The sequence below is a fragment of the Lepisosteus platostomus genome, chromosome 9 (assembly GCF_059453375.1).
Source record: "Lepisosteus platostomus isolate fLepPlt1 chromosome 9, fLepPlt1.hap1, whole genome shotgun sequence".
Lineage (NCBI taxonomy): Eukaryota > Metazoa > Chordata > Actinopteri > Semionotiformes > Lepisosteidae > Lepisosteus > Lepisosteus platostomus.
This window is the reverse complement of record NC_142619.1, coordinates 35,879,658-35,994,486: the sequence shown is the minus strand read 5'-3', so window position 1 is coordinate 35,994,486 and position 114,829 is coordinate 35,879,658. Positions and strand designations below refer to the sequence as shown.

At 35.4% G+C, this 114,829-nt stretch overlaps 1 protein-coding gene across 5 annotated transcripts; it reads left to right on the top strand.

The window, feature by feature from the left end:
* Positions 1–608: 608 nt before the first annotated feature.
* cntn1b (contactin 1b) lies at positions 609–109,962 on the top strand. Of its 5 annotated transcripts, none has more exons than XM_088644838.1 (24): positions 609–759; positions 42,899–43,091; positions 61,182–61,314; positions 67,621–67,747; positions 69,086–69,264; positions 70,283–70,378; positions 70,998–71,204; positions 71,775–71,874; positions 72,789–72,970; positions 74,319–74,443; positions 75,206–75,326; positions 77,692–77,842; positions 78,699–78,826; positions 79,629–79,804; positions 84,232–84,352; positions 92,225–92,383; positions 93,938–94,087; positions 96,028–96,098; positions 97,083–97,317; positions 99,579–99,682; positions 100,223–100,412; positions 100,964–101,076; positions 101,359–101,515; positions 107,646–109,962. In XM_088644838.1, the coding sequence occupies exons 3-24, from the start codon at positions 61,260–61,262 to the stop codon at positions 107,720–107,722; spliced, it is 3,024 nt and encodes a 1,007-aa protein (XP_088500964.1). In that variant the 5' UTR covers positions 609–759; positions 42,899–43,091; positions 61,182–61,259; the 3' UTR covers positions 107,723–109,962. The 5 variants fall into 5 exon arrangements, with proteins under 5 accessions (XP_088500964.1, XP_088500962.1, XP_088500961.1 ...); XM_088644836.1 differs by lacking the exon at positions 42,899–43,091 and adding an exon at positions 2,274–2,365; XM_088644835.1 differs by lacking the exon at positions 42,899–43,091 and having other exon boundaries at positions 610–759.
* Positions 109,963–114,829: the final 4,867 nt, after the last annotated feature.

The following is a 114,829-nucleotide window of genomic DNA, read 5'->3' as shown; positions in this document are numbered from 1 at the left end:
AGATCATATTCAATGGCTGTACTGATGGTCGCACTGACTTAACATTCCCCAGATGTTAGCGCTAAATCTATGTTATATATTATAGACGTATATACAGTGAGAGACACTTGAAATTAAACAAATGTTAGTTCCATTCTTAGTGTCAGACTGTGAAAATAATCTTCAGGCTTGCTCACTTAATCAGGCTGCATTCAAGGTGTTCTTTGAGATTCTGACATTTATAAGGAAACAGTAAGTATATGTCTGCATGTCTGTCAGCAAGGCCATGTAACAACAATCTACTTCAGCACCACCACCACTAATAATAATAATAATAATAATAATAATAATAATAATAATAATAATAATAATAATAATAATAATAATAATAATAATAATTCAGGTATATTATGTCAGGGACACTGTTAATTGTTTTTAATTGTTTTAAACTGTCTCTACAGTCTTCGTTCATGCTTTCAACACAGAGCTGCAAAAGACTGCCACGATTTTTGACTCAGCTCTTCAAACGTTTGACTGCGGACCTACTGCAGCTATCACTGGCATCTCTGCTCAGATGTGTTCATACTAATAGGTTTCAGTGGCGTCGCATTCGTCCAATAGCAGCCACATGAGCGCCGCTCCACCACCACCACCACGGCGTCTGTCATCATCTAGTATCCAATAGAAGAATCTGTCTGTCGGGCTTGTTTGTCTAGCGGTGCGGTGCTGACCCAGGTGTGTTTTGCAGAGATTTCACGGACAGACGGTCCACAAGATCAGGTAAGAAAACGGAAACATGAAAATAAAATTGAACTCAGGTTGTTATTGTCACGGCGGCAGTCAGTCTCCTTATTAATATGTAATGCATAAACCTGTCAGTTGGGTTACCGCAATGCAGACCGTGCATTACAACAGCTGTCCGTACCTCCTTTCACTTGGCATTCATAGACTCGTTTGCACTGGAAAAAAATAAATGATTCATATTTAAATGTTTTAAAGTAAAATTGTACTGACGTAACATTTCTCTCAAGACACATATGCGCGCATATGTTGAGATTTTTTTACATACAGTACATACACCTTGCTTGCACTAACACTAGTTTAGCTTTTTTGCTTTTACCGCTGTAAAAATCTGCATTTCAGCTGGATAGGCTTCTCTACTTGTATTTGAAAAAAGAAGCAGTTTCCACAATTACACCTATCCAAGATTCATTGTAATCGTGTAGAAGGGGAAAACGGCGAAAACAAACAGGCTGTGTGAGTCTAGAACCTATTCCATTCCCCCTGCAAAAAGCTAACGAAATGCAATGAATAATTTTTTTTCGCATGTTAGAATAAACCGTAAATATCTCATGGTCATGTGATTTTAAATGAGATTACTGTGATTTTTTAAGTGCCATGGTGAATGCCAGTTTCAGACAAAAAGGTCGAATACGAGGATGCATGCGAGTGGACTGTAAACGCTTTAAATTGCCGTCTTCTCCGTTTCTGGTGCTAAAGGATGAAGAGGACAGACTTACTGTTAAGTAGTAAAGGCTGTAGAATGTCAATGGGCGTGGCTGTCTAGGAAGCGGTGGAGGCTTTTGGTTCTCCTAGCCTCTCAGCCGTGAGATATCAACGGATTCATCTGCATTTAGATAACAGCCCTGGTATAATGAAGAAAATTATACCCGTTGCTGTTAAAATAATTGCAATCTGCACACTTTTAAATGTACGAATTCATCTCGTGTTTCATATTTCTTGAGTCCTCAGATAACATCATTTGCACTGTCACACTGCGCTTTGACTAGGATGCTAAGCAAACTCTCCTTGACATGACTGTCCCCTACTATATTTCAAAACAGTATAGCAGAATATTTGCATCTGCTGACCACATAATAATCCTAAATAAAATACTTTGATAAAGAGTATGGATGCCAGTATTGTATGGATGCCAGTAAGCAAAAATATTTTATGTAATGTTCTGGTCTTTTCAATAACTATAAGTATTGTTACGTAAAAATTATATGGCCTATATACAGTATCAAGCATATTTTATTTACTTTTGAACAGAGCTGCACCTCATAACATTTATTAAGTCAATCTAAGCTTTCCATTTATGTACTGTAGCTTCAGTTTGTGAACTGAGGCTTCAGTATGGTTTAGTGTGGGCATTCTGTCCAATCATCATTAGTTTAGGCCAGGGTTTCCTACAAATCTTGGTTTCATAAATTATATTTCCTAGCTTTACAAATGAAATAGATGTTGGTGAATATTTGGGTTGTACAATAAACCCATGTTTTCCATCTAATTAGGGTGTGCTGTTGTGAAAGAGAGACCACATCTGAATTAAGACCTTTGTAATGCTTCTGGAGATGGAGCAGTGTTGTGGAATCTAGCACTGCTGGTAAGTGCTGTGAGACCTGTTTGAGTCTCCGATGCCTGTCTGTGCAGAGTTTACATGGTCTTCTTTTGTTCACTTGGATTTCCACTGGTTCTTCCTCTTGAGAATGTGCATGTTAGATTTGATGGTCTACTCTAAATACAGTAGTATCCCCAGGACAGTATCCACCATCAGAAGGCGTTTGATCTCCACCAACTCATTACCCAACCATATGCTCCTCTCCCTTTCACCCTGTTTGTTTTGTGTGGAATTAGACAGAGTATACTGAAAGGGTTTTCTCGTCCTTTCTTCTGTCATCTTGTAGGAATGTTTATGGTCTTGCAAAACTACCAAATGTGCTTTAGAAAACCAGTTGTATGGTTTGTTATTTTGTCTATGTCAGAGAGTACTTGTAATAGATTTTCTTTTAAAAAATAATAGATTATTCAATTTGCACTCTTGGGGAATCTATGGATAAGACAGCTCACGTGCACTGATCTCTGTGAGGAATCAGCATAACTACAAATTCCTGCTGGACAGGAATATTTTAGTGCAGAAATCAAACTGCAGTGGGTTAACAAGCTTGCACTTTCCTTTATAAGATGAATAACAGCAAGCACTCAGTTTAGGAAAAACAGTGCTAAGGTTTAAGGATGGACATGAAACAGCCAAATTGTGAGTGCAACAATGATATAAGATCATGTGTCATCCGATTGTTCATCAGATTCAGGTTTAATCTTTTTGAAAAAAACTTTCTAAGATGGTAAATTGCAATTTTAGAAGAAACAACATGGATTTACTAGGATTATTCACTGTGAAATAAACTTTAATAAAAAAATTAGAAACTTCACCACTAAGATTCTGAAAATTAGATACCTTAGTGGAAAGAGGAAGGCTCACATTCTCTTGTGTCCCATCTTGTAACTGACTTAAGAGCTTCTGTGGGAGGCAATCATCTAGTGCTATATTTGTGATTATTCGATAATCTAGTGAATTATGAATATAGAAGAAAATGTGACATTTGAGTGGAAAAGAACATTTTTATCATGAAGAACCTTTTTGTAAAATAATTTTGGTGCAATGCAAAGTTGAGCTGAGAATGAGATGTTTTTAGTTTTATTACTTGCCTAAAGGATGGCTAAGACTGTTAGCAGGACCTTTATTAAGTAATCTGAAGAACTGAATTATACTTACAATATTTTCTCTGTGATATTTTTGAGAAAATTTCTAGTGTCATTATTTTGAAGTATGAGGCCTATTGTAAAAGCTTGGTAATACATTAGCTTTAAGCCAAGTGTCTGTGTAATAGTTCATTATACACAGTTCATTGTCCATAGTACCCTATAGACTTGGACCTTAAGATGAACTGTTAATGCCAATTATCTTTCTTGCATGGGTTTCTGTACTGGAAAATTGGACATCAATCTTTATTAAGAGACTTTACATAAATAATGAGAAAATCTATAATGTTATCCTTTGTGTTTTAGAAGTAGTTACTCTAAGTGGTTTCGAATTCTGGATGTAACAAGGATGACTTTTAAAAGGACAAATCATTTTGGGAAATGTAGGCTTCAGTTACTTGAATTTTTTAAAATGGTATACTGGCTAAGTGTGTCTATAGTGTCAGATTTACCATCAAAGAGACTGTTTTAAAATATGACATTATGCAGCTTTTTGAAGTACACATTATACAAATACAAATTTTCCAAATGTGGCTTCGGGGGCATTTTTGCCATTTGAAATTTTATGGTATTTAATTCCTTCTGTTTATGAATTTTTAATTTCCTATTACTTCCCATTCATACCTAGTCATTACATAAAAAGTTCCTGAACCCAGTCCCCTTCTGTCTATGAGGAGAGGATGGGGAATTAGTTCAATATTACATAAGTCTCCTTGGTCAAGGCTTTAACAGTGGTGTTTCAAACAGTGTGTACTGATCACCATCTTACTATATACTTCCTAATGTTCAGCATTACAGAGGCACTGGAAAAACCTTGGTGTTTACTGTATGATCAGTATGTTAGAAGAAAACCCAAGAGAATGTCCGTAAGAAAACTACAAAAGTCACATAATTCATTGTATAAGAAGTCCTAACAACAACAAGCAGATGCCCCAAAAATGCACTGAAAAGATAATTAAAACTTTGTTGTGTGTTATGTGTCTCTACAAGATGACCGATAGCTTAATTAATATACGTTATGTACGCGTGCATCATAGGATCTTGTCATGAAATCATTTGTGTACTATGTATGTGAAATTCTTCCATCTGAAATTATTTGTGCAGACCTCTTAAAAACTATTCTAGTTGAAATGTCTGAGAACTGTTTGAGTGGAATTTGATGGAGAGGTATGCCAGAGGATCTATAATACACGTTTCAGCGTGGGCTAGGATGATTCAGTTCCTCTGCCCACTGCCTGGCAATCAGCTTCAGCATGGATTTTTTGTAGTTGTGCCAGAATTATTAATGTGACAAATACAATTTTAAGTGAAAAAAGCAACAGAAAGCTCTCAAAATACAGTTTACTGTAAATGCATAAAATATTTATAACGAGTTTGTAAAAAATATTTTTATTCAAATTTATCAAAATGTTTTATGTAATTTATTAAAAATACTTTATTAATGACAGCAAATTTAATGTACAGTATATAACATGAGGGAGTGTATTATTTGCTTTTTATTCCAGTAGGGGTTTTCTATGGTTTAGTTCTGTATTAAATCGGAGATCTTGCACCCATCAAGACTGATGAGATGTATTCTAAGAATAAAATACAGCCTGCTATAAACAATGAACAGCAACTTAAATCCAGAATTGTTTTTACAGTAAAACCAGGAAATTATTATAAATACAATACATAATTATTTTGCCCACTAGATCTAATGTTATCAGAAGTAAACTTTAAATTAAGTTTAAAAAGATACATTGCAGTTACTACTGTTTTTTTCACTTTGAACTCAAATAATCAGTACTCATACAAAACATGACTGATACATAACATTCTTAAATATTTGATTTTTAATAACATTAATTCAGTTCTACCCTCTTTGTTCAATTAAACATACTGTATTAGTAGTGTTGAACCACTTTATTTTGAAGTGGTAAAAGTTGGCCCATTTACTGATAGGTGCCTCTTGTTGCTCTGGTGTTTTTTTTAGGGTAAATGGCCACTGAAATATCTAAATCATCAAATATGACAGTTTTTTCATCACTCATGCTTTCGTGCGTTATATTTAGGTTGGGAAATGGAGATTCATTCAACAGTGCTGACTCCGCAAAAGTCTGCAATTCAAGACAGCCATTTGTGAAACTACATACTGTACAGTATTTCAGTTCACTACTGTTAGACTAACTTACAAAACTAATTATTGTATACAGCCTATAATGTGTATTTCCACTTTTAGAAGGTACAGATTATGTTGTTGTGCCCTTCTCAGTCATTAGGGAGGAAATTGTATTCTTGTAGTCTTATTGTATTATTAACACTTGGAAAGATTCAATGTGAACTATAGATGTCACTTTATATTATTCTGTCTGCTGTTTGTTTTGGGATTAGGACTAATAATATAATATAGAATGCATTTGCCATTGTTTTCTGTCTTTATTTAATTAGTTTTGTAGTAGAAAGTGATGGACTGTATTGCATATTCTAATGCTTTTAGGGCATGCATGGCAGAAGATTTTGTGCACCATCTGCTTGAAAAAATAACTACTAAAATAATGAGCATCATCTCAGAAAGTCTTGCTTTGACAAAAGAGGGTTATGTTTTGGTTCATAAGCATTTCAATCTCTTATTTGAGATATTGTTGTGTATGGTGGCTACGTGAGTTCTCAATCTGGCCAAAATGTCAGTTTTACTTATTTTGCCAGGTGCTTATCCTACTTCCCTTCAGCCCTATTCATTTTCACCGCAGTGTCCACATATTTCACTTTTTTTGATACTAGTGGCAGTTGTTAATGACACGCATGTTGCTTCTTGCTGTGTCAATGCTGTGAATATAATGAAAGGTAAAATCTGCAAATCTTATATACAGATGAGAATCAATTTTTGTTATTACAGAGGAGATAGAATTTCAAATTAATTTATTAATAAGATGACTTCAGTTTTAAGACGTAAGAGAACATTATGGTATATAAATATTTCAGCACTCATATTAACAGTAATCATTAATTAAGATTATGAAGAGAAAAAATTTCTATAGGATTTTAAATTTATGTGTGTATAATGTGTGTTATTTTAAATTTGTAACATTGGATTTAGATTTAAAATATGAGTTTATAGTATGGAATAAAGGGAGTTTCAGAACTGGGCAGAAATATGGGGCTTTTTATTATTCATTTCTTAATTGCTTTTAATGCACTGGTATGTTAATTCGGCGCAAAAAGGTAATGTAAAGGCAGCACATGAAGTCAATGCAGATTGTACTGTGTAAGAAAGAATACTCAGTGGAATTACTGATGGTTAAATGTACAAAGACAGCTACATGCATTTGACCGTTGTAAAGAAAGTGATAATTCTCTCATGGTACCTCAATACAGTTAATTCTGTGTTCAGATAGGAGTTTAACGTAAATGCACGTTTGAAATATACTTTGTTTCATACATTAATAGAAAGCAGCAGTCAGTGATTTCACTGAACCAACTAATCCATCTAGAGAGATTATTGTCAAGAATGGCTGCCATTTTGATGCCCTTATTATGAAGTGAATGATATCAGAATGCTGCAGATATGGATTCAGAAGTAGAATTATTTTGTTAAGAGTTAATTCTTAACTCTGCTGATTTATTTTTTATATGATTGAATTTGCCAGTCTCTGTGATTTGGAGGGGGGGGGGGGGGTTCACAAAGTCATTCTACTTATATACCGTATAAACCTTAGGAAGATTTTTGAATTTGCACTTGCAAAATCCACGTTGTTTACTGTGCTGACTCAACACGACCAACTATACAAATTCAATAACAATAACAATTCAATAACAACAGAACCTAAACAGTATGTTCAAGAGTTGGACATTTTGGTAAAGAAATCAGAATATGTGATCTAAATTAGTGATACTTCAGCAATTATTTACAAGCTGTGCTTTTAATTCTGCTGTTTTCAAAAAAAAATACTAAGAAGACCTGAAAAGATGCTATTATATTTATAATGTATATTAATGTCATACATTATTATTTGATGTATTGGGCTGAAATTAGCCTGGGTTGAAATTGTTACTGAGAGTATTTTTTAGCAAATTAGCTACAGTAGATGTGTCTAGAGTTTACAAATTTATTTCAGTGTAATGTGCTTAAAAACATTTGGAAATGCCAATCAGATTTCAAAATGGGAAGCTTCTTTTTGTATCCATATTTTTCTACCCTACATAAAAATTAATTAAGTTCTGAGATTTAAGGCATGTCGTGAAAGAGATTTAATTCTATACCTTCCTCACAGAGATCTGCTATACAGTACCTCTCTTGGGGGCATGTAGAAGGTGCCCCAATCCAGAATTGAATACAGGAACCAAGTGCTAAGTACAACTCCAATCTTCTGCCTCTATTGATGTCATTTAACCTTTCTTCCATAATAAGCACTTTCAAAGATAAATCCACATTTTCATCATAATGATTTTGTGTTCGTTGATCATCAGTGTTGCACTAAAAAGGTCTCCTATTCGTTTTTATTGTTTATAAGGTGCTGAAAAATATTGCTTGGCAAGTGTCTGAGTGTAGACAGAGGTATGGTGGGGTCAATGGCCTGAATGGGCGTCTGTAAAGTCTGAACAAGGGCTAAAGCAGTTCAGAGTCTTTCTTCTGCTTATAATGATCCAAATTATGAGAAAGTTATCAGTGATTTTAGATCAAACCAGATAATGAGTTCAGATGAAAAGAGTAAAAATGTATTGTTTTACATTTGTATGTATGTGTTTTATGTAAAACAACTTTCTTTGGCAATCACAATAAATTAAACAAATTGGTTGATGGGGGTGAATATGGATTATGAAGATTGTGTGACAAATGAACTGGTTCAGTACAGTAGATTTTTGTTTTTGCCAATAGTCTAGATCTTTAGAAGCTTTTTTGTTCCATCTATGCCCTTTGCACTTTTAACTGTTCGATTTTCTCAGTGTTATACAGGATTCCCAAATGCACACACCCACCTGCTAGAACTACAGCAATATGTGAAATTATATGTGTGTATGTGAAATAGGCCTTTTCCGATAAATAAATGTAAAATAACAGCCTTCTAGTAAATTGATAAATATAGCAATGTGCAATGTTTAGCTATAGTTTATATTTTTAAATACTGAGACATAAAGCATAATGTGTTGGATTGTATATCTGTATTTTTAATGCTGCATAAAAAGGAACAAAATGAAACTAAAATGTAAAAATATTGAAACAAAAGGGTTTTGGATTCACAAATTGAAATAACATGAATAAAATGAACTGGGATTATGACATGCAAATGTAGACCTTCATATTTATGGTTATTATTGTCTTGCTTTAATTTATAATAGGTTGAATTTGAGTATTATCTTTTTAAGGCATAAATTAAATTTGTCTCAATACTTATAATAGAAATAGAAATAGAGCTTTTGGCAGTAGACAAAGGATCAGCTGGTTTGGAAAAAGTAAACTTATTTGCATTTGATAATGAAGACTGTTAATTATGATTGGCGTTTCAAACTAGCGATTATAAGATTTTCCTTCCCTGTGTAATGCTTGTTTACCAATGGTCACATAATTTGCCATTATACTTCTCAAGTAATTGGAATTGAGAGCCTTGTACCGTAGCAGCACCTTTTGCTTTAATTAAGGCCATTTTTCTGAGGACATGAGGTGAAAAAGATATAAATATGGACAAGCTGTGATAGTGAAATATTTATAGATGTTTCAGTCCCCAAGCCAACTGAAAATGAAATAACAAAATCACTCGTGCACACCACATCTTTGAAGCTTTCATTGTATTTTCCCAGATCAAATTTGATTCCTTTTAAAGCTAGCGAAATGAGGGTATTTGGAAATTCTTGTCACTTTATGACCATTATGAAGCATATGAATTGTGCTTTGGAAAGAGAGTCGTATCAAACTCAGTGGCTCATTTTATTGAAGGTGCAATAAATCAAAATTTGTTTTTAATTGCTTGTTGGCTTGTTTTTAATTCCATCTTGTTTACTAGTTTTATTTTTATTCAATTATATTTTTAATTATAAAGGCACTTGTTCTTCATTACATGTTAGCCAGTCTCCTTTATCTCCTTATACCTGATAGAGCTCTTTATTATTAGTCTTGTTTCTTTTTCATGTGCAAAAAGAACAAGAATAAAAGTTCAGATGTGAAATCTTAGATTATGTGTTTAACAAATGTATTTGTTGTATTTTGTATAGACATAATCATGTTTTTTTTCCATAATGTCAGGATTACTCCAGATTGGTATCTTTGATAATACTGGTACTGTATATGTTCATTATATTTTGAAATATTATCTGTAAAACAAGTTTGTTATTTTAGAACCTGTAAATTGCAAACAGGAATCTTGAGTTGTGATAGTTTGTACCTATTGTTCTTCTATGTTTGCTGGAGTAAAACATCTCCTGCTGAATATCTTGTTTTCCTCAAGCTTTGTAACATCCTCTCAGTAACTTCAGAGGGTTATTCAGATGGAGTGGAGGTTGAGCCCCAGGGGATTCTCTTATCAGTCCTGTACAGTAAGCATTAGAATGTTGTTCCGCTCTTCTTTTCAATTCCTCATGCTGCTGCTGATTACCTGCATATAATAACGTAACCCTGTCCATGCCTGGATAGATGCCCATCCAAACCCCCATCCTCCACCACCCCTTTTTTCTTTTTTTAAAGCAAATAAATACAAAACTTGTTTGGGAAAGTAGATGCGTGGTGTGTTATTTTGAAAAAAATACAAATCTCGTGGTGTCTTCTGCACATTTATTTTAGTTTCTATATAATCTTATGTTCACCTAGATCGTATAGGAAGATCAGTCAAGAGGATATAATTCAGATAAATGTGCAATTTTCTGTTACTGCTTGAGTTTGGTTGCAATTTCTAAATGCCAATGGCAATCAGATTATGGATGGTGCCAATGCACTTGTTAGTCACACAGCATTTAGTTTCAAATACAGCTGTAAATTTGTCATGAGAAAAAAACACTGCTGGCCCCCACAAACTTGGTTCCCTTTTTTTCAATCAAACATTTTAACTCTGAAGTCAATAGCAATGTCTGTCTTTCACAATATTCTTTACATGCTAGGAGAATGTGTGAAAAATTAGTAAACATTGTATATCTACTGTAAGATGACCAGGGGAAGGGTCATCCAGGACAGGTATTTCAGGAACGACCTGCTCAATATACTTGACTTAGACCTGAGCAAGATGGCCGCCAAGAGAAACCAGCTGACCCGCAGATGGAAAGGGCTTATTCCGAAAAACAATGAGACACAGGTGAGTCTCGTCAGAAAACAAAATACATATGCCCCGGAAACAGTGAACCAGCGCGGAAGCCAGTAGGTGAATGCATTTTGGAGGAGAGAGTGGAATCAGCTTAGTGTTTGTGTGGGTTGAAGAATAATGGATTAATGGAAAAAATAAAGGATTTCGATTTACGGTTGGTGATTTAGATACGACGCGGATTTGTGGTACTTTACGAATTTTGGAACTCGGATTGAATAAGAATTGAGAGAACGGATTGCAGACTGGCTTAGAAGACGAACGGACTGGAGAAACTGAGAAAAACTCCATGGAAATTAAAGAAGAGAAGTGTGATGTGAGTACTTTTGTCTCAGTTACATAAACCATTACCCTGGAGACACCACAATTGGTGGAGGATGCGGGCAGCCGCTGATCAGGATTGAGAATTGTGGAAATAAAAGGTTGATTTTTTTTCTCTCGGTTTGTGTGTGAGGTCTTGCTAAGAAAAATGGAACAATTGATACAACAATTATCCCAAGCCACCCTAACCCAATTCCAGGCTTTAAAAGGACACCAAGAAGCTATACAGGCACAGCAGGAGGCTAATAAAATTCAAACTGAGACTAATCAACGAATTATAGAGGAACATAATTTGGTGAGAGAGGAATTGCAAAGATTAGGAGAGGAAATTAGACAGTCCTCAGTAACAGGGAGAGATCCCAGTAAGATAGAAGAAATTGGGCTTCAAAAGATGACAGAGCTAGATGATCTGGAAGCATATTTAATAACATTTGAAAGAACAGCTGCCAGGAATGCATGGCCCAGATAGCAATGTGCAGGGAGAGGGGCACCTTATTTAATTGGGGAAGCCCAACAAGCCTATTATGATTTAAAAGAAGAGGATACTGAGAACTATGAAACTCTAAAAAAGGAGATCTTGGCGAGATTAGGGGTAACAACGGCAATACGAGCGGTCCGGTTCCATAACTGCAGGTATCAAATGGACAAGCCCACTAGATCTCAAATGTTTGACCTTGTACATCTGGCGAAGAAATGGCTTCAGCCAGAAGAACTAAACTTGGGGCAAGTGGTAGAGAGAGTGGTGTTGGATCACTTTGTGGAGTCTGCCTGTTCACTTGAAAAGAAAAGTGAGTGATGGGGATCCCCAGACATTAGACAGTTGATTTAGTGAACAGACAACATGCCATTGAAGCCTTGATTAAGGAAGAAAGAGGGGAATTTCGAAAAGGGGAGAGGAGAAACCCCAAGAGTTTGGGGAATGAAAGTCAATAAAGTACAGTGATTATCGAGGTCAACCACTAGTCAAGAAATCTCTTCAGGAAAGGCCGGTTCAAATGCCCCGACCATGGAGAGAAACCCGTAGATGCTTCAACTGTCATGAAGAGAGACATTTAGCCAGCCATTTTCCCAACTTGTGTGAATCTAGACAAGTGGACAGCAGAGAGGAAGCAAAGTGTAACTACCTCACGGCAGGCATACCCTCCTGTGAGGAAAAACATGTCGAGGCCTTGTTAGACTCTGGAAGTATGAATCCCTGGTGACCTCTACAGCACTACCTGAAGACACCAAGATCAGGCAAGCATAAGCGATCCCTATTACTTGTATTCATGGGGAAACTAAGGTATATCCGTCTGCAAAAATTCCCATTTCTACAGAAATAGGAACATACTGTATAGTTTGACTGTAGGGGTGGTTGAACAATTGCCTCACCCTGTGATGTTGGGACTAGACTGTCCCCACTTTCTCCAACTTTGGAATACTGTCCAGTCTGCTAAGCAAAGTCCACTCCCATGTCCTGAAGACTCGGATGACAACACAGATGAAGAAGGCTCCGAACTTGGAGATTAATTCTTAAATATGGATTTACCAGACTGGGAGCCACCAGAACATTGAGGGAGGTTTGGGACGACCCATTTGGAAGATGGAAATTTGAGAAATGCATGGGGTCTCAAATGGGGAAAAATTGAGAGAATGTTGTGTAATGATATGAGTGCCCTGAGTTACCCTTATTTCATGGTGAAAAACAATCTCTATCAGGTGCAGAAGAGGGATCAAGAAGAAGTGCAGCAACTCCTTATTACCAGAGCCTACCAAGTGAAACTCCTCAACTTGGCCCATAGCCACCTCCTGTGAGGACACCTGGGGGTGAAGAAAACAGTCGAGAGACTGCTTTCTCGATTTTTCTGGCCAGGAATATACAAGGCCATCGAGAGGAATTGTCGGGAATGAGGTAGTGTCAGAAACCTGCCCCTCAACCTTATTATAAGAATTCTTTGATTTCCTTCCCCATCATAGAAACTCCATTTGAGCAGATTGGGATGGACTTAGTGGGACCACTGATTAAAACCACAAAGGGACATCAGTATATACTGGTAATAGTGGACTATACCACAAGATACCCTGAAGCCATTCCTCTGAGAGCGGCTACAGCCATAAACATAGCTAGAGAGCTAGTGCAAATTTTCTCTTGAGTGGGAATTCCTAAGGAGATCTTAACCGATCAAGGAACTCCTTTTATGTCAAAAGTCATGCAAGACCTAAGTAAGCTTTTGGGTATTCATCAAATCAAAACCTCGGTATATCACCCACAAACAGACAGACTAGTGGAGCGCTTTAATAAGACCCTGAAAAGCATGCTGAGGAAGGCCATGCAAAAGGGTATTAAACCTTTCCCCCGGAGACACCACACTACATATTTCATTCATAAACTCTACTTCTGTAAACTAAGATCTGTCATTTTTTGTTGTTTCACGTTTTTTTTAGAAATACTGTAGGTTTTAAAAATATTAAAGATTGATAAAAAATCTCGACTAAAATCTTTCTAAAGAATTTTTACAAAGGCACAAGATTCACATCACATCAGTCAACAATAGTTGCATGAGATAGGGGTAGTACCCATGGGGAGAAAAATTACTAATGTAGTTCCCATATGAAGGATAACAAAAAATAAACAAGTGCATATCGACATATACAGTACATCTGCCAACAAGTAAGTCAACATGGATTTAGAAAAGGTAGATCTTGCCTGTCCAACTTGGTAGAGTTCTTTGAACAAACAGCAACAGTAATAGATAAACACAGAACATTATGTTATGGTATATTTAGATTTAAAGAATGCTTTTTACTAAAATTCTCAAAAAAAATCTCTCATATTGCAGGCAGTAGGTGTTCAGGGTAATATGTGTCTTTGAATAGAGAATTGGTCAATACTTAGAAAATGGAGTACAGACAAAGGGGGGATATTCAGATTGGGGTGATTAATTATTGGAGTACCGCAGGGATCTGTACTAGGACCATTGCTCTTATTAGTTTACATCATTGATCTTGAGTCTGGTATTATTATTAAAGTATCAAATAATAGCATTATTAGTAACAACTATAGAAGCTTAAAAGGGTTATTTACATAGATAAAACATAAGACTGGACAAATCCAGCAGCCATATCACCCTGCAACTCACAACTGGCAACCCACTGAAGCTAAGCAGGTGTGAGCCTGGTCAGTACCTGGATGGGAGACCTCCTGGGAAAAACTAAGGTTGCTGCTGGAAGAGGTGTTAGTGGGGCCAGCAGGGGGTGCTCACCCTGTGGTCCATGTGGGTCCTAATGCCCCAGTATAGTGATGGGGACACTATACTGTAAAACAGGCGCCGTCCTTCGGATGAGACGTAAAACCGAGGTCCTGACTCTCTGTGGTCATTAAAAAATCCCAGGGTGCTTCTCGAAAAGAGTAGGGGTGTAACCCCGGCGTCCTGGACAAATTTCCAATTGGCCCTTACCAATCATGGCCTCCTAATAATCCCCTTCTATGAATTGGCTACATTACTCTGCTCTCCTCCCCACTGATAGCTGATGTGTGGTGAGCGTTCTGGCGCACTATGGCTGCCGTCGCATCATCCAGGTGGATGCTGCACATTGGTGGTGGTGGAGGGGAGTCCCCATTACCTGTAAAGCGCTTTGAGTGGAGTGTCCAGAAAAGCGCTATATAAGTGTAAGCAATTATTATTATTATTAAATACCTGACAGGTGATGTTTAAAGTGGGCTATTAAAAGGTTTTTTTTCTAAACTATATAATTTATTTTTTTTAATATTTAAATATACAAATGAAAATACTGATCTAGAAGAAGCTATATTTGAAAAATAATTTTAAGTTGGATATATTGATATAATAATTATTTACATCCTCTAGACAATATGGAGAAGCAATAAAAAAGCACAAAATGTTAGTAAATAGTTAACATTGTAGAATTTTAATGGAAAACTGATATTAGAATTGTATAATGCATTAGTGAGGTATAGTGAGGTATATTGCATATATGTTTAGAATATTGTGTACAATTATGGTCACAATGTTATACTAAAAATTGCTGCTCTGGGATCAGTCCACAGACGATCAGATACTTTCTAGGTCTTGAGAGTTTAAAGCTGGAAAGTACCATAAATTGTCATTTGTAATTGTGTATTTTTTTCTTTATTGTTGTTGTCATTCTGTAAAGCGCTTTGAGAAGCCACCTTTAAAGGCGCTATATAAAATAAAGAATGCAGTGTATATGGATACTATATCAAATGTAATCTATGTTATAACAGTGCACTTGTGAAATCCTCCAGCATTTGAGACTATATACTTTAAGGATCTCAGGTGTAACTAAGTTTAGTTGCAAGCTCTGCTTGTTGATGCTATAAGCTGTTGCTGAACTGGCTCCACAGTACTACAGTAGGGGTTGGATATACACTGACAAGAGTTCAGATCTTTTAGATAAATCAGGCTTGTAGAAAAAAACAGATATATAAATACTAGGAACTCTGTTATTAAAGATAGAGAGGTCTGTTTCTGTATATATTTACTGTTTAATATATATTTTTTTATTTTACTTTAAAACTTCAGATGCCTAAATATTGTAAACAGCTCGAAACATTCGAGCTGAGAAACATTCACATTACTGCAGGTGATTTTGCCTCATTAGTATGAAGAGGTGTACTTCATTATGTTAATATGGCTATTTAACATATTATGTTATCAAATAAAACATACTTGCAATGTGTCTGAGTTAAATTTGAAGAAAAAACAGAATGAGTCAGTAGCATGGAAGCACAAGAAAGAGAAATGACATAACTCTGTAAGTTGCAAAGCAATATATCATCAAGTACCCTCTCTTCCATATGGTGGTTAGCAGTCATCATTCTGACACCTGTTTACCATTGGACATCTAAGGCTGCTTTGAAGAAACAGTGGTGTGCTACTGATTCAAGGTTTATATTGAACATTTAATAATCTCCAAGTTTATATGACCCTCAGTATTTATTTTAATGAAAATACGAGACAAAGTAAGTGTCAGGGAATATTAATGAGGACCCTATGCAGAAAAACCAGGACAAACTCCAGAGGTGTAGTCGATGTAACAGTCCGAGGTCCGAAAGCTGAAGGTAAACAAACCGGTGCAAAAGTACAAAATCAGAAGCGGAGCCGTAAGCCGTGAGGAAGCCAAGAGTCGAAGCCAGAATGATAACCAAAGTACCAAAACAAAACCAGGAGACGTAGTCGGAGAACAAACCAGGGTCAGGAAGCCAAAAACCAAGAAGTAATAAATTGCGAGAAATCGAGGTAGTTATAACCAGGAAAAACCTAATACTGAGCATAGGGGAGAGTGTGAAGCAGCATCAAATAGGCTGGGGAAAAGGGCTATTTGGGAACCGTGCTGGAATGCGAGATGGCATGACGAGTCCTCTGGGGGCGTGGCATAACAGTAAAATTCTAACTCATCTGACAGTTACTGGATTACAAAACAAAACATTTAAAAAATCTGACTGAATTAACATTTTAATAAGGATTATTTCCAAGAATTTTGTTAGAAATATTTGTTAGTTCTTTACTATTGTTATACCACCTTATACCACCCTGAATATAATCGAAATGTACAGTAAATGCAATAATAATTGAAGCTAAATATTGTAATGAATGGGTTAAGTTTGTATGGGAAGCATTTATATTTTAGAGTGAGCAATCTTGAAAAAGGAACATGGTGTTGAATTACTAGTGTTGTTGGAAGTTCTGCACCCCAGGTTATTGAGGTCCCATTTCTTTTGTTAAATGCCATTTTGCATCTTTGATCTCCAGTAGGCGTTTTCCCAAGATAAAATATGGTGATGTCAGCTGTCTATGTGACCTCTTTCATAAAACCATGTTTACTTATTAGGATGTTGTACACAAAGATTAAACTTTTTCTTTTGTTGCTTCAGCAGTAATGTAGCATAACCCTTACTTTAAAAAAAACAAGTTGAACAATTCTCTCATTCGGAGCAAGTTTTCTTATTTGTTTTTTAACCTTTAATTTGCCCCAGGCTGCTATATTATCACTATGTTATTTGAACTGTATTCTTTGTGTGAATACAGGTATATACAGTAAGTATAAAACTTCAATACATTTCAAGGCTAATGATTGTTTTAAAGCCATAGAGAAGCAAATGGCTTCCCAGCACCATGGCCCAAGGAAGGATATGAGCTTCAAAACGGCAAAACCCATTGGTCAACAGGGGAGAGCACATGGATAAGCCAGCACACCCAGTGCCCTGGATCAAAGGGGTCTGGCTTTAGGCCATAAAAGAGTCAGAAATGCTGTCTAACAGGTTGAACAGGGAGAGTGAACCCCATGGCCAGAATAAGACACCAGGCTTCCCGGAGTGCTGGCTGGAGGAGGAGAGTGATCCTAAGGCCACAGAACCAGTAGGCTCCCTAACATTCCTGCTGTGCTGGCAGGTTCCTTAGTATCTCAGCAGGAGTCAGAAAGCAAATTCTGAATCAGGATCATTTGAAAATCTGATGCACGATCACACCTCTAGTGAGGACATGGGCTTCTCTTTTGAAAGGAAGAAATTCACCAAGAGCAGATAAAAACCTTAGTGAAGAAGGTGAAAAGGAGACTAATGGGCAAGGATCTACACCTGCAACCTGGCAATGTCATCAGATGTGCGGTCCCAGCATTTCCCCCCACTGTTGGACTGTAACTTTGTGCAGCACATATGGGTCCTGAAGATACCATTCAGGCCAGGGGGAAGCCTGCTAGTTTTTATATAACTCACTATTTACAGCTGTTTACAGAAAATCAAAGGGATATTTTCTCAGTGCATAAAATATAATGCATCTGAAATATTAAAGAGATTACAACAACAGATACATGAAATGCAACCCTGAAATAAATCAAAACTTAGACACACCACCTGTTAATCACAAGCTTTAAAACCATTACAGATGCAGTAGATGTGTTTCTGTGGATTCTTTCAAGAAACAGCTGTGTGGGTTCCTTGGGTCAGCTAGCGACAAACAAGCTGGACGGGCTGAATGGCCTCCTCTTGTTTGTAACATTTCTTATGTTCTTTGTTTCTGATTGTATACTTGACAGGAAAATCTAAATAGCTCAGTAATGTAATTAAATTTCTTTGTGAAAAAAACTAAGATGCAGTACAGATACTAGGCTGCCACCTAACTATAATTTTAAGTGTGTCACAAAAAACAATAAAGGATATTAAATGAAATGTAAATAAACCTTCTCTAACTTGTTAATTTTTTGTCAACTCAATTTTTAGAGTACAGTATCTGGTATGGCACCTTTAATAATCTGAAAATATAAAGTGAAACACTATTTCCATGTACACACAAAAGTTTAGATTTAAATCTACAATGTACAGTAAATCTATACATATATAAATATACCTAAAATATTAATGGAATGAAATAATGATGTTTCAATTAAATGAAAACTTAAAAAAATGATAACTTTTCATTAAAATGTGTTTTAATTAAATCACTCATAAACCAGTCCTCAACTCCTTTTTAAAATGTAAAAATAACTCAAAAACAGTACAGTATGTCTGCTTATTGTTTACTTCTAACTGAAGCATGTTTAAAGCTGAAACATAAATCTAAGATGATCATTGATAGCAACTATATCCAAAACATGAAACATGCCAATTACAGCTGAATGTTTGCCCATTGACACCTTAATACCACAGATAAGTAATATAATTCTTATAGCCATATAACAAGGTTTATGTTCTGTCAGATTTCACTGCTAGAGCAGGTAGCAATGACAAAGCACTTTTTATTTAAATCTTTGAATGATATTTCAGATATTTCTGATAGCACACAAATTAATATAGAATATATAAATTTCTCAATTTGTCAAAACTAGCATCTTAAAATACATGGCTTTGTGATTAGATTATTGAGAATGAGTAAGACGTGACTGTGGCTTTGCATTGATGACCCTGTGTCCTTTTTAAAACCATACGGCCAGTCACCCTTTGAGGGTTTAAAAATGCATAAACAGGATGAGTGTAATGGCCGTGCAGGTCACATCTTAAGGCATTTTGAAACATGGAGGAAATCCAAATTAAAAGAATAGCTGAGCTTTCAGGAAGCTTTATGCATTTAGAGCATCCTGTTCCTCCTGTCTTGCACCCGACAGCTAAATTGTTTGTGGATCAATAGCTTCCATTCCAATCGCTCCACAGATGAGTGAAGTGCATTTAAACTGAGAAATCACATTACAAGAGACAGAGGCTCGTAAACATTTCTAAAACACAAACAGCTTTCATTTTAAAGATGTAAAAGAAATATCCAGAGGCACCAGGCTTTTTCCACAGGGAAACATGTAATTTAATATCCATTCATGTTTTTCTTAATATTATTCAATTTGCAGATTTAACCAGTTGAGGTTATGAATGGCAGTTCAGCTGTCATTTGGTCACCAGTAAATGTATTCATGTTTATTTAAAGATGTTGAAATGAAGTTTCAGTTATTATATGCCTATTAATACTGCACCAAAAAGGTACTGTAACAAAACAATACTATGTTAAGTTTATATTGTTAAATAAGTTGGATTCTCTGTTTGAATTGATCAATACACAGTTGTCAAGATGTACTTGCTAGTACTCAGCCAATACTTGTATGTTGTGAGTAAACCTAAAAATGAGATCTGTTATGTTTTTCTGTATACTTTTGGACCACCTTAACTGGTATAAGGAATGTATGGTGGTATTACAATAGTAAGTATGATTTCTCCATGACCTTCAGGCTCTTTGTAACATAAAGAAACATTTTTAATGTGTAGTTTTATTTTTTGATACATGAAAGATTTGCTGAACAGTCTCCTTTATTAAACATTATTTTGTAATAATTGGTGTGCAGTAATTACACAAAAAACTTGTTTTTTATTTTTATATTTATATGGGTTTACTATATATTGTAATCTATATATAAATACTGTATAAAATATTTTATGTTTTATATTGGTTTTATTTTGCATACATCAGCAAAAACTGCAAAGAAAATTCCAAAAATAAATTATACTGAAATATACGACCTTCAATCTTCACTTCATGACAAACCTAAATTGATTCAAGTGCACTAAATTATTTGACAGATCATACAGTTAGTGAACACCAGTCATCATTCACATGTTTAGGAGTTCTCAGTCATGTTTATTTTTCCACAAGAACTGGTTATTGTTAGAGATCTTATTGAAAATCCCAGTACAGATATCACTCCCCAAATACTTTTGGAGAGTACTTTTTAACTTCTGTTTTCTCACACCCAAAGAAGGCTCCAAAGCCATTGTGTTTCTTTTCTTCTGTTTTCAGCATGGAAACCTTACTTGTTCCTTTGCAGCCTATACATGTACATGCTGACACAGATACCTACTTGAACTACTTTTAATTTCTATGATTTCTTGGGATTCTTTAGTTTGGAGTGGTCAAAGATTGGCATACAGTACAGTATGTATTAAAACTGCATAAATTCAAGAGAGGCCATGACAAAGTTGTGGTATAAATGGCAGTTTGGGCCAGTTGATGGTATCAATTGGTTATTTGTTTTGTTTAATCAAGAGGCATTCTAGCCTGTCTCTGCTATTGGTTATTTCTTAGATGGGCATGTATCCATGGACCATGCTCCCCCAGCTTATACTGCCTGTGTAACACAAATGACAAATGAAATTACAGTGGTCAAAGCAATCCATGTTTGATATTATGATACTGTAGGTCATTTTCCAAACCTTAACCATCAACATAGGATTTTAACATAGTTCTTTATCTTTTTGATCAGAGTTCTATAGCTTCTACAGTAGTCCACAGAATTGTATTATCTTGGAAATATATCATTTCATTTATCATTACATTTAATGCCATACAATAAAGAATTATTATTACGATGCTTTCACTCCTTACTGCTAATGTTTTGTTGCTTTTTCTTATTCAGTTTTAATGTTAGTCTGTTTGTTAAGTATTCTGTGGCTTGAGACTAGGCTTGATTCAGAACCACAATTAGATACCTCTAAATGAAACATAGAGTTGTGCATATACATTATATCAAAGTTATACCAATAAAATAGGAATTTACAGATGTAGTTGACACAGTATATTAATTTTATTTGTGATTATAGCCTCATATGTATTAATTTGAAGGTTTATTTAATATAAAATCTGCTCAGGTCTTCATACACTAAATGTTATAAATATTAATAGCAAAAGTTGATTCTTATTCCTATAATATATTCATTGGTTCAGACTGGAAAGGGAAAGGCAATGGCACACTGTGCTGCAGAGTGGACAGATGGAGGGACTGGGCTTAGGTTGAAACAAGGGTGTGAAGACCTACTGTGACAGAGAAAGACAAGGGGAATGTATGATGTAATGCAGTTTATGCCAGTATGAATAATGGACTCAAGCAAAAACAATTGAGCTACACAAAGGCAGACTCATATACTTAGGTGGTCAGTATACTGTAGGAAACTATAGTAGGTGTTGTTGAACAAATGACAAATTAAATATAAGAACCTACCTTACCCTTTACTTTAATTAAAGGTACACTGATTTTAATGGCTATCCATGAAGAGAGGGCTGAGGGCCACTACAAACCAATAAAAAGACAGGATAGTTCTTTCTGCTGACATTTTTAATCACTGGAGCTGCAAACAATATGGATTTAGTAATCAGTTTAAAACCTGTCTTTCAATTCAAGTTATATTTTTCAGACTTTGCAGTGATTTACAATGTTAGTCATTAAATGAAGTTATTGCAGTTTACTCTAATGGGATTATTTAATTTGTAGTAGGAAGTTTGTGATAATAGTTTATCTCTTAGCCTTAACCATATTGTGGAAATAGGAAGTGCTTTGTTTTTTCACATAAATAGGGAATAAATAATGGCAAACCCAAAGCATTTCTTAGTGAGATCGTGATGTTCTGCTTCATTCTTTGCAGGCTGTTGTTTGTGTTCCTGCCTAACCCAGGCTTGACAGAAAATCTCTTTTGAACGAAGCATTGATGTAGGGCATTAGCATTCAGCCTGTAGTGCACAGCATACAGGTTGGTTTCTAGTTTCGTGTTACAGCATTTTCAGTAGGTCAGCTGAAAGGCCAAGACACTCTTTCAGCATACAAAATGAGTGGGGACAAAAGAGAAAAACAAATCTCAGAAATTAGTGTTGTTTATTATGCCTGTTAGCTGCAGAGCCATGTAAATCTATTTCTTAAGATGCAATTAATCGTATTTTTTCAGACTTCTTGTATTCTACTATATAGTTTTTATTTCAAAATAAAAGCCACAGGAATGGCTTTGCATAGAGCAACATTCATACAGTACCTGTAAATTGAGTCTCAGAATTTATTATAATTTATTTTCAGGTTTTTTAAATGGCTTGAAGGAAAAAATCTGTTAAAAGCTGTACAAGTAAAAATGACAAAATATTACTTTTTCATGGGATAGTAATAGCTTTTACAATTGCATTTACAACTTCTGCATGTTCACTGGAGCTACTCACAAAGTGTTAATAAAAAAAATAATAAAAGTGTTAATAAATTATTACTTGATGATATACTCTAGTAATTATATGTCTGTCAACAAACACCAAAGTTCATTTTTCATACTTCAAATGAAATACCCCTCAATATTTATGGAATTCATTTTTTGTTACTCCAATTAAACTTGATCTTTTCAATGTCAGGAAATACAAGGCATAGAAATTTAAAACACATGAAATATTTGATGTGTTAGTAATAATTAAGATTCTTAATGCAAACGATAAAATACATGTAAGTCATTTAAAATATTGATGCTGTGTGACATGCCATGTTATGTTAGAGAGAACAAATAATTTCTGATATGTTTTTTAAGACAAATTGTGTGTCTTTAGAAAACCTTTAGTTCGGAATTAATGTAAATACTGTATGTCAGAATAATAGAAAAGTGAGGATGATGGATGAAGCAAATCCTTAGTACATTCCTAAATAGTTTTTTTCAATCTGATTTGAAAGATCAATAGGTGTAGGAATACCTTACAGCAAATAAGATACTCCCTCATAATTTTGAAACTTGTGATATTCATTAATTATTTGGGTATAGTAAATTGCATAGGAACGTACATATGTAACATTGCAGAAATTTCAAAATTCTTGTATTTAAAATTTTTGAAAGAAATGGGATCCTGTTTCCTACTCCCTGTTTTCAAAATTTCAAGGACATTAGTAAACATGTTTGATCCAAAGGTCCTCCAAATTGACAGCATTAAAAAAAATAGATGTGGCATAAGCTCAGCGTTATCTTTGTGGCATCTGTGATATTCCAGGACTTTGGCTGATGAGTATTTTTTCAGATCTATTGCCTTTAAATCATATGGGACTAATGAATTATGCAGGCAGATTTCTGAAGACTCAAGAGCTGGATCACTTTTATTTTGTTCTGCATACTATCAGTGGCAGCATAGCTCATAGCATTACTAAAGGGAATAAATATTTTCCCTTAATAAAATACAAAGTAATGTCAGTAATGTGACTAATATTCAATGGAGAAATCTCAAAATGTTTAAGATGCTAATTAATAAATATCTAATTGCTGCCTTATACATTAGCCATATGCCAGAATTTAATTCATTTGCATTAAATGTTAGCTGCCGGTAGCTTTCTCTGGACCCTGCTGAATATATTTGCACAATCAATTTATATTTGACTTAAAATTAAGTAGTCTGTCTACCCATATCATATTACAATAACATTTATTTATAAACTTTATAAGAATCTTAACAATCACAGATCAATGCTTATGGTCAATATTTAAATTTATTATATCTCTTACATGAGCCTCTTTTCAGTTTATCAGATCCAAAACAAAATTCGATATTTTTATTTATTAAATCCTGCAACAAAATATATATTTTGAAACTCACTTCAAAATAAACATTCAATCAACAGAGACTACATATAATATATGTCATTGCTAGACCTGAGTAGAGAGTAGCGGAAGGAATGAGTTTCTTTGAATATTGAAGCACACTGCAATAACGGTGCCAGCTTTGATGCAGGTCCTGCTGCGCAGTGTGATGTCAGGGGAGAGTGCCTGGCTATACAGTACAGAATCAGAAACACCCACTGAGACAGACGTACCCACACACCTATCAAATGAGCATTAATATTATCAGTGAAAAACAAACAGCAGTGACCACTTGAACAGTATGTTCCCAGAATGACCTAAATCCCTGAATCCTTTTTTTCTTACGAGTAAAGTGTTCTGTCTTTTCATTACTGAGAATAATGTTCAGAATCGGACTTCCAGACAATTTGATCTTTTCATTCAAATATACAGTATTACCCAAGTGCGGTTGTTGTGGCTTTAGGGTTTTTAATTCAAATCATGCTTTGGTATGTTGTGGTGTAGCTGTGGTTGTTTCCGAAACCCTACAGCTTGTAAAATATTTAAATCCCTAATTAAGTGCAGATGGAAGTGCAGGCGGTTAGTTTTATTAGTATGATGTGGATTCTAACGTGAAAATGCAATGTACTTGAAAAGAATAAGAAACTATTGTGTGAATCAATAATCTTTTCAGTAGTCCACTCATAATTAGTAATAGAGCCATACTGAAAGCATGTCACATCTGGTTGCTTGTAGTCTCATGGGAAGTTATCAAATGGGATTTTAGGCTCTTCAGTGCTTTGTTAGCTACATCAAGACAATAGGAGCATGCCCACTGATTCTTTTTCAGCACCCAAGCACAGCTCACTGTCTATGCAAAGCTCCCCCCATATTGGTAGAAAAAAACATATCATAACAAAGAGTAAAATGAATGTGATATAGGGATTATTAAGAAGGCTAGTGTCCATCTAACTAGTTTTAAGGCACAATAAATGTCAAGATTGTCCTACAACAACGTTGATGGTTAGTATATTTGTACAATTAAAATTTTAAGACGGGACTCTGTTATTATATTTTGGTTCCTAAGTTTATTTATGGTTTTGCAACTTTAGTTTTATTATAATTTTTTAGAATTTGTTTATTTGTGGCTAAGGATCTGCGCCTGTGGCTAGAAGGTTGCCGGTTCAAATCCCACAGCCGGCAGAGGAATCCTACTCCGTTGGGCTCCTAAGCAAGGCCCTTAACCCCAACTGCTCCAGGGGCGCCGTACAATGGCAGACCCTGCGCTCTGACCCCAGGCTCTCTCCTTATCTGTGTGTCTCATGGAGAGCAAGCTGGGGTATGCGAAAAGATAATTCCTAATGCAAGAAATTGTAAGGGTTAATAAAGTGATGTTAGTTAGTTATGAAGTAAGGGCAGTATTTTTACATGAGATGATAGAACATGAATTTGAAAGCTCTATGTTTTTTTGGTTATTAATAACTTTAATATTTTTTTTCTTGAGTGGAAGATTACAGCTGTGCTACATACAGTACCTTTGCCATTTTGTAATTGTATCAATGGTTGCAGATTATAATTATTCACATACAATCTGTGTAACACTGAATTGCAAGACAATACTGGAAACCTTTTCATTTCTGAAATTGGTAGAAATTTGTATTTTTCATTTCACAGATGGGACCCGCAACAGTTCTTTTTTTTAACACTCAAGGCAGGGGGTTATTATCACTGTAAACTGATGCGTTACTGGTACACAGATGGTTTTTCACATTTACAATCACATTAGATCATAACCTTTTTTCTTTTTTGCTACCAATTTCAATGAAATATCAGGCTACAGAAGCTTGATATTTCTTTGTGAAATACTAGTTTCCGCCTTTTAGGTGGAAAAAAAGGTTAAGGTTTTAGGTTTAACCCTGCTCTGGGTTTAGGAATCATATTAAAATTAAAAATGAATAAAAATCAGCCAAAAATAAGTGTATGTTTTAAACAGAAAGTATTTTCAACGTAATTCACCACTCATTTTGTGGAAGGTATTTTAAAAGTCTGATACAAATGTGGATGTTCAGGTGTGTTTTTTATTGCTCGAGACATGGTTCTCAAGCCAAATGTAAAATGGCAGCAATCATGTTACTGTGTGTTTGCTTTGGGATGGTTGATTTTACTGGAGTATACCTCTTTCCATCCAACATGATATAAATGAGGGAAATGCTTCTGAAAATGAAAGGGGCAAGGGTCTGATATACTGTACAAATTGTAACATTTTTTCAGGAAAATGCCAGTAAAGGTGCTTTAAAAGCAGAAGGGACATTAACATGAGAGAATGACATTGGGAAATCCATGTGACATCTGGTTAGAGATTATTGAAAGTGTTAAGCTGCTTTAATAAAACTGTATAAAACTGTGGCTTGTAACCACCTTATGTACAGTATGCTTGTTTAATACATTGTTATACCGATCACAAGCAATTTACTTTTTATGTCATTAATGACATACTGTATTTTGTCATTAACTGGGAACAATGTCAAGTAGTACTGTTTCAGCATTTACTGTACATATGAAATTTGATACTTAACCTGGAGGAATAAAATGAAACTGCCCAACCCAGCTACTTACAGATCACAATGGCTGAACTGCAGCAGAGATTTAAACAGAGGACTGTCGAGATCTGGGTCAGTTCCCTCCTACACATGTTTCCAGGGCTGTCATAATGAGCCATATGAAATACATTTCAGGTTGAAGGAAAAACCTTTGGGAGGTGTTCTTTAAATGTTTAGCCCACTGTATTACAGTATATATTTGCTTATAAATTGCTTTTCCAACTGTTAAAGCTAATTTAAGAAAAGAACATAACAAGTGTAAATTCAATGGGGAAGCACAATCAAAGATACTGTTCTCTGCTTCTTGACTTGTAACTAAAAAAATATTCACTTGTCAAGATGTTTTTATTCTGTCGAGAAACCAATGCATAATTGTGGATAAGGGGAAATCCTGGGACGTTTTGTGATACTAGAGAAGTATGTTGGCTTATGATTTTATATTTTTCAGTGAAGTAGTTTTGACAGTAACAGTTCCATGACAATAGTTGCAGAAGGTACTGTATGTAATTGCTAACATGATCAATGTCATTCTATTTCATGACAAAATCCTTTTGATGGAGCAGGGCTATGGAATTTATAATACACAAACATGCAGTATTTTATGTTGAATTAACATTTAACCTTAGAAAAAATAATTTTAAAGCAAATTCACTTTCGTAAAACTGTACAGTAATTCTAGAACAACATCAGTGTTTAGTGTAATATTAAAAATGTTAAAACTTCACAAAAGGCAAAATGGAATATATGAAAATAGTTTTTTAAACTTCATAACCTTAGTCAGTGGATTATCAATTTCCCAATTACTACGGAAATGAATTATTCATGAAAACAGTTGGTAAAACCTTTGTATTTCCATCTCTGAAATGCAAAGTAATGTTTGTGTAACCCAAAACACTTTGAAAACTTGTACAGAATTTTTTTGTACAGAAACCTTAACTTTCATGTAAAACAAGTGAATTATCCCAGTGATCTGAAGCTTAAACAGAACCATCTGTGTAGCTGTTTTTATGATGATGTGAGAAAACTTTGATTAAAGACAGTAAAAACATCCTATACTGTATAATGCAAGAATGTGTTAATACATTTAGAATCATTTTGATAGCAATATTTTAATTGTAATTGTCAGTTTTACTTTGTTTTAAATCAATACATGAGTTTAACATGACCATGTTGCTTAGTCACACATTTGATTCTTGCTGCATACTGTACAAAGTTAAAAGAAACAAGAGTCATCTTACATAATTCAGGTCAGAGAATGACAAAAATATTTGATGGAGTTTTTCTATATCATTTTGTTTTCGAGGTTAAGAAATTTGATAGTTTTATGGTTCCTTTACAATTCAATGTAGGATGTTTTGTATCAGGTCTTAAGAATTGAACCTGTAAATGGTGTTCAATTACAATGTTTTGTTTTAGGTAAATAGGTTCCTGTAAACTTTTTAAAAAAATGCTTTTGCGAGCTTTTGATTTTGTACTGTTATGTGTAATGGTAATTTTACACGTAGAAAAGACAATGGTGTGTGAGATTTAATGACATTGTAATGATGACAGTGAAAGTGAAATATGCAGGGCAAATATAGGAGCAACAGAACACAGAAGTGTATTGGGCAGTGGGCTTCTACCCTTGATTTGGAAAGCCCCAGTTTTTATCACTAAAATCCTTCCAAATCATCTGTTTCTAAAGATTAGAGATAATTGTTAATTATCAGGCAAAAAAATAAAATTAAGGGAATTTCAGTCTTTGTGATCTGAAGGATACTCAGGTTTTAATTCCAATTATTCTCTAAATCATCGAATTTAATACATTTTCTTAATTAATTATAATAAAAGTGTTCCAGATGTTCAGAAATACAGTAGATTATCTGGACATCTTGAGTTCACAAATAAAGGTGCCTGCCTGATCTCGATGATTCAAGCTTCACAGTTTCAAGACTGAATTGTGTCACTGACAGACTGTGGCTGAGATTCTCTATGTGACAATGCCCAGTTGGCTGTTATATGTATTGCCAAAGGCAGGATTGGAATTAGCCAGAGAGAGAAACAGAAGCCCCTGTGATTTCCTGGGCACCTGCAGGCTTGTGGCTCTGTCAGTTAAAGATGTGCCTCTCCTCCAATAGGCACTAAATATCCTATAGGAGGCTCAATAGCCTGTTACATGATGGAATCTCTCCCCATTTCCTCATTCTCCCCATATGTGTTTGAATCAAAGATAATTGAAAAGAATTATTCAAAATGAAATTGATCATTTAATGGTAACCCATATGACATTATGTATAGCAACTTTTCATTATTTTTACTGTAAGTCTGAAGAGAGGATTGTTCAGGGTTAAGAGCATTTAGAGTCCAGCTATACAGCTGAGTTAGGCCAAACATGTGAAATGATCCAAAGACAAGTTTTCGACTTTTGTTTGAACAACTAAACTAATCACTTAAACATCACAGCAACAATGAAAAATAAAGGAGATAACAAAAACACATTGGCAATGGAGCCTTTGTCATGCTTGTTGACTTTATTTTTTTATTTCTTTTTGCTTACCAGCTAGGTATTACTGCAATCTCCCTTGTACCTTTGCATTTCACGTGCTAATGCAGTTCCCCACTCTGACCTCTAACAAAAAACTGTGGCTGCTAATGTAACAGGCTATCTCTTAAGACCCATTATTTCCAGCATAGTCATCAGACTGCTTTCAGCTGCCAATATCTGATAAAGGCTCCTCTTCAATTCTTACATTATGACTCATGGTCACTAGGAATCATGACTGCACTTTCTATATCAACATGGGGATAACCCTTTGGATAATGCTTTGTACTGTATGTGAAGGGGGTACTTTCTGACTAATGTTGTTTCTGTGTTACATTTAGCACAAGAAGATCATGTGAATTAAGGGTAAAACAAAGGTTTATTGTGTTTGTATATTAATATAACTTTCATGCTGTCTTGATGATTAGAACTGCATACTGTTCTAGGAGTTCTGTGAATTTAATGGGACAATTTATTAATTGTAACAGTAAATTACGAGGTGGTTCTTTATGGCTATTAGGAATCAATCGTCAGAACAATCAGCAATACATAAATGGGTTCAAATACACAAAATACTTTTATTACTACATAAAATTGTGCATATGAAAACATTTACCAGTCTGCCTGGATACAGATGGCAGATCATATTGTATACTGTATATACATGTATAGTATATAATCATGAAGAGATACAAAACAAGGAATATGCATTTAGTATACCATTATCTTTTTATTCAGTCTCATTAATACCAAATCTACATTAGATACTCATAAATAAAAGCAATACTTATATTAATTAAATTGATATCAACCTGTGTTGAGATACAATTGAATTCTCGATCGGCAATATAGAATACTGAGTTTACTTATTCAGATATGGATTTATATCTCCCACGCGGACAGCAAAAGATCAGCCAACAGACTCTGTCAAAGCAGTATCCAATCCATCCTTCCTTCCTTGTCCTTCCTTGGCTCGCAGCCATCCAGTTCTTGTGTAGGCTGGAGTTGCGCGGAGAAAGAGCATTCGTCTGTCAGCTGCGCTGGACCGGGGTTTACTCTCCACTGACCATGCTAGTTAGCGTTGAGCATAACTAGGAAACTCTGTGCACAGGGGGTGACTGCATCGGTCAAAGCAAACTTGTTTTTTGCGTCCGGTGTAGCGACTACTTCGGGATAAAAGTATCCAGTTGTCGACAAAGTCCCATCCGTATGCTCCATTGATCAGGCGGGTGTCCACAGTGCTCTTGCTAGCAGCTCATGAGGTCCTTGCTGCAGGCTTGACCTCGGGCAGAATTCTGTCTGTTTGTATTTACATACGGGCTTCCTCTTGCTTGGCGCATAGAACAAAGTTGGAAATCCCACACTCAGACAACAGTGCTGGCAGTCATGTGATTAAGTCAGAGAAAGTGGACGGAAGAGCAGCCTCTGACCTCTGTGTGCCTTTTTAACTGGAGAACGGTTGGTGATTGGTCAAAAGTTTGCCGAGCAGGTGAGTTTACACGCCCTGCAGGTTCCTGATTGGTTGTGCGCACTAAATAGAGTAACATCCTTCAAGTTGTATGTACATATGGTCATCACTAACAGTCTATGCCATAGTCTGTGCCATGCCATTTTTATGCTTACAGATTATACATTCCCTAGTTTTATACTTTCTAATGATGGCTTTCTGTTCTGTAGTGTTTAATTATCTATTGGGTATAGCTAAAGGGTTAAAAAAAGAAAAATGTTATACATTATATGGACAATTATTTAGTTGTAAAATCCCTGCCCACTCTGTAATTGCTCACTTTTTTAAAGGATGGTATTAGGTCTCCACATGTATTTGTACTTTCTCAATTACAGTTATTGGATTCTCCTGCTTTTAATTCACTAAACAGACATCCTTATAGTGATTACTTATGACATAACGAAAAGTAGGATACTCAAAATTGTAATACCGAAACCAAAATCTCCAAGGCATAAATAACTTTTTTATTTTATTAATTTAATTTGTTTTCCTTGTTATCACTGGTAATGATTTATCTTTCCAGTCTGAAAAAGAAATTTGAGGATGCTATTAATTTAAGGCTCTGCTTCCAATTTTCTTGTTATGCTGTCTTATGTTCCATCTTCCTCAGCTAAGGAGTAAATAAGCTAAGTTCTCTGTAATAATGAAAGGACAGTATAAACACATAAAATGATTAAATTTTATTCTCTGTTATTGTTTTGTTCTACATTATACAGCTCTGTTGTATAATTGTAGTTACAGTATACTAAAACGAAAAAATTCAAATTGCAAGAAAAATTAATTGGTTTGGAAAAATGGTCGACTTTTTTGAAAGTTCAACAAATTTTAGGCATCTGTAGGAAATACTGTACCTGTTCAAAAATAAATGTTTCCATTAACTAATAAGAAGCAATTCTTATACTTCTTATTAGTTAATGGAAACATGTAAGTAAGATACTATAAAGAATCTGTAAAATTACTGTCAAATCTTTCATATATAATTCATGAAACAGACATGTAGTAGAAACGGAAGAAACTCCATTAATTTTTCTTTAAATTGTATTTAAATTTCTTTGAACATCATTTTGTGTATAATTTTCTGACATATTTAATTTAGGTGCATTTAAAACATTAAATGAGCATAAACAGTTCATGTAATTCACATGAAAGCAAAGTTATAAATGTATACTACATTTTTAAGGAACTGGTTACTATAAATTAAATAATTCAAGTAATCAGATTTGCAAAACTTGATTTCATAAAATGAAAAGGACATTCTGTCAGGATGTTCCCTTTGTAATTTTATCAATGTGAAGAACATTTAGTTCTTAGCCTAGTAAAATGAGTAACAGTTGTACTGTAGTACTGTAGTTGTATCCTGACAACTCAGAATCCCTGTTGTTTGTTTCAGGTTTATCAGAACACTCATACCAAGAGTAGCTCCTGAACAGCATACAGCTATAGTATACAGTTGCAGAGGCAAGTCCCTGTACAATTCTTGTTGAGAAACAGCATTAATGTAGTGTTGTTTTTTAACTTACAAGTCTCTTTTAGACTTAAAATATATTTCCACCAGTAGCAGAATTTGTGTTAATCAAAAAAAAAACTGAGAACATTAGTAGATGTATGAATTGAAACATTTTTTCTATTGATACAATTCTTTGTATGAACGTGACCAAAACAGCCAACAATGTAACAGAAAGAAAATTGAAAATTGAATCAGATGTAGCAGTTCAGTAGGCATATACATTTTCTGTTTTTCATTAGTCATATTTGTTTTCTGGGCCCTGGCCAATCTGTCACATTCCCATTTAACAGCTTGTTGTGATCAGCAGCACTGCCCCCTGTTTCTTCTGGTAAAAGCAGTCTGGCAAGAGGAACAGTACCTAGAACAAGAAGGCAGTGTCTGGCCATCTGCACAAAGCATAGTGTTTACTGGTGATCCTCTGGGGAGGGCCAGTAGAAAGCAAATCCATTTTCATGGTCCTACAGTAGACCTAGATCTTCCATCCAGCTTTCATGTAACAGGGGATCTTCCATCTTACAGGTTTGATACAATTGAAATATTTCTGAATATGATCAGGTATACTAACAGTGTATATCCTTATGTACATACAGTATAAGATGATGTTTGATGATAAAAAGTGCAGTGTGAAGTATGAGTCTTACATTTGTTATTGTATTTAAATGGCAGCTGTTTAACAATCTATAAGCATGGAGGTAAGAATTGTTGTACACATGCACAGTTGTCTTTGTATTTTAAGTTCTTATGAAATGCCTGTGACTGTATGTTTTTGATGCAACAAAATTAATATAGCTGATGTTGCTCCATTAGGATTTTGCCTTGCATCTGTCCCATATGCATATGCAGTATACTGTATGTTACCTTAAATGAAATTATACCTGTAGCCTCTATACAGTACAATATGTACTCTACAGAATTCAGCTGGTTGAGTTCTGAATCCTGAATCAAAATAATTTTTGTGTGTTGGCTCCCTTTGTGATATAGGGCTTATTTTAAAAAAATGTACTGTTGAATTAGAACGACAGAAGCATGTGGTACTCTGACTTCATCCTGTCTCAGAGACTTACCTGCTTTTGTTCCATGTGTTTGTTATTTAATTGCATACTTGCTGTTTCTTAGTCCTCAGTTTGAAATCAACAGCTGTGATGAATGAGGTTAGCACCATTTTACGCATGTTTTTGGGAATGTCTAAATTTGGTTATGTTTTTGGAGAGAGGTTTCTTCCTCTGCTTTATCCACTGTTCTAAAGAAGAATATAGTTCGCCATCTCTGAGTAATTCTACAAATTGCTCATTTTGATCCTGACCCATAACAGTGATAGAAACACTTTTTTCAGTGCAGCTAAGAAATTGTTGGCTCTGTCTTGGGAACCTTTCCAATTGTGATACCATTTCTAAGGAGCTTTTTGACCATTCATGACGTTGGGGGGCAGGGAAATGGTAAAGACCTCAAATGCTGCAGCTGAAACATTCGCATCCTTGCCACACAGCACCTCTGTTGTAGCTATTAATGCTGCGTAGGGCTCCTTTGGGTAGAAAAACAGAGTGGGAACCACCAATGATGGAGGATTGGCCTGTGTTCTTATGTGTGTCAGCATAGCCAATGGCTGTCTAAATAGCCTGTTAGGTTATGTGCATAGAAAAGATTAAATATTTCTATAAAGTATTACAATGCTGTTTGCTATACTGTACTGTATGTGCTTCTTGTAAGTGATGATTTCCAAAATTGTACAAAACTAAAGTTTTGATAGGTCTGCTTATTTTATCTATACAATACTATATATATATATAAGTATTACATATATATCAAACCTTTGAGATAATCCTTACACCTGTGAATTTAACTGATTGGTATAGTAATTTTATCTTTTTCTATATATAAACAATTAAATTACATTTGTATCTGAAGCTCTGTAACATTTAATTTAATATAAAAATAGTCTGCTGTTACCATTCTAAAATAGTGTTCTTAAAAAAACTCCCAAATGAATGCCAATCTATATGAAAATCTAAAGTTTAAATGTTTATATTCTCTGCATTTATTGTTCGTCGAAATCATTTTTTTACATCAATGTGGCATTTGGTTTTAATGGCTGAACACTTGAAAAAACAACATTTGCAGAACTTTTTTGTTATACTATTTTAGCAACATCCCTATGAATGTTACACATTAGTAGTACAGTATGATTTCAAAGTAATATAAATATTTCATGTTTTTTTTTCCTTTTGCTCTTGCCTTGTTGACCTTTCAAAGAATTACTGTTTGACATGCAGTTACTTTATCGAAGAGCTGCATCATGTACTAACCTTTAGGAGACATTAATTGTCTTTTAATGGTACATTAAACAGATTTTTTGATAGGCTGAACAAACACTGCACTAGGATTGTAATGAGACTGATAGCAGTCCTGAAAACCTGCAAAATATTCTTAAAGACATAATCAACATTACTGCAGCTGAAAGAAATAATGACTTTCTTGCACTGAAATTATTATTACATGTTTCTGACTGAATATATTTTGAAGCAATTCACTGCTGTCAGTACTAAGTAGAGCTTTGATTAACATAAGTCAGAGCCCTGATAGGCAGGAAGCAATTTTTGTTCTTTAATGTGCTTCTTGTTGATTTTGTCACACATTAGTGAACATTGCCTTTGATTCTCACAGTTCAATTTGACACGGTTACAGTTTCCTATTGAGATGTTCTCAGGAAAGTGTTCAGAGATGGAAATTTCATTTCAGAACCTTATGGTGGGCAAGTCTGCTCATCAGCCTCCTACTGTCTTTTTTGTGGCAATATGGAATAATAGGAATTAAAACTTGAAACATAAAACCCAAAAATATTTCATTTAAAAACAACTGCACAAATATTTTATTTTGAATGTTTTCTTTTGCACAGAATGATTTCCATTTTGTTACATAGTATTTTTAAAACTAAAATAGTCTAAGCATATTCCATGTTATACTGTAGTTACAATTCACCTCCAAAACCTGCAGTTTACAAAGTAATAATAATAATAATAATAATAATAATAATAATAATAATAATAATAATATTTGCTTACACTTATATAGCGCTTTTCTGGACACTCCACTCAAAGCGCTTTACAGGTAATGGGGACTCCCCTCCACCACCTGGATGATGCGACGGCAGCCATAATGCACCAGAACGCTCACCACACATCAGTATTCAGTGGGGAGGAGAGCAGAGTAATGAAGCCAATTCATGGATGGGGATTATTAGGAGGCCATGATTGGTAAGGGCCAATGGGAAATTTGGCCAGGAAGCCAGGGCTACACCCCTACTCTTTTCGAGAAACGCCCTGGGATTTTTAATGACCACAGAGAGTCAGGACCTTGGTTTTACGTCTCATCGGAAGGACGGCACCTGTTTACAGTATACTGTCCCCATCACTATACTGGGGCATTAGGAACCACATGGACTGCAGGGTGAGCGCCCCCTGCTGGCCCACTAACACCTCTTCCAGCAGCAACCTTAGTTTTTCCCAGAAGGTCTTCCATCCAGGTACTGACCAGGCTCACACCTATAGTATGTAGAAGTATGTAAATATCTAGGTCAACTACAATAAAATTATATATTTCAGTTCTAGATTTAAATGTATGTTAGACAGGTTTGCTAGAGAAGGCTATTCTTTAGAAAATCTTACAATACAGTATATTATTTTACCTTTTGTTTTAATTACATGAAGTACAGTATTTAATGTAAAATACAGTGTACAAGAGTAGCACAAATTGATTAATAGCAGAAAAGGTGATGATTAAAAGTGTTTGTTTTTGTGTGAACAGGGATTTATAGCGCACTCAAAATAACTAATTTAACTGTGCGTTCTTTAAGTGTTATCGTTTTCCATTTTGACAAAACGTGTGAGCTTTAGTGCCACCTAGAGGAAACACGACTCCACCTTCTGTATAAAGAGAACAACCAGTTCAGTTCTTCCAGTCCACCTTTGGGTCCACTTAACAAATGGCAGGACACAGCTAATTTACAGACTCTAGAACCTCATTTGAGGAGAGGCTTTTACTTTATGAATCCAGATGTCTTTATTAAATTTTATTAGAATTAAATTTTGATGACTGACCAATGACTGGTATTCAATGAGGCTATTCATGCTGTTTGTAGCAAAGAAGATGATTAATAGATTATATCATCCTAAATCTATTAATAGTCATGGAATATTTCCTTGAAATACCGAAGTGGTTGAAGCAGCCTTTGTATAGTGCCTTTCAAAAGTATTCAGACCCTTGTTATGATATCCTATTTTGTGAAATTACTAAAAAATGCATACACATTTCTTAAATATAATATGTTGTTAAAAATCGTAATGCTCAGACTGGAGACTTACAGTAAATATCAGCAAAAACATATATAAATAAGTTCTTAAGATCAAAAGAAATATGTTAATTCATTAAGTATTCTGACTCACGATATACCACTCCTTCAGTATCTGGTAGAGGCACTTTTGGCAGCAATAATAGTTTCAAGTCTTTTTGGTTTAGTCTCAAACAACTTTGCACATAATCTTGGTGCAATTTGTGCTCGTTCTTCTTGCCAGATTTGCTCAAGCTCTCTCAACTTGCTTGAAAATCGCTTATGGACTGCTGTTTTCAAGTCTTTCCACAGATTCTCAATTGATTCAAGTCAGGTCTTTGACTAGGCCACACAAGTACATTCACTTTCTCATCCTTAAGCCACCCCAGTAGAACTTTGACCCTGTGCTTTGAATCATTATCCTGCCAAAAGGTATTTCTGTACCCTGTTTTAGGCTTGAAGGTGATTGTCCTCTATGATTTGCCAATGCTTTGCTCCATCTATGTTTCCATCAGTCTTGAAAACCTCCCCAGTCTCTGCTGATAAGAAGAAACTGTAAGTAATGCTGCTACCATCATGCTTGACAGGACGGATGGTGTTGACTAAAGGAGTGCACTGTAGATGACAGAGCCTGAGAGTCTCAAAACGTTAGCATGTGGTGTGTGGATTTGTGGTTATTACAGACAATACAACCATGGTGTGAAATTGCTTCTTTTACACTAGAGAGTGAGTAGAAAAGAGATCAGATGCTTTGGCTAACACTCAAAGGTGGAGGCACATAAATCCTACTAGGATTGTGTTGATTTACAACGGGATAACATTAATAAACCATAACTGGGCAGCTAAGCTGACTACCAACACAGACCACAATCAATCCACATACAGCATGCAAACACCAATAGCCACTCTACCTCCCATGCTGCACTCTGATGGGATCTGCTCTTTTTGCTAGAAAACTGATATGGCGCCCCAGCAAGCTTTTCATTCTGGATTCATGTGGTCATCTGACTAATTGAGTTTTCCCCACTGGTCAGGTGATGGCATACCGTTGGTATTTCTCACAGCGGTCCTTGGGGAATGTAGTGGGCCGAACATTTGCCATCTTGGTCTCCTCATTTTGCAATGCCACATCTTTTTAACAGTCTTAAGTAATTTAACACTTAAAATTTAGATATTTCAATTACAATAAGCAGCTTTGTGTTTCAGGACCTCACAGCTTAAACATTTTTACTGGAAAGCTTTAATATGTGACAGTGCTGCAGGCATCTATGCCATTTTTAGTCCAGTTTTCAAGATATTCATTGAGGATAACAATTTACAAAGACTGGTCTGTCTTCAAAACTGAACAGTCTTGTTATAAAAGTGCAGTTCCAGCCAGAGCTGAGGGTGCCATTGTGTGGTACTCTCTCAAGTGATGAGCATTATATGGCTGCATTTATCTTGGTTTGTTCTTTTTTTCATGATCTTTCAATGATATTGTAAAGAGCCCTACTTTAGACTGGATAAAGGTGTTTTAAAGATAGTTAATATGCTAGATGGCTAAATGAAAATTTACTAAAGAAATGGCAAACAAGGAACAAGATGAACTGCTCACCTCAGGTACCCTGAGAGGAATATGCATGAACTGTAGGTGGCAAGTGGAAATCAGTTTGCGCGATTTAGTATGTTTTCAGTCAAAACAAGAAATTCCTTGTGTCTTAGTTTACTTTATTTTTGTCTAATGAATTGGTGGCTAATCAGAAACATAAGATCATGTCTAAAACAGATCAATGGGTAGCCTTTAGATTTAAGTTGTGGACTAAGGCATAATTTACAATCGTGTTTCAAACTGCAATAACTAAATAGTAACTAAACTCTTGAAATAGCAAGGCATCTTTTAATATTTACAACTATATCAGTAACCTCTTGAAGTACAGCAATTGTGTAAAATTGTAAAACTGTAACATAAACAATGTGATTTGATTAAATTTGATATTAGTATACCAAATTTAAATTATTTAGTATCATTTAAACAATTTGGTATCAATATGGTAATTTGGTATCATAACGGCCACATGATACTGTATGATATATGATTTCACTAATGTCTATCAAGAGTAATGTATAAATATTAAAATAATATGAAAATCTTTCTCTGAACACAAAAGGCATTTTATCACTTAATATTATTCATAAAAGCTGATCATATTTCATTCTGTTGTATCACGATAGAGGCAATATTATCTTGCTTTGGCCTTTGCCAGGACTAAGTCAGTTTATGATTATAGATAGATGGAAATGTACACTTTCTCCAAAAACTAAACAGATGGTTTGGGTAGAATTTGGTGCTGTGTATACACATGGCACCTAATACAGATGGCTGGTATTACAGAAATGCCAAAAACTGAAACACAAAAAGCACATTTGGGGTATTTCTTGACCTGAGTAGTCTATACATATATTTTATAGGCCATAAAGATAACACTGTGCTACCACTGTGCACTTTACTACTGTGTTAAGACAGTACACCTAATATTAGGATTAGACCATTGTGAGACTATTATATTTCAATTCTGAATGATTTACATTTTACACAATTTACATGATCATCTAATAGTTTACATTTTTATAATTTACATAATCATCTAGAGCCAATTAACAGGGAAACACATTTAATAAGATCTAAAGTTTAAAAACATTATCTAAATCTACATACAGTACAGTAATCTTGGTGCAATTTCTGCTCATTCTTCTTGCCAGATTTGCTCAAGCTCTCTCAACATGCTTGAAAATTGCTTATGGACTGCTGTTTTCAAGTCTTTCCACAGATTCTCTATTGATTCAAGTCAGGTCTTTGACTTGGCCACACAAGTACATTCACTTTCTCATCCTTAAGCCACCCCAGTAGAACTTTGACCCTGTGCTTTGAATCATTATCCTGCCAAAAGGTATTTCTGTACCCAATTTTAGGCCTGAAGGTGATTGTCCTCTATGATTTGCCAATGCGTTGCTCCATCTATGTTTCCATCAACTGACAACCTCCCCAGTCTCTGCTGATATGAAGAAAGTATAACATAATGCTGCCACCATCATGTTTGACAGGAGGGTTGGTGTTGACTAAAGGAGTGCACTGTAGATGACAGAGCCTGAGAGTCTCAAAACGTTAGCATGTGGTGTGTGGATTTGTGGTTATTACAGGCAATACCACCATGGTGTGAAATTGCTTCTTTTACACTAGAGAGGGAGTAGAAAAGAGATCAGATGCTTTGGCTAACACTCAAAGGTGGAGGCATATAAACCCTACTAGGATTGTGTTGATTTACAACGGGATAACATTAATAAACCATAACTGGGCAGCTAAGCTGACTACCAACACAGACCACAATCAATCCACATACAGCATGCAAACACCAATGGCCACTCTACCTCTCATGCTGCACTCTGATGGGATCTGCTCTTTTTGCTAGAAAACTGATATGGCGCCCCAGCAAGCTTTTCATTCTGGATTCATGTGGTCATCTGACTAATTGAGTTTTCCCCACTGGTCAGGTGATGGCATACCGTTGGTATTTCTCACAGCGGTCCTTGGGGAATGTAGTGGGCCGAACATTTGCCATCTTGGTCTCCTCATTTTGCAATGCCACATCTTTTTAACAGTCTTAAGTAATTTAACACTTAAAATTTAGATATTTCAATTACAATAAGCAGCTTTGTGTTTCAGGACCTCACAGCTTAAACATTTTTACTGGAAAGCTTTAATATGTGACAGTGCTGCAGGCATCTATGCCATTTTTAGTCCAGTTTTTTTGTAAAGAGTTTTCGAGATATTCATTGAGGATAACAATTTACAAAGACTGGTCTGTACTCAAAACTGAACAGTCTTGTTATAAAAGTGCAGTGCCAGCCAGAGCTGAGGGTGCCATTGTGTGGTACTCTCTCAAGTGATGAGCATTATATGGCTGCATTTATCTTGTTTTGTTCCTTTTTCATGATCTTTCAATGATATTATAAAGAGGCCTACTTTACACTGGATAAGGGTCTTTTAAAGATAGTTCATATGCTAGATTGTCATGCCCAACATCCCTCCCTAGAGGGCGCTCCACTGCTCCCGTTATTGTCCTTGTGAGTGTTAAGCTCCCCAGGTGTACCCTCTTAGGTGTATTATTTAAAGACTAGCTCCTCCAGTCCTTGGGGCTCATCATTAGGGTAAGGATGTCGCGAGGCCCGCCTGGCACCATGAAACCCTATGTCAGTCTCCTGAGGGCATAGGCCTCATCCCCGACACCTCCCGCTTCCTGAGCCCGGGGTCTGGAGGATCTCGCCCCGTCACCCTTGGACCTCCATATTTTGTCTGTTCGTGTGTTCCACCCTCCCGGGGATTTCAACTTTGTCGCGTCCCAGGATGGATTTCTCGCTGATGGACTCTCGGACTGTGCCCTAACCTGCGTGTGGACCTGTTTGGATTTCGATGCTATTCCTTGTCTTCCCAGCTCACTGTCTCACGGACTGTCACTATTATTTTGTGCACTATTAAACCCCTGTGTGTTTCCTTTTACCATGCCTCCTGTTTTCTCCAGCTCTTACCGCATCACATAGGGTCCACTACAAGACCTGACACGGATCTCCGTGTCCGTAACAAGTCCGAGTGTATACACATGGCACCTAATACAGATGGCTGGTATTACAGAAATGCCAAAAACTGAAACACAAAATGCACATTTGGGGTATTTCTTGACCTGAGTAGTCTATACATGTATTTTATAGGCCATAAAGATAACACTGTGCTACCACTGTGCACTTTACTACTGCATAAAGACAGTACACCTAATAGTAGGATTAGACCCTTGTGAGACTATTATATTTCAATTCTGAATGATTTACATTTTACACAATTTACATGATCATCTAATAGTTTACATTTTTATAATTTACATAATCGTCTAGAGCCAATTAACAGGGAAACACATTTAAAAAGATCTAAAATTTAAAACATTATGCAAATCTACATAAAGTAACACTGTAAAAATTACATATATGTATCTTACATAGAAGCATTAAATATATATTTTTCATTGATATACAGTATTCCAATTTATTTTATTCATTGAAACATATTGAGGTTAGGAAAAGCACAAGACAAACTGTAAGGAGTCCAGGCAAAGCACATGGAATCCATGACAAGATGTATGCTTTAAAAACAAAATTTACTCTTGCAATTTTTTTGTAAATCCAAACCTCAGGGAAAACAACCAAGCTCCAGAACACAGGGAGAGTGTGCAAGTATTGTGAGTACCTTATTGTACATTAAATTTCTGTTATTTTTTCTTCTGTACAGTACAGTAAACAGACATGTAAACTTGAACCAGGGATCAGATAATAAAGTAGAATAGAGGTACTGTAATTACTGGGGGAAGGGACAATGGTAATGCGAAAATATAATGTTGCTTAAGCAATACATTATGAATTTGCTTTTCAATATGTAGTGGTAACGCAGATGTAACATACTAATACATTGTATTTATGTGTAACAACATTTTACAGTTAATATTTGGCTTTCTTGATATACTTAGTGTTTGTTCATGTAGTGTGGGACTTTGGGGTCTCTCTATAACACTGTTCGGATTATTGTGTGTATTTCTGCACCCAGGCACATAAGTCAGCTTAATAAAAATGTTGACCTATATATCAGCACCAGTCAAAGAAAAGGCTTCATGGTAAGCTGTAAAAAAGATTATGGCATTGCTGAAAGACACTAGCGTGAACTGATAATAAAAAATATATAGGACATGTCGGGCAAGATGACAGATGTCCTCATTGCAGATGATGTAATTTTCCGTCTTTCGCTACGGTCTGGATAATTCAGCTCTTACAACGGTAATTGTGTTAATGTGGAATGCACCCTTGCTGCTCATAGCTGAATATGTGAGGAACATAGAAAAGCAGCTAATGACGAGATACGATGGTGCAGCAGAGGCAGAAATAATAAAAGTGCAGCAGGACCAAAAGCACCCTGCAGTGCTGTCTTCTGTACACACATGCGCGCACATGGAGACACACACACACGCATGATTTATCCTGTAATACCAGTGCAAAAAACCAACATACCACTCCAGAATATGAACGGGATATTTTCTGTTGCGCTTAACCAATGATCTCCCATTTGATTCGTTTAATAGTAGAATGATCGATAACCTATTACACGAGTTCCCAGTGAATGCAGAAAACTGACGACTTTGCTGTATGAATTATGCATGTGGTGCCTGTTCCTTATTCTGTGAGCATCATAGGAGACTTGTGGAAGAACCTGGAATTGCCTTTTGCATTTAGTGACTGCAGAGAGGGATTTCATGTTTTTTTTTATGCAGGCAAGTGGCTGTAACTGATTTTTTGTTTTGTTAGTTTTGTCTTAAAGTGGCTTAATATTTTTGGGGGCTTTGTGCTTTGTCAGTAAGCAGCAGTCGTGGTGTGCTTAGCTCCTTTTCCTGCTGTCTGTCCTGGTTTTTGCATTTGTCAGAAAACTGCTGTAGCTGAGGCTTTCTCTGAGGTCACAGCTTGAAGTCCTTTTAATTTGATGGCTGCTGCAGGATAGAACATACCAGTGAAATCTCGGCACTGCAAACAGCAAGTGGAATATTTACAGGGCATCTGGACCATTTCTCTCATTCTTTTGTACTCTGGGTAAGAAGCTAGAGACTGTCCTGTCTCAGGTAGGTTGACTTTTATTCTGGCAGTTATGTGATTGTAGGAGTTTCAGAATACAAAGGCAAAAAAAACAGTGAAGTGTTTTTTTTTCAGACTACTGACCCTACGTGAACACAGGTGCTGAAATTTAGGTGGCATCTTCTGCTGCAATTGGGCTCTTTTGGAGAATCAAGGTCTTTTGCATGTGTACTGCAAAGCAGAACTACTGTTTGCTCTGCAGTACCTCTAAAAAATAAGCCAAGATGTTGGGTGTTTGATATAATCTGTCAACTAAAATAAAATCCCTGAAATAGTGAGGTATTTATGTACTGATTTCTCAATACTGATCACCTAAATCTAGATACTTGTCAGACTGCTATAGTAGGGATTTAACATTGTTATTATGTACAGTACAATATACACTGCATTAACAGTACACACTGTAGTTTAGTGAGAATGTTTTGTTGCTCTTCATAAACTAACCCTGTGTAAATCAATGTACTGTATATTTTTTGGTAATTTAAAATGTATGTACTATAAAGAAGACATAAAGACTTATATTATATTATATTAACCCTGCTGTCTGTGAATGATAATTACATTATTATGCTTCAAACACAATCTAAAACAGTTTTACTGCATCATTTATATATTTAAATTTGTTTATTGAATTAAAATGTAAAAATAAACATCTCAGCATAATTTCTGAAATAACCTTTAAGAGCATATTTTTAACTCTTTATTAACCTCATACTAACCTCATACTAAAAGCACAGGCATGAAAAAACCTTTGTGACCTTTATTATTTTTCTGTCTTTATTGGCTGGGTTTCTTTACTGCAAAGTCGTGTTATTAATTAAAATGTTTTTTATGGGCAAATACCTTTTTCATTCTTGGATAAAAATTCTTTGAACATTATTGTTCTTAAAACCGTGGTATGATTTTAGTGTGCAATTTATACAAAACAAAAAGTGATTATTCTGTCACTGCCTAAAGGCCTTAAATCCAATTAAACAATATCCATTATTTAGGCTTTGACTGAAAATTTTAATAAGGGGTTCAAGGGATGTTGGTGTCAGAGCAATTACTCTCATTGCATTAGAGCACCTCTCCCAGGCACAGATCTTTCCAGACGCTTCACATTCTTATGTGTAGATTTGTCTTTCTTCACCAATGTTGTGTTTTCACATGGCCTAGAATCACAGTCACAGATATTATTGTAAAAATAGTAGATGTTGGCATATTTAATAAAATAAACCACTCTCCATTTAGTAGAATAAAGTACAGCTTGAAGAGAGAGAACATTTACGTGTATGTATTTTCAATTTCATTCGTTTGAAAAAAAAAATTATATTGCATTTGGTGTTTCAAGTATTTGGTATGCCACGTTCAGTAACTAACTCAATAACTAAGAGCAAAGTTCCTTCAAATCTACAGAAGAACTCACTATGTGTTACAAAAAATGTATTTTTTGCCAATAAAGCTAATATTAATAATGTATTTTTGGAAGTTTGATTTCACCAATACTTAAATAAAGAATCAGTGACACATACTGTAACAATTATTTTATTAAAGGGAGCTGCAGTGTTATGAACAAGATTTATATTACTAAAATGTCTATTATCACCTGTTTATTGTACCTTATTTCCCTCTGTGTGCATCTCAAATTCCTTAGATTGTAACTTTAAAAACAAAATACCTTTCCAGTCAGGTCCAGTTTTCATGTTGAGGTTCAGAATGTTTTGCATTAGTGAAATATACTGCAGATTCTCGGGAAAATATTGATATATTGATTTATATTTACTAAAACACAGAACATTAGTAAAATTAAATCTGTACTTTTGAAATGACCAAAACAGAAAGTGTATCATGTTTCCGATAGTATGTGTCAATTTCTGGTGCAATACACAGTGAATTTCTGTATTAGTGACTGATGCTTTGCACAGTGTCCTACAATGTCTGGAAATCATTGCTGAGTCAGTAAAGTTGAGGAGCAGTATCTACAAGTAAATCATTAATATAGGAGTCCCTGGAGTGAAAAAGATACAACAATTGAAAACACATTGGAGCCACTATGAAAAATTAATGCTGGTTTTGCAAGTCAATAATTGGAATTGGAAATTAAGGACTTTAAAACTCATGGCCTGCTACCCTGGGTGTATAATTAAAAAAAACTGTAAAACATAAGTTAAATATTACAGTATTACCCAAATCAGTACTTTAGTACTTTTTAGTAATCCTGTATGACATTAGTTAGTCATTAGATATTAGTAAACCTGGATTATCTTTAAATGAGTCTTAAATTAAAGCAACTGGAGACCCTAGGCATTTTTTAAGCAGCAGTGTTTAAGTTCAGTCCATAGAATATACTGTATCACAGTTACAGTCAGAATATAGAAACATGGTTTTAGATTATACTGATACTGTATGTGGTCTATTTATATATAATATTATATATATAATTTAATATATATAATAAAAGTTCCTCTTATCCAGGTGAATATTTATTCCAATTAGTGTCTTTTTAATATCAAAGTTACTATGAAAATATCATATTTCTAACAAACAACACTGTTTAAAGTTACTCATTATCTGTTTTATGAGCAATATTCAACCTTTTCCATGTCATTGTAATGATATGCAAAATCTGAAAAGATAGGAAGAATAGATCTCTTTTAGGTTCAAAGTTACATCCTGTCCCTTTTGCTTTAGACCTATATGAAATTGGTTTTTGATAGACTGAAATCCATTTCCTAATTAACAAAAAAGACTAGATCAGCAATAATGTGCTGCTTAGATATTTCTTTGTTCAAAAGAAATTGAAAGGATGAGTGTAGGGCTAAGGTGCTGCTCCTTGAGAACATATTTTAACACTTATTTTAAAACTTAGTCTCTGGAAAGAGTCTTGCTGTGTTCAAATAACATACAGTGTCACTCAGTTGTTTTTACAATATTCAAACATATTTCAGTGTGTTTAGAATAAATGTAGAGTCCCCATTTTTCCACTGAAAGAAGGGAACGGAGGCTCTCAAAAGTCTTGAATACTGCCATGCTTTCCCCCATCAAGAACTTAGGGTGGAGTTTAAAGAAGCTTATTCCCTACTTCCCTGGGTCCATATACTGTAAATGAAACATATTTATGGCTATTAACTATTCTGTAGTCCCACATGATAGCAAATATCTGATATCAGGTAAATTAACAAATTAGAAACTCATGATTGCAGAGTAAACAGTGTGTTACTTGTGTCCGCTAATTATGTGAAGGAGATAGCCATTGCTTGAGAAAGAAAATGTGGTCATCTAATAAAGATAAATTCCATTCTCTTTCACACTAGTTAATTTGGAGAGCATAATCCAAATTAATCCAAATTTTAGTTCATTTGAAACCCAAGTCCAGCTCATTTTGGCAGTTCGGAAATCAGGGTTTGGATCAGAGTGCCTTCCAAATGAAGGAACTATGATTCCCCTGAAAAGGTTCTTGGCTTGATTGAGGAGAACTTTCTCCCCCTTCAAATTCAAGCAGTATGAAAGCAATCAAGACAGATTTCACAAGTAAACCGAATGGCTGATGCCCACAGTTACCCATAAATGAGACTTCCTCCAATGGCAATTCTAATATTTTAACCTCTTTTGTTAGCTGAACAAATACACAGAGACAAAAAACACAGTGAAAAATCCAGTTTGGTAAAATATTTAGTCTTCTCACTGTATTCATAATCACCATGGGTTTTAAAATGCTTCAGGACATTTCTTAAAAGATTTACAACACTATTATAACATTCTAAAAAGTGACCTTCAATTCTGAGCTCCATCCAAAAAGAGAGGGGACACTTGAAACTACCGGATACATTAAGAAATATGGGAATGCTGACTGGCTTGGCTGAAGTGCTTAATGGAAACTGGCTACAGCCCAGTTAATGTTATTTAATAATTAAGTACTGTCTGGTATAATATCTATGCATATATAGTAATTGTAAATTTGGTGGTTTCATCAAGCTGGTTTCAAGACAGCCAAATAATTCACAATTGACCACTTTAACCGCAAAGTGTAATTAAAGCCAAATGCAAATAGTGAGAGTATATATTCATTGGAATGTTAGCTAAAGATTGATCAGAACTTCTTTTAAGTTGTTAAATTTTAATAATTGAAATGAAATTGGTATGTGTAAATATAAATGTATGTTTGTTATAATATACTGTTTTTGTATTATAAATATTTCCTGTTATGTAAATTGTTATATGTAACATAAAAGTTGCTATTATCCTATTAACACCTGAAAAAGGCTCCATGGCCGAAACGTTGTGTTTTCTTTCCTCTCTTTTCCTATTATCCTATTAAGCCCATGTTTATTATCATCAAGAAGCCATCAATATGTACAGTATATGTGCTTTGAATGAGGATTTCTACTGGAATGGAAAAATCCATTTGGGAACCCAATTAGTCATTTATATTGAAGAGTCAGTTATTGTAACATGGGCTACATAAAAAGCAGCATTTATTTTGTTGTTTTTAATCCATGTCATATTCAATGAAACATATAATTAAGTGTTTTATGTTTATTTTTTGTAAGAATCAGTAGTTGCACACTAGAATTATCTGGAAGAGAAACTAGTTAAACAGGAAAAGAAAGTGTTGTACTTCAGGCTCAAGAGTACTGTATATTACTTCAGCACTGAAATCCAGAATATTCTGGAGCAGTACTGTATTTTTTTTTATATATATAGTTTTTAACTCCTCACCCCCATATGACAGAATCTGTTGTTTTTTTTTGCACAGATAAAAATAGTATTTCTGAATGTTGTTTCCACAACATACAGTAGGTGCTGCAGAAAAAAGTTGAAGTCTTAGAAGAAACATTTTGATTGCAACTCAAACTGTAGTGGGATATACTGTAGTTGATATATGTCCACTTCTTAGTTGCAAAGGTGTTCATACTCTTCAGAGGCTGCTTTCAAGGGCTGGACCACTGCCAAGAGTGTGACTCTGTAGTTTTGAAAGCTTAGATCTTTCCCTTATCATTTAAAAGGATCCAGTCAATCACTGGAGCTCTCAGTAGTCTTTTTGAGATGGAACATTTGCATTGCGGTTCTCTGCTCCTACACAGATACAATGATTTCTCTTCAGCTGGATTACATTAACATAAAATTAATTTGTGATTTTAATGATAATAATAACTTAGCATGATTTAGGACTGGTATAAGAAAATGTCCTTCTTAAAAAATGGAAATGGGGAAGACTAGTAAGCTGAATTCCTACCTAAAACATATCATTGTTAAAATCTTGCATCTCTAAAATCTTCAGGTAAGAAAAATTACTTGCTTCTTTTTTGCACTCATCAGCTGTTTCTTGGAATATTTCCTTAAGTGTTACTGTATTTCTGCCCTTAACCATTTCTGAACGTAGTTCTACAATGGTTTACCTGCATAGTTGTGTCATATTTTTCAGCCTAATGAGAGGCTAGTCTTGCCGTTTTTTGGTATGCAAATATTGCTTAAATAAATATTTTAGTAATGTTTAAACATTTATCAACAACATTTATCATCAGCAGGCATTTTATACTATCCTTAATTACTTAACTCACGCTGTTATGTATATGTACTGTATGTAAAAACAAGCAAACAACAGACCAAAAAACCAGATAAATGGTAGTATTTTAAGTATTTCAAGTTTTTCTAACAGTTAGTGCTTTTATAGAGAAATTGGTAACTCCAGTATTATACTGTAGGTTTAATGAAGTGTTAAGGCAGTTAAAATTTCAGTTTAGTATTGTCACAATATGGACGGTATACTGACCTGAAACTGGAGGGCATTAATACAAAAACATTCTAGTTCCAACATGGTTATACTGTAGATGTAAGAAAAATAATACCTTGAAACAAAAGATGAAACTTTTGCCTCATTTTTTTATCTGAAATACAAATTACTGTACATTAGTACACGGCAAAAATGTGAAATGGCATTTCACTGTCCCAATACTTAAGCTTTTCACTGTGTTTAACTAAAACAGAATAATTCATCTTGACTTCTACATCGTAAATCTTTTGGATAATTGTGTATAAAAGTATTTTTGATGCTTGCTTGGTTGGTTAATTTCACATTCTCTATGTATTAGAAGTATCACCCTTTACTTCATCATCTCACCTAGTATTAAATGGATTTTCATTTGTTGCAGCATATATATATAATACATATATGAAATGCACATTAGGCAGGCATTAGGCATGTATGTACAATATGACAAGTTCATAAAGTACAAAAATGAGGCTTGCACAAGCTACAATAGAAGTGCAATGCAAGGTTAAATAAAATAGATTTAAAAGACAGATACCAAGCATTATTGAGGGAAGCCTGATGGTACAGTATGTTATATCCCTCATCCTGTTAAACAGCTTAGCTTTCACCAATATAAAATCCATTGGAGACAAATAAAGATTATGATCCGCTGTAGAATACCTCTCTGTTTACCTCCTATTGACTTCCACATCTAGGCTTAGCTGTAATGGCCGAAGTGTAATGCTGGCTCCAGACATCAGCAAGTTTGCACTCAGCCAACCATATCAGTATCACGCCTATCCTCACTGACCGGGGATGGCAGTTCACTTGGGTGGGGATACCTGCTGTCTTTAAGTAGCCTATAATGCCTCAGGATGGTCTAGCATAGCACTGATCCTTGCATTTCAGGATCACTGCCTTCTGTCCCTCACACAGCTGTACCAATACAGTACAAAGTACCTTTGTATAACTCATCCACCTTGCGTCTGGGCAGAGGCAACATTAACAGTGACCTGTTTCTGGACTGAACAGTAAACTGATACATCTGTTCTTTTTCTTTTCCCGTTTACAACCGTTTTTGTGCAATATGTGCCAGGGACCTGTGCAATACATTTATATTTATAGTCATATTGTGCAATACGACTTTTTTGTGTACTGTTCTGTTCTGGTTTGTTCTTTGTGTGTTCTGGACTGTGAGTAACTCTTCTTAGTGCACTTCTCACTGTACTGATTGTATTGTATGTATTTTATTATTATTATTGTATCATTGGTTACACTGTGGCTGTGTTGTCTGTGTTAAGCTGCTGTTGCACTGCAATTTCCCTCACGGGATCAATAAAGTATTATCTATCTGAGGCATCCCATCCTGCCATTGATGTTGCTTTTCTTCTATTCCCTCTACCACCATTGAGATTCCGTCCACCTTGTCCTGAGCCAGCTGGTATTTCTTTCTGATAAGAACCAGATAAGCCTTTCATTACATGGTGGAGTACAGATACAGCATTTTTCAAAAGTACTGGAGTCCATGAGTCATTGTATTGTTGCACTCTCGGGTTCGTGTGGGTATGCACCCTCACCGCTGCCACCTCAGGTCGACCCCCAACCGCTCGGGACTTGAACCTGAGCCACCAGCGGCACTCAACAGGGACCCAGCCTCTTGAGCCAAAGGGAAATCTCCCGTCAGCCCGACAGCTGCGGTCCCTGCTATTCACAGGGAAGGGCGGTGACGTCACCGCGTTGGTAAGCCGGTTCGAACAACCTGCAATGTCAGCCGTATGCGTTACAGTATCATAGGGAACACTCAGACATACAGTACTCACACTACGGACTATTTTACAGTAGCCAATTAAATTAACATAATGTCTTTGAACTGTGGGTGGAAACTGGAGCATCCAGAGGAAACCCATTCAAAATCAGGAAGATTCAAACTCCACACAGATTTGAACCCAGGGCCCCAGTAGAAGCAGTGCTAACTACTATGCCACTGTGCTATCCCCAATAAAGCAATAAATCATTTTTTCCAGTACTTATGCAGTTTATATTTTATATGAACAAAACAGAGCTTGACAGATTTAAATGTCATTACTCTAAAATAATTGTTTTTTTTAATTGATGCATTAATAAAAGGGGATTTGTCATAGCATGTCAACCAATATAATCCTTTCATTTTCAGAAATTTATTATAGAATTTTAACTACAATGCATGTATTATCATTTTTTCTACAATCAGCATTCAATTCCTTAAACCTAGACATCCTGAAAGCCTTCCTGTGTTTTAGTAAGACAGATGTGCTCATAAATTTATGGGCAATGGTAAACTGTTCCTAAAGGCATTATGTTGTTTTGAAATTTGTTATTGGAGAGACTGTTCTTGGTATTACAGTAAACCAGATGCTCCACTGACAGAGATAACGTTTTTACAGGCGTTGTTATACTGCACTGGTTGAATCACTGATTGAAATTCACTACCTGACTGAAGCTCCTTATAGAGAGAATATTTATATATAGCAAATATTAATTGATTCTTCAAAGTGTCAAGACTGCAGACTTTAAAGTAACAAAATGTGAAAAATGTGCAAGGATCTGAATACTTTTGGAAGGCACTGTATATATAGTCCCAGCTATTTCATAACATGTATTTACCATATTTGTTTTTCCCTGGTCCTCTTATCGTTTTGGCTGATGCATGTTCTAATCATTCCAAGAAAAGACAGTTTTCTTAACTAAAAAGAGTTTAGGTAAGCAACAGCTGCACACTGCTCTGAATTTTGATGGTGAATTGTGTACAGAAGTGATGTGATTCTGGTTCTGTATGCTTCCCTTCATGTTTTATTTTCATTTAGATGGATCTTTATTTAGAAACATTTTTTGGGAATAGTGTAAACTATATCAATCAATGATCATAACTAAAAATACAACAGGATATCACATAACTAAGAAATCATATCTTCGCTTTAACAACTGATTACAGATCCTTTACTCGTGGAAAAAAGGGTATGGAATAGGATATACGAACTGTATCTAAACACAGTTGATTTTTAGCTTCTTAGACTACTGCTTTTCCTGAGAAGCGCTTTCAGACTCCAGATTATTTTCACAATGGACTGATTTAGCAGTTCCGTTGGGGAAAAAACACATCCCAGGACAGATGGCAATTGTAGTTCTTTACTTTTTTTGTACAGAAAATTATGCGGAGTAAAAAGTCTGTATTATATTATTTCCACATGCATACTGTGTACAAAAATGCTAAATGTCTTTAGGTAAATTAAAACAAGCAATAAACAGCTTATGAGGATATGTAGGGGAAGCAGGAAAGCTAATATTAAACAATTGAATGATTAAATCAAAATTTGTTTCTAACAAATAAAGAAATAAAGTCACCACACTGTTAATTAATATACCTGCAGTCTTTTTGAGGCAAACTGATATATCAACATGAAAGAACTATTAGTAGAGTTCCAAAATTTGCCTACACTGTATTGAGGTTACGTTTATGATATTGGGAACTAAATGAGAGATGGGTGTCATTGGAAGCAGAAATGTATTCTTTGCATTAATGTTTCTGCAGTTTCATGTATTGTTTAATGTCATATTACATCTTTCTTTTTCAAAGCTAATTTAGCTTTCATTGAGAACTTTTATGCAAGAGATCATTTTCACTTTAAAACAAATTACTAAAGTTACTAGGGTAAATTCATGATAGTGTAACGCATACGCATATTGCAGGTTGTTCGAGCCAGCTTACCAGCGTGGTGACCGCCCTTCCCTGTGAATAGCAGGGACCGCAGCCATCAGGCTGACGGGAGATTTCCCTTTAGCTCAAGTGGCTGGGTCCCTGCTGAGTGATGCCGGAGGCCCCGGTTCAAGTCCCCATCGGTGGGGGGCTGACCTGAGGTGGCAGTGGTGAGGGCGCATACCCACGTGAACCCGAGAGCACTACAATAGTATATTTCAGTGCTAAAGGAACAAGACTCCAGATATAAAATACAGTAAACCCTTAGTTTAATGAACTATGAAGGGGCATGGGGTATGTATTAAGGCAGATTGTCCATTAAATTATGAATGACTTTTTTAATCCCCAACAATACTAAAAAATCTTTTTTTTTGGGGGGAAGGGTATTTGGAACAATGGAAATTGTTCCAAGATGTGTATTTCTTGTGTCTTAAATATACTGTTTAAAATTCACTAAAGCATATGAAAAACAAGCAAAAACCTTTGCAAGCAATCCCCTACCCCTAAAGGGCACCATTGATATTTGTGTCTTTTAGACCTGCTTTAACCTGCTTTTATATGTTGTACACAAGTTCTCATTAATTGTTTTATTATATTTGTATTTCCTGATATATTGTATATCTATCTAATTTTACTGTATATAACTTTTTTGTAAATATGTATTGTGTCGTGGTATGTGCACTCTTTTATTTAAACATTGTCAAGCAATGAAGAAGTGGTCAGTACTTTAACAATATTTTACATTACATGTATTTTACATTTATACTTTTATTTCTTCTGTTGTGCCCTATTTTCAAGAATAAACCAAGCCTGTTGTCCAGATTAGCTACCACTTTACCGGACAGTCCTTCAAACAATAGCACAGTCAAAGAGTGTTAGATTATTAAATCAAGCTAAAGATGTTTTTGCAAATTCAGAAATGTGGCAGACGTTAAGCATGGGCTCTATATACGGTATATCTCCCTGTTTAAGCAAAAGTTCCAAATCATCCCAGTCAAATTTCTGCCTTTTCATATCTTATACACTAAATGTAAATTCCTATACTGAATTCTGTATACATACCTATATGTCTGAACCTTATTTACTTTTCTGTCCTTTGCTCTACTGAGGTTGTATGACATTTTTCAAATATCCTGTTTTATTTCTTATCTTTACCCAGCAGTATAAGCCAGAAATCTTTTTTCCCCTTATCTTTTTTCAGTGATGCCTTGGAGCAGCATGGTGTCATGAATGAGGTTATTTTGTTTAAGTAACAGTTATACCAGAAATAGTGATAGAGGTCTGTGCATGATCGTAAAAGTACATCCTTTTTCTTATGTATAATAGTTTAGTGTGGTTGAAGCTAAGAGATAGACCTTTACTTTTTCATAAACATGCATTAACTGTGGCAGAATTACTGTAAGTACTAGATTGTACTTAAACTTAAATAAGAAATAGACACCCATGCTAATAAAGATTCTAAAACTACAAAGCAAGATGTCTTATTTTAACACATTCTCGTGCCACTGACACTACATTGTGAAAGGCAACACATTTTTACAAGCTGTGAGAATTTGATCAACAGCCTTATTTTAGGAGATGGCAGCTTTTCCCAAACATGGAATTGGAATTGGTGAGAACTGAGAAGTGGACACACTGGTGAATTTTCACAAGGATTGAAAGAAAATAACACGCAATTCCGCAAGGTTTCCTATGGTGTTTTTAAGCACCATGAAATCATCTCAACTACATGGTAAAGCACAATTCAAATTATGACAACCCATGGCAAAGCAAAGGAAGTGTATGATGTGGGCAATGTTAAAAACCTGATTAAACTACATATCTACATATTCACAGTAGTGGTATTCTTAGTGATGTTCAAGTCTAGTTATTACTGAAGTTGTTTTGCCCTTTATTTTTGACAATTTTTAATTGTACAGGCATCATGAGGTTTGGCTCTCCTGCAATCTTCAGTACAAATAGTGCCCTACAGTATGTGGGTATGTCTCTACCACAGGTAGAAACAAGACGTTTTTTTGAGGATTGTTATTATTTTGTATGCAAGCAGGGCAGAATTGTTTTTTTGCAAACCATCAACTGAGACCAGTGCTGTTTCAGACCCTAGAAAAACTACCCTAGAGATTACTTCTGTGTTGTTTTCTGTGCCTGTAATGAGAAAAACTCCTTCCATCATGTTTCCAACTCTAATCTTATGTTATTAACTCAATCTAGAATACAGAGATTGAAGTCATTAAACCTTCTTGGTGAGGAAACAGTAGGTTTCAGTTGTAAAAATCCATTAAATTCTTTGGTGAAAGTGAGACATTTATTGCTGAGTCATTTTGTTGGCCAGAGTTTGCTTGATTAAAAATTTTGGAATTGTCCATCATTGATCTGTGGTGGACATTAGAGTAGAAGTATACTAAGTATTTTGTTTCATATTTTTTATATTATGTTGCATTGTTTTACTATTATATTAGAAAATGGAGTCTAGAGTAATTGAATGTTGTCTTCCTTGGTGACTGTTTTACATTTTAAAAAAGGAACAAAAACAGAAACATTGAGTGCTTTTCAAGAATAATCTATTCTATTTTTTTTGTTTATTCATGTTTTTGTAAGGCCATAGTGAAACACAGCAGCTCTTTTTCAAAAGGTGTTGCTAGGATACCAGCAGTGTGAAGATGAAATCCCCACTGTGTTCCTCTCCAGCTGCAAAGCTCAAACAGTATATTTAGCTAGTATATATTTGTGACTGAGAAGATGCATTTTCTTTAATACACACACTCCCCCAAATGGAAAACAAATTCAATGTCCTCTTGGAATGGAGGTACCCTTTAATATCTTGAATTGTCCTCGAAAGTATACGCCATACAGACATGATAAGGATCTTCAATTCAAGGAAACCCCTTAGACATCCTGAACCTTAATATTTTATATTTCTTACTAGGTACACACATTACCTTAGGTACACACATTAGAAATATGAAGGACAAAAAACAGGAAAAAAACAACAAGCTAATGTTATTGCCTTTCTTCAGACGTTAATTTCTCAAGTTGTGGGACACCTACTGTAGGATGTACATTTCTCTTTCTAGGTCTTCTATAAAGGATAAAAGTTGAGTGGATAAAAATTTGATAGTGATTGAACAAATACTGTATAGGTTTTCTCTGCCTTCCCCAAAAAATGTAAAACAATAAAAAATAAAGAAAATAATAAATTATGTACTATTTTTACTATTTCACTACTGCAGGTCCTAGAAAGGCTTTTTATACTGCTTGCAGTTAAATAGTGTGTTTTAAAACTTTTTAATTGTTTTTGCACTTTTATGGTATGTGCAGGACTTTTGAGAAACAAATTTAAAAAAATTATATGCATGCACTCTGTAGAGAGGAGGGTTTAAGTCCCTGAATGTTTAGAATTTGCTTAACGGCAGCTATTTCTACCAATTAGATAGAGCCAGCAGCTATATCACCCTTTAGCGTACAACTGGCAACCCATTGAAGCTAAACAGGTGTGAGCCTGGCCAGTACTGGATGGGACACCTCCTGGGAAAGCTAATGATCCTGCTGGAACCAGTTGAGAGATCTCACCCTGTGGTCTGTGTGGGTCCTAATGCCCCAGTATAATGACTGGGACGCTCTACTATAAAAAGGTGCCATATTTTGGGTGAGATGTAAAACAAAGGTCATTAAACATCCAAGGAAGTTTCTTGAAATTATAGGGGTGTTACCCCAGCCTCTTGGCCACATTTCCCATTGGTCTTTATCAATCATGGCCTCCTAATAATCCCCATCTGTGAATTGATTTCATTACTTCATTGTTCTCCTCCCCACTGATAGATGGTGTACTATATGGTGAGTGTACAGGTGTACTTTGGCTGCTGTAATATCATCCAGGTGGACACTACACATTGATGTTAATGAGGGGAGTCCCCAGAAGCACTGTATAAGTATAAGGATGATGATGATGATGATTATTACTGTATATGAGCTGTTTCCATAGCTGGTTCATTTGAAACTAAACAAGAAAAGAATTTTGTTGTTAGCCACTTTCCTTCCCCAGAAATGGCCTTTCTATGTCTTTTTCTGAATTTTCATGTTGTGAACATGAATGTTTTGCTGCTGCAAGGTAAGTGTGTCTGGTTTTATGAGTTTTTGCTTTTGCAATTGCATTTTGCTAGAGAATTGATAAATTATTGATCTGCTTTGAAGCGTCTAAGAATTGATTCACCAGACATGCTTCCCAAAAATTCCATTCTGAAGCTGAGAGAAGATTTTTCTTATGTTCAAGGTGCTGTGTTTTTCTGGTAAAAATATATGGAATTCACACTTTGTTCTCTATGTTTATGAAGTCTTGCAGGTAAGCAGTATATCATTAATTTGTTGATTCTCTCAGAAAATATCTTCAGTGTTTTGAAAACAAACTCAATGGTTGTGTTGAGAGGATATTGGAAATCACTTGCATTTGTGATATTTTGAGAAATGATTTAAAAAATGTTGCTTTTGGTAATGAAAAGTGTAGCAGTAAAGGCAGATATACACATATACACAACTATTCCATTGTTGCTAATATTAGAGATGCTTGTCTTTGTTTGCAATAAAATTTTCAGTTTCATATAAAATATACTGTGCTGTGTACAGCTACTGTCTGAAGAAATTTCATGATTGAAATAATCTTCTGGTTTAGAGATTAAATATTATTCATATTCCAATGTCTGAAGACTGATTATTTCTAAAAATATTTTTAACGCTTCAGAACATTCCTCAGAAAGTGAAATTTCATTAGGTTCACTTACAGCATTAAGAACTGTATTTTTGTCATGGTATATGATTTTTTTCACCTATATTGAATTTTTTAGACCCACTCATGTGTAAGAATATTTAAATGACAAAACATTTGACATTGAAGTGTGTATGGATGTGTACTGCCACACTCCAGCCCTGGGCATTGTTATAATTATACCAGTGTAACGTTGCCATAGCCAAAATGTAATGTAGTGTGCTCTCTGAAGGCACCAGTTCTGTAGGGTTTGGGCATTTACTGGGACAATTATTAATTGTAGCAGTAAATCACAAAATTAATTCTTTTGATGGCTTTAGAATCCAACCATGCGATATAACTCAAACAACGCACACACACAGGTACTAATACACGAGAATACATTTATGAATACATAGAATATGCATATAAACCTAACAGATCTTATCGAGAGGGTTATCAGAATACAAAAGGTATATATTCAGTCAGTTACAAAGTGTTACACATATCAAGAGGACATACGTTCAGTATATCATTCATTAAGACCGTTTCGTAAATGAACTTGATTATAACTTCTACATTAGATACTCAAAACAAGTACATAACTCTTAGGAATTAAATTGATATCAACTGGTTGGGATAACAATTGAATTCTCGAACTGTAATGCATTGAAGTTGAATACTCATCCAATCTCTGGGGATTCAGATCTCCTGCGGGCACAAAGAAACAGTTGCAGGCTGTTGCTGTCCAATCCGCGCTCTCTGGCTCGGTGCCAGGCTGTGCTGTGCAGCTTGCGACGGTGCGCTGCTGATGCTCACTGACCGGCTAGTTAGCGTTGGCTTTAACTAGCACAGTTTGTGCACAGGAGAAAAGATGACTGTGGATCCCAGCAAGTCAGGAAGAGGACCGGTTCGTTCCTGATGAAGAGCTAGTTCTGAATAGTGATTCAGCTGTCCACAGTTCCGACCTGTTCACGAGGCCTGCTGCTGGTGCTAACCTCGGGTGGATCCTCTGGTTACTCTCTGGCAACCTCCGCTCTAGACTCTTAGAACAAAGGAAAGTTCTGGCACTCGGACACACTGGCCGTTCCGTGGTTGTCCGGGCTGAGTCTCAGGATGGTCAGGAGGCGCGCTGCGAGAATGTCCTGCCCTTGGGAGCCTTCTGCTCCTGGGCCGTCCTGCCCTGGAATTCTCCTTTGAATTCCCTTTAGAATAGTCCACAGAATTCTCTCCAGAATCCTACTGAATCTCACAGGCTCTCTGTGTTGCCTGTTTTTACCCGGAGGAACTTCAGCTCATTCATTGACTGAAAGTTCCATGGGCATCAGAGTCCCACGTGGGTTACTCGGCCCTACTAGTCCCTGATTGGTTGATAAAGGTGAGATATGAGTCACTTACTCCTGACACTTAGGAATGCAGTCCAGATGTCCATCTGGCACTCCCTAGACAGATAGGCGCCAATGGATGACCATTGATCATGATAGCCAGGCTTAGCTAAGTGCATCCCCCTTTGGGAGCTGTCCTAGGAAACCTTATCAAAGGAAACCTTAAATCAGCCTGCATGAATAGTTGAACAGAGAGATGAGGCTTCATTTGGGAAGGCTCAGAACACTTAATTCTTTCTTATTAATAAGCCTCGCCGCTACACCAGTAATCTGGTAATCTCAGAATTGGTAATAATTTGAATCTGAATTAACTGTAACATTAAATAATTGATAATTGTAGATTAAGTCCACCATTATCTCTTTCTGGATAAATATGTTTGTAACATCATTGTGATCATTCTTGGGCTGAAGTTTTAAAAGTGCCAGGAATGAAAACTGCCACTGATTGGTCTGATTAAAGATGTCCTGTTCAATTTATGTTTTAGGAGCTAGTATGGTGAGAACTAACTGCAGTAGCTTTGTTGCCTCTGCATCAAAACATAATGGGACGAAATCTAAGGAGCTGTCCAGGTGATCTGTCCCTTAAAATATTTATATATTCACATGGGCTCTTCAGTTAGTTGACGTTAAACTGATTTTAACTTTTCCACAAAGCTTGTGCAATCCAGCAAGGCTGGGAAATTCAACTTGCCAGTAGTTGAATTGAGCTCTCATTTGTAAATTTGATGTTGTAAATTAAATTAGTAATAGCCTAGTCTGTACCAGTCGGGAATTTAACATCTATTTTATGGGCACTACCCTCGGAATTAATCTTTCTTCATCAAGAAGTCTAGATGACTATTTCTAGTCCATCGACTGTTTTGAAATATATTTTGCAGATATCAAATACAGGAGGATTCCGTCCTGGCTTTAGAACAATAGACTCTAACTCTCCAACTCTTTGTCCTCGCACAGATATTTGAGTGGGCATTGGAGTTTGCCACCCTGTCTACACATGTTTTGTGTACATTGAAAAGGCTTCAACCATGTACCCAGGGGTATCTTGTGGAAGGTGTTTCAGAAGCATGGGTTGCCAGGGCTAGTGCTGCATGCCATCCCATCCCTGTATTAGTGGAGAGGGTTGCATCGACATTCTCAGTGTTAAACTGTGTCCATTCAAGGTGGCAGTCAAACTCCACCAAGGGTGTGTCTTGTCTCCTCTCCTGTTTGTGATTTTCATGTCAAGGCACATCTGAAGTCTGTAGTGTATGCAGTTTGGGGACCTGAGAGTTGCATCTTTGCTCTTTGTGGATAATTTACTGGAGAGGTTTGCAGCCGAGTATGACACAGTTGGCACCTCCAAATCTGAAGTCATGGTTCTTTCCTGGAAAAGAGTGGCTTTGTCTCTCCAGCTGAGTGGGGAACAGATGCCCCAAGTGGAGGAGTTTAAGGGGCTTTGGGTTTTGTTTGCATGTGAGTGTACAGGGGATTGTGAGATTGACCAGTGGATTGGTGCTGCGGCTGCAGTTAAGCAGACACTGTAATAAACCATTGAAGTGAATTGGGAGCTGAGACAAAGCTCTCAGTTTTCCGGTCAATCTACATCTTCATCCTCAACTATGGCCATGGCCAATGTGTAGTGACAGAAATAGTGAGATCACGGGTACGAGAGGCAGAAATGAGGTTTCTCCATAGTTCTCCTGGGCATACTCTCAGTCACAGAGTGAGAAGCACTGCAATCTTTTTTGGAGTATTGCTCCTGTGGAACAATAAGAGCCAGGTGAGGTGGTTTGGGCATTTGGTGACGGTGCCCACTGGGTGCATCCTGCTGAAGGGATGCCGGGTATAGCCCAAAGAGAAGACCCAGGACATGCTGGAGGGATTATATCTCTCCTGGAATCCACTGCAATATCATGGAAATCCAAGGATAGGTTGCTGGGGAAAGGGAAGTCTGATCTGCCCTGCTCAGCCTATTACCACCATGACCCTCACCAGGAGTAAGTGGTTAGAAAATGGATGGATAGATGGATTTTGCACGCCGGAATAAATTCCCATGACTGAGAGAGTATTTCTTTCAGTCTACAGGTGTAAAAATAGGTAAATTTAGCCTCAAGGGCCTTCTTTAACTTAAGTCTGCACCTGATTACCCTCTGATGCCATTTTAATGGCCCCATCAACAGTTTGAGCGACAAGATTTTTAACAGTTTTATGTTTCTAACACCCCAAAAATGTACTCTGACAAAACAGTGTTTCTCTGTCACCTCTAACCCCCAAAAACCTCCTACACTGTTCAGTGCATTATGCAAAACTATTGAGACCTGAACTTTGTTGCTGACATTGTCAGTTTCTTCAACTGCAAAAATGGTGCTGCATTTATGTGTTCTTTTTGTCTTTTCTGTTTACCCCACTGACAGATGCGTTTGAATTATTTTGTATCCTAAAAAAATAATGTAAAACTAATTTATAACTTAGTGATTAATCATGTTTTTTATTTTTTTATTTTTGCAGAAAACCAGGCCTTTCCAGCAATTTGTTTAGTGACTCTTCAGAAAATCAGTGCAGCCCTTGCCATTTTCTAACGGAAAAATGCAACAACTGCCTTTGTTCCTGTTCTTTCTCTTATATGATTTCTCTTATGCTGGTAAGTAAAATATCGGTACTGTCGCAAGCTATTTTATCTTTGAAAGTGATTGTTAATTTTAATTCCTTTCAGGTTAGAAATTACTTGTTTCTTACATACCGTACTGTAACTGTATAGGCATGTAGAATGGCCTACCACATACAGTATTATTCACTGTTCTCAAACTGAAAAATAAAGTTAAATATACAGTACATGATGTTGGGAGCCGTGGTAGCTCAGTGATGTAGCTTGCTCTAAATTCTTCCAGACAGCTTCCAGGTCCACTCAGCCTCCTTTCCAAATGAGTATGTGGGGCTAAACCTTCCGGGGATTATAGGCTGGCCGGAGTATGATGCTGACCACATCACCTCCACTTCCAGTGTCGGATGGTTGAGAAAAATTGTGACCCTTGCCCCCCCCCCCCCCCCATTCTCCCATGAGCCTTTATGGCCTGAAAAGGGCACCTTAGCTACAATACCTACCTGATATTTACCTGTGAATGATGAAAAGTCCAGGGCCATGAGTGGTGTCTGTAAAGGAAAAGACTGCTTCCTTTGTTAATTAAATCCTGTGGGATGGCTCCACTGATAGATAAGAATATACACTGGGAGTTTTTCAGGCTAGTAGAGGAAAAATGGTGGAGTTTAGGATTTGAAAGGGGTAGAACAGAACAATGAAGCCTGAAGCCTCTGACCTTCTGTTACCTGCATGGTATGCCATAAATAAAAAATAGAAAAAATACCAATATATTACAACACACTCTGAACCATGAAGACTGCTTTGAGCTGCGTTGCAATGACATTGCACAGTTGTGCAATCACTTTGAGAAGCTGAGAGTACAGAATTTAAGTTTATTTTTCCACTCTCAATCAAATAGTCTATGCATTTCACGAAAACAATGGTCAGAGAAAAACAGAGAGTACAAGGAATTATCAAAAGTCTTTCACAAATTGCATGTTAAATTTAAAATGCTTCAAAGGGACCATAAAGCTATGTTATATTTTTTTCTGAAAAAAATATTTAGGGATTTTTTAATTTACATTTAATTACCCTGATAAAGTAAGATATGATGATATTTCACACAATAATTTGGTTTGATATAAAGGAGTTATGAATTGTCTTGTATATAAGAAAAAAACTCAATTGAGAACATCTCATAGCCACTGTACTTCTGCATACTGTACTGGAATAAACACCTACTGTATAATGTCATAGTGTCAATAAAAAACAGGTAAATCTTCCTCATAAGTAGCCTCTTCTATCTCAGTGTTTCCCATTTTCCCAAAATAAAGGTCATTTTACGGAGGAAAGCTCAAATACAATAATTTCTTTGTCTCTAGTCTCTCAATCTCTGTGAGTATCTTATCATCCCTAAGAACCTGCATATATGGCAAGAGGTGAGCCCAAGAGTAGTCCAAAACTGTTTGACTGAGAACAAAACAGTACATCTGCCATTTCATGTCAGTCAATTAATGAGTCAATCCATCAGTCAATCAATCAAGAAGTCTTCCTGTGAGCTCCATACAGTATGTCAGTCCGGCTACACTTAATTTAAGTCACAATTAGGATTTCATAGTGTGTCACTTTCTAATTAAGGGAGACTACATCACAATCCCATTGTAACAAACGTTGTTGTAATGTCTCATTCAACAACTAGTGAAATTCATATGCAACAACATATACATGTACTGTAATAAGAATCAAATTAGCTTATAATTTATGGATATATTTTTTAAGAATAAAGTGTGCATATTTTGAATTATTGAGTAAATTTGGAGTCATTTCGATTAATTGATCATTTATGACTGACCATGGTTCTCCTGAGTGACTTTGACTGTAACTGTTACACTGACAGCAGTGAGTGTTTAAAGATGGACCCTATGTGGGTGATGAGGAAACAAGAAAGCCGTAAAAGGGTGTTCAAAGTCCAAAAAATACAGAGAGGCAATCAGTTCATCAATACCATCGTCAAGTTCCAAAAGACAATGTAAAGAAGGCAATCCAAAAGTCAGAAAAAAACAGGAAGCAGACTACATCAGGAAAAGGGCTCTGAAGTGTTTCCCAAGAGTTATAACCCAATACTGAGCAAAGGTAGATGCAGACAGCTAGGTTTAATGAGAGTGAAGGAGAGGCGTGGTCATGAGTTAACGCCTGCCCAGAGTAGGTGAAATAAGTCGTTAGTACCTGTTACTGTTAATGTTACTGTTACTGTTACTGTAATTAAGTAACAAGTAACAAGATTTATTTGCAAATAAGCTGTATGAACTCTTTCTGTCTGGATTCATACAGATGCTTAGCACTGAAACAGCTCCCTGATAGTAATGATTTATTGATGTCTGTTGACTCTGTTTTTATGCATTCTTGTCCTGCTGAACTTTAGCGTGCCATAAAATGAATCATATCATCTTGCTGAAAATAATGAAGTGGGTTTCCTCTGAAGATGTCTCATATTATTCTTCGGAAGTTGTGCATATCTGACCATATTTCTCCTAGTCTGATGAGGCAAACCTCAGTCATGAATGTTTTACAATCTTCAAAATTAAAATACTTTTAAAATCAGACACAAGGAAATTAAAAACAGATACAGGAAATAGTACCAGGTCAGTGTTAGGTCAGTGTACCAGTCTACCCCTTCTACCAGGCAAGTAAAACAAAGATACCGTAGGGTATTCCAATTAAAAAAAAAACCTTGTAAGATCATATAACTGTTTGCTATGATTACAAACCTAAGTATAATGTTAATTAATATCATACTTTCCAACATCATCTATTAATTCAGATATATTTTCCAATCCATTTTAAGTCCAAATTGTCAGTGGCCCCCAGCCAGTTAACAATGAGGACACTATTATGTTTTAGAATTTCACCCTCTTGGCATTTGTAGATTGTTTAACTCTGGAAGCAAATTAGAGAAGTCTAATTTATGCGTTATTGCCCTAATAGTAATAAATGTCACTTGGTCGGTACTTATCAGGAGGCTAATTGAAGAAGGGGAAAGTAATCCACAACTCATTACCTATTAAAACCAGTTCAGAACACCACTTATGAAATGAATTTTTCCTTTAAAGTTGATCAAAAGTCAGCTTTTATTTTGGGATTCCACTTCTGAGCTTAAGTACTGTTGCGAAATGGTCCATAGCTGGTTTACTCAGAGAGGACAGTGACAGAGAATAGGCAGGAGGCAGGTTTGCAGTTTCACAAAGGCAGGGGTTTTACTGTCTTTCTAGTTACAGAAGAAGGTGCTATTCACATTTCTATTCACAATTTACCTTGTGCTTCTGTGAAAATATATTTAGTATAATCTGACAGAAATGACATTATTATTTAACCTTAAATCTTTAAATAAGCTGAATGAGTAGTGATATCTAAATTAATAAGTAGTGTATGTCCAAATGCTCTAAATAGTTAGCATTCTCCCTGTTTCAGATAGATATACACTGTACAACAGGCACAATATTGCCAAATTTATAAAGGCAACAGTACGTACTGTAGTTCTGGTGTTGCTGGGTTATGCTGAATTGTCAATGTATGTTATGTTGCAAGGCATAACTGTCATATGTTCCTGGCAGAGTTACTAAAACAATGAGGAACTTGCTTGACTGAACTTGCTTGACTTGTTTGAGTGCACAGCCAATGTCAAATCCTTCATGGGCAGGTTTTACTGTATAAAAATACCACTCTTTGTAATACGTCTTTGAGTCTGGCCTGTAAGACCTAGGCTCCCATATGCATATGTAATAAAGAAGACTTCTGCTTAATGGACACCCGGATTGCTGTCATTTGTTTGACACAACACGTTACAACACACAGTTGTGAATATTTGAATATGTACTGTCCAAGTATTTGTGACTGGGGAAATACTGTTAGGGAAAAAGAGTGTAATCTTAAATACAATCCCAAACAGAGATCTTATTATGCTAATTGAGATACTATATACTGTAGAAATTTCTGGAATTTCAGTTTATTTACTTTGAAAGCATAGTTATGGAAGATCACTACAGCTTACTCAATATAATGTTTTAGCATTTAAAGGATTTTAGCTTATTGTTTTTTATATTCTAACTTAATTTGAAAATGTAATGCCAGTGGTTTGGTAAATTAATGCAATTATTAACATGACCATTATTTTCTGCAATTTTTTTTCATTTACCTGCTCTTGAGCCACAATTGTTCATACTCATATCACAATTCAGACAGAACACTAATTACTAATGTTTTATTAACATAGCCGTGGAAGAAGAGAGTGTCAGTAGTTAAGACAAAGTTGCCACAAAATGGATGTCTTGTGCCTTAATTAAATTTAAATTTATAAAATATGTATAAGAAAGATGTATAATATATTCTATATTACTTATGCAGCTCATATAGTACAGTATATTAGGGAATACAGGAAAAAGACATCAGGGTGAAACTTTTTTTAAAACATTTTTTAATAAGGAAAAGTCTCAGATTTTGCAGTCTTCTTGCTTAGTAGGAGTGCCTTTCTTTTAATTTGTACCCATAAGGTATAGTGTTATCTTTTACAGGATAATCTCCCTTTGAACCTTTTATGCAATTATAATTTTAGCAAGAAGGAAAGTGTGATGATTTTAGTTGCTTCTGCAGTGAAGAAGAAGAAGTGGTACAGAAAAAATAAATCTAAATAGGAACACTTTATGAGGGAGAGACTTGTAGAATCATCGCTAACTATTGTCAGAAAAAATCAGATAGCCCATCTTAAACAAATTGAATTTCTAACTTAATATACAAGTAGCCAAATTTCACAACAGTTCTTAATTCTTCAGGTCCTATTACTGAAGATTCTCCTGTAATTTCCTGTTCCAATACATACTGTAGGTATTTACAGTATAAACTGTAGAATTAAATCCCAGATTTAGAACCTGAAAGCATGCAAATAAAGTGGAAAGTCTGTTCTGTATAAACAAATATAAGTTGATTTAAACTTTTTTTTGATTGCTCAATTTGGTAATAAACATGTTGACTTGTAGTTTACTATTTTATACCCCTAAGAGCTCTGTCAAATGTGCTCCAACTCAAATGCTGGACTGTCAATATCATAACTGTAATCCCATACGATTGCCCCTGAATTTTAAAGTCATAATCTTAGTTCTAAGTTGTCTTGAGTCATTCTATTGGAATCTCAACACTTCTGAGTTGGCCTGTAAGAATGGAAAAACTGATGACTCAAGGTCTTTGTGAGTGTATTGCTGAGCAGAAAGGCACAAGATGTTCTTGTGTTCAATTCAATTCTTTACCACATTAATATACTTCCACCTCCCCATACAGTAGGTTGGCTTCAACAATGTAGCAGTGAGTATAATGCCCACCAAAACATCTCACACATATTGTCCTCTGTCTTGTCTGCCAAGGGCATAAATTTCATCAAGGAGTAAAGCATTCAACCACTCTACCATCATCTCAATTTAGTCTCTCAGCTATTACTCATAATGATATTGATGCAGGTAGTGAGCTGGAGACATCTGCTGATGCATGGCTAATTTCTTCTCTGAATTTTTAATGCTTTTGCCTCCGCAGTCTGAAAATGATTGCACTGGCAATGTGATAGATGTAGGTACTGCTGATTAAGGTGGCATAAAATGATCAAGAGTGTGGGGCCCAATAGACAAAACAGCAGGCAGCAGGGTGTGCCAATCCTGATCTGTGGTCATAACAGGCATGGCCTGAAGCCTGGTGGCACAGTGTGAAAGCACAAAAAGGAAATACACGAGCTGCGGTTGGGATGAAGCAGAAAGGTTTGTAACTTAAATATATCACAGTTCAAAGCACCAGGGGAAAGTCCAAGAGACAAGATCAAAACACAGCAGGGTCAGTTATCCAAACAGAGTGCAAGATGGTGTAATACAAAATAAGCACTTCAGAGGCTCAGCAAAACTTTTATAATTGTAACCAGAGCACTAGTCGATCAGACCTCACATCTCTTGATTCACCAGGAGACATGGGAGGTGATTACCCACAGGTGAAGCAAGCTTCCTGTCCGATTGTGTTTCCTCTAATTCTGAATATTTTTTCCAGTGTTATTCTATTAAAAAAAATTGTGAACTTGAATGTGGTGCAAGGTTTGTACTTTTTTTTCCACAGAAATGCATCAATGCTACCAACCTGAATACAGTTTATACATATAAGTTTCTCTATTCAATTTTTCCCTTCAGGATTAAACCTAATTATAGTGTACTGTAAATGTAACTTCCAAAACAACTCTATTACTATCAAAAGCCTTTATAGTAACTTTTTAGTAACTACACTACAGTTTCTTCTTTGTAGGAAATATCTATACATGATTAAATGACAGTGTTTCTTTTTCCACAGAGGAAAGGACAGGGTATGGACCAGTGTTTGAAGAACAGCCAATTGATACAGTCTACGCAGAGGAATCCCCTGAAGCTAAAATTTCTATGAACTGCAGAGCACGTGCCAATCCACCAGCCACTTACAAGTAATATGTTTTGTACATTTTTAGCAAGGTCTTGTTTTTTACTTGCACAACAAAAAAGTGCTCAATATCCACCAGCATTGATGGGTTAAATGTTGTGGGGGAAAAAAAGCAACATTAGACTAGAACTTGAAATAAAAAATAAATTATTAGAATAAAAATATTGCACTACAAAATAACAGCTGAATTCTGAACATGTCTGTATTTGACAGTTTTTAATTAGTTTTTATTTTTTTTATTTTGCACAATATGAATATATTTGTTCTGTTTTCAATAATAAGGCTTTTTCTAGAGTTAGAGAATACAAGTTTGGGGAGTTTCATTCAATTCTAATGTTGCCTCATGACAGTCTCCTGGGACTTAAGGTTTTTGACAAGTTTAAGTAGGGATGTGCATGGTTCCTTAAGCCTATTTTAATAATATGAATGACTTGGATTTGTATAGCTCTTTCCTCCCCAGGGATCCCAGAGTGCTTTATATATACAGTAAGAAAGGATCTATTGAAGTAGAGCACCCTTCAGATCAGGTGGAGAAGAGATAAATTGCTTCAGCAGTTGAATTAAGAGGGGAATATAGATAGGGCAGATGGTGCAAGCCTGCCAGGACAGTGTTTGGCAGACAGAGCAGGTGCTGTCTCAGAAGATATCAGTTTGCATATAGAAATAAGTAGACACAATGTCAAGTTCTTTGAAGATGATGATGTTACCATCCATCAGACCAGTACTGCATGATTGCTTTTTCTTGGCCCTTTTTCCCTGCCATGCACTCTGAGGTGCCGTCTTTTTGAATGTTATCAATATCAATAAAGGGCAAAAGTGTCTATCTTTAGATGTGCAGAAGGGTGCCTTGCCATGATTTGTACAGTATGTCATTCTTTGTAGGTCAAGAGCAACATCCTGCCTTTAAGTTCTGTACCTTTGAACAAACCTAACACCATGATTCCTAGCATTTAACTGCTATATTCTGGTTGTCGAATTGTGTAGACGACATGACGTGAGCAGCTGTTTGAAAGTTTTTTTTTTGTGACATTCAGACTTTGGGTTTAAAAAATGCAAAAGAATACAGATTACGCAGAATATACTGTACTGCCATTCAGACGTAATGTGTATCATAAGTCTATGTGAAGTTTGTAATGCTAAGGTCTAATTAAAGTGTAATCATTGCCTGTGTGTTGTGTTGCAATTGGATGATTTTATGTATTAAGGTATCAAAAAGATAAAATGGATGGCAGGTGGTTGAGTTTATTTTCAATGTAATTCAACTTTATTCAGTTAGGATGGGTGTTATAAGCTGACCATGATTTTATAATTAAGAGACATGTAAATAATTTTCTTCACCTAGGTGGAAACATAATGGCTGGGAAATCAAAATACTGGAGCCTGATGAACATTACAGCATGTTAGGAGGGAATCTCGTGATTCACAAACCAGACAGAAACAAGGACGCTGGAAAATACAGCTGCATAGCAAAAAATGAATTTGGCACAGTTGTCAGCAAAGAAGCCACCCTCACATTTGGATGTAAGTCACATGTGGATGCACATAACCTGGGTTCTGGTTTGGTGCACAGAAATACATTAAATATGAAATCTATTATTTTCATGGGTCCCTAATGTCTATTAAACTGCATGATGGACTTGTTCAGTGGCACTCAAAATTATTTCACAAATTTATTTCATTTTGTGTTGAATGCTGAACTATGGTAGCCATTTACAGTGCATTCAGCAATTCCCTAAGTTGCAGGTAAGGTGTAAGTTCTAATGAGATTAATTTTCTTCTTGATTGCTACAGAGTTGAAAGTGATAATAACCAAAAGGGAAATCTTATCCAGCCACCTCAGGTTGAGCAACAGGAGAAAGAAATAATGTGTCATGTACAGTACAAAGAATGTACTGGTGTTATACTAAATACTGTGACTTCCATTAACAGATAACATTATAGATTTAACAAATAGGCTTATGGATTTTATTAAAATAATTAAATCAAATGCACAAATAATTGTGATCCTCTTCTAGAAAAAAGGAGGATATGGATCTCAATTACAGTTAAAACACCTCAGTGTCTAAAGTATTCAGTGTCTTAAGGGATTTTTTTATGTAACTATAATGACATTACAGGACTATTTGACTTTAACTGACTATGCTTTGTCTTTAATAATAATATGAAGTAGCAGCCTGCATATTTTACATAATATTGCATGTAAATTGTCCCAGTATTTAAGTGATATTACACAAACAATTGAAATGTGGGATTATCATAATACATGATTCCTTGCTAATATTACCATTGGTACAGTGTACAGTAGTTTTTCTGGATTCTGTTTAGAAATTTTTTTAATGTATGATTTCAGTTACACTGTCATTCAGTCACATTAATCATTCAAAGTGTAGAAATACATTTTGAGGCTGAAAAAGCCAATTTCATTTTAATTTTAATCGTTATTCTATTATTTGAAATTTACATGTACTATTTCTCAAGTAAAAGTTTCTCACTTTACAAAGTACTGTAAGTATATTGGAGTTTCTCGGTTTCTGTCTAGATCTGGACCCATTCTCTACAGAAGAGCGTGAAGCAGTATATGTGAAGGAGGGACAAGGTGCTGTCCTGCTGTGTGCTCCCCCGCCACGCTTTCCAGGTTGTCACTGTCAAGATAACTTTTACAATATACAGTATGTACATGCGTCAGAATTGTGGGGAGGTCAGAAACTCCTTATTGCTGGCATTTTACTGCAAGATTGTCTCATCAAAAGACTCCTCTTGTGAGCAATCACAGAGAACTGTTGGGAATTTAAATTTGTGTACGCACTTACACACTAGAAAGTTAAAATATATCATTTGTCATAAACTTTGCTGTGTAAAAGTCTATGGGAAACAATATACAGTATGCATGAAACAGGCATAAACATTGTACTCAAAGTCTCTAGTTGTGTTTATTATTATAACAGTTTTGATTACTAATGACGCTTTGATTCAGTGAGAATAGAATCAAGATTTCAGCAATTGGAAATGTTCCATTTACATCAAAATGTAAAAAGATCACAATTTTGTTTACATTTGTTCACAAACACACAATTTATTTTAATAGCTAATCCATCACATTTAGAATAAAAACTAATCGATTAATTATTGGGTGTTCCTCATCATTAATATCACTGTGAATTATTTGTGGTCAATGTTTGTCATCAAAATGGACACATTTATAGTAGGCAACTAACTTTAGAAACACATTAAATAATATTGTTTGACTCTTTCAGATGAGTTGTCATATCGTTGGATTCTGAATGAGTTTCCTGTTTTTATCCCTTTGGATAAGCGAAGATTTGTCTCCCAGAGAACTGGAAATCTTTACATCTCAAAAGTAGAGGCATCTGACAAAGGCAATTACTCCTGTTTTGTGCACAATCCATCAATTACAAAAAGTGTCTTCAGCAATTTCATTCCTTTGGTTCCCCAAACAGAACGTGAGTACTTACCTTGATCTGTCATTTGTGTGTGTGTATTGTTTCAGAAGGTTGGTGTCTGCAGACAATATTTTCAAAAGACAGATTTGTAATCATTCTTATCATCAAACTGAGCATTTCTATCTGTTGTAAATCACTGTGAATTTTTTTAATTTGAAAAAAATATATCAAAACTATGTAAAGTATTATTTGTATTACAGCATATGTTTAAATAACTTTTCTAGTGAAATTAATTACTAATCATCAGCTGAACACTCTTTGATGATATCTGATGAACTGAACAGTATACAAACCCTTGTAGAAAGAGGCAACAGTATTTTAACTTTGAAAACTGTTCATTTCAAAAGGGATTGAAAAGCTTTGGTTTTGAGGAACTCTTTGTTCATCTCTTTATCCTGTGACATAGTTCATCTTATAAATGATTTTTTCCTTTATCTGTATTGCTACAAGTTCTTCTAAATTATTATTTTTTTTGCTTAGTAGTTAACTTAGGCTTAAAAAGACATTGGGCAATGTAACATGTAATGTTACTTACTTTTTCCATTTTTTTGTTTTACTTTCTATTGGAAGGCCCTGTACGAAAGTATCCAGCAGATATAAGAGTAAAGTTTCCAGACACCTATGCATTGGTTGGCCAAAATGTATCACTTGAATGCTTTGCACTAGGAAAGTAAGTAAAACATTTTCAGAAAACTCTGAATTCAAAGAACTGTACAGTTTGTCATGTAATTTGCCAAACCGCTTTATACCATACGGTGTCATGGGAAGCCGGAGCCTACCTGGCAAGCAACGAGCACAAGGCCGGGTACACCCTGGACAGGGCGCCAGTCCATTGCAGGGCAAGGGCAAGCCAATCATACATGGGCACAATTGGTAAATGCCAAGGGGGGAGATTTGCCCTGGACACCGGGATAGTTTCCTATTTTTATCAAGAAATACCCAGGGTTTTTCAATTACCACTCAGGACCTTGGTTTAGCATCTCATATGCAAGGCGGCACCCACTACAGTATAGTGTCCCAGCCACTATACCAGGGCTTTATGACCCACACAGACCGCAAGGTGGGCGCCCCCGCTGGTCCACTAACACCACTTCTAGCAGCAACCATAGCTTCCCACAAGGTCTCCCGTCCAGGTACTGACCAGGCTCAACCCTGCTTAGCTTCAGTGGGTAGCCAGTTGAGAGCTGCAGGGTGATATAGCTGCTGGCCTGTACAGTTTGGAACTGTTTCAAATACCAAAACTTTTGATTGGTACACTTTATACAGTGTATGATTGTGTTAATTCATTTACAGTATGTAACCAAAATATTCAAATATTATATATTTTCTGGTCACTGAAAAGTGGCCTGTTTCTGTCTTTGACTTTTGTAGGAGAAATAAAAAGTATCTTTTTCTGGGCAGGAACGATTTTCACAAAAGATTCATGGAATCTCAGCAGACCATTTAATTCCATTGTAGGTCTAAATGCTAGGTCCTCAATATTGGAAATTACTTTTGACTTTAAAAAGAGCCTGTGTTCACTCAGCATGGAATGTATGAAAAAGGAAAAGATGGAGATGTTAATTTATTGTCTGATTTGCTTAGCCCTATTCCTGAAATCAGGTGGAGAAAGGTAGATGCTGAGTTACCAAGCAATCATGAAATCAGTATGTCTGGGGCAGTTCTTCAGATCAACAATGTTCAAGTGGAAGATGAAGGAGCTTATGAATGTGAGGCCTTAAATTCCAAAGGAAAAGATATTTACAGAGTGAGAGTCTATGTCCAAGGTAGGATCACTTTTCATTATGCTTATTTCTGATTTTAGCTTGAACTGATTATTTTATTTAAAAAATGTTTCTTTAATACTCTGTATCACATCTACAGTACACTGAATAGACGTGAAATGTATACTGATAAATCATGTCATTACGGTAGGTGCACATTTCTAAATAAAAAAACTATGGGTATACTTGAAGAAAAAGATGTGTAAATAAATATTTATTTCTGATCTCTGATTCATACTGTGTGTCAGTTGTACCATATAACATACTGTATAAATTTTTATACAACTAAATATGAAAATTAATACAATACCATCCACCAATACATAGAAGCCTTTAAAACGAAGAATATTTCCAACTTAATTTCTATCATAACCAGATAATGAAATTAAGGATCTTGCCAGTACAGTAGGTGTCCTGGGTTTTGATGTCTCTTAGTTTCCAACACCATTTAGGATAAGGCTGTTTTTCTGTTTTCACATACTACAGTATATGCCTCAAAGCTGTAACTCCATTGACTAAAAGGTATATGATTATACTAGATGCATATTAAAATATATATGCATATGGAAATGCTCCATTAATCATAATAATTTATTTTTAAAATCTGCATGTTGGAGTGCCAGAGTGTCTCTCTATATTTAATAAAGACGAGGATCTATATAGTCCAGATGCCACTGATGTGTGTAAATAATTGCAGCACAGAATTCCAAGTACCACTGGAATCGATTGTGCTTTAGTTAGCATTTGCCTTGGACCTGCTAGGCACCTCCAAGCACACAGAGTTCTTGAGAAGATCTTGGAACATCTTGGTGGAACAAGGAGAATAAGCTTGAATGACAAGCTTCTGAGTACTTTCTGAGATGCTGTCATAGGTTGCAAGTTACAGTTTACAATTGGAAGGAGATGGAAATTGAGTATTTCATTTTATTAATAGGAAAAGCACTGCCGGATTTTGAAACACTAGACTGTCATGAGTCTGTCCACTGAACTGAAGTGTGATATCACAAATCCAGCAATACCACTTCTAGATGCTAATTTATCTTTAGTAGATTTTTATTGTTAGTTGTCGTTTTGCAGCTTCTGATGATATCTTATTCTAAGGTGGGACCTTATGGACCTTTTACATAATATTTCTAGATTTTCATCTCAAAACAATGACAGGGTAATTCACCACACATGGGATACAGTGTATCAATAGCATCAACATAAGTGTTTGTACATGCAATTCATTCTAGTATGGAGACTGTTCTAATGTGTTAAAATATTTCGCATTCATGACCTACAATGCATTTCCTTCTTAGCTGTTTTATATTATATTCTAGTTATATTCTAAACTAGCTTCTCTTTCTAGCTTACCCTGAATGGGCAGAACATATCAATGATACGGAAAAGGATATTGGAAGTGAGCTGACTTGGTCTTGCATGGCTAAAGGAAAACCAAAACCAAGCATTAGGTGGCAGAAAAATGGATATGCGGTAAATGTATTTCAAATTTACTTGAAATGTTAGTGTTTTATCAACATTACCAACAAAAGAATGGTTGGTAATCATTTTAATTTGTTTAACACATCTCTGCAGACAGTGGTCATCTCTTCCATGCATCTCTGCTGACAGAGGGTGGGGGTGGTTATTGCAAGGGGCCTTTGGACATGTCTGCTACCTTGGAAGATCATTGCTTTTATAAGTGCTGATTCACTTACTTTTCCAGAGGTTTCTTGTGTAATTTTATTGCAAGAGAGATTGTATTCATAATAGTGATACTACTGGATGATCTGGGTGACTTGGGATGCCTGCATTAAACAACTTTGAAGTATTATAAAGCACAAACATTCTAGTTAATTATTTCAATACCTGATTTTCAGTACATCTTAAAATTAGTCCAATAGTATCGACATATATAATGTTCTTCACTTTTAATTTATTTATGTTTTGTTGCCTCTCAATATATAATGAAAACAAGAAGACCATGTGGTCATCATGGGACAGATTTGGAGACCTCTGACATTAATTTAATTTGAATTCAGCTGTTCTAACACTTTTTTGTCTATATATCAGAATGGAAAGAAAAACTGTTTGCATAGGGTCAATCCGAGTTCATTAATAGTTTGTGGTTAAGCAGCTTTAGAGATTCATTAAAATTAAAAGAAATCCACAGTCACACTCACAGTTAGCACTTTAGGCGTAAAAAAACCTGTATTTACAATGAGTTTGCTTACCAAAGATTTTCTTTCTTTTCAGTATTCGAGCGGCATTAATCTGAAGTTCTCTAGGCTTACTTTGGAAGATGCAGGAATGTATCAATGTATAGCTGAAAATGAACATGGACAAATCTATGCAAATGCTGAATTAAAAGTGACAGGTGAGTCTTTGTGAACTGATCAACAGATACTATAAAATGCGGATATAAAAATACATGGAAAGCAGAACTATAATATTATGTACTGTACTTCATATTAAAATTGAAATCCTTTGCAAAGATGACAAATTTACTGTGTGCCGTAACAACGCTGACACCCCGTCTCAGGGGGTAGAGGCACCGGTGTGAGGTTAGCGAGAACCGAAAAGGAAAGAAAACAAAAAGGAAAAATAGAAAGTGCACCGTTGTCCAGTCAGTCAGTCCAGCCTGGAAATAAAAGACCCCGCTTGGCAACGGAGACCAGACTGGACCAGTCTAGGAGAGCAGGCAGGGAGCGCAAGGCCCAAAATAAAATCTCAACATGTTAAAAGATAAGCCTGCCCCGGTTGAGATACAGGATGGGACAGGCAAAATGAAAAAGAAGAAAAACGACGGCCTCACGCTCGGGTACAATCCCCTCTGGTACTGCTGATGTAATGATCCTCCCCTTCTGGGGGTAACCCTGCTCGTGTCTTCAGCGGGTGTTCAGGGTGCCTTTAAAGAGCCCTCAGAGCTGCAGCTCATCTTTGATTAGTGCGTGCAGCTGTGTTTACAAAGACGAGGTGTCGCCCTTCCTCCAGGGATCCCCCTCCACACTGAACACACCCTCCGTGTGTAGTGCCACAGTACCTAATGCTTAATAATAAATGTTGGTACAGCAAAGTGACTTTTTTCATGTTTTTTTAAATAATTGCATGATGGTTAGCACTTTTGCCTTACTAATCTCGGTTCAATTACAGCTTCAGAGTCCTGTTTAGATTTTAGTTCACTCACACTTCACCAAGACATGCAGGCTGTTCACCCTTTTCAGGGCCTATTTTCAAGGGGGTTCAAGGGTTCATACTTGGAGGGGGCACTACAACTAACTTTGGCTATGGGATCACAGAGAAATGGCCACTTCTCAATTGTGTTTATGCTGAGGTCTCTTTTAAAAAACACATGAAGTGAAATGATCATTTTGCCATATGCCATTGCAGTAGTTGTAGAAAGTTAGGCCCCCAAATTGAAATTATTTTTATATGCACGCTTTCCAGTGCCTGAATGGTACAGCTAAAATTCAAGCCCACTGTACTAAAAGACCAGATTTCTGGCCCAGACCAAAAAAACAATTTGACCAGCTAGTCAAATGCAAATTATAATGATCTCTTGGAAATGCAAATGCAAAATATACTGTGATCTCTTGGAAATGAAAGGACATTGTAAAGCACTGGGTTTAAAATTTTCAACTTGTAAGTGGAAGCACTGATTTTAATTCCTCAGCAACCTCTGAACATTATAATACACAATAGCTGATGGTTGCTATGTGCAGTTGAATCTAAAGTCTAATACTCTACTAAAATGTATAAAAGTGAAAGAATTTCAGTAGTTAGATTAAAAGGGCTGTCAGTTCACAACAGATAAAGGTACAGTACCTACAGTATATAGTGGTGATAGCAGGGATTAAGACAAATATATTTTTAAAATATTTTACAAAGCTGTACAAAAAAATCAATTTGTGAATCTTCACAAAAATAATGCCAGTTATTAGAGCTGTCAATTCTACTTTGCACAATAATCCCATTCTCCTTCATCCATTTTACCTGGCACTCAAGTCTATTTGAAACCAGAATTAATTTTGCATTCTGCTAAATAATAATGCCAGCCTCTGTGTATAGTACTGACATGAAGACATGAAGATGTGTTACTTTCTTATAGCTTAATAATAAATTTGTAACATGCCACAATGAGTTATTCTCTTTACCACTATCATACAATTGTTGGTTATGTTTAGCTTTTTCATGTGCATCAAGAATTTGTGAGGCTCTTGTGAGTAATTTATGAACATAGTGTCAATAACTTGCAATATATAGTTGGCTATGAAGTGTAATTCCGTTTGAAAAATAATATTGTGTATACTGTGTGTATTGTATAAAGTACACAATTTGAGTTGTAATACATTCTCAAACAAATACTCAGATATGAAAGAAGTAGACTAATATATGCCAGTAAAATACAGTATGTAAAGTAATACAATATTTTTAACAAAAAGTTAAATACAGAAATGGATATGATAGGCAAGGCAAATACTAGGCAAAAATAGGCTCAGGCAAAAGTTTTTGCTAATTTATGTTTACATTTCCAGAAAATGGTTTCATTTAAAGTCCATCACAGGGCACAAACAGGCACGCACACACTCACACCAGGGTCAATTTATCTAGAAGTAAATTAACCTACCAGTATGTCTTTGGACTGTGGGAGAAAACTGGATATATACTGTATTGAATATATAGCTTATATATAGTTAAAGCAAACGACATAAGCATATGTTGTTTTTTTCTTCCTCATTTAGCTTGTGCCCCTACTTTTGAATTTAATCCAGTGAAAAAAAAGTTGCTGGGTGCCAAAAATGGGAGAGTGGTTATTGAATGTAAACCAAAGGCTGCCCCAAAGCCCACGTTTTCATGGAGTAAAGGGACAGAACTGCTCTTGAACACATCGAGGTTAGTATCAAGGGGTGGTGTGGTAGCTCTGTGGCTAAGGATCTGTACCTGTTGCTGGAAGGTTGCTGGTTCAAATCCCACGCTGGCTGGCAGAGGAATCCTACTCTGTTGGGTCCCTGAGAAAGGCCCTTAACTACTCCAGCAGTGCTGTATAAATGCTTGACCCTGTGCTCTGACCCCAAGCTTCTCTCCCAGTCTGTGTGTCTCATGGAGAGCAAGTTGGGGTATGTGAAAAGACAAATTCCTAATACAAGAAATTGTATATGGCCAATAAAGTGATCTGATCTCATCTCATCTCCATTCCTGTGATTCTGTAATATGAAAAGAGGCTGTTTAATCCTGTCAGATCCCTGGGCTGAGCAAAACTGGAAAAGTTGGCCTGTTCTGGTAGCAGGGTTTTCACTTTCATTCTTGTCTTCCATGTATTTTCTTACAGTTTACAATAATATTCAACATACTGTAGCATGGACTTTGTAAAGAGTATGAAATAGTATCTTAGGTTCAGATGTGCTGAATGAGATTACCTTTGCTGAATGTACTGTAACTGCAAAGGTCCTGTGAGCCTTTAGGCAGAGTATGTAGTATGGAATGTGTTTCCTTGAACAAAAGGTTCACAGCTTTACAAATGATATACTTTTCCTTCTACTAAGTTACTGTACCATGCCAACAGCTTTTAAAGGAGCTATTATATGTTTAAACATTCTTTTAAAAAAATAATGAGATATTAACAAAGCACAATTTAAAAACCTTTAAAAGTAAGTATGGCTGACTCAATTGTAGGTTATATAGTGAATATTCAGGTTGATTTTTGTGTTTTAGTTCAGTATATCAGACTGTGCCGCTGTGTTTTTCATAGAATACGCATTTGGGAAGATGGGAGTCTTGAAGTCATTAATGTGACAAAGATGGACGAAGGAAAGTATACTTGCTTTGCAGAGAATGACAGAGGAAAGGCTAACAGCACAGGCACCCTCTCTGTTACAGGTGATTTTGGTTTTTATTTTGTCTTGCGGTCTTTTCTGTCATATTTCATATTATAAGTTACAGCTTATAATGACTACAGTATGTGGACTTTTTAAAATAATTTAACAAAAACATTTAATTTGATAGTGTGACTTTTATTTAGTTAAGCTCTCTGAATAATGTTTAATATAGGTACTTAGAGCATTAAGGGGAGGTCAAGACTACTAGCCACTTTTTTGTCTTTTTAGCAAAATATTTATTGTTAATAAGTACACTTTTAAGTAATCATATATTGGGATCATTAGATCACAATACATATTAGGTATTTGTCAGCACTAGACTTGCTATACTTGAACTCAAAAATCAAAATGTTTCTGTTTTAAGGCAATTTTAGTAATGTTGACCATTCAAAAGTTGTGAAAGTATTTGCAATATATTTAACATATTATGGGTATATTATGAAAGCCTGACATTAATTTAATCATATTTAATTTAAAGTATTAATTCCCATACCACCACTCAAGCTAACCCTAGTGTTTTATTAAATTAAGTACTGTAAATTCTTCTTTTAAAAATGAATAATCAAAATCTAGTTAATGGTCTGAGAATAAGGAGATTTTATACTAAATAAAGCTGATTTTCTGTTTTGTTTAACAAAATAAATCTATTCTAAGGATGATAATATTCTCAAGTAATTTTCTTTACAGAAAATATTAGAGGAACGGCTTCTTTTCAGAAAAATGACTTCAGTTTTATTCTCCTTGTCTTGTGGTCTGTTCTTATCATTTTTCTGATTGCATAATGCAATTTTTCATTTGTAAAGAGGCCACGAAAATTACTCTGGCTCCGTCAAATGCTGATGTGACTGTGGGAGAAAATGCCATGATGCAGTGCCTTGCTTCACGTGACCCCAGCCTGGATCTCACTTTCATCTGGTCTGTTGATGCCCATGTGATAGACTTTGACAAGGAAGCTGAACACTATGAGCGGAATGTTATGGTAAGAGGCTAGCTTCTGAGAAAGTTAGCTTTGTTGTTTTTTTTTTTAAAGGAGAACTTAAGAACTTTATCCTCTCAAGTAATTTGAATGTGATCACTAATGTAGAAATGTTTTTTAATTGTTTCAGCCAGGGCAACACCTTGTAAAACTTTTAATTTGTGTAAATTTTGGCGACATCTGGAAATATTTAAAACCTTTATATGCAAGATTTGGTATGCTCCCATCATCATTTAAAAAAAACCAAATACTGTACAGTATGTATATTGATTACAGTAAGGAAGGTACAGTAACTAATAGATATACCTTTTACTTACTGTATTAAGTGTTAAGTGTGTCTGCAGTGTAGAACTGTCACATCTGAGCCAACACCAGAATTTTTGACTAAGTGTATGGCTGAAACAGCCCCTCAGCAATGTCCTCGTTAATACTGGGTTGTGCAGGGCAGAGCAGTGGCTCTGTGGCTAAGGATCTGAGCCTGTGGCTGGAAGGTTGCTGGTTCAAATCCTGTAGCCACCAGAGGAGTCCTACTCCATTGGGCCCCTGAGCAAGGCCCTTAACCCCAACTGCTCCAGGGGTGCTGTACAATGGCAGACCCTGTGCTCTGACCCCAAGCTTCTCTCCCTGTCTGTGTGTCTCATGGAGAGCAAGCTGGGGTATGTGAACAGACAAATTATTATTGCAAGAAATTGTAAAGGGTTAATAAAGTAATGTTAAAAGCTCAAAACTATAGTCTACTGTAGTTCTAGGTCAGTGTAGTGAAGCTGGCAGAAGAAAAAGTAAAAAATATGTCTATTTCAAATTTAGTTAAGATTTTAGTTTAGTTATTTTTGTGATTACAAGAATTATGTTTCACTCCAGTTAATATGTATAATTCCTCTGGTAAAGCTGATAGTGTGAAGTTATGGCTCTTGGCTGTTTTTTTGGGAACTTGTCTTGCATTCTTCTTTTTGTCCAGCAAGTGGCGTCTTATGATCATTTTTCTTAAGGGACTCTCCACATACAGCACAGCATATAAGGCAGAACTCCCTCAATTCTCTGTCAGATTGAGTAGTCAGATATGTTACCTATGTATTTTTTACCATTACTACAGTTAAACATGTCACTTTTTAAAAAAATGCATAAAACTGTCTTTAAGAAAATATTATTTAAATATTTTTTCTTTTTTTGTTACCATTCTGAATTTTGGTTAAAAGTTGTATCTTTTGCCTTTGAGCACCGTACATATTTTATTTGTTCTGGAAGTGATATTTCTGTCCTTTGATAATCTATAAATGATGAAATATGTAACTGAGCTGATAAGTACACTCTTTGTACCTTTTTAAATAAGATGACATATTTCTCCATAAATAAAGATCACGTTTCCCATTTTGCTCTTGTGTTCATCTAAGCAAGACAGCATTGTTTATATTTTAAAACGGTGGTTCTTTTCAAGTTGTGTATCATTTCTGCTCCTGGGTGTGTGAACTGGTTTCTTTTATTGAATGTTATTAATCTCATAAAGTTTAATGTTACATTATCTCCCCCCGTGACCTTTTTGTAAACAGATTCCTTATGTATATATGGAATTATGAAAGTCTCCTTGAAAATGGTTTTGGATGTAGAATGTTACATTTCCATACAATCAATCAGCAGGCCTTTATGATTTAATAGTTTTAATAATGTTTAGCTATTTGATTCTTGAAGTTAAAATAATTTGATTACATGTCCACAGCTCATTTTGTACTCGTATCTTATGTATAGCACGTTATGTGCTGTTTGTCTAGTAGCTGGGTTTGTCTGTCATTGCTATTTAGTGTTTTCCCATAGGGGATATTAGCCTGTGAAAGATTTTAGAGCTCAGAATAATGGGACTGAGGCCTCAGTGAGATTAGATCCTGTTTTCTCACCACTACAGGATATGGAAATGAACTGGCAAACATCTAGAACTTGTGAGACTTAAATTTACAGGAGTTTGGTTACCAATGATACTGGCATTTAAAAATGATATTGCATAAATCATGTTCAATGGTAATGTATATAATAATATTCAGCTATTCCAACACAACAGACCTTTCATTAATGATAAATGAACAGCACAGAAAATATTATGTACTGTATCTACTAAACTGTATAACACAGAGATTTTATGCATTCACATCTACTTTGTGGATAAAAAAGTCTAAAGGTAAATAGTTGTCAGTTATGTTATCAGATTAAAACTGATATTTTTTTCAAATTAGAAGAGAAAGGTATTTTATGTAATACTTAAGTATACTGCAGTGTTTTATTTGCTTTATACAGCTTTAGATTATTCCAATCCATGATGGTTATGCAAACGTTAATGATTAGGCTTGAAGAATCACATACAGTATGTAACTCTTTATTGGCATACAGTATATGCACCAGAGGTGTCCATGTGTATTTTGCACCTCAGCATGATTTTTTTACTTAAAACGTTAGACTTAATTCAAACATTTCAGATGTAATTCAAAACTTCAACTGAGCTGTCATTCACAAATTACAAACACACTGCCTGATTGAAGCTTTTTTGTTTGTCGGATATATGAAATATAAAATGGAAACCCACCATCAAGTAATAGGTGTGGAATTTGCAATGGGTGGGTGGCTTGAAGTTTTTATAAATTGACTTTATTATGCTTAATTTTAGTTCAGTTAGACATGATGGTAATTTGAGAGGTTGTAGCACAATAACACTTTGAAAACCGTCCTGTTATGTTGTGTATAACTGGAGCTGTATGAATGAAAAGCAAAATAATTTACTAAGTTTCACAACTATGATACAATTTGAGGTTACACAATCACCTACACCTACAAATCACCTACAGTACAAAATCTGCATTGACCGAATAATGATATCAAATGTTATCATGAAATGTCACATTTGTTGACATTTTTCCCCTGTGCATCCAATTTAAAGATCAAATACTCAGAAAACCACAGTGAAATTCTACCTCAAAATACATTTAAAATTTGAGAAGGTTCAAGATGTATCCATGTTTCCATGTAAAGATTCACTGCATGTGATATTAGACCTGATTAGATATTTTCTTAACAGCACGATGTAACCTACCAAGTTAAGGGTCAGTAACAGTTTATCTTCACATTAAGTTTGATTTGTTTGCAGATTTTGCTTATGTTAACTTTCTTTCTTTGGTTTTAAATGGCTAAATCCAAAACAAGACTATTATGGTTTAAACAAAAATGTTAGTTAGAAATTTGTGGATAGTTAAAAGTCTAATTGAAAGAAAGATACAGTACATATACAGTACTGTACAATGTATGTACTCTATTCCAAAATATTTAGATGTGCTCGTTTTCAATCTCAAAATCAGCCTCCACTGATGATAGATTTGTGAACATTGACAACAGATTTATACTAGACTTGCCATATAAAAAGGGGTGGTGTATTGTGGTCAATTAGTTTAATATTGTATGACGTGGTATTATACATTTATAAATTCAAAAGCATTTACTTAAACATATAATTAAATTAAAAACAAGTTAAGAAAACTGTGTGGCAAAGCATACAGTATTTTCTCAAAGTTTGTTTCATCTTCCAAAATCTTTCAAAAACAAACTATGAGTAGAATGTTATGAGTACACAATATACTGTATTATTGCCATAAAAATATTTTATTTTGACATCCATACAATAACAAATTAAATTACACTAAATACACTTCATGATTGCTCATAAAAATGTTCATTTCAAACATATTTAATTATAGCCCTAAGAAAAATACGTTAACTCTCTAGAAATTGTACACCGGGACAGTAATCCTGTCGGAAATCAATGGTTAATTTATGAAGTCTTGGGAACGGGGAAATGTCATAACTTAAAACCTGGGTAAAAATTGTTAGGTATGTGATAATGTTAAAATATTCTTCACACAGAGGGCCAAGTGAGATAATCAGCATTCTTTTGATGGATAGCAGAGGGCTTCCATGAACCAGTGCAACTGTACATGTCTGTCCTTCCTGATTAGTCTTCCCTTCCAATGAGTTACTCATAAGTATGAGAATATGAAATACCTTAAAACGTGATTAATTTGTACTTTTCATACAGACTTTCTTTGTGGTTGCAATGAAAGATACTTAAATTTGCTTTGCTTAAATTAGTACTCATGTAGTTTACAGTATTAATACTGTAATTTCCTGTATCTAATTTCCTGTATCTGTTAAAAGGAACACTGTACCATATTAAAGTGTGTGTAAGGAGCATTGACTCGCAGTGAGTTATGGGTCTGAATGTTAGTTCTTGTCCAGTCATGACACTACGGCAGAAGTAAATGTATTAATCTTCTCATTCCATCCTTTTGTGCATGTAAAGTCAAAGTTAGTGGTGTCTCCTGTGGTACTATGATTAGTTTAGAGCAATCTATCTTACTGCCATTTTATGATTTACTTCTGTGTTCTGTCTCTAACAGAAAGAATCAAGTGGGGATCTATTGATAAAGAATGTACAGTTGAAGCATGCTGGAAGGTACACCTGCACAGCTCAGACCACAGTTGACAATGCCACAGCATCTGCAGACCTTGTCGTAAGAGGTGAGTTGCAATGACAATTATTTTTTGAAGACCATTAAATGAACAGCTGTTACATAAGGAAAATACCTTTTACAAAGTTTTTGCATTGTCTCTCAGTCCAAAATTTAAATAAAAGATTTACAATACATTATGAAATTCTACGTATTTGGAGTTTTATAATCAATATGTCTGTGATACTTAATAATTGTCAATAGGATGATATTCTTTGCAATATCAATGTGTTTATATTAATCTTGTAACACCATTAGACCCAGATTGTCCACAGATTAACAGAATATGATGTGAATATTATGTTATAGACTCCACCCTGAAATAAGGTGTTTCAAAGGATCTGTTGCAAAGATCCAATGCAGGCTGCTATCTTATTACCCCAACTACTAACTAATACTGTATTGTACATTATATACAGTAGTATACCCAAACATTCCATCCATTACACCCAATGCATGATATGCCCTCTAAACCCTTTACCAATTCTCTAATTAATTAACTAATCATCACTCAGTGTGCCTATATACAGTAATAGACGTTTTTAACAGCTACTAGTGAAAGGTCGATTGATGAATAGTTTTATCACAACATTTATTACTACAACCTAATGACAAAAATAACTTACTTCTCACTTTTTGTATATTACAATGTGGAACTCTTTTTTTAGAATCCTTATGCAGAGGGCCTCTAAAACATGCATGAGCAGATAATCACATTCTAAAGCCATCCACTTATTATTTTGTGCACTACAAGTTCGTAGTGGTGACAGTAGAACAAAGGTATCAGAAGGAGGGCAAATCTCAATGTGTGTCACACCTCATTGATGTCTCCTCGTTATGCCTAACCAGGTAGTTCCAAGATAAGAAGCCATGATTATCTTCATACTTGGATCATACTTGTCCCATCTCTTAAACATAGATTAATTTCTTTTTAGAATCCTTTCCATTAAATTACAAAATTCATTTTTTCACACTCCATTGATCTCCATTGATCTGGACACTTTTTCTTACCTGATCTGTCCTTTGTTCTCCTGCAGTTTATATCTTTGGACCATACCTCTCTCCCATCTACATAAAAAATGCTTTACAACCAAAAAAATATGCTCCTTCTTTCTTTCTATTTTCAGTGTGGAATTAGTCTTTACTTGATTTTCAAATTAATGAAAATACTTTTCCAAATTAAAGGGGATAATATCACTAGCCAGTGGTTGGACCAGGTTCCCTAAGTGGTAGTAAATAATTGTCTTAACACCACCAGGGATGGGTTGTCCTTAGTCAGCCAAGATTACCTCTGCTTTCAGCTACTCACCTGAAATTTGTATGATGTCGGGGAAGGGCCAGTCCTATGTTTAACTCTAAATTTCTTTAGGGGACTGTGTAGCTTGCAGCTTATCTAAATGTGATAGGCTCAGACAGTTAGCCAGTGTCTTGTACTTAATATCAGCTTTATGGTGACAGGGCCAGACGATAAATCACAGGAAATCAAAATGATCTGAAACCTAAAATTACCTAGGGCAATGGAGTTGGCACTCCCAACACTTTTGGCAATATGTACTGTAGGCAGGGCCTAAATTTAATATCTTGGGCAAAAGGTTCTATGTCCTGCAGAAAGATAGTCCCTGTCAACATTACTTGTTTTGAACGTATGGGCCATTATGAAGGATACTACCTTTATGTCCACCAGCAGTACATCTAGCCGTGACCTAATTCTTCTTAGATGTCTCCGATTAAATTAATCTCCAATCCAAGCCAAGACTTTGTTAGATTTGAAATCTAAGCATTGAGTAGATCAGATTTCAGGCTCAGATGAAATGCAATTAGGGCATCTAGGCACTTAAGGCAAAGAAAAATATAGGGAAGACAGCAGTATTCTGTTAGTTTGCAACATATTTTATTTTTCACTGTCTAGAATATCCATAAAATAATTGTTTCAGCACTGTAAAGATCATTTTCTGAGATAACCCCATTACGTATTCCATGCAACATAAGCAGTTGTGCATTTACAGTATGATCAAGCAAAACATATTATGATTGTTCTAGAATACACTGTTAAATTTTCAAACATGCCCTCTGTGTCACTAGTAAGTAAAAATGCTATATTTGTAGTACAGATTTTTCTGAATTGTTTCATGCTATTGCAGTTGCTGTCTCTAGGGAAATTATGTGGAGTAAAGTTTAATTGAAATTGTAGCTCATAAAAAGATGGATAATACAATTGTAAATACAAAATATTCCCAGAAAAGGAGTACATATGATAATGTGATTATAAACTAAAAAAGATCTGATATGGGAATTGAGCAGCTGATCAGACATACTGTATCACAACAGAGTGGAACATTAATGAAATAGAATGTTAGAAAATCATTTGAAATGCAATATTAGTTCACTCCTACATTAGACTGCTTCAATTATTAAGTCTTTGTGCAGTTTCTGTACATGTCCATTATACTGACGTTAGAGAATGTTATTACACCAAGAATCAATCCTGAAAAATCACACTAACCCATATTAAGCTCTAAAACATTTAGCCTGAATGCCCTAAGGAAAAGCAACAGTTTAGTGTGTACTAAACTGGTATGTTGAGATACCAATCATTTTGGGAAAGGTTTAGGAAATAGGAATTTAGGAATTCTGAATAATGTGTTTATGTGCAAATGTAATTGAATTTTTCACAGTTATTTAGGAATTACATGCAGATATAGACAGAATACTGACCCTGTTGAGCATGTGCAACAGAAATAAGGTGCTATTGTAGAAAACAGTGTAAAATAGTGCACAGATATAGATAAAGAATGCCATTGGGATAATATGTTTGTTTGACCTAATAATCCATTAGTTATGCATTTGTTTAATAGTTCACAGTTAATGTGAGTATTTAAAATACTTCTGTTTTAATTGTTAATGAGGTATTTGCATGACTCCAATACATAATCGAAATACTGAATATTGTGATAATAAAATAATGTCACCCTTTATATGGAATTTCAGTGTTTCCCAGAACTATTTACCAGAATAGCAGTGTAAAGAGGTGTTTTTTCCTATGTAAATTTTTAATGTTAACTATATATACAATGTAGCACAAATAATATAATAGACATTTGGCATCTCATGTAGTCAGATCAATAATGATTGATTATAAAACTCAAATAAGGTTTGTACATCACTTCAAAAACGAAAACAGAAATATGAGTGTATCCGCAGATTTTGGAGAGAGAAAAAACATTGTGAAGAAAACAAGCTATCTTAAATTTTTGGATTCAGCGCAGGCCCCAGTAGTGGGCTATAAATTTTGCACATGCATTGAGCAGGAAACATTTGTCAACCATGTGGTTTTCCCTTAATGGACAGAAATATTTTGTGGAAAGAAATACCTTCTAAAAAATGGATATCTGCCAAAAACAAAAAAAAGTGAGAAGATCAAGTTTCACATAACATAATATTTACATGGTTAGTAAAACTATTTTAAGAGCTATCCTGACCTAAGATGCATTTTTATTCGATCTCACAACTCACAATGCATGTTGGAGAAAATATGATTTATGCCTTTAATATGCCCTTCAAAGATTTGTCCTGTAGCTTAATTTAAAAAAGCAAGGGACGTCTTAAGCTTTTCCTAGCCAAATGTATAAATGCAATCATTTGAGTTGTGTTATCCTGGCATTTCTGTTGAATTATATATAATTATATTGGGGTAATAAACGTGCTTGCAGTAACTAATAATAATAGTTATTGGAGGTTAAATGTAACAGAACTGCTGTTTGATCCTATTCATACTTAATTACATTATACACAGGACAGGATTATTTGGAAAACAAAGCAAAACACTTAATTGGTCTCAACTTTAATCACTAAATCTGGAAAGCTTTATTTTCAATACTGGAGTCTGAATGTCCTATTATAATTCCTTTACTCTGCCCAATGGTTTCTGAGAATATAATTTTGAAAGCTTTTGAACTTGTAATGTTTTCATTTTGTATTGTAGCTGCATTAATACTTCAAAGTAAGATGCAATCTGTGTATTAATTGTAGTGATTCATATTCGTTCAGGGACGCCAAATATGTAATGTTAGTGGCTCTCTGAAGGCACCAGTTCTGTAGGGTTTGGGCATTTACTGAGACAATTATTAATTGTAGCAGTAAATCACAAAGTTGATTCTTTTGATGGCTTTAGAATCCAACCATGCGACATAGCTCAAACAACGCGCACACACAGGTACTAATACACGAGGATACATTTATTAATACATAGAATATGCATATAAACCTAACAGATCTTATCGAGAGGGTTATCAGAATACAAAAGATATATATTCAGTCAGTTACGAAGTGTTACACATCAAGAGGACATACGTTCAGTATATCATTCATTAAGACCGTTTCGTAAATTGAACTTGGTTACAACTTCTGCATTAGATACTCAAAACAAGTACATAACTCTTAGGAATTAAATTGATATCAACTGGTTGGGATAACAATTGAATTCTCGAGCTGTAATGCATTGAAGTTGAATACTCATCCAATCTTTGGGGATTCAGATCTCCTGCGGGCACAAAGAAACAGTTGCAGGCTGTGGCTGTCCAATCCGCGCTCTCTGGCTCAGTGCCAGGCTGTGCTGTGCGGCTTGCGACGGTGCGCTGCTGATGCTCATTGTTGGCTTTAACTAGCAAAGTTTGTGCACAGGAGAAAAGATGACTGTGGGTCCCAGCAAGTCAGGAAGAGGACCGGTTCGTTCCTAATGAAGACCTAGTTCTGAATAGTGATTCAGCTGTCCACAGTTCCGACCTGTTCATGAGGCCTGCTGCTGGTTACTCTCTGGCAACCTCCACTCTAGACTCTTAGAACAAAGGAAAGTTCTGGCACTCGGACACACTGGCCGTTCCGTGGTTGTCCGGGCTGAGTCTCAGGATGGTCAGGAGGCGCGCTGCGAGGATGTCCTGCCCTTGGGAGCCTTCTGCTCCTGGGCCGTCCTGCCCTGGAATTCTCCTTTGAATTCCCTTTAGAACAGTCCACAGAATCCTCTCCAGAATCCCTTCTGAATCTCGTTGAATCTCTGTGTTGCCTGTTTTTACCTGGAGGAACTTCAGCTCATTGATTGGCTGAAAGTTCCATGGGCATCAGAGTCCCACGTGGGTTACTCGGCCCTACCAGTCCCTGATTGGTTGATCAAGGTGAGATATGAGTCACTTACTCCTGACACTTAGTAATGCAGTCCAGATGTCCAACTGGCACTCCCTAGACAGATAGGCGCCAATGGATGACCATTGATCATGATAGCCAGGCTTAGCTAAGTGCATCCCCCTTTGGGAGCTGTCCTTATCAAAAGAAAACATCTTGCATGAATAGTTTCTCTGTGGCTGCACCACAGAGATGAACAGAGAAATGGGGCCTCATTTGGGAAGGCTCAGAACACTTAATTCTGCCTTATTATTAAGCCTCACCGCTACATAATGATGGTGAAACCCACTTTATAAATTGAATTAAATATAACAGATAATTGGTTGTTAAAAAAAACACGATATGTTTATGATAAATTTGCAACCAAAAATATAAAAGCAACTTTAAACCTTACTATAATATCCTGCAATACACAAAGAGAAACATTAAACGTGAAACTGATTTAATACTTACAGCGTTAAAATCTTCTTGGAATCACTTACAAACTCAGATTAAAAGCCTTTCAGATAAACACAATCTTTTCCTCTTATCTGAAAAAAAACATTTCATCTCACATTTCTATATACTATGGTTAACTTTGATAAAATGAGCCATTATTTGTAATATGTTGTCATTTTGAAGAAGTTGCAGAAATCAGTAATGCTGCAGGCTTTTTCCACTTGTAGATAATGCAGATAATGCAGATGTTATTATAATAATAATAGTAATTGCAGATTTCCATTTAAAGAAAAAAATTGTTTCACTGCTTTAACCCTGTTAAGTTTTCCAGTTTTATTATTTTGAGGGTCATTTCATTATTTTCAGGGTTGTTTGTTAAAAATCAAAAGCTCCAATTATGGTCTGTGTATTATGATGTTGTAGCTGGTGTAAGAACAAATTAGAGTAATAAATGAATAGGCATTTAAAAAAAAAACATACCTCATAAAATGTTTTGAGAAATTCAGAAATCTGTGTTCTCCACCCACACTATACATTTTAAGAATATGGCCCTTCTTCACTTACTAAAATAAAGCCTTAATGATATGTGAAATGAAAAGAATTACTGCCAATCTCATGTAAATGTTAACAAGGGTAGAAGCCTAAAGAATAGCCTTCTAAACAGAAATTAATAATGCTGTAGTTTTTAGTGAGTGTTGAAATTATTTATCGAACAGCAAAACATTTATGCTTAATTACATTGCAGTAATGTTATTTCATGTCATAAAGAGGAGACTATTGTAATTAGACAGCTTTCAAGCATTGAAAGATAGGTGAAAGCAGAGAGGTTTGGATTTGCTGGGAGTAAAACAGGAAAGCTTGAGGCTGTAGTAATGGGGTGATAAAATTATTTAGTATAGTCTTTCTTTCCCAGCACAGCTAAGAGATGTAATCCACATTAGTTCAACACAGAGACTCTTGAAATATTTTCTTAGGTGCTATTGTAATGTAATTATTATCAGTTGATATCTGTCAATTAATTTTTAAGATCCGTTAATGATATGTTCATTTTCCATAATTTTCTAAAATGCATTAGTTAATTGTATTTAACATATATGTTTGTATGAAAACTACAGATCTTAAATTTAACTTTTTCTTAAAAAATGAGTACTGATAGTGGAGTCCCTATATTAAGGTGCTAACTTGGCAGGAATCCACAGAACAGTTAATTTTCTGAAGAAAACTACTGATTTTTTGTATTACCACAGATTCCTGTCATGCATTCTGTATCATTTTTCACAGTGAGACATTAAAGAGCACTATTTCCCACATCTCATTGACTGAAGGTCACAAAGTACAATTAGTAACAAAACCTAATTTTGAGATACTGCAAACACAGTGACACATGATCATTGCTCTTTGACATCTACACAATAGAGGAAAGTATCAAGTATATTCTTCATTGCAACCTGTTGTTCAGGTAACAGGTATTTTTGCTCTAGTGTTTTATCAGCAGCACTTGAAAACACTAAAGATGTGATCAGCACCAAGTCACAAGGAGGTAACAAAAGCTATGCTTAAAAACAGTTTATCCTCCATGCTGTACTCTTTCTTTAACTTTCTCAGAGAGGTAAAGGTTAAAAAACTAAGTAAAATCTAGAATTCTAGTAGTGAATAATAACCCATAGTTGAGGTGCCAAACTTTGACAGAATTTTTTAAAAGCATGAAATAACATTTCAGATTGAAACAAGAGTGGTGAAATATAATATGGAAAACATATGCTGTATTCTACTGTGAAAAAATAAGATTGTGGATACGATTTACAATAAATATTACACAAGAAGCTGGAAACTCTCAAATTCTTGGAACATTGTGGTGGAAATAAAATCCCAAGAGCATGATATTTTTTTTTTTATCTGGGCAGATTCACCCATTGAGATTCATTTTTATTTTAGAGCCGTCTCAGTAGTTTAGGTTTGTAAACCTAACTATCTGTGTTTCCAATTACTTATACTTTTATTTTTTAGGAATAAAAATGCATTGTCTAAAACAGCATTTTGACCTTATGTAGCAAGAACAATGTGATAGGCTTACTAATGGCTTATTTTGTAACCATGGCTGTGCTGCCTGTGCAAAAATAGCAAAATGAAAACTTATTTAATTGAAGATGCTGACAATGTCATAGTTTAATCAACTTTTTCTTGTGGCACTTGCAGAAAACTATAGAAAAAAATAAAATGTTTCTACATTGTTTGTATGTGTCACAACATTAATCTTTTCTTTCTATAGGACCACCAGGGCCCCCAGGGGGTGTGAGAGTGGAGGATATCAAAGAAACTTCTGTCAAACTAATTTGGAGCCGAGGAGCTGACAACCACAGTCCCATTTCCAAATATGTTATCCAAGCAAGAAGTGCTATGTCAGACGAGTGGAAAGATGCTAAAACATGTGAGTTTATGATTTGCAATACTGTAAATCACTCTGTGAGAGTAAGAAAAATTAGCAAGTGCTTTTCTACCAAAAGTGTTTATCAGACATACATACAGCACAAACTAAACTCAAGGCTGATTTGGGTATCTTGGTTGAAGAACAGCAAGCTTTATATAGTTGAGCAGTAATTATGTCATGCAAGATGTTTATTACATGCTTTGTGGTTTCCAAAAAAAGACTAACAAGTGTGAGGTTGGTATCACTGGAAAACTGAATGGTAGAGTTTTGACCCCAGCCCCTATTAAATATAAGTGGAAATATTCAGAGATGAGATGTGCATTGCAGAAGAATGCTTGGCTTTGGCAAGGCAGCATTCCAAAACCAGATTGGTTTTACATGTGAAATTCTTATCTTGGAATCCTATTTTAAAAGTTCAGAAAACTGACAAAAGTGCTGATTTCATACGCAAAATACAATTGTCCTCATAATTCTATAAAGAAAATGAATAAATGTCAAAATTAATAATATCAATTGCTGGTATAAATTGAAGTATTTTAATGTAAATGTTAAAGAACTCAATACATCATAAAAGAAAGATCAATTGGTTTCGCAGCTGTCCTTTGACAATCTGAACTTCTAAAATACAAGACAGATTCCCAGACCAGTTTTATAGGTTCTCTTGCAGAGTTCTAAGGAGAGAGATGACTTATTTGTGCATTGAAAGTTTCTGGTAAGCTTAGACTATTGTTAAGTTTGGAGGAATCTTTCTGTTCTTTCTCTGATCTCCATTTTCTCCATTTCTCCATTCTCCATTTTAAGAGATGTTGAGACTACTATCTGGCTCAGTAATAAAACTGCTCCTGATTTTACAGCAGAAGAGCTCTGATCAATCATGTTTACCACAATTAATTGTTTAGAGGCCACCTTATTATTTTACAAGAAATCAGGACCGACTCTAAAAATGAAATCCCAAACAAATTGACCTCTTTGGTGAAAGAAATTCTGAGTGTTTGAAAGCTACAGCTCAGGTGAGGTTTTTTTTAGTGATGAATTAGAAAATACTGATTGGAATATATGTGAAAAGCTAAACTAGTATAGCTTTTCCTTCGTCTGCTTCTTTCACCAAGAAAAGTGTTCAGTCTGAGCATTACATTTTTTATATAAAGGTGTATGCATAATTTTCAAGTCAATAAAATGGAACATCATTGGAAGTAGGTTAATTCTTTTGAAAGGTACCTTAGAGTCTTTAAAACTATAGTCCATCTAAAGAATTTGATTTTATTCATTAGTTTATTTCATTTTTTTCTAATCATTTTGCATTATATAATTACTTGTTTTTATATACTCAATTAAATGTTATTTTATTTTTTTATGTAAATGAGAATGATATAATTAAGAATGTGTACATATCGAATTGTTCTGCATTATTTTTCCTTTTTGTTTTAGTTGTGGTGTATTTTTCCTAATATATATACTGTAGACATACTTTCCTATCACCAATGTATTACATAACCATCGAATAAAATAATATTTTCTGCATTCTAATTATTTCTATTTTTCGTCTTTCTTCAGCACCTTGGAACATTGAAGGCAATTCAGAGACAGCATCTGTTATTGAATTAATTCCTTGGATGCAGTATGAATTCAGAGTGATAGCAACAAATACATTAGGGACAGGAGAACCAAGCCTTCCCTCCCCAAAAATTATAACCATGGAGGCAGGTTGGTACACAGCTTTGTGCAGATGTTTACTTTTTGGCATATTATTTATCAGAGATTATTAAGCTCTTTTCATCACAGCACTACTAGTGCAGTAGTAGGTTAAAAAGTTCAGGTTTCAAATTACACCTTTACACCCTCGCCATGGAAGCTGACTAATAAGTAATGTCATGTCAGTGTAGACCAGGTGAAATACAGAAGGACTCCTTCCATCCCCAGCACTTTTATTTCAATGCTCCTAGTCATGATCAGACTTGGAGAGACCTCCCAGAAAGCTGCACTGCATTAGTGGTCCAGGAACTCAGAAATTTACTTTGACATCACTAACATAAGTAAAACCTCACAAGCTGGAAAAAGTCTACTCAAGGAATATAGAGGGAGCTATACAGTACTTTTTTTCCTGGAAGGGAAAATCAGAGGATGAATGTTGTATTCATGGAGATTAGTTTTTCATCAGGAAATAAATCATCATCCACCTTCATGGGTTACCCTGTTGGAATCAATAAGTGTCTCATGTGCGACAAAACCAAGGAAGATTTCTATGCGAAGCACGACTTAATTCTTTGTGAAAACCTGAAAAATTACAGTCATATTCTACTTTAGAGTTTAGTGCTAGAGTTACAAGAAATACCAGTCTCTAGAATGGAATCTTTGGCAAGGAAGGAGTTAAAAGTGTGAACTCCTTATCAAATGCTCAGAGCAATGACTCTTCATCAGCACCTTATTTCAACAGAAAAAATATCCTGGTAAAATCTACATTCTAAACATTCTACATTCTAAACACTTATACAATTGAATTGTTGCAAAGGAACAAGTAAAGGTTTATTCCATGCTGAAAAGAAAAGGAAAGAAGCACAACGTTTCGGCTGTGGAGCCTTCTTCAGGTGTCAATTGAATTGTTATTGTCCTTACCAGGAATCCCGACGATGTCTACATCACCAAAGCAATGACAGGACATATTCATTCAATTATATGTATCAAAATAAAGCAATGCCACCAACAAGCAAAGACACATCTTTAAAGGAGAACTTGTGCCATGAAGAACAGGTGAAGAACAGAAAAGTGAAAGGAAATTCAGTATCTTGAAGACACAAATGATATCCTTGTTTTCTTTACTGCCAAAATTATTATTTATGGCTCGAATAGGAACCATCCCTTTAAAACCTAAGGTAGGGGGAGACCTTCTTTAGGAAGGGGAGGCGGTTAACACTCATTATAAAAAGTATTTTCCATCAGAAATCCAATGTCAGTAATGGATTATTCTATTCAGTCACGTTCGAGTTAAATGTGGAACTCTACCACTCTAACTCTACCACATAAGGAGCTGATGAAAGTCATACTTTGTTATTCATCAAAAATGAAGAACAACAAAGATGTAGATGATGAAATTCCCACTGACTTTTTTTTATTTTTAAGGATAGACGCTAACACTACATCTCCAGGCTCTGTATCAAAGCAATATCTCCCAATGATTTCAAGGATGCCATGATTACAAAACTCTGTCTGTCTGTCTTGTGAATGTCTCTCCTGTCCATTGTGGACAAAATCACTACAAACAGTACATTCTAGTGAATTGTCTCATTCCTCTTACTAAAGAACTTCTCCTGGAATTCTAATGTGAATTTTGACCTTCAGGTAGCTCAGATGACATGCTTTTTACATCCAATCACAAATCAAATGTGGAGAGGACACATTTCCTGATATCCCAGAACTAACAGCTGCTTGACTTCAGTCTTCAAACTCCAGTATGCTGATGATGCTGTAGTATGTGACTAGGCAAAAATATATTTGCAGGCATATGTATTGATGCAAATGTAAAGACGGGACTCTAAACATTCAAAAGACCAACATTTTCTAAATAAGTTCCAAGTGCACATGTTCTTATTGATATTCATCAATACGTCAAAGTTGACGTAAGAATGTTTTATCTGTTCTCTTATTAGTTCCAAACGTGGCTCCCTCAGATATTGGAGGAGGAGGAGGAACAAGCAGGGAGCTGACAATCACGTGGACGGTGGGTTGTGGTATCCTACTGAAAGAAAGATGTACTGTTTTCTTTCTCTTTTGTAATGGTGCATTATGAATTAGATACTACAAGAATATAGCAAATGTGGTATTAGCAGAAAGGAAGGAGCAAGGCCAGCTTTGTAAGGAACACAATTTGACTTATTTTAGAAGACCTACAAGTACTGTTGCTTGTTTCATTTTTAACCATAATGAGCATGCGGCTATGACAAAAAAACAATAAATCAGAAAGCAATGTGGTGAGAACATAATAATAACGCTGATGTAACAGACATGTTTATCATGCATTTTAGTCTAATTTAGGGCCACCAAAAAAAGAAGTTAAACATCTGCACATGCAAAGAACATGTTGCTTATTTTGGAATTGAAATACCAAATTGTATTCCTACAGGTTTTGCAATGCCTGATACATTCCTGTCACCTTTGGCTTGATAAGCCTTGAATTAAGATGAGTAGTGATAAATGCATATTTTTCATATTGTATCCCTTAGTTCAGGGGTTCTTAACTTTTTTGAGACTGCGACCCCTTTTTGGGTCCACACCCAAATAGGAATTAATGTAGTGCCCTTGCCAGGTGCAATGCAGAGCAGGCTGAGGTTTGTAGCCAGGGGATGGTCTGTGGGCTTGCAGAGTGACCACTAAGTCACCCTGCTAATGTAAATAGTCTTAACCATGCAGGTGTACTGTACAGTATATAATAGTTAATTGTTTACCTCTGTTATTGTCCTTTGATGTGTAACCACCCTGAATCAGCGTACGTGTCCCGTTTACTGCCCTAGTGTGTGTGTTAACCTTTGTTTGATTCTGTTTCTTATGCCTATTGTGTGACCACCCTAGGACCACATCGCGACCCTTATGGGGGTCGCACCCTCCAGGTTAAGAACCTCAGCCTTAGTCTAAAGCCAAACCAAAATTATTTTTTTTTATTCTTAACTTTCTTAAGATGCTTTAAGATGCTACTTTTTTCTTCTAGCCTGTGCCTAAAGAGTATCACTTTGGAAGGAATTATGGCTACATTGTTGCCTTCAAGCCACATGGGGATAAAGAGTGGAGAAAGGTGACAGTAGCTGACCCAGAGGCAAGACGTTACGTACACAAAGATTCTACAATTACCCCTTCCACAGAGTTCCAAGTAAAAGTGAAAGCTTTCAACAGCAAGGGAGAAGGACCATTTAGTCTAACAGCAGTGGTGTACTCTGCCCAAGATGGTAAGTGACCCATAAGTGACTATAGTCACCCATTAAGTGACTATTGGCCCAGACTGTCATAGTCAGTAAAGTGTCAGGGAAACAGACACACAGACATAACCATAAAAGTAAAAAAGTAAAAAAAACTGCACCTCATTTCTACCGAGTAGTCAGACTGTAAACAATCGAAACAAATCAATTCCTAGATCCTCTTTGAGCTCTAATGAAACTTCTTGTTCTCTTCTTGTTTATCTGTCAGTGGGATCCTTATTCAGTCCCTTACTTTGTCCATTCTCTCTTTAGTGCAGAACATAACAGAAGTCTTGCTCTATTCCTAGACGGAAGAAATTAATGAAAACAGAAGCCTTATCTTTCTGGTCTTTGAATTGTCTCCTGACAGTTGTTATCCTTATAATTTTTAAAGAGTCGTTAGGTGAATTTGGATTGCAGGTCATTCCCTTCATGAACGTAGTTCAGACATAATGAGATGTTGCAGATGGCCAGACATGTTTAGAAACATCTAGAAATGATGTAGAAGTCATTAAACCAACCTTTTTTGGGAACAGTAGAGTAAAATTATGGATTCTCAATAATGTATAAATAAGTCCCCATGTGCTCTATCCCTCTCTGATCCATGACTGACAAAGAAACAGCACTGTGCATGCATTTTCACCTTTTAGAGATCAGACTATCACCACCTTGAGCTTTCCCCTGAAATAATCCTCCTTAGTTTAAACTTAAGTTGAAAAAACAAATCTTACAATTTGTCTTGTCTATTTAATTGTGAGTGTAAAGGTATCCCGTACAGTATATACAAATATATACAATATATATCATGTTAGTTCAAGAGAGAATGGGCTGTGGTTTAAGGTTAAGGTTAGAACACCCCTATAATCAGTGAAACCTGGGCAGCCAACAAAGGCTGGGTTTTGGTTCCGGAATTAAGCGCCACTCTGGATTTCGGTGTGGAGACATTGGGTTAACATCTTCCATCTTCCACACAGGACAGTACAAGAACATCCTGCCACAGATCAGCTAAAATGCCACAATTCCATTTGGATTGGCTGGTTAATCCTGCTAGTTGCAGACTGGGAGACAGGTTGCCTTGGGACTCCGCCAAATTAGTGTAGAATTCATAACTTTTCATAATTTTGCTCAGTTATACAGTACATTCTTTGATTTGGCAAAAATGCCTGTATTCATTGGGGATGTCAAAATTTAGTAGGTAAAACTTTGGACTCATGACTGGCAGGTTGTGGCTTTGAGTTCCCACTGCAGCCTCTGTACCTCTGACAGAGGTCCTTGGGGATAATCCCAGCTATAGACCGAAGTTCCATCTGAGTGTTAGTCACGTGTTCTCTGTTGCTCTTAGCAGTGTGGAAACTAGGATGAGCTCTGGCGTAAGTGTTCACAATATGTGCCGAGAGTCATAACTAGTAATACGTACAGTAGCTCATATTTAATAAAACCAGCAACTGCTAAACTAGTACTGCCAAGACTACAAAAATGACTAAAAGAAGAAAAATACTATTGTTACTTCTATGATAAATTTAGACCTTTAACAACTATTTAATTAAGACAATTCTGCAGTGTTTCTATTTGTCAGTATTGTACGGTATAACAAACATTATATATGAACATGTTACAGAACTTGTCTGACCCTGTTGTGGTGACATCATTCCCCAGTAACCTGGACAGTGCTGAATATTCCCACAGTAGGGGACCAACTCAACTAGCATAGTGGAATTGCCCACTGTCTGGGGGTGCAGTGTGGCTGGGAAGCTAGAGTGTCATTTTGACAATAGATTTTAAAATACAGTAAGAGAAATTAGCAGCTGCGCTGTTGCTTTATAAATATTGTATGTGAGTGTATAATCATTCTTGTGTATATATATACTGTTTATACTAATCTACAGTATATTAACCTAAAACAAGTGAAAATGTAAAGATGTTATCAAGATTTATATATACAATATCAGCAAGAGCTGACATCGGAACCAAAATCAACCTGTAATTTTTAAATGGCTGCACATCATCAACAATATCTGTTGTGAAAAACGTTTTGCAATGCATTAACCTGAACCTGTTTGTTTAAAAATCAGGGACTTTCCTTCATACATACTTTAATGTACTGTTCAGAAGCTTACTGTATGTTTTTATCTTTTTTATTAATTAGCATAAAAAACAAGCTCTTTATCTTGTTTATTTCCTTTGAGGTTTCTTTATCAGGCCAGATGTCGCTATAAAGCTGTGAACTGTAATCATAAAATGTGTGTTTTCAGCCCCTATGGAAGCCCCATTGGGAGTGACAGCAAGAAGCTTGTCTGCCACTGAGGCCATTGTGTCTTGGTTGCCTGTACACCAGCAATCCATAGAAGGTTATCAGGTATAATTTCTTTGTCTGTTATGAGCAGAATTGTCATAAGCTGTATACTGGATGTATTCTCTTTCAACAAAGAGGTACCATTCACCACTGAAGTGCAACACCCACTTGAGTGGCACAATAGTCAGTCTGTCAACAGCCCCTTTCAGACAATGCCATGGTTTTCTTCATGAATAACTCACATCATATGAGGATATTGGTTTGGAAATTCTGGTCCTGGTATTATTATTTGTTCAGATAGTCAAAAATAGTTCTTCTTAGGACACTTGAATGAGCTTTTGCAATTTCATTTGTTTTGTGTGGCTTGTCATTGTTATTGTTCTTCTTTGGCCAGCAATAAAGTAAATATAATCAGGGACGTACTGTACATAGACAACACAGATGTGGGAGGAGAGATTTTAATCTTAAAGAATGTTTATCTCTTGCTTTTCTATGTCATTGCCATTTTCAAAATTGTATGATCTTCGTAGAGATAGTTCTATTTTATTTGTTCTGAAATATTAATAAACACAAATGCAATGCTTTATCTTTTTTCTTCTTCAGATAAGATATTGGAGGAAGCTATATGATATTGAAGCCGCTGCACATCGAGTTCAAGTACCTAGCATTGAAAATCACACTAGAGTTGAAAACCTTCTGCCAGACTCACACTACAACATTGAAGTTCGAGCCTATAATTCTGCTGGACAAGGCCCCCCCAGTGAAATCTATGAGATCTTCACGAAGAAAGCACGTAAGGAAAGCTTACAATGTCTGAATTGTATTGAATATTACTGATGCCACTACAAGGAAAATAAATAAAAACATAATTTAATTAAACAGGTTCACTATTTGCCTGTAAACACTTGTTTGAAATATAAATACTGTAATTTTTTCCATGTTGAAGTCAAGAGTTAAAACACTACTAGAAAGAATATCATGTACTATATAGAATATACTGTACTGATACCTAGGTTTTCATAATTTTCATGTGCAAAAGGGCCAATTGACTTCTACCAAAATAAATCTGTTTCACTCTATGGGGATCAAGTGGCTTAAAACATGTTTACTATTATGAAACAGGCAGATAAGGATAAATGATCTTAAAAAGCACATTTTGCTCCAAAGCATCATTCAGTACTTCTTTAAATTACATCTTGTTACAAGAATGCTTTATTTATTGCAGTTGGGTAATTTATTTTTTCCACAATACTCTCTATATCTTTAATACTTTCAGTGATGTCATAATGTGTGTATTTAATGCATTTATCATCTCCTGAAATTCGAATGCAATATCTTTTTCAGCTCCAAACCGTCCTCCACGAATCATCAGTAAATATGTGGATCGTTCAAGAGTGAATATTGCTTGGGAGCATGTTGAACCTTTAGCTAATGAGTCAAGAGTGGATGGCTACAAGGTTTGTCAGCCTCGACAGTTAGCTTTACCATAGGATGCCCCACTTTTTCTTTTTCCAATGTTTAGAAGCCAAGTGTAGATACTTTAATAGAATGTTTCAAAGGCTCAACAAGTAATATTAATAATTGAATGAGAAAAAAAACATTTAATTATGCCTATCACCAGTTATATGAAGACCAGTTATGATCTTGTAGTATAAAAATATTGTCAAGAAAGCAGCTTGGCTTCTTATTGAGCTCTCAATAATCTCTCAATCATTCTGTCTTTCTCCTTCTTTCAATAGGTGTTGTTCAGGCAGGAAGGACAAGCTGAAGGAAAACTGTATACAACAGGCAAACATTATATAGACCTTCCTGCTCCAAAAGAAGGGGATTATGTTGTGGAGGTTCGTGCACATACTGAAGGGGGAGATGGAGCAGTGGCCCAAGTTAAAGTTTCAGGTAAATGGATGATTTTGGTATTATTCAACATGATTCTTTTCAGATGTTCAAATGACAGGTACAGACCTTTTAATACAGAACTGCACAGTATTTCTGAAATGATTCTGTGTTGTTTCAATATGCCAATTTATCAATTACTTTTCCTTGTACTTTACTGTGCATTTTTCATTTTTATGATAACACCTTTTGCATTTATAAAAATGTTTTCCAAATGTATTTATAATATAGTAAAGGAAGGTTCCAACACAGTTCCAACACAGTGGTTAGCATTGCTCCCTTGCAGTGCTGGGGCCTTGGGATCAATTCTGGACCTGGCGTGCTATGTGGAGTTTCTGTGTTCTTCCCGGGTTTATGTGGGTTTCCTCTGGGTGCTTGGGTTTCTTTCCACAGGCCAAATACATCCTGGTAAGTTAATTGGGTTCTGGAAAAAAATGGCCCTGGTGTGGACTGTGTTTGTGTGCACCCTGCTATGGACTGGCATTGCTTGCAAACATAGGCTGTGACTCCCCCATGACCCTGAAATAGATGAAGCAGTTAGAAAATGGATGGATATTATTAACACAAATGTGATAATAACCTCTACTTTTGTTTAACAAGATTTAACAAATATAAAATGAACATTTCATTTCGATTTGTTCATTTTAGTAACAAAAACCTAATGCTTACCATACTCCTAACCATTTTCCTAACAACAGGATTAGGGTTATGTACTGTGGTTATTTTTCTGAGAATTTGTACTGTAACATTATTATTAGTATGTTAACAGGTTGTTTCCACTTACTGTATGAGGCCTAAAGTGTGATTGATTGAATTGTGCTTCTCTATACTTCACAATGCTAAGCTAATGGTGTGTAATCGGTAACAGAGTAGTCTAGTCTTCATAATTGTAGTATTTATGTTGTGATGGCTAATGCGGTACTTTGCCCATATTATGAAGCAAATTACCATTTGTTTAAGAGACTAAGGGACACTCACACTCACTAGAAAAGTCAACGTATGGGTTTTCATGTGTTGTACTGGAAAACTAAAATTACTTATATGAATCCATCAGTGAAGAGACATGCACTGTATAATAAATACAAAATGGATATCGTATTTATAAAAAAAAACTTTTTTAGAAGCAGAAGTTGACTTGTTTTAAATTGGATTTTTAAAATAAAAGGTTTATTTTGTTATCAGCATATGTAGATAGAACATATATTTTTGGAATAGATACATTTGCTTGATACATGGGTCTTAAATAAATATTAATAATATTTACAACCAGGTGGATGTATTTATTCCATGAGTGTTTGAATGTTCTTTTAAAACAAAGCTCTCCTCTTACATAGAAAGACAACAAGTAATGAATAATAACTCTTATAAGATCATTGGTTAGACAAATGTGTATGTCATGAGGAAAGCTTGTGTATGCCATTATACTGTCAAGCGTTAATACATTATTTTGGAATTTTGGGAAGTGTGCTCCCAGTGAAATTTGCTATATTCAACACACCACAACAGTATTTGTTTGCATAATCAGGTTTAAAATAACAGTTACTTTTAAATAATGTTCACACTCATTGAATACATCAATAGCTATTCTTGATTTTGTTCTTTAAGATATACAGTCAGAATGAAAAGAACAATTAATCTGTATCTGGTACAGTATGCCATTGTACAACAACAACGACAATAATAATAACAATAGTAATGATGATGATGATTTATAAAGAGCCTTTTCAAACCTTAGGATGCTGTACATACTGATAAAGAATAAAAAGACAAAAATGCCATAAATATATTAGAAAATGAAAGAAGAACATACAGGATAAACAGTAAGGTGATCAGACATGGGCCTTACTAACAAGATGAGTTTTAAGTTTAGTTTTGAAAAGATTCAAAGATTATGTCCCTTGAAGAGTCAGAGGAAAGTCCAATGTAGAGATTTAAGTACAGGAGTGATATGCTGCCAGGATCTAGTATGAGTTAGAAGTCCAGCTGCATAGTTTCACAAGCACAATCCATTAGATTGTGCTTCACTGACATCACTTTCACTTTACCCTTTCAAATGCTGTCATTTATTAATATTTCTTAATGTGGGACTACATTCATTGTTTTAAATTGAGGTGGTTGGGTTTTGCTAACTACTGATTTTATACTGGACAAATTGAATTTTCCTTTGTAATCAAATGTTAATGTACAATCATTTCTGATCATCCATTTGAAAAGAGAGTTTTAAATATCTTCATCTGGGCATACCTTGATTATATCACCCATCAATAAATTTTAGACTAAATAAAAGTAAATAAAGACTTAATTTTTATTTAATGGTATTTTGTTTCCTTACAGATGTATGCCAATGCAAAGTTTTATAATTCAATACAATGGCAATCTCAAGTTTGTTGGATACATTTTAAATCATTGTATTTAAAATAATTCATTACAGTGTAAATACTGTAATTGTCATTGAAGGAATAAATGGCTGTCAATTCAGTTCTGTCCTTAAGGATGTACAGTATTATAGTCTTGCTGACAGTAGACTCTGTAATAAACCTCAATGTGAGGTAATATATATTATTTAATAAATGGGTATTTTGCAGAATGTTCTATATTTTTGTAAACAAGAGACAAATGTGAAATTAGCAGTAAAATTAATGACTGTTGATTTTAAATTAGAAAATGTAATCCTGTAGTATGTCATTCAGAAACACCAGAAAAAACTATGTCCATTAAACTAACACTGACATTTTTATAGTTTATGTTTGAGAAATAACACCAAGTGTCTATGAACCATAACTAAACTACCTCTATGTACTCATTTCTTTGTCCTTCTTTTTGAAAGATACATTACCTTCTTGGGAAGACAGCTATACCATTCTGTAATTGATCTCAATTGGTGAAGGAAGTGCCATCGTATCTATTATCATTCATCCTGAACATATCTGACAGCTTGATTTCACGGTGCCTGAAAATGAAAGCTGTCAAGGGTTTAAAATGCAGGATGTGAAGTATTGTATGCTTAACACGGTACTTAATGATGTGCTGAGAACAAGATCTCCACATTTGCTTCCCTCTATTTCTACATTACAGCCTAGTTGCTCTCTAAAATATAGTGCAAGGCATAACAACATATTTGTGTGCTTTTTAGACACATACATACATACAGATGTTTATAATTTAAACATTTTATGGTTTTATAAATGCCTTATAAACTTTCCAGATGCTCTTCTGTGGAAATTTGTATAAATGTCCATATGATCTGAATAGCATTTTGCAAATGAGGTTTCCTCCATAACATTTTACACTCTCTGTACTCTTCATATTTCAAGTAATATTTCTTTCTACTTTTGTTTCCCAATTTAATATATGTGTTTCTTATTTTGGAAATCTGTACATTTTGTGTATATATAATAGTGACAAAATCTAGTCCAGCTGTATTTTCTTTATACTGTAGTACAGCATACAGAAAAAAGATGAATACAGAAATCTCCATTATATGTATACTGTATGTGCAGCATATTTCCATTTCATATAATATGCACTGTGTTTAATAGATTATATCAATATTTTTTATGAAAGAGATGATTGCAAATGTTTATTATCATGGTTCATAAATGTTTGAATAGTTATCCTTTATATTGGTCAGTATAACTACATCCTGTATATATACTGTAGGTCTAAGAGTGTACTGTATACAGTATATTTAAAACAATTTCTTGTCATCTTAATATACTTTATTTGATTTTGATGGAGGACTTTTTCCATTCAAAGTGTTATTTTTTATTAACACTTCTTATTTTTTTTACTGATTAAATGTAGAATGTGTATTTGGATGTTTTACTGTATTTTATCAGTAAATAGTATAATAATATCAGTTAAATAGTATTTTTATATCAGTAAGGGGGATTATTTAAACTCATACTTTGGAAATATATCTGTATGTTATGCTTGTACTATATAACCATAATAAGATGTTTTATTCTGTTACAATTCTGGGTATGTCAGAATTTTGAAAAATATTCGGTGGTATGTTTCTGAAGCCTTTTTTGTTATCCTTTTATATTTTTCTTTAATTAACAATGTATATGATAATGTATATGTTGTAGTATTGGTCATAGTATGCATTTATTATTACCATAGTTTTAGTTTTTTTAATTTTGCTTTAATTTTGCTTACATGATACATAATTGGATATTTAGGACAAAGAACTTAATTTGAATACCCACTGTAAAATGTTGTGCTTAGATTGAGGTACCATAATGGTGTTGCTTTTAAATTCTTTACTTTTTTAATAACTATATACTGACCACTATCAAAAGAAAATAACTCTATGTCTGTACCATTTTATCATTTTAGAACAGTATATGGTTATTAATCAATTGTTTTTAGCTTCATGCCACAGGATTAATTGATCATTCGTGACACAGATTTACCTTTGTAATGAGAGTGTTGATTGGGTACAGTTGATGTGAATTAACAAGTGAAGATCAAGAAACAAAAAAACAGAAAAGAATCAATATCCCCTAGTTCATGGTCTTGGCACACAGTGCCCACACACAGTGGAGAGTGAAGAAGTGCAGGCAGACTCCTCTGGCCTGCCCATCTTTGAGCCACTCAACATTAACACATCACAAGCACTGCAGACCCAGTGCCATGTGAAAAAGAGCCACTGTAAGTCCCTCACCAACAGCAGGGCATGAATACAAGTGTCACAGATGTCAGAAGGGCAAGCCGTGGAATGACAAGGAGAGCAATAGAGACCCTATGTGTAGCGGTAAAGGGGGCAACATGGAGGTTAGCCCAGGCTCAGGGGGTCAGACGATGTCGGTATAGAAACCTATGCCCTCAGACCACAGACAGGAACAACCTGGTGCTAGGCAGGTCTCAGGACATCCGAACCTCAATGCTGAGCCAGGAGCAGAGCAGACACAGGGAGTAAATAGGCTACACAACAAGACACACCGAAAAGACATGAATAATCACAGGGAACTAGGAACAGAACAGAAGTAGAGCGCCCTCTAGGTGTACTGGGCGTGACAACAAGTGGACAGGACACCACAGGGGTCACTATGAGTGTAGAGAGCCTTGGCCGACTAATGCCTCCCCTCCCACAGGGGTGATCAGCCAATTGCATGCCACGTCTTGGAGATTCTCATTCTTATCTGGCTAGTGACATTCTCCAGCTCAAACCCCAATAGTAGAGTCAACCTGTGCTCAGATGATTTACTGTTTGAGTGAGCTTGTAGGCCCCTGATGAATGAAAACACAGGTTTTATATAGAGTACCCTGATGGACATTAGTGAATGTGTCACAGTCACAGAGAATGATGCTCTTGTTTTGTATAGCAGATCAGTGGATTAGGAGTTTCAAGTGTGATGGTCTGAACAGGAGTGTCTAGTTGCTGTTTACAAGTTGCTGCTTGTGACTGAAGCCACCCAGACAGCAAAACTCTACTCCAGGAAATGCTTCTGCCCTTTCTGTGGCCTTATTCTGACATGAAAGTATGGCAGTAGGACACAGGATGTCGGCATGCTGCTTGTGTATCTGCAGTTTTCTTCTCAGTTGAGAATGTAGTAGCAATTGTATGATGGATGCCCTGCTTGCCAGACTTCAACGATTTGTTTGATATGTTGGGAGGACGTGTGGCATCTACAGCTCAGAGACCAAGGAATAGGAACATACAGTACTTGTCCAGGCTCTGCAAAAGAAATGGGACAGAATGTCACAGGGCAGTATCTGCTTCCTGGTACAGAGCAGAGCACAAATGTACAGGTTGTACTGCTTCCAAAAGTGGCCAGACACACTACACTACTGTATATCACTTTCACTGTAATACCCCAGATAATCATCCCTGTTGCTCATGTTAAGCACCATAATGAATTTACTCATGTCTCCAATGTACCTGTACCTCCTACAAAATAGATTAGCATATTTTTCAGATACCTCAAGGATTTTATTTGCAGTTACTGTATATACAGTATAATAGTTTTCTGTGATGTTCAGAAAAAGTCAGACACCACATACAGTATTATTATATTAGAAGTTTAAATCCACTATACAGTACATTATATAATGAATATACTGTATAATGAACTCCATACTCTGTGAGATATTGACCATGTGTTGTCTCTTGTTATTTGCCTTTCAGGTCGAGCAGCAGTTAGTGTGCAGTCTACCAGTTTGTTGGTCCTGATTGTGGTTGCCCTTTGTTGCCTGGAACTCTGAATGTAGCTCCTTCATTATTTTTCTTCACTTTAGTGAAGAGGACTCTGTAAGGTTCACACCTATGAGGACTTTGGCTCTTTCAAGAATCCCTGGTATCATCCTGAAGGCAATTCTAATATTCCTTGGAATATATAAATGGAAAAGACACTGAGAATTTAGAAAAAGACAAAGACATCCAAGAAATCCCTTATTCAGAACCTATAAATATCTTTGGAAGAGTATCAAAGGAATTCTTTTAACTTGTTCAATATGCCTTATATAAACACTTACACCAATCTTTTACAGTTGCATGACTTGTTCTAAAGGGGCAAGGTACCAATAATAGGATTACCACAGTTTAGGCTGTACTGGAAAACGATAAAAAGCTAAAAAAAAAAACTAAAGAATAAAAAATATATATGTTCATGTTGGGGTTATAGATCAGGCAAAAAATGGCCAATTTAGAAAAAAAATGAGTGTAACTGGTAAGTGTAAGAGTAACTGAATTTGTCTTATGTGTCTGTAGTTTGCAAATATGATTGACAGCCTTTTGTCTATATTAAAAATTAAAGCACCCCTTTCCTGATATAGATACAGTCAAAACAAATATAAGGTTTTTCAGGCACATCCCTTTTTTTTAGTTAGCTACAATCGTGAATATGTCAATTGATATAGCACAGTATACTATTGCATATAATAATACTGAACGTTTGCACATCTAGTTACCATAAAATGGTAACTTATTGTGCGGTCCATTACAAATTCAGTTAAGGGTATTTTTGAAAGCACATTAGCATTGAGGTGAAAATGTCTTTTTTTATTCAAAATTTATTTCCTAGAAATTAAAACATTAGAAAAATGTAAAGAAGAGTGAGAAATAATTGTTATTGTGAATATGAAATACTCTGACAGAATGTCTGTTTTCTTAATTATGATACCAAATCTAAAATATAATCTCAGACTATTTGAATGTTCAATACTATTTTTCAGTAACTGTAAAGATACACCAGTAAAGTGATAGTGTCTCTGTAGTTAGCATGTGAAAAGTTGGAAGAAAAAAAACAACAAATGTCTGGCACTTGTATTTATTGATTTTTCATAACACTGAGTGAATGCTTTACTGAGTGGGGATTGAGAGCTGACATTATAAAACATGGTCAAGAGTACCTGATATTCAAACATTTCAAATCTATAAACATAAAAAACAAGCATACAAATAACAATGTGTTTTAATTTACTTACCCAAATATAATATTTATAAATGTATTGTGATGACAATGTATTTAGGAATTATAATGCCCTGTGTAACATATTTACTGGAGTTAAAGTTAACAGAAAAGTATTAAACTTAAAGATGTACTGAACATAAAAGGCTTTTGTTTTGACTGTATCATTGGGAATTCAGTGTTACATGCTGGTGCTCTGTAAAGAATGTTTTTTTTTTTCTAATATTCCAGTTTGAGTGTGATTATTGACAATATGCAGTGGTTCTGAATCATCTGGATCAAGTATTAGTGTTATGTCTCATGCTTCATGAAATACTAGCTTTGAATGATGTTTTAGTACTACAACCTGGATAGCTCAGTAGAGGTAGTTTTAAACTTGTAGAATTACCGCAAGAAAAAGAAACAAGCATAATGCAATTGACTGTGAGAAATCATTCTGCTTTGAAGAATTTGCTTGTTAGAGTAATATATTACTTTTATTATGAAGGATACAAGTGGCTTGAGATTTATGTTGGGGACCTTTCTTTGATATATAGTAAATCATTTTTAGGAACTGCCACTTGTTTAAGGAAATATATAATTTTTTCCCCTGAAAGATTAATACTTAATTTGGATTAAGCTGTAAACATATCAATGCTACACACAATTACCTTGCGCTTCTGCATTGTGAGTTCCTGATATCAAATCACCAAAAAGTGCTTCTTTTTGTTTCCTACATAATCAAAATATCACCAGGACAAATTGCCAAATGCATGAATGCCTTTAACTGTAAAATCTATGATGTTCAGAGAAAATGGTACATTTTATTGTGCATGAAATGAAAATGGAAGGTAAAGTTTCATTTAAACTTGCATTAATATAGCAACACAATTCACATACTGATCAGGTAATTCCAATCTGCCTCTCTGGTTTAATCATACACACATTTGAATGACACTCTCTATGTCAGAAATAATGTTGATAAGCCTAATCTGTGTATTATCTGCTTACGTACATAAAGCCAGTCTTCTCAATTAAAGTTTAGACAAAATAAAATGATGCTTGGTGTATTTTCACACATCTACATGACATATTTTTATAACAAAAGTCTGACATTATCATCTTTCAAAGGCATTTCAAAGGCTAGTTTGATTGGATGTATAGCAGTTATTAAAATCACAGTTTAAAAGATAAACAGGAACCGCAGGATGTGATTGTCAGTCTGAGGAACTGATGCTCGAGGTTAATTCCACATTGAAAAGAGAAAGGAAAACAAGAAAAGAGCAATGTTTCAGCTGTGGAACCTTCTATAGACGTGGGGAGACTTCATAGCCCAAATGTTGCTTTTTCTACTTTTTTTTAGTTTAAATTAACCTTTACTTGTTAATTTGTAACTTGCTCACTGTCCCCACCCATAGCTCTTCAAAATACAATAATGTTAGCATGTTATGGTGTGACTTAGTCAGAAAAAAGACCGAGATAAAGAAGATTTTACCTGAAACATTGCCCTTGGAAACTACTTTTAGAAAAAGTGTTATAATAGAGTTGTTCCACCACATCCTTCAGTATTAACCTATACTATTTGATTAAATGATGTTTGGCAGATCCCACCTAAGGTACTAAAGGATTGCAAAATATGCATCAAAAAGACATAACTGTACTCAGTAATTGGGAGAAGAAGAGGCATTACCCAAGCTGCTTTAAACTTAATTAGAAACTTTGAAACTTGCTCGATACAAATGCACTTCAGCAACCATGATTCCACAGTGCCAAAACATTGCTAGGGTCCTCATTAAAAATATCTTAAAAAATAAAAACTTTGTCTTTTTAGAGAAAGGAAGACATAGCACCTATTTTGCGGGGATTACACTTACAGTACAACACTTTTAGCATCATTATTGCAAAGGCTGCCTGTTTCAAATAATAAGTTATGAATCATGCATTTTACATCTCTTCAAAGAGTTATCGATGAGCTAAAATATGAAAACATGGAATGGAATTAATCTTAAGTTAAATGAACATCTATTGCTAAAATCCATCAAATAACAACATATTTGTTTCCAGATAAAAAAAATATGGATGGATGGATGAAATTTCCATACATTTCTAAGAAAATCAACATCTTCTCATATACAGTAGGAGTTCAAGCACGTTCACTGTAGCTTTGTCAGTAGGCTGCAAAGAAACAGGTAAAGGTTTATTCCATGCTGAAAGGAAAAGAAAAGAGACACAATGTTTTTGGCAGTGGAGTCTTCTTCGGGTGTGGTTTTTCTCATATTACAAGGTGGTAAGTTTAAATTCAGCTATGTTTCTAATTGAATCTTGTTGTTTTAACTATTTTTGTGAATTTTATAAATTACATAGCATTCATTACAATTACTGGGAATTTCACTAGGAAAAGGTTCAATTCACAAAGCAAACCAGATCTTCTTTTCTCAGTAGAATTCTGGTTCTACAAGTCAGCCGGATATTTATGTGATAAACATCTATATCCCACTCCTAGAGCACACATATTCCCATAGCCACCAGTACCAGACACAAGATTTCAATAACAAATATGGCAACAAAGCCTGAAAAAAACTAAAGAAACATTTAAACAACAATAAGAGCAATATTTAACTTAGGTTAGGCAGTGCCTTATGGGTCTGAAATGGATACCCATACTATAATACAGTCAGTTAAACAAACTGCTTGTTAATTGATTTTTGCAGTTTCAGTATATTTTAGATTGAAAATATACTGTATATAGATATATTTTAAAAGTAGATCATGAAGAAATAAACAAGATAAGCAAATGGCCAAGAGGCAGAACCGGACATCTTTGGTGACAATGAAATAAGCAGATAAAAGACTGACAAGTTAGAACTGACAATCTGGAGAGCGGGGTGCTGGCTTCGATGGCCCCTGCTATCTAACACCAGCTGGGCACACAGCATCTGTTGATCTCATCTTATTCTTATTGTATATGGTCTCTGAGCTTTAAGTATAGATAGTATAAGAACTATTCTTTTCAGAATAATGTACTTTATGTGCACAAGTAATGTGCAATTTTGTGCCTGTAGTTGAGAATGCAGGTTATATAATGATTAATTCAATGGCATCTTGGGTACAAAACCCTAAATTAAGTGACCAGAAGCAATTATACCCTTTAAGATTAGAAAGCCATCGCAGCAGAGTTTTCGTTCAAGCACTTATAATTTCCTTCCCTCGTGACCATGACACTACTTGTCCTGCAACATTATTTTCCTTTCCTTATTGAATGTTTCTGTCGGTGATCCCTAACTGTCTTTTGCAGGTGAAAGATTTTTGTTCACAGAAATAAAGTAATTTCTTACAGTTTCAAAAACAATTTCAAACTTAATCAACTGAGATCAGTCTCATCTCCAATTTGACCTTGTGATGATGTCATGTCATGTTAAGGTGATTACATTGTCAGGGGACATAATCACTGTAGGTTATGTGAATTATTATCACTGGATTATGGGACTTATTGTTAACATTTATTTTGTACATGTTATCGTGTATGGAGCTTTCCACCTTATAGAGTCTAAGATAAATACTGGGATAAATACTGTGTTCAGAAGTATTTACTATAAGATGTAATAACTATTAAAATATAAACATGTCTTATTTTCACTGATGTACATGGATATTTAGATTGGAGTTTTCAAACCTAACTACCAAGAATTAAAGTAGAATTTTCAGTGTTGAGAAAAGAAGGAGACTATACAGTATGTATTTGCACACACTGTATACTGGCCTACCAGAATATTAAGAGATCCCCCTATTGTCAGTCCTCTTCCAATTTAATTACAGGTGCATCTTTACAGATATCTGTGAGGATATGAGATCACTCAGCCAACAGTTGGTGCCGGTCTGCAAGAGAATTCTAGCAGAATTCTGTATGCACTGTCAATAACACATATTGTGAAGTCACTTACTGTACATCGGCTTTGATAGTAATAGTATAGAGCACTGAGCAAACAATTTGGTTTGTTATAGTCTTCATTAAACACACAAAGTGCTAGACCACTCCCATTTCACATGTACATTGGTGACAATTTACAGTACAAATTAACAGTACAATTAACTTTGACAGCATGGTTTTGGACTGTGGGAGAACACTACAGCATCAGAGATAACCCATGTGGATACCTGACAAACATTCAAACTCCACAGTGAAGGCACCTCATGCTGGTATTTTAACCAGGACATGAGGTGAGGGGTAGAGAGCTGTCACACCACTGTGTTGTATGTGAATATTTTAGATAATTTTTGCCAATGTTACCACCTGCCAGAGCGAGTGTTTCATCTGACGAATTATAAAATAATATTAATCAGATTCATTTTCCATTGTCAAGCCTTTTTGAAATTTTACTTTCATTGTTCATTATATGAAAGCAAAACAGCAGGAAATGTATCTAAAATCTATGTATTGCTAAGATGAATACAGTATGTATTGCTAAGTAGAGATGTGATTGCACTTCTGCATGGGTTAATAGAAGAATAAGTAAATATATTTCCAGTTACCTTATTATACACACAGATCCCATCATATTTCTGTATCATATTCCTTTGTTTACATGACTTCCTTAAAGTTACTCGTTAAGTGAAGGTAGACTTTTGTCTTGACTGTCAAGATCAGTAAAGTCTTGCTCCTGTTTAATAATGTGAATGTAAAGCAACACCTGCCAGACAACTTGATTCCTTCCAGACACTGCAGCATGTCACCAACATGAAAGCCTGTGAAGCTGTATCAACCATAGCAGTCAAAAGAGAAATGAAAACTGATCCTTACTGTATGAATCCTTTAAATCTGTCATGCTACATTAGAAACTGAGACACTGGGGAATCCTGCCATATCAAATGAATGGCAGCTTTTAAGAATTTCATTTTTTAAGTTTATCCTCAAGTATCAAATTACCTCTCTCTGTTGCTTTACTGAATTTCCCAGTAGACCACTTGTGCTGATCTCTTACTGCAAAAAAGCAATGCAGTGCAACTGAAGTGGTCTTATTTCAAATTCCTTTATAAATAGCTGCAATCATTATGGAAAATAGTAAAAGTGGATTATGTGCCTTCGGAATATTGAAAATGCCAACAATTTGAAATTGTAATGGATAAACAAATGAATCCAAATGATCATTTATTTTCCTGATGTCAGCATCTATTTCAAAAAGTTGTTATGAAATAACATTATAAATGTGACCATTTTCAATTAATGTAGTAGCTAGCTTGCTGAATGTGACTAAATTTGCTTTTGAAAGGTAAAATAACAGGTTTTATAGATTACAGATGGGACTGGAAGCCATACTTTGTATTTATTTTCCTTTCTTTCAGCTTTCAAATATATTTAGTGAGGTAGTTCATGGCCAATACAGCATTATACAAAGACAGACATATAAATTATCTTGATCAAAATACTATTGATCAGAAATGACAATGATAAAAAAGTTGATTTAGAAAATAGTTAATTTAATTGTTTTGAAAGGTGTCTAAAACTGCACACTTTTCCTTTCTCTTTCTCCCTTATTTCTCTTAAAACAATATAGCATATTTTCATGCAATGTTAGGAGCATAGCTTTGTGTTTGTGATTCAGCTAATGGGAGAAGGACAGTGATGTACAGTAAGAAAGCTTCCAGCCCTTGCTTTAAGGCAGAAGGGCACTTCAGTAGCTGTAACTGCAACTGAGCAGCCCTTTTAGGGACATGCTCTGGTGACCTGTTTTGGGAAGAGGAATCTAAAACATGTCTAATCCTGAGTGGATAGCTACAGTATATCCAGTGGGATAGTCCCTTGGCAGTCCAAAAACATATTAAAGAAATGTCTTTAAAAATTGTGACCTAGATCATCAAGACCCTAGACTGTCCACACCACATTTGGTCCACACGTGGCCCAAGAACTCTGCAGGTACAGTATAAT

What these genes read in the sequence shown, in the direction of transcription:
- cntn1b (XM_088644838.1), top strand. Translation starts at nt 61,260, where the DNA reads ATGCAACAACTGCCTTTGTTCCTGTTCTTTCTCTTATATGATTTCTCT. An exon ending in AGCTGACAATCACGTGGACG is followed by an intron (nt 96,099 to 97,082) that starts GTGGGTTGTGGT and finishes TTTTTCTTCTAG; the next exon opens with CCTGTGCCTAAAGAGTATCA. An exon ending in GGCCCAAGTTAAAGTTTCAG is followed by an intron (nt 101,516 to 107,645) that starts GTAAATGGATGA and finishes TTTGCCTTTCAG; the next exon opens with GTCGAGCAGCAGTTAGTGTG.